This window comes from Hyperolius riggenbachi, chromosome 7 (genome assembly GCF_040937935.1).
Source record: "Hyperolius riggenbachi isolate aHypRig1 chromosome 7, aHypRig1.pri, whole genome shotgun sequence".
NCBI lineage: Eukaryota > Metazoa > Chordata > Amphibia > Anura > Hyperoliidae > Hyperolius > Hyperolius riggenbachi.
This window is the reverse complement of record NC_090652.1, coordinates 82,241,864-82,386,042: the sequence shown is the minus strand read 5'-3', so window position 1 is coordinate 82,386,042 and position 144,179 is coordinate 82,241,864. Positions and strand designations below refer to the sequence as shown.

The window sequence follows — 144,179 nt, the reverse complement described above, 5'->3', positions numbered from 1 at the left end:
TACCCTGTGCAATTGGCACAGTGGTAGCTGCTAATAAAATGTTGTTACTGCTGCTGGCACAGTGGATGCTGCTAATCAGTGTCTGTTACTGTTGCTGGCACAGTGGCAGCTGCTAATCAGTGGCTTTTACTGTTGCTGGCACAGTGGCAGCTGCTAATCAGTGACTGCCACTGCTATAGTGGTAGCTGATCACCTACAGGTAAACAAAGGTGAAGGCAGAGCAGAGAATTTTGCACATGCCTGTTCTAATTTCATACCCTTGGATCTAATAGAAAATTTTATCTTGGATGAATCATTCATATTAATTGGTAAATTTGTTTAATTTTTCTGTATCAGGGGTTTCAAACCCAAGTACAAAGTGGGCCTAAATTGAACACTGCGATCTAGTCGTGGGCCAATCTTAATGTCTACTGGCCACCTTCATCCCTTATAAAGCACTCTGGTGTCTAATGGCTCCCCTCCAATCCCTTTACAGTTCCCTGGTGTATAGTGGTCCTCCTCTCTCCCCTATACAGTTCCCCAGTGTCTAGTGGCCCCGCCCTCCCCTATACAGTTCCCTGGTTCCTAATGGCTCCCACCCTCCCCTATACATTTCGCTAGTGTTTAGTGCTTGCCCCCTACCTCCCCCAAGTGGCTTCCCTTGTGGGAAGGGCTTTACCTCCACTATAGCTTCCCTGGTGGTCTAGAGTGGTCCTAATATAATGCAAAGTGGGGGACCACTTGGGAACCAAATGTAATGGCTCTGAGGGTCAAATTTGGCCCGGAGTTTGACATGTATGTTCTAAACCACAGGTGTCGAACTCCAGGCCTGGAGGGCCAGATCCCTGCCAGTGTTTAGGATGGACTGAGAAAGAGAGGAATGTGTTCTGCCTGATGGACCACACTTTTCCTGATTCAGTCCCATCAATTAATTTGAGCTGTGTCAAAAATATGTGAAGACCTTGGCCCTCAAAGGATTGGTTTGACATCCCTGTTCTAAACAGACAAGCTCAGTCTAGACAATATAGTTTGGGATTTGGATCAATCATGGAGGTGGACACCACATGTATTTGAATGAAATTACAATGACAAGCAGCGTAAAAAAAACCCCACCAGCACCAAAGTAACGTGTCTGGCCTCACCACGGCTTTGGGTACCAAAATTATACCAAGGTCTGCCAGAGCTCCCACCTGCCTGAGGTGTGCTTATGGTGGATCTCAGGAAGGGTGGCTCCTGGTAGTATCTTAAGCAGTAGGGGTACCCTTCATGGCAGTTATTTAAACTAGACAAGACAAGACACAGAACTAGACACCCTGGTATGTTCTGTCTGTTTGTCCATGTGTTTCACTGACATTACATCTGTTTGATGATACTCAGTGAGCAGTCACATGCAAGCTTATATGTTCTGATTTTCAGACAAGTCTGTAATTTGCTGTAGATCGCAGTGGAGGCTTGCTGCCTCATTCGCTAACTCCTGTGTCTCCTTCCTTAGTGTCTCCACCCCACTACTCTGTAGATTGTAAGGTCACAGGGACAGGGACCTCCTCCTAGTGCTTCTTATTCTGCTGTTATTTATCATATGAACATGTACCAATTTTAGTGATATCTCAAACCACACATCAACTATATATGTATTTGTACTTGTATTGCTGGAAGTCATGATTACAGTGTTTTGAATTTCTCATGTATCTATGCTCTAAGCTATTTGTTTTGTACTATGTACAGCGCTACAGAAGATGTTGGCACTGTATAAATAAAAAAAAAAAAATAATGCCACTATAAAGCAGCTGGATTCACCATGATCCCTCAGGCTTCTTGCACACTACATGCAGTTCCGATTTATGCTTAGATTTATAATTCCGATTAAAAAACATAGCAGCACTTTTTTAATTGGAATCAAACATTGGATCGTATGAAAAAAATCGGACTTGCAAGTAGTGTGCAAGAGGCCTCAGTGGGGTTATTTTATGAAATGTTTACTCTCAGCTGTTATTTATCCAAGATTATTTATTATTACTTTTTAGACCATTTAATTAGGAACTGTAACCAAGGATTGAACTTTATTTATCCCAAACATTAGCCGATACCCCCTTTTCCCATGAGAAATCTTTAACTTTTCTCAAACATATCATCAGTTGGCTCTGTATGGCTGATATTGTGGTGAAACCCCTCCCATAGAGTGATGTCAGCACCTAGGTACTGTGATGCATCAGATGCACGTAGGTGATATGATGCATCAGAACACCTGCAAGCATCAATAAGTGTGAATGAAGCCTAAGCAACCCATTTTCTTTTACTGCACCTACTAGTAAAAAATCCTTGCCCGTTTAATAACGGGTGCTAGGCAAGACCCACCACAACGTCCCGCGCTCACCCCAAACCCAGCCCACGTGCCGCACATGGGCGTTAGGTAGCTGGCATGGACACAGGAGGAAGCAGGGACAGGGGAATTTTTATACAGTATAGGATGTACTATACAATAAAACCTTGGATTGAGAGTAACTTGGTTTAAGAGCACTTTGTTATACAATAAAATTTTTTGTGAAATTTTGACTCGATATACAAGCAATGTTTAGATATACTGTACAAGCAAAAAAGTATACATGCGTCATGTCATCACATCTGAGCCAATAATTCTTCTCGCTTTGGTGCTACAGGATTGTATTTAAAGGGACACTTAAGTCAAAAAAAAAATTGAGTTTTACTCACCTGGGGCTTCCAATAGCCCCCTGCAGCTGTCCGGTGCCCTCACCGTCTCCCTCCAATCCTCCTGGCTCCGCCGGCAGCCACTTCCTGTTTCGGTGACAGGAGCTGACAGGCTGGGGATGCGAGTGATTCTTTGCGTTCCTGGCCACAATAGCGCCATCTATGCTGCTATAGCATATATCATATACCATATAGCAGCATAGAGGGTGCTAATGTGTCTGGGAACGCGAAGAATCACTTGCGTCCCCAGCCTGTCAGCTCCTGTCACCGAAACAGGAAATGGCTGCCGGCGGGGCCAGGAGGATCGGAGGGAGACGGCGAGGGCACCGGACAGCTGCAGGGGGCTATTGGAAGCCCTAGGTGAGTAAAACTCATTTTTTTTGTTTGACTTAAGTGTCCCTTTAAGCTGAGTGCAGCGAATGTGCAAAGTCACATTTCCATGAAATCCTCTAAAGTAACTGTCATTGGATAAGTTCCTTGTTAAAGCCACACAAAGAAAAAGGTTGGTGTGTGAGCCAACAGATCAGTGTTCTCCCCAGGCTCTTTTAGCTGGGTGCTCCACCCGGCTAGTTTTGGTGAGCACCCAGCTTTTCTCCCACCATCTTAGGCAAAGATGTGGCACTCACTACATATGTGTAATGAACACAGCAAACCTCACCTCAGTCCTGAATATCTACAAAGGTTGACTGTTAATTTTTTCCAATTTTTTTATTTATAACAAACTAAAAAATACAAAATGTATATAAAAAAAAAATATTAAAGCTTAATTCTATTATTTTAATGATATTTTTTCTGCTCTGTCTGGGCTGTTCCTTCATCATGAGCAGTGTTCTCCCCAGGCTCTTTTAGCCGGGAGCTCCACCCAGCTAGTTTTGGTGAGCACCCGGCTGTCAGCAGCTCACCACCTCCTATGCTGTGAGCAGAGTTGCGCACAGAAGAACCGGCCATTCTCTCATCTCGTCCCACCCGGCTACTTTTTCATGCCACCCGGCTGGAAATAATTTCTGGGGAGAACACAGCAGATGACAATGATTCTGTTAGTTATAGTGGAAGTCTTGTTTATATTTTTATTTTATACTAATTTACTATAACTGGTTTTGGATTGTGAAACTAATCAACTTTAATTCTTATGTTGAAATTTGCTTTGATATAAGAATGCTTTGGATTACAAGCATGTTTCTGGAACATATTATGTTTGCAAACCAAGGTTCCACTGTATAATCTACTTTATTAACCACTTGAGGACCACAAGCTTAAAGCCCCCTAGTTACCAGGCCATTTTTTACAATCCAGCACTCTGCAGCTTTAACAGTGTGCTGCACGGCCATACAACTTAGCACACAAATGAATCTTCTCCTTTTCTTGCCACAGAGCTTTCTGTTGGTGGCATCTGATTGCTGCTGTGATCGTCTGTTTTTTTTTGTTTTTTTTAATTGAAATAAAAGAGCCTTCTTTTTTATTACTCTAGTCCTCCCTCCCTCCCCGAAATTGGCCCTGGACGGCGATCCGTCCATTTCCTCTCCTGTCATAGACATCAGCCTACGACAGGGATTTGATAGAGAGCCGCTCGGAGGGACAGCGAAGTGTCCCTTGTACAGTGCTGTGGTAGATCGTAGTGCTGTACAGATGTAAACAAAGAGGATTTTTGGGGATTTTTTCTACGTTAACCTTCCTGGCAGTAAGCTCGAGCTGAGCTCGGGCTATGCCGCGCAGGATTTCTCAGGCCCTGCTGGGCCGATTTGCATCATTTTTTTTTTGGTACACGCAGCTAGCACTTTGCTAGCTGCGTGTACTGCCCGATGACCGCCGCTCTGCGCCAATTCGCCGCTACCCGCTGCGGCGCGCCGCCCCCCCCCCCCCAGACCTCATGCGCTGCCTGGCCAATCAGTGGCAGGCAGCGCTGAGGGGTGGATCGGGACTCCCTTTGACGTCACAACATCGATGACGTCATCCCGCCCGTCGCAATGGCTACAGGGGAAGCCCTAATGGAAATCCCGTTCAGAATGGGATTTCCGGATGGGCTTAATCGCCGGAGGCGATCGAAGAGGGTGGGGGGATGCCGCTGCACTGCGGCTGTCATGTAGCTAGCGCTAGGCTAGCTACATGATTTATAAAAAAAAAAAATTTAAAAAATAGTGCTGCGCTGCCCCCTGGCGGTTTTAATTGACCGCCAGGAGGGTTAATAGCCTGCCAGCCACAATCACGGGCTGGCAAGCTGCTGGGAACGATCGCACCATCCCGCCGGCAATCAGCGTTAGGTGTTCGGGAGGGGGTTAACCACTTAAGGACAAGGGGATTTTTCACTGATCTGTGCTGCGTGGGCTCTCCAGCCCACAGCACAGATCGTGTTGCAGGCAGGGCGATCAGACTTCCCCCCTTTTTTCCCCACTAGGGGGATGTCCTGCTGGGGGGGTCTGATCGCCGCCGCTCTGTGTGGCCCAGCATCTGATCGCCGCCGCTCTGTGTGGCCGAGCAGGGGGGGCTACTCAAAGCCCCCCTCCGCAGTGCTATTCCTCCCTCCCTCTCCTCCCCTTCGCCCGATGGGCGGCACAGGACGGCGATCCGTCCTGTACCGCCTGATAGGCTTCAGCCTATCAGATGCCGGCGATCCCTGGCCAATCAGAGGCCGGGGATCGCCGATCTCCTTTACGGCGCTACTGCGCCGTACGCGCCGTATGATGTAAGCACAGGGGATTTCTTCCCCGCTTGTTTACATTTCGCCTGCGAGCCGCGATCGGAGCCTTACAGGCTGTTCACGGAGACACCCTCCGTGAACAGGCATGGAACGGCCGCTCGAACAAGCGGCCGTTTCCATGGAAACACCACTGCGACCTGCCAACGCCTATCGGCACTAGGCGGTCGTTAAGTAGCAAAACATGCAAAAAATGGTCTTTGAAAAAATATCACTGATCTTCAGTCCTCTCCATTGCTAAACCATGTTTGTCACATTTGTGCTACTTCACACTCAGGGCTGGTGCACACCAAGAGCGCTTCTGAGTGCTTTTCAAATCGGCAGTGCTTTGAGAAGCGCTCGGCTAATGTTACCCTATGAGGGTGTTTCCACAGCAGCATTGAAATGTTTTTCAAAATCGCAAATGCTCTGCATGTAGCATTTTTTTGGAGTGATTTAGCATGAATGAATAAGCAAAAACATTTATTCATTCAAAAATCGGTAAGTGCTTGCAATAGCAATTTTGGTGTGCACTAGCGCTCAGACAACTTAAAGAGTAAGGCCTAGTGCACACCAGAGCGTTTCCGCTGCGGTTTGCAATCCGCTTGCGGGTGCGGATCCGCTAGGGTAATGTATTTCAATGGGCTGGTGCACACCAGAGCAGGAGGCGTTTTGCAGAAACGCATACTCCCGGACTGCAGCAGATTTTGGATTGCGGATGCGTTTCTGCCTCAATGTTAAGTATAGGAAAAACGCAAACCGCTCTGAAAAACGGCACTTCAGAGCGGTTTGCCAGACGTTTTTTGTTATAGTAGCTGTTCAGTAACAGCTTTACTGTAACAATATATGAAATCTACACCAAAACCGCTACACAAAACCGCAAAATGCTAGCTGAAACGCTACAGAAAAATAAGAAAAAGCGTTTCAAAATCTGCTAGCATTTTGCGGATCTGCTAGCGGTTTTTGGTGTGCACCAGGCCAAACTCTGACCAAAAATTTTACTTTATCCCAATCAGTAGCTGATACCCCTATTACATGAGAAATCTATTCCTTTTCACAAACAGACCATCAGGGGGCGTTGTATGACTGATATTGTGGTGAAACCCCTCCCACAAGTAACCCCTCCCACAAGAAAAGTTCGAACTTTTGGCAGTTTCCTGTCTGTGAACCTTGTTGCATTGTGGGAAATAGCTGTTTACAGCTGTTTCCAACTGCCAAAAAGCATGCAGCAGCTACATCACCTGCCAACAGTAAAATGTTCACTGGAGTTCCTCTTTAACAGCATAGCAAAATCGATGCGATTGTATTGCACTGCAACTTTCACATCGGCACATAAGCAGTGTGGTGCGGCGAAATTACGCTATGCTTGATTGAGCAGAAATTGTGACAAACCATGGCAACGCAGTCGTCCTGCGATGAACCCATGATTGGTATGAGCGGTTTTTGCCATTATCTCTGTCGTCATATCAACTGCAGACTGATCTGCACCATAGTTGGATAGTGTACGGCTGCCAATCCGATGTAATGAAAAATATTGCAGCCTGTAATATTTTTGGCGACTTGAATGGACTGCGCATGCGCGCCTTCTTTCACATTTCCCGGCTGTCATTATTTGCATCTGCTGGTGTTTAGTTACCTCTAGGGGGGGGGTTATTAGTTGCCCTCCAAGAGGAAGGGGGGTTATTACTTCCCTCCAGGGAGGGGGGGGGGGGTTATTAGTTGCCCACCAGGGGGTTATTTATTCCTTCCAGGGGGGATTATTAGTTGCCCAGTAGATGAGGGTTCTGTGTGAGAATAGGGTTAGGTTTGATTACATTTTCTGATACAATTATATTGAAACCAATGGTTAGGTTGCACTTTCTGATAGCTATAAGTATAAATTATTACAAAGTGGCAAAACTCTGGAAAGAAGTGTTTTTTTTGTTGTTGTTGTTTTTGTTTGTTTTTCAGGCAGATTTCTGCTAAATTGATGATCATATAAAAGTGGTATATTTTCAGCTGAATGCAACTTTCATCAATATGGAGGTCATTAACCACTTTTTTTCCATTCAGACCACTGCAGCTTTCACGGTTTATTGCTCGCTCATACAACCTACCACCTAAATGAATTTTGGCTCCTTTTCTTGTCACTAATAAAGCTTTCTTTTGGTGCTATTTGATTGCTCCTGCGATTTTTACTTTTTATTATATTCAGCAAAAAAGACATGAATTTTGGCAAAAAAATGATTTTTTTAACTTTCTGTGCTGACAGTTTTCAAATAAAGTAAAATTCCTGTATACATGCAGCGCGAAAAATGTGGACAAACATGTTTTTGATAAAAAAAAACCCATTCAGCGTATATTTATTGGTTTGGGTAAAAGTTATAGCGTTTACAAACTATGGTGCAAAAAGTGAATTTTCCCATTTTCAAGCATCTATGACTTTTCTGACCCCCTGTCATGTTTCATGAGGGGCTAGAATTCCAGGATAGTATAAATACCCCCCAAATGACCCCATTTTGGAAAGAAGACATCCCAAAGTATTCACTGAGAGGCATAGTGAGTTCATAGAAGATATTATTTTTTGTCACAAGTAAGCGGAAAATGACACTTTGTGACAAAAAAAAAAAAAAGTTTCCATTTCTTCTAACTTGCTACAAAAAAAAATGAAATCTGCCACGGACTCACCATGCCCCTCTCTGAATACCTTGAAGAGTCTACTTTCCAAAATAAGGTCATTTGTGGGGTGTGTTTACTGTCCTCGCATTTTGGGGGGTGCTAATTTGTAAGCACCCCTGTAAAGCCTAAAGGTGCTCATTGGACTTTGGACCCCTTACCACAGTTAGGCTGCAAAAAAGTGCCACACATGTGGTATTGCCGTACTCAGGAGAAGTAGTATAATGTGTTTTGGGGTGTATTTTTACACATACCCATGCTGGGTGGGAGAAATATCTCTGTAAATGACAATTTTTTAATTTTTTTTACACACAATTGTCCATTTACAGAGTTATTTCTCCCACCCAGCATGGGTATGTGTAAAAATACACCCCAAAACACATTATACTACTTCTCCCGAGTACGGCGGTACCACATGTGTGGCACTTTTTTACACCCCAAGTACGCTAAGGGGCCCAAAGTCCAATGAGTACCTTTAGGATTTCACAGGTCATTTTGCGGAATTTGATTTCCAGACTACTCCTCACGGTTTAGGGCCCCTAAAATGCCAGGGCAGTATAGGAACCCCACAAATGACCCCATTTTAGAAAGAAGACACCCCAAGGTATTCCGTTAGGAGTATGGTGAGTTCATAGAAGATTTTATTTTTTGTTAAAAGTTAGCGGAAAATTGATTTTTATTGTTTTTTTCACAAAGTGTCATTTTCCACTAACTTGTGACAAAAAATAAAATCTTCTATGAACTTACCATACTCCTAACGGAATACCTTGGGGTGTCTTCTTTCTAAAATGGGGTCATTTGTGGGGTTCCTATACTGCCCTGGCATTTTAGGGGCCTTAAACCGTGAGGAGTAGTCTGGAAATCAAATTCCGCAAAATGACCTGTGAAATCCTAAAGGTACTCATTGGACTTTGGGCCCCTTAGCGCAGTTAGGGTGCAAAAAAGTGCCACACATGTGGTATCGCCGTACTCGGGAGAAGTAGTACAATGTGTTTTGGGGTGTATTTTTACACATACCCATGCTGGGTGGGAGAAAAAACTCTGTAAATGGACAATTGTGTGTAAAAAAATCAAAAGATTGTCATTTACAGAGGTATTTCTCCCACCCAGCATGGGTATGTGTAAAAATACACCTCAAAACACATTGTACTACTTCTCCCGAGTACAGCGATACCACATGTGTGGCACTTTTTTGCACCCTAACTGCGCTAAGGGGCCCAAAGTCCAATGAGTACCTTTAGGATTTCACAGGTCATTTTTGTTTCAAGACTACTCCTCACGGTTTAGGGCCCCTAAAATGCCAGGGCAGTATAGGAACCCCACTAATGACCCCATTTTAGAAAGAAGACACCCCAAGGTATTCCGTTAGGAGTATGGTGAGTTCATAGAAGTTTTTATTTTTTTGTCACAAGTTAGCGGAAATTGATTTTAATTTTTTTTTTTCACAAAGTGTCATTTTCCGCTAACTTGTGACAAAAAATAAAATCTTCTATGAACTCACCATACTCCTAACGGAATACCTTTGGGTGTCTTCTTTCTAGAATGGGGTCATTTGTGGGGTTCCTATACTGCCCTGGCATTTTAGGGGCCCTAAACCGTGAGTAGTCTTGAAACCAAATGTCTCAAAATGACCTGTGAAATCCTAAAGGTACTCATTAGACTTTGGGCCCTTTAGCGTACTTAGGGTGTAAAAAAGTGCCACACATGTGGTACCGCCGTACTCAGGAGAAGTAGTATAATGTGTTTTGGGGTGTATTTTTACACATACCCATGCTAAGTGGGAGAAATATCTCTGTAAATGACAATTGTTTGATTTTTTTTACACACAATTGTCCATTTACATAGAAATTTCTCCCACCCAGCATGGGTATGTGTAAAAATACACCCCAAAACACATTATACTACTTTTCCTGAGTACGGCGGTACCACATGTGTGACACTTTTTTGCAGCCTAGGTGCGCTACGGGGCCCAACGTCCTATTCACAGGTCATTTTGAGGCATTTGTTTTCTAGACTACTCCTCGCGGTTTAGGGCCCCTAAAATGCCAGGGCAGTATAGGAACCCCACAAGTGACCCCATTTTAGAAAGAAGACACCCCAAGGTATTCCGTTAGGTGTATGGCGAGTTCATAGAAGATTTTATTTTTTGTCACAAGTTAGTGAAAAATGACACTTTGTGAAAAAAAACCAATAAAAATCAATTTCCGCTAACTTTTGACAAAAAATAAAATCTTCTATGAACTCGTCATACACCTAACAGAATACCTTGGGGTGTCTTTTTTTCTAAAATGGGGTCACTTGTGGGGTTCCTATACCGCTCTGGCATTTTACGGGCCCAAAACCGTGAGTAGTCTGGAAACCAAATGTCTCAAAATGACTGTTCAAGGGTATAAGCATCTGCAAATTTTGATGACAGGTGGTCTATGATGGGGCGAATTTTGTGGAACCGGTCATAAGCAGGGTGGCCTTTTAGATGACAGGTTGTATTGGGCCTGATCTGATGGATAGGAGTGCTAGGGGGTGACAGGAGGTGATTGATGGGTGTCTCAGGGGGTGGTTAGAGGGGAAAATAGATGCAATCAATGCACTGGGGAGGTGATCGGAAGGGGGTCTGAGGGGAATCTGAGGGTTTGTCCGAGTGATCAGGAGCCCACACGGGGCAAATTAGGGCCTGATCTGATGGGTAGGTGTGCTAGGGGGTGACAGGAGGTGATTGATGGGTGTCTCAAGGTGTGATTAGAGGGGGGAATAAATGCAAGCAATGCACTGGCGAGGTGATCAGGGCTGGGGTCTGAGGGCATTCTGAGGGTGTGGGCGGGTGATTGAGTGCCCTAGGGGCAGATAGGGGTCTAATCTGATAGGTAGCAGTGACAGGGGGTGATTGATGGGTAATTAGTGGGTGTTTAGGGTAGAGAACAGATGTAAACATTGCACTTGGGAGGTGATCGGACGTCGGATCTGCGGGCGATCTATTGGTGTGGGTGGGTGATCAGATTGCCCGCAAGGGGCAGGTTAGGGGCTGATTGATGGGTGGCAGTGACAGGGGGTGATTGATGGGTGGCAGGGGGTGATTGATGGGTGATTGACAGGTGATCAGTGGGTTATTACAGGGAAGGACAGATGTAAATAATGCCCTGGCGAATTGATAAGGGGGGGTCTGAGGGCAATCTGAGCGTGTAGGCGGGTGATTGGGTGCCCGCAAGGGGCAGATTAGGGTCTGATCTGATGGGTAACAGTGACAGGTGGTGATAGGGGGTGATTGATGGGTGATTGATGGGTAATTAGTGGGTGTTTAGAGGAGAGAATAGATGTAAACGCTGCGCTTGGGTGGTGATCTGATGTCGGATCTGCGGGCGATCTATTGGTGTGGGTGGGTGATCAGATTGCCCGCAAGGGGCAGGTTAGGGGCTGATTGTTGGGTGGCAGTGACAGGGGGTGATTGATGGGTGATAGGTGATTGGCAGGTGATTGACAGGTGATCAGTGGGTTATTACAGGGAAGGACAGATGTAATTAATGCACTGGCGAATTGATAAGGGGGGGGGGTCTGAGGGCAATCTGAGCGTGTGGGCGGGTGATTGGGTGCCCGCAAGGGGCAGATTAGGGTCTGATCTGATAGGTAACAGTGACAGGTGGTGATAGGGGGTGATTGATGGGTGATTGATGGTAATTAGTGGGTGTTTAGAGAAGATAACAGATGTAAACAATACATTTGGGAGGTAATCTGACGGCGGGTTTGCGGGCGATCTAATGGTGTGGGTGGGTGATCAGATTGCCCGCAAGGGGCAGGTTAGGGGCTGATTGATGGGTGGCAGTGACAGGGGGTGACAGGGGGTGATTGATGGGTGATAGGTGATTGGCAGGTGATTGACAGGTGATCAGTGGGTTATTACAGGGAAGAACAGATGTAATTAATGCACTGGTGAATTGATAAGGGGGGGTCAGAGGGCAATCTGAGCATGTGGGCGGGTGATTGGGTGCCCGCAAGGGGCAGATTAGGGTCTGATCTGATAGGTAAAAGTGACAGGTGGTGATAGGGGGTGATTGATGGGTAATTAGTGGGTGTTTAGAGGAGAGAATAGATGTAAACAATGGATTTGGGAGGTGATCTGATGTCGGATCTGCGGGCGATCTATTGGTGTGGGGGGGTGATCAGATTGCCCGCAAGGGGCAGGTTAGGGGCTGATTGATGGGTGGCAGTGACAGGGGGTGATTGATGGGTGATTGACAGGTGATCAGGGGGGATAGATGCATACAGTACATGGGGGAGGGGGGGTCTGGGGGGGGTCTGGGGAGAATCTGAGGGGTGGGGGGGGTGATCAGGAGGGAGCAGGGGGCAGGGGGGGGGATTAAAAAAAAATTGCGTTGACAGATAGTGACAGGGAGTGATTGATGGGTGATTAGGGGGGTGATTGGGTGCAAACAGGGGTCTGGGGGGTGGGCAGGGGGGGGTCTGATGGGTGCTGTGGGCGATCGGGGGCAGGGGGGGGGGGAAATCAGTGTGCTTGGTGCAGACTAGGGTGGCTGCAGCCTGCCCTGGTGGTCCCTCGGACACTGGGACCACCAGGGCAGGAGGCAGCCTCTATAATACACTTTGTAAACATTACAAATTGTATTATACACTTTGTATGCGGCGATCGTCGGGTTAACATCCCGCCGGCGCTTCCGTATGGCCGGCGGGATGTTGCGGCGGGTGAGCGGCGCCATGCGGAGGCGGAGGATCGCGTCACGGATGACGCGACCGCTCCGCCCATGCCCATACAAGGACCGCCGCATTTTGTCAATACGGCGGTCCTTGCGGCGTCCACTTCCCGGCCGCCATTTGTCTATACGGCGGTCGGGAAGTAGTTAAAGCCCTGTTATTTCTGCAAGCTGATCTCCACCTACAGGTCACTGTTACCTCGTTCACAGACAGGAGCATCCCATAATAACGCTATGAAGCACTGATCTGTACACTATGCTGCGCACCTCCCAACTTTTTGAGATGAGAAAGCGGGACACTCAAGCCATGCCCCCGACACACCCCTAGTCACAACCCTATCCACGCATACCATAAAGATTTCATAAGAAAAATATGTTGTTTTATAGTTCAAACCACAATGGTCCTTTCTATCCTGGTTCATTTTCCTTCAGATTAACATTTTATAATGAGTAATATCATACCTCTCAACTTTTTGAGATGAGACAGAGGGACACTTAAGCCATGCCCCTGCCACACCCCTGGTCACGCCCGTCACACCCCTGGTCACGCATACCATAGAAAATGTCATTAGAAAAATATGTTGGTACCAACCTATACATGCATACCTCCCAACTTTTAGATATGAGAAAGAGGGACACTTAAGCCACGCCCCTGTCACGCATATCATAAAGATTTCATAAGAGAAATATGTTGTTTTATAATTCAAACCACACTGGTCCTTTCTATCCTGGTGCATTCCTTCATATTAACATTTTATAATTAGTAATATATCAATTTAAAATATGGGAATAAAGTTTAGAGTCAATCAAACACATTTTTCAGTAGAGAAATATATATATTTACATAGAAATAGGGACAAAGTCCTGAAAGAGGGACAAATGAGGAAGAAAGAGGGACAGGGAGAGCTCCAAAAGAGGGACTGTCCCTCCAAAAGTGGGACAGTTGGAAGCTACGTACATGTCCCTCCTCCTCACCCATTCTGACTGTGAGGGGTGGTCAATTATCTTCCCAGAAGGCATTGCTGCTGGCTCGGGAGGGGTAACAGTGTCTTCAAAATAAAAGGTATTTAGGGACATGTATAAGCAATTGCCCATAGTTCAGCAAAGTTCATACTACTCCTCCCCCCAACAGAACGGAAGTCCCCTCAGACCTGGCAACAGCGGGACTCCTACACTTCAGTATCCTTTCCCTGAACAGCTAGCTTTCCCGCCCTTTTACTTCAGCTGCAGGGAGCATCACGTGATTCGTATGCGTGCGCAGAGTACAGCCTTCCCCTTTCCTACTCCAGCCTCTGAGGTGAGAGAGTTGCGTGGCTCTTCTTGTCCCACTAGTTTAATTATATCTCGCGATGTCTCGTCTTTGTCACCTGTCAGGCAACGCGGAAAGTCTCGTCCCCGGCTGTCAGTGACCATCAGTGACTGGTGGGGCGTGAATGAGGTTCTCCTCACAGCAGGAGGGGCCGCTCAGAGGACACAGAGCAGCGCGTGGTAAATACAGTGTGACTGTCTCATTGCAGCAATAGCTTCCAACTGTCCCTCTTTCGGAGGGACAGTCCCTCTTTGGGAGCCCTGTCCCTCTGTCCCTCTTTCCTCCTCAGTTGTCCCTCTTTCAGGACTTTGTCCCCCTTTCTATGTAAATATATGTATCTCTCTACTAAAAAATGTGTTTGATTGACTCTAAACTTTATTCCCTTCCCTTAAATTGATATATTACTCATAGCTCCCAACTGTCCCTCTTTTGGAGCAATGTCACTCTGTCCCTCTTTCTTCCTCATTTGTCCCTCTTTCAGAACTTTGTGCCTCTTTTTATGTAAATATATATATTTCTATACTAAAAAATGTGTTTGATTGACTCTAAACTTTATTCCCATCCTTTAAATTGAAATATTACTAATTTTAAAAATTTAATATGAAGGAAAATGAACCAGGATAGAAAAGACCCGTGTGGTCTGAATTATAAAACAACACATACCTCCCAACTTTTAGATATGAGAAAGAGGGACACTTAAGCCACGCCCCTGTCACGCATATCATAAAGATTTCATAAGAGAAATATGTTGTTTTATAATTCAAACCACACTGGTCCTTTGTATCCTGGTGCATTCCTTCATATTAACATTTTATAATTAGTAATATATCAATTTAAAATATGGGAATAAAGTTTAGAGTCAATCAAACACATTTTTCAGTAGAGAAATATATATATTTACATAGAAATAGGGACAAAGTCCTGAAAGAGGGACAAATGAGGAAGAAAGAGGGACAGGGAGAGCTCCAAAAGAGGGACTGTCCCTCCAAAAGTGGGACAGTTGGAAGCTACGTACATGTCCCTCCTCCTCACCCATTCTGACTGTGAGGGGTGGTCAATCATCTTCCCAGAAGGCATTGCTGCTGGCTCGGGAGGGGTAACAGTGTCTTCAAAATAAAAGGTATTTAGGGACATGTATAAGCAATTGCCCATAGTTCAGCAAAGTTCATACTACTCCTCCCCCCAACAGAACGGAAGTCCCCTCAGACCTGGCAACAGCGGGACTCCTACACTTCAGTATCCTTTCCCTGAACAGCTAGCTTTCCCGCCCTTTTACTTCAGCTGCAGGGAGCATCACGTGATTCGTATGCGTGCGCAGAGTACAGCCTTCCCCTTTCCTACTCCAGCCTCTGAGGTGAGAGAGTTGCGTGGCTCTTCTTGTCCCACTAGTTTAATTATATCTCGCGATGTCTCGTCTTTGTCACCTGTCAGGCAACGCGGAAAGTCTCGTCCCCGGCTGTCAGTGACCATCAGTGACTGGTGGGGCGTGAATGAGGTTCTCCTCACAGCAGGAGGGGCCGCTCAGAGGACACAGAGCAGCGCGTGGTAAATACAGTGTGACTGTCTCATTGCAGCAATAGCTTCCAACTGTCCCTCTTTCGGAGGGACAGTCCCTCTTTGGGAGCCCTGTCCCTCTTTCCTCCTCAGTTGTCCCTCTTTCAGGACTTTGTCCCCCTTTCTATGTAAATATATGTATCTCTCTACTAAAAAATGTGTTTGATTGACTCTAAACTTTATTCCCTTCCCTTAAATTGATATATTACTCATAGCTCCCAACTGTCCCTCTTTTGGAGCCCTGTCACTCTGTCCCTCTTTCTTCCTCATTTGTCCCTCTTTCAGAACTTTGTGCCTCTTTTTATGTAAATATATATATTTCTATACTAAAAAATGTGTTTGATTGACTCTAAACTTTATTCCCATCCTTTAAATTGAAATATTACTAATTTTAAAAATTTAATATGAAGAAAAATGAACCAGGATAGAAAGGACCCGTGTGGTCTGAATTATAAAACAACACATACCTCCCAACTTTTAGATATGAGAAAGAGGGACACTTAAGCCACGCCCCTGTCACGCATATCATAAAGATTTCATAAGAGAAATATGTTGTTTTATAATTCAAACCACACTGGTCCTTTCTATCCTGGTGCATTCCTTCATATTAACATTTTATAATTAGTAATATATCAATTTAAAATATGGGAATAAAGTTTAGAGTCAATCAAACACATTTTTCAGTAGAGAAATATATATATTTACATAGAAATAGGGACAAAGTCCTGAAAGAGGGACAAATGAGGAAGAAAGAGGGACAGGGAGAGCTCCAAAAGAGGGACTGTCCCTCCAAAAGTGGGACAGTTGGAAGCTACGTACATGTCCCTCCTCCTCACCCATTCTGACTGTGAGGGGTGGTCAATCATCTTCCCAGAAGGCATTGCTGCTGGCTCGGGAGGGGTAACAGTGTCTTCAAAATAAAAGGTATTTAGGGACATGTATAAGCAATTGCCCATAGTTCAGCAAAGTTCATACTACTCCTCCCCCCAACAGAACGGAAGTCCCCTCAGACCTGGCAACAGCGGGACTCCTACACTTCAGTATCCTTTCCCTGAACAGCTAGCTTTCCCGCCCTTTTACTTCAGCTGCAGGGAGCATCACGTGATTCGTATGCGTGCGCAGAGTACAGCCTTCCCCTTTCCTACTCCAGCCTCTGAGGTGAGAGAGTTGCGTGGCTCTTCTTGTCCCACTAGTTTAATTATATCTCGCGATGTCTCGTCTTTGTCACCTGTCAGGCAACGCGGAAAGTCTCGTCCCCGGCTGTCAGTGACCATCAGTGACTGGTGGGGCGTGAATGAGGTTCTCCTCTCAGCAGGAGGGGCCGCTCAGAGGACACAGAGCAGCGCGTGGTAAATACAGTGTGACTGTCTCATTGCAGCAATAGCTTCCAACTGTCCCTCTTTCGGAGGGACAGTCCCTCTTTGGGAGCCCTGTCCCTCTTTCCTCCTCAGTTGTCCCTCTTTCAGGACTTTGTCCCCCTTTCTATGTAAATATATGTATCTCTCTACTAAAAAATGTGTTTGATTGACTCTAAACTTTATTCCCTTCCCTTAAATTGATATATTACTCATAGCTCCCAACTGTCCCTCTTTTGGAGCCCTGTCACTCTGTCCCTCTTTCTTCCTCATTTGTCCCTCTTTCAGAACTTTGTGCCTCTTTTTATGTAAATATATATATTTCTATACTAAAAAATGTGTTTGATTGACTCTAAACTTTATTCCCATCCTTTAAATTGAAATATTACTAATTTTAAAAATTTAATATGAAGGAAAATGAACCAGGATAGAAAGGACCCGTGTGGTCTGAATTATAAAACAACACATACCTCCCAACTTTTAGATATGAGAAAGAGGGACACTTAAGCCACGCCCCTGTCACGCATATCATAAAGATTTCATAAGAGAAATATGTTGTTTTATAATTCAAACCACACTGGTCCTTTCTATCCTGGTGCATTCCTTCATATTAACATTTTATAATTAGTAATATATCAATTTAAAATATGGGAATAAAGTTTAGAGTCAATCAAACACATTTTTCAGTAGAGAAATATATATATTTACATAGAAATAGGGACAAAGTCCTGAAAGAGGGACAAATGAGGAAGAAAGAGGGACAGGGAGAGCTCCAAAAGAGGGACTGTCCCTCCAAAAGTGGGACAGTTGGAAGCTACGTACATGTCCCTCCTCCTCACCCATTCTGACTGTGAGGGGTGGTCAATCATCTTCCCAGAAGGCATTGCTGCTGGCTCGGGAGGGGTAACAGTGTCTTCAAAATAAAAGGTATTTAGGGACATGTATAAGCAATTGCCCATAGTTCAGCAAAGTTCATACTACTCCTCCCCCCAACAGAACGGAAGTCCCCTCAGACCTGGCAACAGCGGGACTCCTACACTTCAGTATCCTTTCCCTGAACAGCTAGCTTTCCCGCCCTTTTACTTCAGCTGCAGGGAGCATCACGTGATTCGTATGCATGCGCAGAGTACAGCCTTCCCCTTTCCTACTCCAGCCTCTGAGGTGAGAGAGTTGCGTGGCTCTTCTTGTCCCACTAGTTTAATTATATCTCGCGATGTCTCGTCTTTGTCACCTGTCAGGCAACGCGGAAAGTCTCGTCCCCGGCTGTCAGTGACCATCAGTGACTGGTGGGGCGTGAATGAGGTTCTCCTCACAGCAGGAGGGGCCGCTCAGAGGACACAGAGCAGCGCGTGGTAAATACAGTGTGACTGTCTCATTGCAGCAATAGCTTCCAACTGTCCCTCTTTCGGAGGGACAGTCCCTCTTTGGGAGCCCTGTCCCTCTGTCCCTCTTTCCTCCTCAGTTGTCCCTCTTTCAGGACTTTGTCCCCCTTTCTATGTAAATATATGTATCTCTCTACTAAAAAATGTGTTTGATTGACTCTAAACTTTATTCCCTTCCCTTAAATTGATATATTACTCATAGCTCCCAACTGTCCCTCTTTTGGAGCCCTGTCACTCTGTCCCTCTTTCTTCCTCATTTGTCCCTCTTTCAGAACGTTGTGCCTCTTTTTATGTAAATATATATATTTCTATACTAAAAAATGTGTTTGATTGACTCTAAACTTTATTCCCATCCTTTAAATTGAAATATTACTAATTTTAAAAATTTAATATGAAGGAAAATGAACCAGGATAGAAAGGACCCGTGTGGTCTGAATTATAAAACAACACATACCTCCCAACTTTTAGATATGAGAAAGAGGGACACTTAAGCCACGCCCCTGTCACGCATATCATAAAGATTTCATAAGAGAAATATGTTGTTTTATAATTCAAACCACACTGGTCCTTTCTATCCTGGTGCATTCCTTCATATTAACATTTTATAATTAGTAATATATCAATTTAAAATATGGGAATAAAGTTTAGAGTCAATCAAACACATTTTTCAGTAGAGAAATATATATATTTACATAGAAATAGGGACAAAGTCCTGAAAGAGGGACAAATGAGGAAGAAAGAGGGACAGGGAGAGCTCCAAAAGAGAGACTGTCCCTCCAAAAGTGGGACAGTTGGAAGCTACGTACATGTCCCTCCTCCTCACCCATTCTGACTGTGAGGGGTGGTCAATCATCTTCCCAGAAGGCATTGCTGCTGGCTCGGGAGGGGTAACAGTGTCTTCAAAATAAAAGGTATTTAGGGACATGTATAAGCAATTGCCCATAGTTCAGCAAAGTTCATACTACTCCTCCCCCCAACAGAACGGAAGTCCCCTCAGACCTGGCAACAGCGGGACTCCTACACTTCAGTATCCTTTTCCTGAACAGCTAGCTTTCCCGCCCTTTTACTTCAGCTGCAGGGAGCATCACGTGATTCGTATGCGTGCGCAGAGTACAGCCTTCCCCTTTCCTACTCCAGCCTCTGAGGTGAGAGAGTTGCGTGGCTCTTCTTGTCCCACTAGTTTAATTATATCTCGCGATGTCTCGTCTTTGTCACCTGTCAGGCAACGCGGAAAGTCTCGTCCCCGGCTGTCAGTGACCATCAGTGACTGGTGGGGCGTGAATGAGGTTCTCCTCACAGCAGGAGGGGCCGCTCAGAGGACACAGAGCAGCGCGTGGTAAATACAGTGTGACTGTCTCATTGCAGCAATAGCTTCCAACTGTCCCTCTTTCGGAGGGACAGTCCCTCTTTGGGAGCCCTGTCCCTCTGTCCCTCTTTCCTCCTCAGTTGTCCCTCTTTCAGGACTTTGTCCCCCTTTCTATGTAAATATATGTATCTCTCTACTAAAAAATGTGTTTGATTGACTCTAAACTTTATTCCCTTCCCTTAAATTGATATATTACTCATAGCTCCCAACTGTCCCTCTTTTGGAGCCCTGTCACTCTGTCCCTCTTTCTTCCTCATTTGTCCCTCTTTCAGAACTTTGTGCCTCTTTTTATGTAAATATATATATTTCTATACTAAAAAATGTGTTTGATTGACTCTAAACTTTATTCCCATCCTTTAAATTGAAATATTACTAATTTTAAAAATTTAATATGAAGGAAAATGAACCAGGATAGAAAGGACCCGTGTGGTCTGAATTATAAAACAACACATACCTCCCAACTTTTAGATATGAGAAAGAGGGACACTTAAGCCACGCCCCTGTCACGCATATCATAAAGATTTCATAAGAGAAATATGTTGTTTTATAATTCAAACCACACTGGTCCTTTCTATCCTGGTGCATTCCTTCATATTAACATTTTATAATTAGTAATATAGCAATTTAAAATATGGGAATAAAGTTTAGAGTCAATCAAACACATTTTTCAGTAGAGAAATATATATATTTACATAGAAATAGGGACAAAGTCCTGAAAGAGGGACAAATGAGGAAGAAAGAGGGACAGGGAGAGCTCCAAAAGAGGGACTGTCCCTCCAAAAGTGGGACAGTTGGAAGCTACGTACATGTCCCTCCTCCTCACCCATTCTGACTGTGAGGGGTGGTCAATCATCTTCCCAGAAGGCATTGCTGCTGGCTCGGGAGGGGTAACAGTGTCTTCAAAATAAAAGGTATTTAGGGACATGTATAAGCAATTGCCCATAGTTCAGCAAAGTTCATACTACTCCTCCCCCCAACAGAACGGAAGTCCCCTCAGACCTGGCAACAGCGGGACTCCTACACTTCAGTATCCTTTCCCTGAACAGCTAGCTTTCCCGCCCTTTTACTTCAGCTGCAGGGAGCATCACGTGATTCGTATGCGTGCGCAGAGTACAGCCTTCCCCTTTCCTACTCCAGCCTCTGAGGTGAGAGAGTTGCGTGGCTCTTCTTGTCCCACTAGTTTAATTATATCTCGCGATGTCTCGTCTTTGTCACCCGTCAGGCAACGCGGAAAGTCTCGTCCCCGGCTGTCAGTGACCATCAGTGACTGGTGGGGCGTGAATGAGGTTCTCCTCACAGCAGGAGGGGCCGCTCAGAGGACACAGAGCAGCGCGTGGTAAATACAGTGTGACTGTCTCATTGCAGCAATAGCTTCCAACTGTCCCTCTTTCGGAGGGACAGTCCCTCTTTGGGAGCCCTGTCCCTCTTTCCTCCTCAGTTGTCCCTCTTTCAGGACTTTGTCCCCCTTTCTATGTAAATATATGTATCTCTCTACTAAAAAATGTGTTTGATTGACTCTAAACTTTATTCCCTTCCCTTAAATTGATATATTACTCATAGCTCCCAACTGTCCCTCTTTTGGAGCCCTGTCACTCTGTCCCTCTTTCTTCCTCATTTGTCCCTCTTTCAGAACTTTGTGCCTCTTTTTATGTAAATATATATATTTCTATACTAAAAAATGTGTTTGATTGACTCTAAACTTTATTCCCATCCTTTAAATTGAAATATTACTAATTTTAAAAATTTAATATGAAGGAAAATGAACCAGGATAGAAAGGACCCGTGTGGTCTGAATTATAAAACAACACATACCTCCCAACTTTTAGATATGAGAAAGAGGGACACTTAAGCCACGCCCCTGTCACGCATATCATAAAGATTTCATAAGAGAAATATGTTGTTTTATAATTCAAACCACACTGGTCCTTTCTATCCTGGTGCATTCCTTCATATTAACATTTTATAATTAGTAATATATCAATTTAAAATATGGGAATAAAGTTTAGAGTCAATCAAACACATTTTTCAGTAGAGAAATATATATATTTACATAGAAATAGGGACAAAGTCCTGAAAGAGGGACAAATGAGGAAGAAAGAGGGACAGGGAGAGCTCCAAAAGAGAGACTGTCCCTCCAAAAGTGGGACAGTTGGAAGCTACGTACATGTCCCTCCTCCTCACCCATTCTGACTGTGAGGGGTGGTCAATCATCTTCCCAGAAGGCATTGCTGCTGGCTCGGGAGGGGTAACAGTGTCTTCAAAATAAAAGGTATTTAGGGACATGTATAAGCAATTGCCCATAGTTCAGCAAAGTTCATACTACTCCTCCCCCCAACAGAACGGAAGTCCCCTCAGACCTGGCAACAGCGGGACTCCTACACTTCAGTATCCTTTCCCTGAACAGCTAGCTTTCCCGCCCTTTTACTTCAGCTGCAGGGAGCATCACGTGATTCGTATGCGTGCGCAGAGTACAGCCTTCCCCTTTCCTACTCCAGCCTCTGAGGTGAGAGAGTTGCGTGGCTCTTCTTGTCCCACTAGTTTAATTATATCTCGCGATGTCTCGTCTTTGTCACCCGTCAGGCAACGCGGAAAGTCTCGTCCCCGGCTGTCAGTGACCATCAGTGACTGGTGGGGCGTGAATGAGGTTCTCCTCACAGCAGGAGGGGCCGCTCAGAGGACACAGAGCAGCGCGTGGTAAATACAGTGTGACTGTCTCATTGCAGCAATAGCTTCCAACTGTCCCTCTTTCGGAGGGACAGTCCCTCTTTGGGAGCCCTGTCCCTCTTTCCTCCTCAGTTGTCCCTCTTTCAGGACTTTGTCCCCCTTTCTATGTAAATATATGTATCTCTCTACTAAAAAATGTGTTTGATTGACTCTAAACTTTATTCCCTTCCCTTAAATTGATATATTACTCATAGCTCCCAACTGTCCCTCTTTTGGAGCCCTGTCACTCTGTCCCTCTTTCTTCCTCATTTGTCCCTCTTTCAGAACTTTGTGCCTCTTTTTATGTAAATATATATATTTCTATACTAAAAAATGTGTTTGATTGACTCTAAACTTTATTCCCATCCTTTAAATTGAAATATTACTAATTTTAAAAATTTAATATGAAGGAAAATGAACCAGGATAGAAAGGACCCGTGTGGTCTGAATTATAAAACAACACATACCTCCCAACTTTTAGATATGAGAAAGAGGGACACTTAAGCCACGCCCCTGTCACGCATATCATAAAGATTTCATAAGAGAAATATGTTGTTTTATAATTCAAACCACACTGGTCCTTTCTATCCTGGTGCATTCCTTCATATTAACATTTTATAATTAGTAATATATCAATTTAAAATATGGGAATAAAGTTTAGAGTCAATCAAACACATTTTTCAGTAGAGAAATATATATATTTACATAGAAATAGGGACAAAGTCCTGAAAGAGGGACAAATGAGGAAGAAAGAGGGACAGGGAGAGCTCCAAAAGAGAGACTGTCCCTCCAAAAGTGGGACAGTTGGAAGCTACGTACATGTCCCTCCTCCTCACCCATTCTGACTGTGAGGGGTGGTCAATCATCTTCCCAGAAGGCATTGCTGCTGGCTCGGGAGGGGTAACAGTGTCTTCAAAATAAAAGGTATTTAGGGACATGTATAAGCAATTGCCCATAGTTCAGCAAAGTTCATACTACTCCTCCCCCCAACAGAACGGAAGTCCCCTCAGACCTGGCAACAGCGGGACTCCTACACTTCAGTATCCTTTCCCTGAACAGCTAGCTTTCCCGCCCTTTTACTTCAGCTGCAGGGAGCATCACGTGATTCGTATGCGTGCGCAGAGTACAGCCTTCCCCTTTCCTACTCCAGCCTCTGAGGTGAGAGAGTTGCGTGGCTCTTCTTGTCCCACTAGTTTAATTATATCTCGCGATGTCTCGTCTTTGTCACCTGTCAGGCAACGCGGAAAGTCTCGTCCCCGGCTGTCAGTGACCATCAGTGACTGGTGGGGCGTGAATGAGGTTCTCCTCACAGCAGGAGGGGCCGCTCAGAGGACACAGAGCAGCGCGTGGTAAATACAGTGTGACTGTCTCATTGCAGCAATAGCTTCCAACTGTCCCTCTTTCGGAGGGACAGTCCCTCTTTGGGAGCCCTGTCCCTCTGTCCCTCTTTCCTCCTCAGTTGTCCCTCTTTCAGGACTTTGTCCCCCTTTCTATGTAAATATATGTATCTCTCTACTAAAAAATGTGTTTGATTGACTCTAAACTTTATTCCCTTCCCTTAAATTGATATATTACTCATAGCTCCCAACTGTCCCTCTTTTGGAGCCCTGTCACTCTGTCCCTCTTTCTTCCTCATTTGTCCCTCTTTCAGAACTTTGTGCCTCTTTTTATGTAAATATATATATTTCTATACTAAAAAATGTGTTTGATTGACTCTAAACTTTATTCCCATCCTTTAAATTGAAATATTACTAATTTTAAAAATTTAATATGAAGGAAAATGAACCAGGATAGAAAGGACCCGTGTGGTCTGAATTATAAAACAACACATACCTCCCAACTTTTAGATATGAGAAAGAGGGACACTTAAGCCACGCCCCTGTCACGCATATCATAAAGATTTCATAAGAGAAATATGTTGTTTTATAATTCAAACCACACTGGTCCTTTCTATCCTGGTGCATTCCTTCATATTAACATTTTATAATTAGTAATATATCAATTTAAAATATGGGAATAAAGTTTAGAGTCAATCAAACACATTTTTCAGTAGAGAAATATATATATTTACATAGAAATAGGGACAAAGTCCTGAAAGAGGGACAAATGAGGAAGAAAGAGGGACAGGGAGAGCTCCAAAAGAGGGACTGTCCCTCCAAAAGTGGGACAGTTGGAAGCTACGTACATGTCCCTCCTCCTCACCCATTCTGACTGTGAGGGGTGGTCAATCATCTTCCCAGAAGGCATTGCTGCTGGCTCGGAAGGGGTAACAGTGTCTTCAAAATAAAAGGTATTTAGGGACATGTATAAGCAATTGCCCATAGTTCAGCAAAGTTCATACTACTCCTCCCCCCAACAGAACGGAAGTCCCCTCAGACCTGGCAACAGCGGGACTCCTACACTTCAGTATCCTTTCCCTGAACAGCTAGCTTTCCCGCCCTTTTACTTCAGCTGCAGGGAGCATCACGTGATTCGTATGCGTGCGCAGAGTACAGCCTTCCCCTTTCCTACTCCAGCCTCTGAGGTGAGAGAGTTGCGTGGCTCTTCTTGTCCCACTAGTTTAATTATATCTCGCGATGTCTCGTCTTTGTCACCTGTCAGGCAACGCGGAAAGTCTCGTCCCCGGCTGTCAGTGACCATCAGTGACTGGTGGGGCGTGAATGAGGTTCTCCTCACAGCAGGAGGGGCCGCTCAGAGGACACAGAGCAGCGCGTGGTAAATACAGTGTGACTGTCTCATTGCAGCAATAGCTTCCAACTGTCCCTCTTTCGGAGGGACAGTCCCTCTTTGGGAGCCCTGTCCCTCTTTCCTCCTCAGTTGTCCCTCTTTCAGGACTTTGTCCCCCTTTCTATGTAAATATATGTATCTCTCTACTAAAAAATGTGTTTGATTGACTCTAAACTTTATTCCCTTCCCTTAAATTGATATATTACTCATAGCTCCCAACTGTCCCTCTTTTGGAGCCCTGTCACTCTGTCCCTCTTTCTTCCTCATTTGTCCCTCTTTCAGAACTTTGTGCCTCTTTTTATGTAAATATATATATTTCTATACTAAAAAATGTGTTTGATTGACTCTAAACTTTATTCCCATCCTTTAAATTGAAATATTACTAATTTTAAAAATTTAATATGAAGGAAAATGAACCAGGATAGAAAGGACCCGTGTGGTCTGAATTATAAAACAACACATACCTCCCAACTTTTAGATATGAGAAAGAGGGACACTTAAGCCACGCCCCTGTCACGCATATCATAAAGATTTCATAAGAGAAATGTGTTGTTTTATAATTCAAACCACACTGGTCCTTTCTATCCTGGTGCATTCCTTCATATTAACATTTTATAATTAGTAATATATCAATTTAAAATATGGGAATAAAGTTTAGAGTCAATCAAACACATTTTTCAGTAGAGAAATATATATATTTACATAGAAATAGGGACAAAGTCCTGAAAGAGGGACAAATGAGGAAGAAAGAGGGACAGGGAGAGCTCCAAAAGAGGGACTGTCCCTCCAAAAGTGGGACAGTTGGAAGCTACGTACATGTCCCTCCTCCTCACCCATTCTGACTGTGAGGGGTGGTCAATCATCTTCCCAGAAGGCATTGCTGCTGGCTCGGGAGGGGTAACAGTGTCTTCAAAATAAAAGGTATTTAGGGACATGTATAAGCAATTGCCCATAGTTCAGCAAAGTTCATACTACTCCTCCCCCCAACAGAACGGAAGTCCCCTCAGACCTGGCAACAGCGGGACTCCTACACTTCAGTATCCTTTCCCTGAACAGCTAGCTTTCCCGCCCTTTTACTTCAGCTGCAGGGAGCATCACGTGATTCGTATGCGTGTGCAGAGTACAGCCTTCCCCTTTCCTACTCCAGCCTCTGAGGTGAGAGAGTTGCGTGGCTCTTCTTGTCCCACTAGTTTAATTATATCTCGCGATGTCTCGTCTTTGTCACCTGTCAGGCAACGCGGAAAGTCTCGTCCCCGGCTGTCAGTGACCATCAGTGACTGGTGGGGCGTGAATGAGGTTCTCCTCACAGCAGGAGGGGCCGCTCAGAGGACACAGAGCAGCGCGTGGTAAATACAGTGTGACTGTCTCATTGCAGCAATAGCTTCCAACTGTCCCTCTTTCGGAGGGACAGTCCCTCTTTGGGAGCCCTGTCCCTCTGTCCCTCTTTCCTCCTCAGTTGTCCCTCTTTCAGGACTTTGTCCCCCTTTCTATGTAAATATATGTATCTCTCTACTAAAAAATGTGTTTGATTGACTCTAAACTTTATTCCCTTCCCTTAAATTGATATATTACTCATAGCTCCCAACTGTCCCTCTTTTGGAGCAATGTCACTCTGTCCCTCTTTCTTCCTCATTTGTCCCTCTTTCAGAACTTTGTGCCTCTTTTTATGTAAATATATATATTTCTATACTAAAAAATGTGTTTGATTGACTCTAAACTTTATTCCCATCCTTTAAATTGAAATATTACTAATTTTAAAAATTTAATATGAAGGAAAATGAACCAGGATAGAAAGGACCCGTGTGGTCTGAATTATAAAACAACACATACCTCCCAACTTTTAGATATGAGAAAGAGGGACACTTAAGCCACGCCCCTGTCACGCATATCATAAAGATTTCATAAGAGAAATATGTTGTTTTATAATTCAAACCACACTGGTCCTTTCTATCCTGGTGCATTCCTTCATATTAACATTTTATAATTAGTAATATATCAATTTAAAATATGGGAATAAAGTTTAGAGTCAATCAAACACATTTTTCAGTAGAGAAATATATATATTTACATAGAAATAGGGACAAAGTCCTGAAAGAGGGACAAATGAGGAAGAAAGAGGGACAGGGAGAGCTCCAAAAGAGGGACTGTCCCTCCAAAAGTGGGACAGTTGGAAGCTACGTACATGTCCCTCCTCCTCACCCATTCTGACTGTGAGGGGTGGTCAATCATCTTCCCAGAAGGCATTGCTGCTGGCTCGGGAGGGGTAACAGTGTCTTCAAAATAAAAGGTATTTAGGGACATGTATAAGCAATTGCCCATAGTTCAGCAAAGTTCATACTACTCCTCCCCCCAACAGAACGGAAGTCCCCTCAGACCTGGCAACAGCGGGACTCCTACACTTCAGTATCCTTTCCCTGAACAGCTAGCTTTCCCGCCCTTTTACTTCAGCTGCAGGGAGCATCACGTGATTCGTATGCGTGCGCAGAGTACAGCCTTCCCCTTTCCTACTCCAGCCTCTGAGGTGAGAGAGTTGCGTGGCTCTTCTTGTCCCACTAGTTTAATTATATCTCGCGATGTCTCGTCTTTGTCACCTGTCAGGCAACGCGGAAAGTCTCGTCCCCGGCTGTCAGTGACCATCAGTGACTGGTGGGGCGTGAATGAGGTTCTCCTCACAGCAGGAGGGGCCGCTCAGAGGACACAGAGCAGCGCGTGGTAAATACAGTGTGACTGTCTCATTGCAGCAATAGCTTCCAACTGTCCCTCTTTCGGAGGGACAGTCTCTCTTTGGGAGCCCTGTCCCTCTTTCCTCCTCAGTTGTCCCTCTTTCAGGACTTTGTCCCCCTTTCTATGTAAATATATGTATCTCTCTACTAAAAAATGTGTTTGATTGACTCTAAACTTTATTCCCTTCCCTTAAATTGATATATTACTCCTAGCTCCCAACTGTCCCTCTTTTGGAGCCCTGTCACTCTGTCCCTCTTTCTTCCTCATTTGTCCCTCTTTCAGAACTTTGTGCCTCTTTTTATGTAAATATATATATTTCTATACTAAAAAATGTGTTTGATTGACTCTAAACTTTATTCCCATCCTTTAAATTGAAATATTACTAATTTTAAAAATTTAATATGAAGGAAAATGAACCAGGATAGAATGGACCCGTGTGGTCTGAATTATAAAACAACACATACCTCCCAACTTTTAGATATGAGAAAGAGGGACACTTAAGCCACGCCCCTGTCACGCATATCAAAGATTTCATAAGAGAAATATGTTGTTTTATAATTCAAACCACACTGGTCCTTTCTATCCTGGTGCATTCCTTCATATTAACATTTTATAATTAGTAATATATCAATTTAAAATATGGGAATAAAGTTTAGAGTCAATCAAACACATTTTTCAGTAGAGAAATATATATATTTACATAGAAATAGGGACAAAGTCCTGAAAGAGGGACAAATGAGGAAGAAAGAGGGACAGGGAGAGCTCCAAAAGAGGGACTGTCCCTCCAAAAGTGGGACAGTTGGAAGCTACGTACATGTCCCTCCTCCTCACCCATTCTGACTGTGAGGGGTGGTCAATCATCTTCCCAGAAGGCATTGCTGCTGGCTCGGGAGGGGTAACAGTGTCTTCAAAATAAAAGGTATTTAGGGACATGTATAAGCAATTGCCCATAGTTCAGCAAAGTTCATACTACTCCTCCCCCCAACAGAACGGAAGTCCCCTCAGACCTGGCAACAGCGGGACTCCTACACTTCAGTATCCTTTCCCTGAACAGCTAGCTTTCCCGCCCTTTTACTTCAGCTGCAGGGAGCATCACGTGATTCGTATGCGTGCGCAGAGTACAGCCTTCCCCTTTCCTACTCCAGCCTCTGAGGTGAGAGAGTTGCGTGGCTCTTCTTGTCCCACTAGTTTAATTATATCTCGCGATGTCTCGTCTTTGTCACCTGTCAGGCAACGCGGAAAGTCTCGTCCCCGGCTGTCAGTGACCATCAGTGACTGGTGGGGCGTGAATGAGGTTCTCCTCACAGCAGGAGGGGCCGCTCAGAGGACACAGAGCAGCGCGTGGTAAATACAGTGTGACTGTCTCATTGCAGCAATAGCTTCCAACTGTCCCTCTTTCGGAGGGACAGTCCCTCTTTGGGAGCCCTGTCCCTCTTTCCTCCTCAGTTGTCCCTCTTTCAGGACTTTGTCCCCCTTTCTATGTAAATATATGTATCTCTCTACTAAAAAATGTGTTTGATTGACTCTAAACTTTATTCCCTTCCCTTAAATTGATATATTACTCATAGCTCCCAACTGTCCCTCTTTTGGAGCCCTGTCACTCTGTCCCTCTTTCTTCCTCATTTGTCCCTCTTTCAGAACTTTGTGCCTCTTTTTATGTAAATATATATATTTCTATACTAAAAAATGTGTTTGATTGACTCTAAACTTTATTCCCATCCTTTAAATTGAAATATTACTAATTTTAAAAATTTAATATGAAGGAAAATGAACCAGGATAGAAAGGACCCGTGTGGTCTGAATTATAAAACAACACATACCTCCCAACTTTTAGATATGAGAAAGAGGGACACTTAAGCCACGCCCCTGTCACGCATATCATAAAGATTTCATAAGAGAAATATGTTGTTTTATAATTCAAACCACACTGGTCCTTTCTATCCTGGTGCATTCCTTCATATTAACATTTTATAATTAGTAATATATCAATTTAAAATATGGGAATAAAGTTTAGAGTCAATCAAACACATTTTTCAGTAGATAAATATATATATTTACATAGAAATAGGGACAAAGTCCTGAAAGAGGGACAAATGAGGAAGAAAGAGGGACAGGGAGAGCTCCAAAAGAGGGACTGTCCCTCCAAAAGTGGGACAGTTGGAAGCTACGTACATGTCCCTCCTCCTCACCCATTCTGACTGTGAGGGGTGGTCAATCATCTTCCCAGAAGGCATTGCTGCTGGCTCGGGAGGGGTAACAGTGTCTTCAAAATAAAAGGTATTTAGGGACATGTATAAGCAATTGCCCATAGTTCAGCAAAGTTCATACTACTCCTCCCCCCAACAGAACGGAAGTCCCCTCAGACCTGGCAACAGCGGGACTCCTACACTTCAGTATCCTTTCCCTGAACAGCTAGCTTTCCCGCCCTTTTACTTCAGCTGCAGGGAGCATCACGTGATTCGTATGCGTGCGCAGAGTACAGCCTTCCCCTTTCCTACTCCAGCCTCTGAGGTGAGAGAGTTGCGTGGCTCTTCTTGTCCCACTAGTTTAATTATATCTCGCGATGTCTCGTCTTTGTCACCTGTCAGGCAACGCGGAAAGTCTCGTCCCCGGCTGTCAGTGACCATCAGTGACTGGTGGGGCGTGAATGAGGTTCTCCTCACAGCAGGAGGGGCCGCTCAGAGGACACAGAGCAGCGCGTGGTAAATACAGTGTGACTGTCTCATTGCAGCAATAGCTTCCAACTGTCCCTCTTTCGGAGGGACAGTCCCTCTTTGGGAGCCCTGTCCCTCTGTCCCTCTTTCCTCCTCAGTTGTCCCTCTTTCAGGACTTTGTCCCCCTTTCTATGTAAATATATGTATCTCTCTACTAAAAAATGTGTTTGATTGACTCTAAACTTTATTCCCTTCCCTTAAATTGATATATTACTCATAGCTCCCAACTGTCCCTCTTTTGGAGCCCTGTCACTCTGTCCCTCTTTCTTCCTCATTTGTCCCTCTTTCAGAACTTTGTGCCTCTTTTTATGTAAATATATATATTTCTATACTAAAAAATGTGTTTGATTGACTCTAAACTTTATTCCCATCCTTTAAATTGAAATATTACTAATTTTAAAAATGTAATATGAAGGAAAATGAACCAGGATAGAAAGGACCTGTGTGGTCTGAATTATAAAACAACACATACCTCCCAACTTTTAGATATGAGAAAGAGGGACACTTAAGCCACGCCCCTGTCACGCATATCATAAAGATTTCATAAGAGAAATATGTTGTTTTATAATTCAAACCACACTGGTCCTTTCTATCCTGGTGCATTCCTTCATATTAACATTTTATAATTAGTAATATATCAATTTAAAATATGGGAATAAAGTTTAGAGTCAATCAAACACATTTTTTAGTATAGAAATATATATATTTACATAAAAAGAGGCACAAAGTTCTGAAAGAGGGACAAATGAGGAAGAAAGAGGGACAGAGTGACAGGGCTCCAAAAGAGGGACAGTTGGGAGCTATGAATAATATATCAATTTAAGGGAAGGGAATAAAGTTTAGAGTCAATCAAACACATTTTTTAGTAGAGAGATACATATATTTACATAGAAAGGGGGACAAAGTCCTGAAAGAGGGACAACTGAGGAGGAAAGAGGGACAGAGGGACAGGGCTCCCAAAGAGGGACTGTCCCTCCGAAAGAGGGACACTTGGAAGCTATTGCTGCAATGAGACAGTCACACTGTATTTACCACGCGCTGCTCTGTGTCCTCTGAGCGGCCCCTCCTGCTGTGAGGAGAACCTCATTCACGCCCCACCAGTCACTGATGGTCACTGACAGCCGGGGACGAGACTTTCCGCGTTGCCTGACAGGTGACAAAGACGAGACATCGCGAGATATAATTAAACTAGTGGGACAAGAAGAGCCACGCAACTCTCTCACCTCAGAGGCTGGAGTAGGAAAGGGGAAGGCTGTACTCTGCGCACGCATACGAATCACGTGATGCTCCCTGCAGCTGAAGTAAAAGGGCGGGAAAGCTAGCTGTTCAGGGAAAGGATACTGAAGTGTAGGAGTCCCGCTGTTGCCAGGTCTGAGGGGACTTCCGTTCTGTTGGGGGGAGGAGTAGTATGAACTTTGCTGAACTATGGGCAATTGCTTATACATGTCCCTAAATACCTTTTATTTTGAAGACACTGTTACCCCTCCCGAGCCAGCAGCAATGCCTTCTGGGAAGATGATTGACCACCCCTCACAGTCAGAATGGGTGAGGAGGAGGGACATGTACGTAGCTTCCAACTGTCCCACTTTTGGAGGGACAGTCCCTCTTTTGGAGCTCTCCCTGTCCCTCTTTCTTCCTCATTTGTCCCTCTTTCAGGACTTTGTCCCTATTTCTATGTAAATATATATATTTCTCTACTGAAAAATGTGTTTGATTGACTCTAAACTTTATTCCCATATTTTAAATTGATATATTACTAATTATAAAATGTTAATATGAAGGAATGCACCAGGATAGAAAGGACCAGTGTGGTTTGAATTATAAAACAACATATTTCTCTTATGAAATCTTTATGATATGCGTGACAGGGGCGTGGCTTAAGTGTCCCTCTTTCTCATATCTAAAAGTTGGGAGGTATGTGTTGTTTTATAATTCAGACCACACGGGTCCTTTCTATCCTGGTTCATTTTCCTTCATATTACATTTTTAAAATTAGTAATATTTCAATTTAAAGGATGGGAATAAAGTTTAGAGTCAATCAAACACATTTTTTAGTATAGAAATATATATATTTACATAAAAAGAGGCACAAAGTTCTGAAAGAGGGACAAATGAGGAAGAAAGAGGGACAGAGTGACAGGGCTCCAAAAGAGGGACAGTTGGGAGCTATGAGTAATATATCAATTTAAGGGAAGGGAATAAAGTTTAGAGTCAATCAAACACATTTTTTAGTAGAGAGATACATATATTTACATAGAAAGGGGGACAAAGTCCTGAAAGAGGGACAACTGAGGAGGACAGAGGGACAGGGCTCCCAAAGAGGGACTGTCCCTCCGAAAGAGGGACAGTTGGAAGCTATTGCTGCAATGAGACAGTCACACTGTATTTACCACGCGCTGCTCTGTGTCCTCTGAGCGGCCCCTCCTGCTGTGAGGAGAACCTCATTCACGCCCCACCAGTCACTGATGGTCACTGACAGCCGGGGACGAGACTTTCCGCGTTGCCTGACAGGTGACAAAGACGAGACATCGCGAGATATAATTAAACTAGTGGGACAAGAAGAGCCACGCAACTCTCTCACCTCAGAGGCTGGAGTAGGAAAGGGGAAGGCTGTACTCTGCGCACGCATACGAATCACGTGATGCTCCCTGCAGCTGAAGTAAAAGGGCGGGAAAGCTAGCTGTTCAGGGAAAGGATACTGAAGTGTAGGAGTCCCGCTGTTGCCAGGTCTGAGGGGACTTCCGTTCTGTTGGGGGGAGGAGTAGTATGAACTTTGCTGAACTATGGGCAATTGCTTATACATGTCCCTAAATACCTTTTATTTTGAAGACACTGTTACCCCTCCCGAGCCAGCAGCAATGCCTTCTGGGAAGATGATTGACCACCCCTCACAGTCAGAATGGGTGAGGAGGAGGGACATGTACGTAGCTTCCAACTGTCCCACTTTTGGAGGGACAGTCCCTCTTTTGGAGCTCTCCCTGTCCCTCTTTCTTCCTCATTTGTCCCTCTTTCAGGACTTTGTCCCTATTTCTATGTAAATATATATATTTCTCTACTGAAAAATGTGTTTGATTGACTCTAAACTTTATTCCCATATTTTAAATTGATATATTACTAATTATAAAATGTTAATATGAAGGAATGCACCAGGATAGAAAGGACCAGTGTGGTTTGAATTATAAAACAACATATTTCTCTTATGAAATCTTTATGATATGCGTGACAGGGGCGTGGCTTAAGTGTCCCTCTTTCTCATATCTAAAAGTTGGGAGGTATGTGTTGTTTTATAATTCAGACCACACGGGTCCTTTCTATCCTGGTTCATTTTCCTTCATATTACATTTTTAAAATTAGTAATATTTCAATTTAAAGGATGGGAATAAAGTTTAGAGTCAATCAAACACATTTTTTAGTATAGAAATATATATATTTACATAAAAAGAGGCACAAAGTTCTGAAAGAGGGACAAATGAGGAAGAAAGAGGGACAGAGTGACAGGGCTCCAAAAGAGGGACAGTTGGGAGCTATGAGTAATATATCAATTTAAGGGAAGGGAATAAAGTTTAGAGTCAATCAAACACATTTTTTAGTAGAGAGATACATATATTTACATAGAAAGGGGGACAAAGTCCTGAAAGAGGGACAACTGAGGAGGAAAGAGGGACAGAGGGACAGGGCTCCCAAAGAGGGACTGTCCCTCCGAAAGAGGGACAGTTGGAAGCTATTGCTGCAATGAGACAGTCACACTGTATTTACCACGCGCTGCTCTGTGTCCTCTGAGCGGCCCCTCCTGCTGTGAGGAGAACCTCATTCACGCCCCACCAGTCACTGATGGTCACTGACAGCCGGGGACGAGACTTTCCGCGTTGCCTGACAGGTGACAAAGACGAGACATCGCGAGATATAATTAAACTAGTGGGACAAGAAGAGCCACGCAACTCTCTCACCTCAGAGGCTGGAGTAGGAAAGGGGAAGGCTGTACTCTGCGCACGCATACGAATCACGTGATGCTCCCTGCAGCTGAAGTAAAAGGGCGGGAAAGCTAGCTGTTCAGGGAAAGGATACTGAAGTGTAGGAGTCCCGCTGTTGCCAGGTCTGAGGGGACTTCCGTTCTGTTGGGGGGAGGAGTAGTATGAACTTTGCTGAACTATGGGCAATTGCTTATACATGTCCCTAAATACCTTTTATTTTGAAGACACTGTTACCCCTCCCGAGCCAGCAGCAATGCCTTCTGGGAAGATGATTGACCACCCCTCACAGTCAGAATGGGTGAGGAGGAGGGACATGTACGTAGCTTCCAACTGTCCCACTTTTGGAGGGACAGTCCCTCTTTTGGAGCTCTCCCTGTCCCTCTTTCTTCCTCATTTGTCCCTCTTTCAGGACTTTGTCCCTATTTCTATGTAAATATATATATTTCTCTACTGAAAAATGTGTTTGATTGACTCTAAACTTTATTCCCATATTTTAAATTGATATATTACTAATTATAAAATGTTAATATGAAGGAATGCACCAGGATAGAAAGGACCAGTGTGGTTTGAATTATAAAACAACATATTTCTCTTATGAAATCTTTATGATATGCGTGACAGGGGCGTGGCTTAAGTGTCCCTCTTTCTCATATCTAAAAGTTGGGAGGTATGTGTTGTTTTATAATTCAGACCACACGGGTCCTTTCTATCCTGGTTCATTTTCCTTCATATTACATTTTTAAAATTAGTAATATTTCAATTTAAAGGATGGGAATAAAGTTAAGAGTCAATCAAACACATTTTTTAGTATAGAAATATATATATTTACATAAAAAGAGGCACAAAGTTCTGAAAGAGGGACAAATGAGGAAGAAAGAGGGACAGAGTGACAGGGCTCCAAAAGAGGGACAGTTGGGAGCTATGAGTAATATATCAATTTAAGGGAAGGGAATAAAGTTTAGAGTCAATCAAACACATTTTTTAGTAGAGAGATACATATATTTACATAGAAAGGGGGACAAAGTCCTGAAAGAGGGACAACTGAGGAGGAAAGAGGGACAGAGGGACAGGGCTCCCAAAGAGGGACTGTCCCTCCGAAAGAGGGACAGTTGGAAGCTATTGCTGCAATGAGACAGTCACACTGTATTTACCACGCGCTGCTCTGTGTCCTCTGAGCGGCCCCTCCTGCTGTGAGGAGAACCTTATTCACGCCCCACCAGTCACTGATGGTCACTGACAGCCGGGGACGAGACTTTCCGCGTTGCCTGACAGGTGACAAAGACGAGACATCGCGAGATATAATTAAACTAGTGGGACAAGAAGAGCCACGCAACTCTCTCACCTCAGAGGCTGGAGTAGGAAAGGGGAAGGCTGTACTCTGCGCACGCATACGAATCACGTGATGCTCCCTGCAGCTGAAGTAAAAGGGCGGGAAAGCTAGCTGTTCAGGGAAAGGATACTGAAGTGTAGGAGTCCCGCTGTTGCCAGGTCTGAGGGGACTTCCGTTCTGTTGGGGGGAGGAGTAGTATGAACTTTGCTGAACTATGGGCAATTGCTTATACATGTCCCTAAATACCTTTTATTTTGAAGACACTGTTACCCCTCCCGAGCCAGCAGCAATGCCTTCTGGGAAGATGATTGACCACCCCTCACAGTCAGAATGGGTGAGGAGGAGGGACATGTACGTAGCTTCCAACTGTCCCACTTTTGGAGGGACAGTCCCTCTTTTGGAGCTCTCCCTGTCCCTCTTTCTTCCTCATTTGTCCCTCTTTCAGGACTTTGTCCCTATTTCTATGTAAATATATATATTTCTCTACTGAAAAATGTGTTTGATTGACTCTAAACTTTATTCCCATATTTTAAATTGATATATTACTAATTATAAAATGTTAATATGAAGGAATGCACCAGGATAGAAAGGACCAGTGTGGTTTGAATTATAAAACAACATATTTCTCTTATGAAATCTTTATGATATGCGTGACAGGGGCGTGGCTTAAGTGTCCCTCTTTCTCATATCTAAAAGTTGGGAGGTATGTGTTGTTTTATAATTCAGACCACACGGGTCCTTTCTATCCTGGTTCATTTTCCTTCATATTAAATTTTTAAAATTAGTAATATTTCAATTTAAAGGATGGGAATAAAGTTTAGAGTCAATCAAACACATTTTTTAGTATAGAAATATATATATTTACATAAAAAGAGGCACAAAGTTCTGAAAGAGGGACAAATGAGGAAGAAAGAGGGACAGAGTGACAGGGCTCCAAAAGAGGGACAGTTGGGAGCTATGAGTAATATATCAATTTAAGGGAAGGGAATAAAGTTTAGAGTCAATCAAACACATTTTTTAGTAGAGAGATACATATATTTACATAGAAAGGGGGACAAAGTCCTGAAAGAGGGACAACTGAGGAGGACAGAGGGACAGGGCTCCCAAAGAGGGACTGTCCCTCCGAAAGAGGGACAGTTGGAAGCTATTGCTGCAATGAGACAGTCACACTGTATTTACCACGCGCTGCTCTGTGTCCTCTGAGCGGCCCCTCCTGCTGTGAGGAGAACCTCATTCACGCCCCACCAGTCACTGATGGTCACTGACAGCCGGGGACGAGACTTTCCGCGTTGCCTGACAGGTGACAAAGACGAGACATCGCGAGATATAATTAAACTAGTGGGACAAGAAGAGCCACGCAACTCTCTCACCTCAGAGGCTGGAGTAGGAAAGGGGAAGGCTGTACTCTGCGCACGCATACGAATCACGTGATGCTCCCTGCAGCTGAAGTAAAAGGGCGGGAAAGCTAGCTGTTCAGGGAAAGGATACTGAAGTGTAGGAGTCCCGCTGTTGCCAGGTCTGAGGGGACTTCCGTTCTGTTGGGGGGAGGAGTAGTATGAACTTTGCTGAACTATGGGCAATTGCTTATACATGTCCCTAAATACCTTTTATTTTGAAGACACTGTTACCCCTCCCGAGCCAGCAGCAATGCCTTCTGGGAAGATGATTGACCACCCCTCACAGTCAGAATGGGTGAGGAGGAGGGACATGTACGTAGCTTCCAACTGTCCCACTTTTGGAGGGACAGTCCCTCTTTTGGAGCTCTCCCTGTCCCTCTTTCTTCCTCATTTGTCCCTCTTTCAGGACTTTGTCCCTATTTCTATGTAAATATATATATTTCTCTACTGAAAAATGTGTTGGATTGACTCTAAACTTTATTCCCATATTTTAAATTGATATATTACTAATTATAAAATGTTAATATGAAGGAATGCACCAGGATAGAAAGGACCAGTGTGGTTTGAATTATAAAACAACATATTTCTCTTATGAAATCTTTATGATATGCGTGACAGGGGCGTGGCTTAAGTGTCCCTCTTTCTCATATCTAAAAGTTGGGAGGTATGTGTTGTTTTATAATTCAGACCACACGGGTCCTTTCTATCCTGGTTCATTTTCCTTCATATTAAATTTTTAAAATTAGTAATATTTCAATTTAAAGGATGGGAATAAAGTTTAGAGTCAATCAAACACATTTTTTAGTATAGAAATATATATATTTACATAAAAAGAGGCACAAAGTTCTGAAAGAGGGACAAATGAGGAAGAAAGAGGGACAGAGTGACAGGGCTCCAAAAGAGGGACAGTTGGGAGCTATGAGTAATATATCAATTTAAGGGAAGGGAATAAAGTTTAGAGTCAATCAAACACATTTTTTAGTAGAGAGATACATATATTTACATAGAAAGGGGGACAAAGTCCTGAAAGAGGGACAACTGAGGAGGAAAGAGGGACAGAGGGACAGGGCTCCCAAAGAGGGACTGTCCCTCCGAAAGAGGGACAGTTGGAAGCTATTGCTGCAATGAGACAGTCACACTGTATTTACCACGCGCTGCTCTGTGTCCTCTGAGCGGCCCCTCCTGCTGTGAGGAGAACCTCATTCACGCCCCACCAGTCACTGATGGTCACTGACAGCCGGGGACGAGACTTTCCGCGTTGCCTGACAGGTGACAAAGACGAGACATCGCGAGATATAATTAAACTAGTGGGACAAGAAGAGCCACGCAACTCTCTCACCTCAGAGGCTGGAGTAGGAAAGGGGAAGGCTGTACTCTGCGCACGCATACGAATCACGTGATGCTCCCTGCAGCTGAAGTAAAAGGGCGGGAAAGCTAGCTGTTCAGGGAAAGGATACTGAAGTGTAGGAGTCCCGCTGTTGCCAGGTCTGAGGGGACTTCCGTTCTGTTGGGGGGAGGAGTAGTATGAACTTTGCTGAACTATGGGCAATTGCTTATACATGTCCCTAAATACCTTTTATTTTGAAGACACTGTTACCCCTCCCGAGCCAGCAGCAATGCCTTCTGGGAAGATGATTGACCACCCCTCACAGTCAGAATGGGTGAGGAGGAGGGACATGTACGTAGCTTCCAACTGTCCCACTTTTGGAGGGACAGTCCCTCTTTTGGAGCTCTCCCTGTCCCTCTTTCTTCCTCATTTGTCCCTCTTTCAGGACTTTGTCCCTATTTCTATGTAAATATATATATTTCTCTACTGAAAAATGTGTTTGATTGACTCTAAACTTTATTCCCATATTTTAAATTGATATATTACTAATTATAAAATGTTAATATGAAGGAATGCACCAGGATAGAAAGGACCAGTGTGGTTTGAATTATAAAACAACATATTTCTCTTATGAAATCTTTATGATATGCGTGACAGGGGCGTGGCTTAAGTGTCCCTCTTTCTCATATCTAAAAGTTGGGAGGTATGTGTTGTTTTATAATTCAGACCACACGGGTCCTTTCTATCCTGGTTCATTTTCCTTCATATTACATTTTTAAAATTAGTAATATTTCAATTTAAAGGATGGGAATAAAGTTAAGAGTCAATCAAACACATTTTTTAGTATAGAAATATATATATTTACATAAAAAGAGGCACAAAGTTCTGAAAGAGGGACAAATGAGGAAGAAAGAGGGACAGAGTGACAGGGCTCCAAAAGAGGGACAGTTGGGAGCTATGAGTAATATATCAATTTAAGGGAAGGGAATAAAGTTTAGAGTCAATCAAACACATTTTTTAGTAGAGAGATACATATATTTACATAGAAAGGGGGACAAAGTCCTGAAAGAGGGACAACTGAGGAGGAAAGAGGGACAGAGGGACAGGGCTCCCAAAGAGGGACTGTCCCTCCGAAAGAGGGACACTTGGAAGCTATTGCTGCAATGAGACAGTCACACTGTATTTACCACGCGCTGCTCTGTGTCCTCTGAGCGGCCCCTCCTGCTGTGAGGAGAACCTCATTCACGCCCCACCAGTCACTGATGGTCACTGACAGCCGGGGACGAGACTTTCCGCGTTGCCTGACAGGTGACAAAGACGAGACATCGCGAGATATAATTAAACTAGTGGGACAAGAAGAGCCACGCAACTCTCTCACCTCAGAGGCTGGAGTAGGAAAGGGGAAGGCTGTACTCTGCGCACGCATACGAATCACGTGATGCTCCCTGCAGCTGAAGTAAAAGGGCGGGAAAGCTAGCTGTTCAGGGAAAGGATACTGAAGTGTAGGAGTCCCGCTGTTGCCAGGTCTGAGGGGACTTCCGTTCTGTTGGGGGGAGGAGTAGTATGAACTTTGCTGAACTATGGGCAATTGCTTATACATGTCCCTAAATACCTTTTATTTTGAAGACACTGTTACCCCTCCCGAGCCAGCAGCAATGCCTTCTGGGAAGATGATTGACCACCCCTCACAGTCAGAATGGGTGAGGAGGAGGGACATGTACGTAGCTTCCAACTGTCCCACTTTTGGAGGGACAGTCCCTCTTTTGGAGCTCTCCCTGTCCCTCTTTCTTCCTCATTTGTCCCTCTTTCAGGACTTTGTCCCTATTTCTATGTAAATATATATATTTCTCTACTGAAAAATGTGTTTGATTGACTCTAAACTTTATTCCCATATTTTAAATTGATATATTACTAATTATAAAATGTTAATATGAAGGAATGCACCAGGATAGAAAGGACCAGTGTGGTTTGAATTATAAAACAACATATTTCTCTTATGAAATCTTTATGATATGCGTGACAGGGGCGTGGCTTAAGTGTCCCTCTTTCTCATATCTAAAAGTTGGGAGGTATGTGTTGTTTTATAATTCAGACCACACGGGTCCTTTCTATCCTGGTTCATTTTCCTTCATATTACATTTTTAAAATTAGTAATATTTCAATTTAAAGGATGGGAATAAAGTTTAGAGTCAATCAAACACATTTTTTAGTATAGAAATATATATATTTACATAAAAAGAGGCACAAAGTTCTGAAAGAGGGACAAATGAGGAAGAAAGAGGGACAGAGTGACAGGGCTCCAAAAGAGGGACAGTTGGGAGCTATGAGTAATATATCAATTTAAGGGAAGGGAATAAAGTTTAGAGTCAATCAAACACATTTTTTAGTAGAGAGATACATATATTTACATAGAAAGGGGGACAAAGTCCTGAAAGAGGGACAACTGAGGAGGAAAGAGGGACAGAGGGACAGGGCTCCCAAAGAGGGACTGTCCCTCCGAAAGAGGGACAGTTGGAAGCTATTGCTGCAATGAGACAGTCACACTGTATTTACCACGCGCTGCTCTGTGTCCTCTGAGCGGCCCCTCCTGCTGTGAGGAGAACCTCATTCACGCCCCACCAGTCACTGATGGTCACTGACAGCCGGGGACGAGACTTTCCGCGTTGCCTGACAGGTGACAAAGACGAGACATCGCGAGATATAATTAAACTAGTGGGACAAGAAGAGCCACGCAACTCTCTCACCTCAGAGGCTGGAGTAGGAAAGGGGAAGGCTGTACTCTGCGCACGCATACGAATCACGTGATGCTCCCTGCAGCTGAAGTAAAAGGGCGGGAAAGCTAGCTGTTCAGGGAAAGGATACTGAAGTGTAGGAGTCCCGCTGTTGCCAGGTCTGAGGGGACTTCCGTTCTGTTGGGGGGAGGAGTAGTATGAACTTTGCTGAACTATGGGCAATTGCTTATACATGTCCCTAAATACCTTTTATTTTGAAGACACTGTTACCCCTCCCGAGCCAGCAGCAATGCCTTCTGGGAAGATGATTGACCACCCCTCACAGTCAGAATGGGTGAGGAGGAGGGACATGTACGTAGCTTCCAACTGTCCCACTTTTGGAGGGACAGTCCCTCTTTTGGAGCTCTCCCTGTCCCTCTTTCTTCCTCATTTGTCCCTCTTTCAGGACTTTGTCCCTATTTCTATGTAAATATATATATTTCTCTACTGAAAAATGTGTTTGATTGACTCTAAACTTTATTCCCATATTTTAAATTGATATATTACTAATTATAAAATGTTAATATGAAGGAATGCACCAGGATAGAAAGGACCAGTGTGGTTTGAATTATAAAACAACATATTTCTCTTATGAAATCTTTATGATATGCGTGACAGGGGCGTGGCTTAAGTGTCCCTCTTTCTCATATCTAAAAGTTGGGAGGTATGTGTTGTTTTATAATTCAGACCACACGGGTCCTTTCTATCCTGGTTCATTTTCCTTCATATTACATTTTTAAAATTAGTAATATTTCAATTTAAAGGATGGGAATAAAGTTAAGAGTCAATCAAACACATTTTTTAGTATAGAAATATATATATTTACATAAAAAGAGGCACAAAGTTCTGAAAGAGGGACAAATGAGGAAGAAAGAGGGACAGAGTGACAGGGCTCCAAAAGAGGGACAGTTGGGAGCTATGAGTAATATATCAATTTAAGGGAAGGGAATAAAGTTTAGAGTCAATCAAACACATTTTTTAGTAGAGAGATACATATATTTACATAGAAAGGGGGACAAAGTCCTGAAAGAGGGACAACTGAGGAGGAAAGAGGGACAGAGGGACAGGGCTCCCAAAGAGGGACTGTCCCTCCGAAAGAGGGACAGTTGGAAGCTATTGCTGCAATGAGACAGTCACACTGTATTTACCACGCGCTGCTCTGTGTCCTCTGAGCGGCCCCTCCTGCTGTGAGGAGAACCTTATTCACGCCCCACCAGTCACTGATGGTCACTGACAGCCGGGGACGAGACTTTCCGCGTTGCCTGACAGGTGACAAAGACGAGACATCGCGAGATATAATTAAACTAGTGGGACAAGAAGAGCCACGCAACTCTCTCACCTCAGAGGCTGGAGTAGGAAAGGGGAAGGCTGTACTCTGCGCACGCATACGAATCACGTGATGCTCCCTGCAGCTGAAGTAAAAGGGCGGGAAAGCTAGCTGTTCAGGGAAAGGATACTGAAGTGTAGGAGTCCCGCTGTTGCCAGGTCTGAGGGGACTTCCGTTCTGTTGGGGGGAGGAGTAGTATGAACTTTGCTGAACTATGGGCAATTGCTTATACATGTCCCTAAATACCTTTTATTTTGAAGACACTGTTACCCCTCCCGAGCCAGCAGCAATGCCTTCTGGGAAGATGATTGACCACCCCTCACAGTCAGAATGGGTGAGGAGGAGGGACATGTACGTAGCTTCCAACTGTCCCACTTTTGGAGGGACAGTCCCTCTTTTGGAGCTCTCCCTGTCCCTCTTTCTTCCTCATTTGTCCCTCTTTCAGGACTTTGTCCCTATTTCTATGTAAATATATATATTTCTCTACTGAAAAATGTGTTTGATTGACTCTAAACTTTATTCCCATATTTTAAATTGATATATTACTAATTATAAAATGTTAATATGAAGGAATGCACCAGGATAGAAAGGACCAGTGTGGTTTGAATTATAAAACAACATATTTCTCTTATGAAATCTTTATGATATGCGTGACAGGGGCGTGGCTTAAGTGTCCCTCTTTCTCATATCTAAAAGTTGGGAGGTATGTGTTGTTTTATAATTCAGACCACACGGGTCCTTTCTATCCTGGTTCATTTTCCTTCATATTAAATTTTTAAAATTAGTAATATTTCAATTTAAAGGATGGGAATAAAGTTTAGAGTCAATCAAACACATTTTTTAGTATAGAAATATATATATTTACATAAAAAGAGGCACAAAGTTCTGAAAGAGGGACAAATGAGGAAGAAAGAGGGACAGAGTGACAGGGCTCCAAAAGAGGGACAGTTGGGAGCTATGAGTAATATATCAATTTAAGGGAAGGGAATAAAGTTTAGAGTCAATCAAACACATTTTTTAGTAGAGAGATACATATATTTACATAGAAAGGGGGACAAAGTCCTGAAAGAGGGACAACTGAGGAGGACAGAGGGACAGGGCTCCCAAAGAGGGACTGTCCCTCCGAAAGAGGGACAGTTGGAAGCTATTGCTGCAATGAGACAGTCACACTGTATTTACCACGCGCTGCTCTGTGTCCTCTGAGCGGCCCCTCCTGCTGTGAGGAGAACCTCATTCACGCCCCACCAGTCACTGATGGTCACTGACAGCCGGGGACGAGACTTTCCGCGTTGCCTGACAGGTGACAAAGACGAGACATCGCGAGATATAATTAAACTAGTGGGACAAGAAGAGCCACGCAACTCTCTCACCTCAGAGGCTGGAGTAGGAAAGGGGAAGGCTGTACTCTGCGCACGCATACGAATCACGTGATGCTCCCTGCAGCTGAAGTAAAAGGGCGGGAAAGCTAGCTGTTCAGGGAAAGGATACTGAAGTGTAGGAGTCCCGCTGTTGCCAGGTCTGAGGGGACTTCCGTTCTGTTGGGGGGAGGAGTAGTATGAACTTTGCTGAACTATGGGCAATTGCTTATACATGTCCCTAAATACCTTTTATTTTGAAGACACTGTTACCCCTCCCGAGCCAGCAGCAATGCCTTCTGGGAAGATGATTGACCACCCCTCACAGTCAGAATGGGTGAGGAGGAGGGACATGTACGTAGCTTCCAACTGTCCCACTTTTGGAGGGACAGTCCCTCTTTTGGAGCTCTCCCTGTCCCTCTTTCTTCCTCATTTGTCCCTCTTTCAGGACTTTGTCCCTATTTCTATGTAAATATATATATTTCTCTACTGAAAAATGTGTTGGATTGACTCTAAACTTTATTCCCATATTTTAAATTGATATATTACTAATTATAAAATGTTAATATGAAGGAATGCACCAGGATAGAAAGGACCAGTGTGGTTTGAATTATAAAACAACATATTTCTCTTATGAAATCTTTATGATATGCGTGACAGGGGCGTGGCTTAAGTGTCCCTCTTTCTCATATCTAAAAGTTGGGAGGTATGTGTTGTTTTATAATTCAGACCACACGGGTCCTTTCTATCCTGGTTCATTTTCCTTCATATTAAATTTTTAAAATTAGTAATATTTCAATTTAAAGGATGGGAATAAAGTTTAGAGTCAATCAAACACATTTTTTAGTATAGAAATATATATATTTACATAAAAAGAGGCACAAAGTTCTGAAAGAGGGACAAATGAGGAAGAAAGAGGGACAGAGTGACAGGGCTCCAAAAGAGGGACAGTTGGGAGCTATGAGTAATATATCAATTTAAGGGAAGGGAATAAAGTTTAGAGTCAATCAAACACATTTTTTAGTAGAGAGATACATATATTTACATAGAAAGGGGGACAAAGTCCTGAAAGAGGGACAACTGAGGAGGAAAGAGGGACAGAGGGACAGGGCTCCCAAAGAGGGACTGTCCCTCCGAAAGAGGGACAGTTGGAAGCTATTGCTGCAATGAGACAGTCACACTGTATTTACCACGCGCTGCTCTGTGTCCTCTGAGCGGCCCCTCCTGCTGTGAGGAGAACCTCATTCACGCCCCACCAGTCACTGATGGTCACTGACAGCCGGGGACGAGACTTTCCGCGTTGCCTGACAGGTGACAAAGACGAGACATCGCGAGATATAATTAAACTAGTGGGACAAGAAGAGCCACGCAACTCTCTCACCTCAGAGGCTGGAGTAGGAAAGGGGAAGGCTGTACTCTGCGCACGCATACGAATCACGTGATGCTCCCTGCAGCTGAAGTAAAAGGGCGGGAAAGCTAGCTGTTCAGGGAAAGGATACTGAAGTGTAGGAGTCCCGCTGTTGCCAGGTCTGAGGGGACTTCCGTTCTGTTGGGGGGAGGAGTAGTATGAACTTTGCTGAACTATGGGCAATTGCTTATACATGTCCCTAAATACCTTTTATTTTGAAGACACTGTTACCCCTCCCGAGCCAGCAGCAATGCCTTCTGGGAAGATGATTGACCACCCCTCACAGTCAGAATGGGTGAGGAGGAAGGACATGTACGTAGCTTCCAACTGTCCCACTTTTGGAGGGACAGTCCCTCTTTTGGAGCTCTCCCTGTCCCTCTTTCTTCCTCATTTGTCCCTCTTTCAGGACTTTGTCCCTATTTCTATGTAAATATATATATTTCTCTACTGAAAAATGTGTTTGATTGACTCTAAACTTTATTCCCATATTTTAAATTGATATATTACTAATTATAAAATGTTAATATGAAGGAATGCACCAGGATAGAAAGGACCAGTGTGGTTTGAATTATAAAACAACATATTTCTCTTATGAAATCTTTATGATATGCGTGACAGGGGCGTGGCTTAAGTGTCCCTCTTTCTCATATCTAAAAGTTGGGAGGTATGTGTTGTTTTATAATTCAGACCACACGGGTCCTTTCTATCCTGGTTCATTTTCCTTCATATTACATTTTTAAAATTAGTAATATTTCAATTTAAAGGATGGGAATAAAGTTTAGAGTCAATCAAACACATTTTTTAGTATAGAAATATATATATTTACATAAAAAGAGGCACAAAGTTCTGAAAGAGGGACAAATGAGGAAGAAAGAGGGACAGAGTGACAGGGCTCCAAAAGAGGGACAGTTGGGAGCTATGAGTAATATATCAATTTAAGGGAAGGGAATAAAGTTTAGAGTCAATCAAACACATTTTTTAGTAGAGAGATACATATATTTACATAGAAAGGGGGACAAAGTCCTGAAAGAGGGACAACTGAGGAGGAAAGAGGGACAGAGGGACAGGGCTCCCAAAGAGGGACTGTCCCTCCGAAAGAGGGACAGTTGGAAGCTATTGCTACAATGAGACAGTCACACTGTATTTACCACGCGCTGCTCTGTGTCCTCTGAGCGGCCCCTCCTGCTGTGAGGAGAACCTCATTCACGCCCCACCAGTCACTGATGGTCACTGACAGCCGGGGACGAGACTTTCCGCGTTGCCTGACAGGTGACAAAGACGAGACATCGCGAGATATAATTAAACTAGTGGGACAAGAAGAGCCACGCAACTCTCTCACCTCAGAGGCTGGAGTAGGAAAGGGGAAGGCTGTACTCTGCGCACGCATACGAATCACGTGATGCTCCCTGCAGCTGAAGTAAAAGGGCGGGAAAGCTAGCTGTTCAGGGAAAGGATACTGAAGTGTAGGAGTCCCGCTGTTGCCAGGTCTGAGGGGACTTCCGTTCTGTTGGGGGGAGGAGTAGTATGAACTTTGCTGAACTATGGGCAATTGCTTATACATGTCCCTAAATACCTTTTATTTTGAAGACACTGTTACCCCTCCCGAGCCAGCAGCAATGCCTTCTGGGAAGATGATTGACCACCCCTCACAGTCAGAATGGGTGAGGAGGAGGGACATGTACGTAGCTTCCAACTGTCCCACTTTTGGAGGGACAGTCCCTCTTTTGGAGCTCTCCCTGTCCCTCTTTCTTCCTCATTTGTCCCTCTTTCAGGACTTTGTCCCTATTTCTATGTAAATATATATATTTCTCTACTGAAAAATGTGTTTGATTGACTCTAAACTTTATTCCCATATTTTAAATTGATATATTACTAATTATAAAATGTTAATATGAAGGAATGCACCAGGATAGAAAGGACCAGTGTGGTTTGAATTATAAAACAACATATTTCTCTTATGAAATCTTTATGATATGCGTGACAGGGGCGTGGCTTAAGTGTCCCTCTTTCTCATATCTAAAAGTTGGGAGGTATGTGTTGTTTTATAATTCAGACCACACGGGTCCTTTCTATCCTGGTTCATTTTCCTTCATATTAAATTTTTAAAATTAGTAATATTTCAATTTAAAGGATGGGAATAAAGTTTAGAGTCAATCAAACACATTTTTTAGTATAGAAATATATATATTTACATAAAAAGAGGCACAAAGTTCTGAAAGAGGGACAAATGAGGAAGAAAGAGGGACAGAGTGACAGGGCTCCAAAAGAGGGACAGTTGGGAGCTATGAGTAATATATCAATTTAAGGGAAGGGAATAAAGTTTAGAGTCAATCAAACACATTTTTTAGTAGAGAGATACATATATTTACATAGAAAGGGGGACAAAGTCCTGAAAGAGGGACAACTGAGGAGGAAAGAGGGACAGAGGGACAGGGCTCCCAAAGAGGGACTGTCCCTCCGAAAGAGGGACAGTTGGAAGCTATTGCTGCAATGAGACAGTCACACTGTATTTACCACGCGCTGCTCTGTGTCCTCTGAGCGGCCCCTCCTGCTGTGAGGAGAACCTCATTCACGCCCCACCAGTCACTGATGGTCACTGACAGCCGGGGACGAGACTTTCCGCGTTGCCTGACAGGTGACAAAGACGAGACATCGCGAGATATAATTAAACTAGTGGGACAAGAAGAGCCACGCAACTCTCTCACCTCAGAGGCTGGAGTAGGAAAGGGGAAGGCTGTACTCTGCGCACGCATACGAATCACGTGATGCTCCCTGCAGCTGAAGTAAAAGGGCGGGAAAGCTAGCTGTTCAGGGAAAGGATACTGAAGTGTAGGAGTCCCGCTGTTGCCAGGTCTGAGGGGACTTCCGTTCTGTTGGGGGGAGGAGTAGTATGAACTTTGCTGAACTATGGGCAATTGCTGATACATGTCCCTAAATACCTTTTATTTTGAAGACACTGTTACCCCTCCCGAGCCAGCAGCAATGCCTTCTGGGAAGATGATTGACCACCCCTCACAGTCAGAATGGGTGAGGAGGAGGGACATGTACGTAGCTTCCAACTGTCCCACTTTTGGAGGGACAGTCCCTCTTTTGGAGCTCTCCCTGTCCCTCTTTCTTCCTCATTTGTCCCTCTTTCAGGACTTTGTCCCTATTTCTATGTAAATATATATATTTCTCTACTGAAAAATGTGTTTGATTGACTCTAAACTTTATTCCCATATTTTAAATTGATATATTACTAATTATAAAATGTTAATATGAAGGAATGCACCAGGATAGAAAGGACCATTGTGGTTTGAATTATAAAACAACATATTTCTCTTATGAAATCTTTATGATATGCGTGACAGGGGCGTGGCTTAAGTGTCCCTCTTTCTCATATCTAAAAGTTGGGAGGTATGTGTTGTTTTATAATTCAGACCACACGGGTCCTTTCTATCCTGGTTCATTTTCCTTCATATTACATTTTTAAAATTAGTAATATTTCAATTTAAAGGATGGGAATAAAGTTTAGAGTCAATCAAACACATTTTTTAGTATAGAAATATATATATTTACATAAAAAGAGGCACAAAGTTCTGAAAGAGGGACAAATGAGGAAGAAAGAGGGACAGAGTGACAGGGCTCCAAAAGAGGGACAGTTGGGAGCTATGAGTAATATATCAATTTAAGGGAAGGGAATAAAGTTTAGAGTCAATCAAACACATTTTTTAGTAGAGAGATACATATATTTACATAGAAAGGGGGACGAAGTCCTGAAAGAGGGACAACTGAGGAGGAAAGAGGGACAGATGGACAGGGCTCCCAAAGAGGGACTGTCCCTCCGAAAGAGGGACAGTTGGAAGCTATTGCTGCAATGAGACAGTCACACTGTATTTACCACGCGCTGCTCTGTGTCCTCTGAGCGGCCCCTCCTGCTGTGAGGAGAACCTCATTCACGCCCCACCAGTCACTGATGGTCACTGACAGCCGGGGACGAGACTTTCCGCGTTGCCTGACAGGTGACAAAGACGAGACATCGCGAGATATAATTAAACTAGTGGGACAAGAAGAGCCACGCAACTCTCTCACCTCAGAGGCTGGAGTAGGAAAGGGGAAGGCTGTACTCTGCGCACGCATACGAATCACGTGATGCTCCCTGCAGCTGAAGTAAAAGGGCGGGAAAGCTAGCTGTTCAGGGAAAGGATACTGAAGTGTAGGAGTCCCGCTGTTGCCAGGTCTGAGGGGACTTCCGTTCTGTTGGGGGGAGGAGTAGTATGAACTTTGCTGAACTATGGGCAATTGCTTATACATGTCCCTAAATACCTTTTATTTTGAAGACACTGTTACCCCTCCCGAGCCAGCAGCAATGCCTTCTGGGAAGATGATTGACCACCCCTCACAGTCAGAATGGGTGAGGAGGAGGGACATGTACGTAGCTTCCAACTGTCCCACTTTTGGAGGGACAGTCCCTCTTTTGGAGCTCTCCCTGTCCCTCTTTCTTCCTCATTTGTCCCTCTTTCAGGACTTTGTCCCTATTTCTATGTAAATATATATATTTCTCTACTGAAAAATGTGTTTGATTGACTCTAAACTTTATTCCCATATTTTAAATTGATATATTACTAATTATAAAATGTTAATATGAAGGAATGCACCAGGATAGAAAGGACCAGTGTGGTTTGAATTATAAAACAACATATTTCTCTTATGAAATCTTTATGATATGCGTGACAGGGGCGTGGCTTAAGTGTCCCTCTTTCTCATATCTAAAAGTTGGGAGGTATGTGTTGTTTTATAATTCAGACCACACGGGTCCTTTCTATCCTGGTTCATTTTCCTTCATATTAAATTTTTAAAATTAGTAATATTTCAATTTAAAGGATGGGAATAAAGTTTAGAGTCAATCAAACACATTTTTTAGTATAGAAATATATATATTTACATAAAAAGAGGCACAAAGTTCTGAAAGAGGGACAAATGAGGAAGAAAGAGGGACAGAGTGACAGGGCTCCAAAAGAGGGACAGTTGGGAGCTATGAGTAATATATCAATTTAAGGGAAGGGAATAAAGTTTAGAGTCAATCAAACACATTTTTTAGTAGAGAGATACATATATTTACATAGAAAGGGGGACGAAGTCCTGAAAGAGGGACAACTGAGGAGGAAAGAGGGACAGGGCTCCCAAAGAGGGACTGTCCCTCCGAAAGAGGGACAGTTGGAAGCTATTGCTGCAATGAGACAGTCACACTGTATTTACCACGCGCTGCTCTGTGTCCTCTGAGCGGCCCCTCCTGCTGTGAGGAGAACCTCATTCACGCCCCACCAGTCACTGATGGTCACTGACAGCCGGGGACGAGACTTTCCGCGTTGCCTGACAGGTGACAAAGACGAGACATCGCGAGATATAATTAAACTATTAAACTAGTGGGACAAGAAGAGCCACGCAACTCTCTCACCTCAGAGGCTGGAGTAGGAAAGGGGAAGGCTGTACTCTGCGCACGCATACGAATCACGTGATGCTCCCTGCAGCTGAAGTAAAAGGGCGGGAAAGCTAGCTGTTCAGGGAAAGGATACTGAAGTGTAGGAGTCCCGCTGTTGCCAGGTCTGAGGGGACTTCCGTTCTGTTGGGGGGAGGAGTAGTATGAACTTTGCTGAACTATGGGCAATTGCTTATACATGTCCCTAAATACCTTTTATTTTGAAGACACTGTTACCCCTCCCGAGCCAGCAGCAATGCCTTCTGGGAAGATGATTGACCACCCCTCACAGTCAGAATGGGTGAGGAGGAGGGACATGTACGTAGCTTCCAACTGTCCCACTTTTGGAGGGACAGTCCCTCTTTTGGAGCTCTCCCTGTCCCTCTTTCTTCCTCATTTGTCCCTCTTTCAGGACTTTGTCCCTATTTCTATGTAAATATATATATTTCTCTACTGAAAAATGTGTTTGATTGACTCTAAACTTTATTCCCATATTTTAAATTGATATATTACTAATTATAAAATGTTAATATGAAGGAATGCACCAGGATAGAAAGGACCAGTGTGGTTTGAATTATAAAACAACATATTTCTCTTATGAAATCTTTATGATATGCGTGACAGGGGCGTGGCTTAAGTGTCCCTCTTTCTCATATCTAAAAGTTGGGAGGTATGTGTTGTTTTATAATTCAGACCACACGGGTCCTTTCTATCCTGGTTCATTTTCCTTCATATTAAATTTTTAAAATTAGTAATATTTCAATTTAAAGGATGGGAATAAAGTTTAGAGTCAATCAAACACATTTTTTAGTATAGAAATATATATATTTACATAAAAAGAGGCACAAAGTTCTGAAAGAGGGACAAATGAGGAAGAAAGAGGGACAGAGTGACAGGGCTCCAAAAGAGGGACAGTTGGGAGCTATGAGTAATATATCAATTTAAGGGAAGGGAATAAAGTTTAGAGTCAATCAAACACATTTTTTAGTAGAGAGATACATATATTTACATAGAAAGGGGGACAAAGTCCTGAAAGAGGGACAACTGAGGAGGACAGAGGGACAGGGCTCCCAAAGAGGGACTGTCCCTCCGAAAGAGGGACAGTTGGAAGCTATTGCTGCAATGAGACAGTCACACTGTATTTACCACGCGCTGCTCTGTGTCCTCTGAGCGGCCCCTCCTGCTGTGAGGAGAACCTCATTCACGCCCCACCAGTCACTGATGGTCACTGACAGCCGGGGACGAGACTTTCCGCGTTGCCTGACAGGTGACAAAGACGAGACATCGCGAGATATAATTAAACTAGTGGGACAAGAAGAGCCACGCAACTCTCTCACCTCAGAGGCTGGAGTAGGAAAGGGGAAGGCTGTACTCTGCGCACGCATACGAATCACGTGATGCTCCCTGCAGCTGAAGTAAAAGGGCGGGAAAGCTAGCTGTTCAGGGAAAGGATACTGAAGTGTAGGAGTCCCGCTGTTGCCAGGTCTGAGGGGACTTCCGTTCTGTTGGGGGGAGGAGTAGTATGAACTTTGCTGAACTATGGGCAATTGCTTATACATGTCCCTAAATACCTTTTATTTTGAAGACACTGTTACCCCTCCCGAGCCAGCAGCAATGCCTTCTGGGAAGATGATTGACCACCCCTCACAGTCAGAATGGGTGAGGAGGAGGGACATGTACGTAGCTTCCAACTGTCCCACTTTTGGAGGGACAGTCCCTCTTTTGGAGCTCTCCCTGTCCCTCTTTCTTCCTCATTTGTCCCTCTTTCAGGACTTTGTCCCTATTTCTATGTAAATATATATATTTCTCTACTGAAAAATGTGTTTGATTGACTCTAAACTTTATTCCCATATTTTAAATTGATATATTACTAATTATAAAATGTTAATATGAAGGAATGCACCAGGATAGAAAGGACCAGTGTGGTTTGAATTAAAAAACAACATATTTCTCTTATGAAATCTTTATGATATGCGTGACAGGGGCGTGGCTTAAGTGTCCCTCTTTCTCATATCTAAAAGTTGGGAGGTATGTGTTGTTTTATAATTCAGACCACACGGGTCCTTTCTATCCTGGTTCATTTTCCTTCATATTACATTTTTAAAATTAGTAATATTTCAATTTAAAGGATGGGAATAAAGTTTAGAGTCAATCAAACACATTTTTTAGTATAGAAATATATATATTTACATAAAAAGAGGCACAAAGTTCTGAAAGAGGGACAAATGAGGAAGAAAGAGGGACAGAGTGACAGGGCTCCAAAAGAGGGACAGTTGGGAGCTATGAGTAATATATCAATTTAAGGGAAGGGAATAAAGTTTAGAGTCAATCAAACACATTTTTTAGTAGAGAGATACATATATTTACATAGAAAGGGGGACAAAGTCCTGAAAGAGGGACAACTGAGGAGGAAAGAGGGACAGAGGGACAGGGCTCCCAAAGAGGGACTGTCCCTCCGAAAGAGGGACAGTTGGAAGCTATTGCTGCAATGAGACAGTCACACTGTATTTACCACGCGCTGCTCTGTGTCCTCTGAGCGGCCCCTCCTGCTGTGAGGAGAACCTCATTCACGCCCCACCAGTCACTGATGGTCACTGACAGCCGGGGACGAGACTTTCCGCGTTGCCTGACAGGTGACAAAGACGAGACATCGCGAGATATAATTAAACTAGTGGGACAAGAAGAGCCACGCAACTCTCTCACCTCAGAGGCTGGAGTAGGAAAGGGGAAGGCTGTACTCTGCGCACGCATACGAATCACGTGATGCTCCCTGCAGCTGAAGTAAAAGGGCGGGAAAGCTAGCTGTTCAGGGAAAGGATACTGAAGTGTAGGAGTCCCGCTGTTGCCAGGTCTGAGGGGACTTCCGTTCTGTTGGGGGGAGGAGTAGTATGAACTTTGCTGAACTATGGGCAATTGCTTATACATGTCCCTAAATACCTTTTATTTTGAAGACACTGTTACCCCTCCCGAGCCAGCAGCAATGCCTTCTGGGAAGATGATTGACCACCCCTCACAGTCAGAATGGGTGAGGAGGAGGGACATGTACGTAGCTTCCAACTGTCCCACTTTTGGAGGGACAGTCCCTCTTTTGGAGCTCTCCCTGTCCCTCTTTCTTCCTCATTTGTCCCTCTTTCAGGACTTTGTCCCTATTTCTATGTAAATATATATATTTCTCTACTGAAAAATGTGTTTGATTGACTCTAAACTTTATTCCCATATTTTAAATTGATATATTACTAATTATAAAATGTTAATATGAAGGAATGCACCAGGATAGAAAGGACCAGTGTGGTTTGAATTATAAAACAACATATTTCTCTTATGAAATCTTTATGATATGCGTGACAGGGGCGTGGCTTAAGTGTCCCTCTTTCTCATATCTAAAAGTTGGGAGGTATGTGTTGTTTTATAATTCAGACCACACGGGTCCTTTCTATCCTGGTTCATTTTCCTTCATATTACATTTTTAAAATTAGTAATATTTCAATTTAAAGGATGGGAATAAAGTTAAGAGTCAATCAAACACATTTTTTAGTATAGAAATATATATATTTACATAAAAAGAGGCACAAAGTTCTGAAAGAGGGACAAATGAGGAAGAAAGAGGGACAGAGTGACAGGGCTCCAAAAGAGGGACAGTTGGGAGCTATGAGTAATATATCAATTTAAGGGAAGGGAATAAAGTTTAGAGTCAATCAAACACATTTTTTAGTAGAGAGATACATATATTTACATAGAAAGGGGGACAAAGTCCTGAAAGAGGGACAACTGAGGAGGAAAGAGGGACAGAGGGACAGGGCTCCCAAAGAGGGACTGTCCCTCCGAAAGAGGGACAGTTGGAAGCTATTGCTGCAATGAGACAGTCACACTGTATTTACCACGCGCTGCTCTGTGTCCTCTGAGCGGCCCCTCCTGCTGTGAGGAGAACCTTATTCACGCCCCACCAGTCACTGATGGTCACTGACAGCCGGGGACGAGACTTTCCGCGTTGCCTGACAGGTGACAAAGACGAGACATCGCGAGATATAATTAAACTAGTGGGACAAGAAGAGCCACGCAACTCTCTCACCTCAGAGGCTGGAGTAGGAAAGGGGAAGGCTGTACTCTGCGCACGCATACGAATCACGTGATGCTCCCTGCAGCTGAAGTAAAAGGGCGGGAAAGCTAGCTGTTCAGGGAAAGGATACTGAAGTGTAGGAGTCCCGCTGTTGCCAGGTCTGAGGGGACTTCCGTTCTGTTGGGGGGAGGAGTAGTATGAACTTTGCTGAACTATGGGCAATTGCTTATACATGTCCCTAAATACCTTTTATTTTGAAGACACTGTTACCCCTCCCGAGCCAGCAGCAATGCCTTCTGGGAAGATGATTGACCACCCCTCACAGTCAGAATGGGTGAGGAGGAGGGACATGTACGTAGCTTCCAACTGTCCCACTTTTGGAGGGACAGTCCCTCTTTTGGAGCTCTCCCTGTCCCTCTTTCTTCCTCATTTGTCCCTCTTTCAGGACTTTGTCCCTATTTCTATGTAAATATATATATTTCTCTACTGAAAAATGTGTTTGATTGACTCTAAACTTTATTCCCATATTTTAAATTGATATATTACTAATTATAAAATGTTAATATGAAGGAATGCACCAGGATAGAAAGGACCAGTGTGGTTTGAATTATAAAACAACATATTTCTCCTATGAAATCTTTATGATATGCGTGACAGGGGCGTGGCTTAAGTGTCCCTCTTTCTCATATCTAAAAGTTGGGAGGTATGTGTTGTTTTATAATTCAGACCACACGGGTCCTTTCTATCCTGGTTCATTTTCCTTCATATTAAATTTTTAAAATTAGTAATATTTCAATTTAAAGGATGGGAATAAAGTTTAGAGTCAATCAAACACATTTTTTAGTATAGAAATATATATATTTACATAAAAAGAGGCACAAAGTTCTGAAAGAGGGACAAATGAGGAAGAAAGAGGGACAGAGTGACAGGGCTCCAAAAGAGGGACAGTTGGGAGCTATGAGTAATATATCAATTTAAGGGAAGGGAATAAAGTTTAGAGTCAATCAAACACATTTTTTAGTAGAGAGATACATATATTTACATAGAAAGGGGGACAAAGTCCTGAAAGAGGGACAACTGAGGAGGAAAGAGGGACAGAGGGACAGGGCTCCCAAAGAGGGACTGTCCCTCCGAAAGAGGGACAGTTGGAAGCTATTGCTGCAATGAGACAGTCACACTGTATTTACCACGCGCTGCTCTGTGTCCTCTGAGCGGCCCCTCCTGCTGTGAGGAGAACCTCATTCACGCCCCACCAGTCACTGATGGTCACTGACAGCCGGGGACGAGACTTTCCGCGTTGCCTGACAGGTGACAAAGACGAGACATCGCGAGATATAATTAAACTAGTGGGACAAGAAGAGCCACGCAACTCTCTCACCTCAGAGGCTGGAGTAGGAAAGGGGAAGGCTGTACTCTGCGCACGCATACGAATCACGTGATGCTCCCTGCAGCTGAAGTAAAAGGGCGGGAAAGCTAGCTGTTCAGGGAAAGGATACTGAAGTGTAGGAGTCCCGCTGTTGCCAGGTCTGAGGGGACTTCCGTTCTGTTGGGGGGAGGAGTAGTATGAACTTTGCTGAACTATGGGCAATTGCTTATACATGTCCCTAAATACCTTTTATTTTGAAGACACTGTTACCCCTCCCGAGCCAGCAGCAATGCCTTCTGGGAAGATGATTGACCACCCCTCACAGTCAGAATGGGTGAGGAGGAGGGACATGTACGTAGCTTCCAACTGTCCCACTTTTGGAGGGACAGTCCCTCTTTTGGAGCTCTCCCTGTCCCTCTTTCTTCCTCATTTGTCCCTCTTTCAGGACTTTGTCCCTATTTCTATGTAAATATATATATTTCTCTACTGAAAAATGTGTTTGATTGACTCTAAACTTTATTCCCATATTTTAAATTGATATATTACTAATTATAAAATGTTAATATGAAGGAATGCACCAGGATAGAAAGGACCAGTGTGGTTTGAATTATAAAACAACATATTTCTCTTATGAAATCTTTATGATATGCGTGACAGGGGCGTGGCTTAAGTGTCCCTCTTTCTCATATCTAAAAGTTGGGAGGTATGTGTTGTTTTATAATTCAGACCACACGGGTCCTTTCTATCCTGGTTCATTTTCCTTCATATTAAATTTTTAAAATTAGTAATATTTCAATTTAAAGGATGGGAATAAAGTTTAGAGTCAATCAAACACATTTTTTAGTATATAAATATATATATTTACATAAAAAGAGGCACAAAGTTCTGAAAGAGGGACAAATGAGGAAGAAAGAGGGACAGAGTGACAGGGCTCCAAAAGAGGGACAGTTGGGAGCTATGAGTAATATATCAATTTAAGGGAAGGGAATAAAGTTTAGAGTCAATCAAACACATTTTTTAGTAGAGAGATACATATATTTACATAGAAAGGGGGACAAAGTCCTGAAAGAGGGACAACTGAGGAGGAAAGAGGGACAGAGGGACAGGGCTCCCAAAGAGGGACTGTCCCTCCGAAAGAGGGACAGTTGGAAGCTATTGCTGCAATGAGACAGTCACACTGTATTTACCACGCGCTGCTCTGTGTCCTCTGAGCGGCCCCTCCTGCTGTGAGGAGAACCTCATTCACGCCCCACCAGTCACTGATGGTCACTGACAGCCGGGGACGAGACTTTCCGCGTTGCCTGACAGGTGACAAAGACGAGACATCGCGAGATATAATTAAACTAGTGGGACAAGAAGAGCCACGCAACTCTCTCACCTCAGAGGCTGGAGTAGGAAAGGGGAAGGCTGTACTCTGCGCACGCATACGAATCACGTGATGCTCCCTGCAGCTGAAGTAAAAGGGCGGGAAAGCTAGCTGTTCAGGGAAAGGATACTGAAGTGTAGGAGTCCCGCTGTTGCCAGGTCTGAGGGGACTTCCGTTCTGTTGGGGGGAGGAGTAGTATGAACTTTGCTGAACTATGGGCAATTGCTTATACATGTCCCTAAATACCTTTTATTTTGAAGACACTGTTACCCCTCCCGAGCCAGCAGCAATGCCTTCTGGGAAGATGATTGACCACCCCTCACAGTCAGAATGGGTGAGGAGGAGGGACATGTACGTAGCTTCCAACTGTCCCACTTTTGGAGGGACAGTCCCTCTTTTGGAGCTCTCCCTGTCCCTCTTTCTTCCTCATTTGTCCCTCTTTCAGGACTTTGTCCCTATTTCTATGTAAATATATATATTTCTCTACTGAAAAATGTGTTTGATTGACTCTAAACTTTATTCCCATATTTTAAATTGATATATTACTAATTATAAAATGTTAATATGAAGGAATGCACCAGGATAGAAAGGACCAGTGTGGTTTGAATTATAAAACAACATATTTCTCTTATGAAATCTTTATGATATGCGTGACAGGGGCGTGGCTTAAGTGTCCCTCTTTCTCATATCTAAAAGTTGGGAGGTATGTGTTGTTTTATAATTCAGACCACACGGGTCCTTTCTATCCTGGTTCATTTTCCTTCATATTAAATTTTTAAAATTAGTAATATTTCAATTTAAAGGATGGGAATAAAGTTTAGAGTCAATCAAACACATTTTTTAGTATAGAAATATATATATTTACATAAAAAGAGGCACAAAGTTCTGAAAGAGGGACAAATGAGGAAGAAAGAGGGACAGAGTGACAGGGCTCCAAAAGAGGGACAGTTGGGAGCTATGAGTAATATATCAATTTAAGGGAAGGGAATAAAGTTTAGAGTCAATCAAACACATTTTTTAGTAGAGAGATACATATATTTACATAGAAAGGGGGACAAAGTCCTGAAAGAGGGACAACTGAGGAGGAAAGAGGGACAGAGGGACAGGGCTCCCAAAGAGGGACTGTCCCTCCGAAAGAGGGACAGTTGGAAGCTATTGCTGCAATGAGACAGTCACACTGTATTTACCACGCGCTGCTCTGTGTCCTCTGAGCGGCCCCTCCTGCTGTGAGGAGAACCTCATTCACGCCCCACCAGTCACTGATGGTCACTGACAGCCGGGGACGAGACTTTCCGCGTTGCCTGACAGGTGACAAAGACGAGACATCGCGAGATATAATTAAACTAGTGGGACAAGAAGAGCCACGCAACTCTCTCACCTCAGAGGCTGGAGTAGGAAAGGGGAAGGCTGTACTCTGCGCACGCATACGAATCACGTGATGCTCCCTGCAGCTGAAGTAAAAGGGCGGGAAAGCTAGCTGTTCAGGGAAAGGATACTGAAGTGTAGGAGTCCCGCTGTTGCCAGGTCTGAGGGGACTTCCGTTCTGTTGGGGGGAGGAGTAGTATGAACTTTGCTGAACTATGGGCAATTGCTTATACATGTCCCTAAATACCTTTTATTTTGAAGACACTGTTACCCCTCCCGAGCCAGCAGCAATGCCTTCTGGGAAGATGATTGACCACCCCTCACAGTCAGAATGGGTGAGGAGGAGGGACATGTACGTAGCTTCCAACTGTCCCACTTTTGGAGGGACAGTCCCTCTTTTGGAGCTCTCCCTGTCCCTCTTTCTTCCTCATTTGTCCCTCTTTCAGGACTTTGTCCCTATTTCTATGTAAATATATATATTTCTCTACTGAAAAATGTGTTTGATTGACTCTAAACTTTATTCCCATATTTTAAATTGATATATTACTAATTATAAAATGTTAATATGAAGGAATGCACCAGGATAGAAAGGACCAGTGTGGTTTGAATTATAAAACAACATATTTCTCTTATGAAATCTTTATGATATGCGTGACAGGGGCGTGGCTTAAGTGTCCCTCTTTCTCATATCTAAAAGTTGGGAGGTATGTGTTGTTTTATAATTCAGACCACACGGGTCCTTTCTATCCTGGTTCATTTTCCTTCATATTAAATTTTTAAAATTAGTAATATTTCAATTTAAAGGATGGGAATAAAGTTTAGAGTCAATCAAACACATTTTTTAGTATATAAATATATATATTTACATAAAAAGAGGCACAAAGTTCTGAAAGAGGGACAAATGAGGAAGAAAGAGGGACAGAGTGACAGGGCTCCAAAAGAGGGACAGTTGGGAGCTATGAGTAATATATCAATTTAAGGGAAGGGAATAAAGTTTAGAGTCAATCAAACACATTTTTTAGTAGAGAGATACATATATTTACATAGAAAGGGGGACAAAGTCCTGAAAGAGGGACAACTGAGGAGGAAAGAGGGACAGAGGGACAGGGCTCCCAAAGAGGGACTGTCCCTCCGAAAGAGGGACAGTTGGAAGCTATTGCTGCAATGAGACAGTCACACTGTATTTACCACGCGCTGCTCTGTGTCCTCTGAGCGGCCCCTCCTGCTGTGAGGAGAACCTCATTCACGCCCCACCAGTCACTGATGGTCACTGACAGCCGGGGACGAGACTTTCCGCGTTGCCTGACAGGTGACAAAGACGAGACATCGCGAGATATAATTAAACTAGTGGGACAAGAAGAGCCACGCAACTCTCTCACCTCAGAGGCTGGAGTAGGAAAGGGGAAGGCTGTACTCTGCGCACGCATACGAATCACGTGATGCTCCCTGCAGCTGAAGTAAAAGGGCGGGAAAGCTAGCTGTTCAGGGAAAGGATACTGAAGTGTAGGAGTCCCGCTGTTGCCAGGTCTGAGGGGACTTCCGTTCTGTTGGGGGGAGGAGTAGTATGAACTTTGCTGAACTATGGGCAATTGCTTATACATGTCCCTAAATACCTTTTATTTTGAAGACACTGTTACCCCTCCCGAGCCAGCAGCAATGCCTTCTGGGAAGATGATTGACCACCCCTCACAGTCAGAATGGGTGAGGAGGAGGGACATGTACGTAGCTTCCAACTGTCCCACTTTTGGAGGGACAGTCCCTCTTTTGGAGCTCTCCCTGTCCCTCTTTCTTCCTCATTTGTCCCTCTTTCAGGACTTTGTCCCTATTTCTATGTAAATATATATATTTCTCTACTGAAAAATGTGTTTGATTGACTCTAAACTTTATTCCCATATTTTAAATTGATATATTACTAATTATAAAATGTTAATATGAAGGAATGCACCAGGATAGAAAGGACCAGTGTGGTTTGAATTATAAAACAACATATTTCTCTTATGAAATCTTTATGATATGCGTGACAGGGGCGTGGCTTAAGTGTCCCTCTTTCTCATATCTAAAAGTTGGGAGGTATGTGTTGTTTTATAATTCAGACCACACGGGTCCTTTCTATCCTGGTTCATTTTCCTTCATATTACATTTTTAAAATTAGTAATATTTCAATTTAAAGGATGGGAATAAAGTTTAGAGTCAATCAAACACATTTTTTAGTATAGAAATATATATATTTACATAAAAAGAGGCACAAAGTTCTGAAAGAGGGACAAATGAGGAAGAAAGAGGGACAGAGTGACAGGGCTCCAAAAGAGGGACAGTTGGGAGCTATGAGTAATATATCAATTTAAGGGAAGGGAATAAAGTTTAGAGTCAATCAAACACATTTTTTAGTAGAGAGATACATATATTTACATAGAAAGGGGGACAAAGTCCTGAAAGAGGGACAACTGAGGAGGAAAGAGGGACAGAGGGACAGGGCTCCCAAAGAGGGACTGTCCCTCCGAAAGAGGGACAGTTGGAAGCTATTGCTGCAATGAGACAGTCACACTGTATTTACCACGCGCTGCTCTGTGTCCTCTGAGCGGCCCCTCCTGCTGTGAGGAGAACCTCATTCACGCCCCACCAGTCACTGATGGTCACTGACAGCCGGGGACGAGACTTTCCGCGTTGCCTGACAGGTGACAAAGACGAGACATCGCGAGATATAATTAACTAGTGGGACAAGAAGAGCCACGCAACTCTCTCACCTCAGAGGCTGGAGTAGGAAAGGGGAAGGCTGTACTCTGCGCACGCATACGAATCACGTGATGCTCCCTGCAGCTGAAGTAAAAGGGCGGGAAAGCTAGCTGTTCAGGGAAAGGATACTGAAGTGTAGGAGTCCCGCTGTTGCCAGGTCTGAGGGGACTTCCGTTCTGTTGGGGGGAGGAGTAGTATGAACTTTGCTGAACTATGGGCAATTGCTTATACATGTCCCTAAATACCTTTTATTTTGAAGACACTGTTACCCCTCCCGAGCCAGTAGCAATGCCTTCTGGGAAGATGATTGACCACCCCTCACAGTCAGAATGGGTGAGGAGGAGGGACATGTACGTAGCTTCCAACTGTCCCACTTTTGGAGGGACAGTCCCTCTTTTGGAGCTCTCCCTGTCCCTCTTTCTTCCTCATTTGTCCCTCTTTCAGGACTTTGTCCCTATTTCTATGTAAATATATATATTTCTCTACTGAAAAATGTGTTTGATTGACTCTAAACTTTATTCCCATATTTTAAATTGATATATTACTAATTATAAAATGTTAATATGAAGGAATGCACCAGGATAGAAAGGACCAGTGTGGTTTGAATTATAAAACAACATATTTCTCTTATGAAATCTTTATGATATGCGTGACAGGGGCGTGGCTTAAGTGTCCCTCTTTCTCATATCTAAAAGTTGGGAGGTATGTGTTGTTTTATAATTCAGACCACACGGGTCCTTTCTATCCTGGTTCATTTTCCTTCATATTACATTTTTAAAATTAGTAATATTTCAATTTAAAGGATGGGAATAAAGTTTAGAGTCAATCAAACACATTTTTTAGTATAGAAATATATATATTTACATAAAAAGAGGCACAAAGTTCTGAAAGAGGGACAAATGAGGAAGAAAGAGGGACAGAGTGACAGGGCTCCAAAAGAGGGACAGTTGGGAGCTATGAGTAATATATCAATTTAAGGGAAGGGAATAAAGTTTAGAGTCAATCAAACACATTTTTTAGTAGAGAGATACATATATTTACATAGAAAGGGGGACAAAGTCCTGAAAGAGGGACAACTGAGGAGGACAGAGGGACAGGGCTCCCAAAGAGGGACTGTCCCTCCGAAAGAGGGACAGTTGGAAGCTATTGCTGCAATGAGACAGTCACACTGTATTTACCACGCGCTGCTCTGTGTCCTCTGAGCGGCCCCTCCTGCTGTGAGGAGAACCTCATTCACGCCCCACCAGTCACTGATGGTCACTGACAGCTGGGGACGAGACTTTCCGCGTTGCCTGACAGGTGACAAAGACGAGACATCGCGAGATATAATTAAACTAGTGGGACAAGAAGAGCCACGCAACTCTCTCACCTCAGAGGCTGGAGTAGGAAAGGGGAAGGCTGTACTCTGCGCACGCATACGAATCACGTGATGCTCCCTGCAGCTGAAGTAAAAGGGCGGGAAAGCTAGCTGTTCAGGGAAAGGATACTGAAGTGTAGGAGTCCCGCTGTTGCCAGGTCTGAGGGGACTTCCGTTCTGTTGGGGGGAGGAGTAGTATGAACTTTGCTGAACTATGGGCAATTGCTTATACATGTCCCTAAATACCTTTTATTTTGAAGACACTGTTACCCCTCCCGAGCCAGCAGCAATGCCTTCTGGGAAGATGATTGACCACCCCTCACAGTCAGAATGGGTGAGGAGGAGGGACATGTACGTAGCTTCCAACTGTCCCACTTTTGGAGGGACAGTCCCTCTTTTGGAGCTCTCCCTGTCCCTCTTTCTTCCTCATTTGTCCCTCTTTCAGGACTTTGTCCCTATTTCTATGTAAATATATATATTTCTCTACTGAAAAATGTGTTTGATTGACTCTAAACTTTATTCCCATATTTTAAATTGATATATTACTAATTATAAAATGTTAATATGAAGGAATGCACCAGGATAGAAAGGACCAGTGTGGTTTGAATTATAAAACAACATATTTCTCTTATGAAATCTTTATGATATGCGTGACAGGGGCGTGGCTTAAGTGTCCCTCTTTCTCATATCTAAAAGTTGGGAGGTATGTGTTGTTTTATAATTCAGACCACACGGGTCCTTTCTATCCTGGTTCATTTTCCTTCATATTACATTTTTAAAATTAGTAATATTTCAATTTAAAGGATGGGAATAAAGTTTAGAGTCAATCAAACACATTTTTTAGTATAGAAATATATATATTTACATAAAAAGAGGCACAAAGTTCTGAAAGAGGGACAAATGAGGAAGAAAGAGGGACAGAGTGACAGGGCTCCAAAAGAGGGACAGTTGGGAGCTATGAGTAATATATCAATTTAAGGGAAGGGAATAAAGTTTAGAGTCAATCAAACACATTTTTTAGTAGAGAGATACATATATTTACATAGAAAGGGGGACAAAGTCCTGAAAGAGGGACAACTGAGGAGGAAAGAGGGACAGAGGGACAGGGCTCCCAAAGAGGGACTGTCCCTCCGAAAGAGGGACAGTTGGAAGCTATTGCTGCAATGAGACAGTCACACTGTATTTACCACGCGCTGCTCTGTGTCCTCTGAGCGGCCCCTCCTGCTGTGAGGAGAACCTCATTCACGCCCCACCAGTCACTGATGGTCACTGACAGCCGGGGACGAGACTTTCCGCGTTGCCTGACAGGTGACAAAGACGAGACATCGCGAGATATAATTAACTAGTGGGACAAGAAGAGCCACGCAACTCTCTCACCTCAGAGGCTGGAGTAGGAAAGGGGAAGGCTGTACTCTGCGCACGCATACGAATCACGTGATGCTCCCTGCAGCTGAAGTAAAAGGGCGGGAAAGCTAGCTGTTCAGGGAAAGGATACTGAAGTGTAGGAGTCCCGCTGTTGCCAGGTCTGAGGGGACTTCCGTTCTGTTGGGGGGAGGAGTAGTATGAACTTTGCTGAACTATGGGCAATTGCTTATACATGTCCCTAAATACCTTTTATTTTGAAGACACTGTTACCCCTCCCGAGCCAGTAGCAATGCCTTCTGGGAAGATGATTGACCACCCCTCACAGTCAGAATGGGTGAGGAGGAGGGACATGTACGTAGCTTCCAACTGTCCCACTTTTGGAGGGACAGTCCCTCTTTTGGAGCTCTCCCTGTCCCTCTTTCTTCCTCATTTGTCCCTCTTTCAGGACTTTGTCCCTATTTCTATGTAAATATATATATTTCTCTACTGAAAAATGTGTTTGATTGACTCTAAACTTTATTCCCATATTTTAAATTGATATATTACTAATTATAAAATGTTAATATGAAGGAATGCACCAGGATAGAAAGGACCAGTGTGGTTTGAATTATAAAACAACATATTTCTCTTATGAAATCTTTATGATATGCGTGACAGGGGCGTGGCTTAAGTGTCCCTCTTTCTCATATCTAAAAGTTGGGAGGTATGTGTTGTTTTATAATTCAGACCACACGGGTCCTTTCTATCCTGGTTCATTTTCCTTCATATTACATTTTTAAAATTAGTAATATTTCAATTTAAAGGATGGGAATAAAGTTTAGAGTCAATCAAACACATTTTTTAGTATAGAAATATATATATTTACATAAAAAGAGGCACAAAGTTCTGAAAGAGGGACAAATGAGGAAGAAAGAGGGACAGAGTGACAGGGCTCCAAAAGAGGGACAGTTGGGAGCTATGAGTAATATATCAATTTAAGGGAAGGGAATAAAGTTTAGAGTCAATCAAACACATTTTTTAGTAGAGAGATACATATATTTACATAGAAAGGGGGACAAAGTCCTGAAAGAGGGACAACTGAGGAGGACAGAGGGACAGGGCTCCCAAAGAGGGACTGTCCCTCCGAAAGAGGGACAGTTGGAAGCTATTGCTGCAATGAGACAGTCACACTGTATTTACCACGCGCTGCTCTGTGTCCTCTGAGCGGCCCCTCCTGCTGTGAGGAGAACCTCATTCACGCCCCACCAGTCACTGATGGTCACTGACAGCTGGGGACGAGACTTTCCGCGTTGCCTGACAGGTGACAAAGACGAGACATCGCGAGATATAATTAAACTAGTGGGACAAGAAGAGCCACGCAACTCTCTCACCTCAGAGGCTGGAGTAGGAAAGGGGAAGGCTGTACTCTGCGCACGCATACGAATCACGTGATGCTCCCTGCAGCTGAAGTAAAAGGGCGGGAAAGCTAGCTGTTCAGGGAAAGGATACTGAAGTGTAGGAGTCCCGCTGTTGCCAGGTCTGAGGGGACTTCCGTTCTGTTGGGGGGAGGAGTAGTATGAACTTTGCTGAACTATGGGCAATTGCTTATACATGTCCCTAAATACCTTTTATTTTGAAGACACTGTTACCCCTCCCGAGCCAGCAGCAATGCCTTCTGGGAAGATGATTGACCACCCCTCACAGTCAGAATGGGTGAGGAGGAGGGACATGTACGTAGCTTCCAACTGTCCCACTTTTGGAGGGACAGTCCCTCTTTTGGAGCTCTCCCTGTCCCTCTTTCTTCCTCATTTGTCCCTCTTTCAGGACTTTGTCCCTATTTCTATGTAAATATATATATTTCTCTACTGAAAAATGTGTTTGATTGACTCTAAACTTTATTCCCATATTTTAAATTGATATATTACTAATTATAAAATGTTAATATGAAGGAATGCACCAGGATAGAAAGGACCAGTGTGGTTTGAATTATAAAACAACATATTTCTCTTATGAAATCTTTATGATATGCGTGACAGGGGCGTGGCTTAAGTGTCCCTCTTTCTCATATCTAAAAGTTGGGAGGTATGTGTTGTTTTATAATTCAGACCACACGGGTCCTTTCTATCCTGGTTCATTTTCCTTCATATTACATTTTTAAAATTAGTAATATTTCAATTTAAAGGATGGGAATAAAGTTTAGAGTCAATCAAACACATTTTTTAGTATAGAAATATATATATTTACATAAAAAGAGGCACAAAGTTCTGAAAGAGGGACAAATGAGGAAGAAAGAGGGACAGAGTGACAGGGCTCCAAAAGAGGGACAGTTGGGAGCTATGAGTAATATATCAATTTAAGGGAAGGGAATAAAGTTTAGAGTCAATCAAACACATTTTTTAGTAGAGAGATACATATATTTACATAGAAAGGGGGACAAAGTCCTGAAAGAGGGACAACTGAGGAGGACAGAGGGACAGGGCTCCCAAAGAGGGACTGTCCCTCCGAAAGAGGGACAGTTGGAAGCTATTGCTGCAATGAGACAGTCACACTGTATTTACCACGCGCTGCTCTGTGTCCTCTGAGCGGCCCCTCCTGCTGTGAGGAGAACCTCATTCACGCCCCACCAGTCACTGATGGTCACTGACAGCCGGGGACGAGACTTTCCGCGTTGCCTGACAGGTGACAAAGACGAGACATCGCGAGATATAATTAAACTAGTGGGACAAGAAGAGCCACGCAACTCTCTCACCTCAGAGGCTGGAGTAGGAAAGGGGAAGGCTGTACTCTGCGCACGCATACGAATCACGTGATGCTCCCTGCAGCTGAAGTAAAAGGGCGGGAAAGCTAGCTGTTCAGGGAAAGGATACTGAAGTGTAGGAGTCCCGCTGTTGCCAGGTCTGAGGGGACTTCCGTTCTGTTGGGGGGAGGAGTAGTATGAACTTTGCTGAACTATGGGCAATTGCTTATACATGTCCCTAAATACCTTTTATTTTGAAGACACTGTTACCCCTCCCGAGCCAGCAGCAATGCCTTCTGGGAAGATGATTGACCACCCCTCACAGTCAGAATGGGTGAGGAGGAGGGACATGTACGTAGCTTCCAACTGTCCCACTTTTGGAGGGACAGTCCCTCTTTTGGAGCTCTCCCTGTCCCTCTTTCTTCCTCATTTGTCCCTCTTTCAGGACTTTGTCCCTATTTCTATGTAAATATATATATTTCTCTACTGAAAAATGTGTTTGATTGACTCTAAACTTTATTCCCATATTTTAAATTGATATATTACTAATTATAAAATGTTAATATGAAGGAATGCACCAGGATAGAAAGGACCAGTGTGGTTTGAATTATAAAACAACATATTTCTCTTATGAAATCTTTATGATATGCGTGACAGGGGCGTGGCTTAAGTGTCCCTCTTTCTCATATCTAAAAGTTGGGAGGTATGTGTTGTTTTATAATTCAGACCACACGGGTCCTTTCTATCCTGGTTCATTTTCCTTCATATTAAATTTTTAAAATTAGTAATATTTCAATTTAAAGGATGGGAATAAAGTTTAGAGTCAATCAAACACATTTTTTAGTATAGAAATATATATATTTACATAAAAAGAGGCACAAAGTTCTGAAAGAGGGACAAATGAGGAAGAAAGAGGGACAGAGTGACAGGGCTCCAAAAGAGGGACAGTTGGGAGCTATGAGTAATATATCAATTTAAGGGAAGGGAATAAAGTTTAGAGTCAATCAAACACATTTTTTAGTAGAGAGATACATATATTTACATAGAAAGGGGGACGAAGTCCTGAAAGAGGGACAACTGAGGAGGAAAGAGGGACAGATGGACAGGGCTCCCAAAGAGGGACTGTCCCTCCGAAAGAGGGACAGTTGGAAGCTATTGCTGCAATGAGACAGTCACACTGTATTTACCACGCGCTGCTCTGTGTCCTCTGAGCGGCCCCTCCTGCTGTGAGGAGAACCTCATTCACGCCCCACCAGTCACTGATGGTCACTGACAGCCGGGGACGAGACTTTCCGCGTTGCCTGACAGGTGACAAAGACGAGACATCGCGAGATATAATTAAACTAGTGGGACAAGAAGAGCCACGCAACTCTCTCACCTCAGAGGCTGGAGTAGGAAAGGGGAAGGCTGTACTCTGCGCACGCATACGAATCACGTGATGCTCCCTGCAGCTGAAGTAAAAGGGCGGGAAAGCTAGCTGTTCAGGGAAAGGATACTGAAGTGTAGGAGTCCCGCTGTTGCCAGGTCTGAGGGGACTTCCGTTCTGTTGGGGGGAGGAGTAGTATGAACTTTGCTGAACTATGGGCAATTGCTTATACATGTCCCTAAATACCTTTTATTTTGAAGACACTGTTACCCCTCCCGAGCCAGCAGCAATGCCTTCTGGGAAGATGATTGACCACCCCTCACAGTCAGAATGGGTGAGGAGGAGGGACATGTACGTAGCTTCCAACTGTCCCACTTTTGGAGGGACAGTCCCTCTTTTGGAGCTCTCCCTGTCCCTCTTTCTTCCTCATTTGTCCCTCTTTCAGGACTTTGTCCCTATTTCTATGTAAATATATATATTTCTCTACTGAAAAATGTGTTTGATTGACTCTAAACTTTATTCCCATATTTTAAATTGATATATTACTAATTATAAAATGTTAATATGAAGGAATGCACCAGGATAGAAAGGACCAGTGTGGTTTGAATTATAAAACAACATATTTCTCTTATGAAATCTTTATGATATGCGTGACAGGGGCGTGGCTTAAGTGTCCCTCTTTCTCATATCTAAAAGTTGGGAGGTATGTGTTGTTTTATAATTCAGACCACACGGGTCCTTTCTATCCTGGTTCATTTTCCTTCATATTAAATTTTTAAAATTAGTAATATTTCAATTTAAAGGATGGGAATAAAGTTTAGAGTCAATCAAACACATTTTTTAGTATAGAAATATATATATTTACATAAAAAGAGGCACAAAGTTCTGAAAGAGGGACAAATGAGGAAGAAAGAGGGACAGAGTGACAGGGCTCCAAAAGAGGGACAGTTGGGAGCTATGAGTAATATATCAATTTAAGGGAAGGGAATAAAGTTTAGAGTCAATCAAACACATTTTTTAGTAGAGAGATACATATATTTACATAGAAAGGGGGACGAAGTCCTGAAAGAGGGACAACTGAGGAGGAAAGAGGGACAGATGGACAGGGCTCCCAAAGAGGGACTGTCCCTCCGAAAGAGGGACAGTTGGAAGCTATTGCTGCAATGAGACAGTCACACTGTATTTACCACGCGCTGCTCTGTGTCCTCTGAGCGGCCCCTCCTGCTGTGAGGAGAACCTCATTCACGCCCCACCAGTCACTGATGGTCACTGACAGCCGGGGACGAGACTTTCCGCGTTGCCTGACAGGTGACAAAGACGAGACATCGCGAGATATAATTAAACTAGTGGGACAAGAAGAGCCACGCAACTCTCTCACCTCAGAGGCTGGAGTAGGAAAGGGGAAGGCTGTACTCTGCGCACGCATACGAATCACGTGATGCTCCCTGCAGCTGAAGTAAAAGGGCGGGAAAGCTAGCTGTTCAGGGAAAGGATACTGAAGTGTAGGAGTCCCGCTGTTGCCAGGTCTGAGGGGACTTCCGTTCTGTTGGGGGGAGGAGTAGTATGAACTTTGCTGAACTATGGGCAATTGCTTATACATGTCCCTAAATACCTTTTATTTTGAAGACACTGTTACCCCTCCCGAGCCAGCAGCAATGCCTTCTGGGAAGATGATTGACCACCCCTCACAGTCAGAATGGGTGAGGAGGAGGGACATGTACGTAGCTTCCAACTGTCCCACTTTTGGAGGGACAGTCCCTCTTTTGGAGCTCTCCCTGTCCCTCTTTCTTCCTCATTTGTCCCTCTTTCAGGACTTTGTCCCTATTTCTATGTAAATATATATATTTCTCTACTGAAAAATGTGTTTGATTGACTCTAAACTTTATTCCCATATTTTAAATTGATATATTACTAATTATAAAATGTTAATATGAAGGAATGCACCAGGATAGAAAGGACCAGTGTGGTTTGAATTATAAAACAACATATTTCTCTTATGAAATCTTTATGATATGCGTGACAGGGGCGTGGCTTAAGTGTCCCTCTTTCTCATATCTAAAAGTTGGGAGGTATGCATGTATAGGTTGGTACTACTTTCCTATGGGGTAAATGGAGGGGTGAGGAATTTGGATTGCAGACTCTAGTCGTTTGGGAGCAAGAGCTTGGCTGTACTTTTTCCTGATAAATTTGCAGCAATTGCTGAATGACTGCCCGTGTTGTCTTCAAAATGTTGGGTTTGCTAATCACTTATATATAACTTTTCAGGACTAGATGTAGTTTAGTTAGGCTGGATCATTCCAGTATATATTAAAAAAAAAATGTAGTGGAGTGGGATTGGAACTGAGAAGTCATGCTCCTTGCAGTGCTAAGGTCAAACCGAATGTGAAGTGCACTTGCCCAAACAGGAATGCCACCAGCACTGTTAACATGTACTTGGAATGCAGACAGTTAATGATTGGTTGCATGAAAATTAACTACATGCCTCAGCACCTTGACCTTCTAGTTAAAGAAAAAAAAAAACAACAACAAACAAACCTTGCTTTATTATCCATATACTTACAGTGACCAAATTTTTGTGAGCCCAACCTGGTCCTATTTTCTGAAGCACTTATAGCACTTATACATCAAAGAAACAGTGAGACACAGCTTCAGGTAAGGTCTGACCGTAGGTGAGTTCAAAGGGTCAATAGCTCTGCTCTGTTTCATAGTTTAAAATATAGTGTATGGTTTGCAATTGCAAATATGAGAGAATAATACAATGTTATAAAAAAAGCTATATACAGGTAGTCCCCGACTTACGAACGACCTGTAGATCCGAACGGCATGGATTCTGTGTTTCCATGGGAACAAGTCAAAAAAAATTTTTTCACATTGGACTTGTAGTTTTTTGAGTAAAACGATAAAAAAAAATTCAAAGACAAAATGGCTTTTAAACAAGCAGGTACAGAGGGCAGATGTGACACAGAGGGGGATACTGGAGGTACAGAGGAGGTACAGGGGAAAGAGATGGAACAGTGTTTCAACTTAAGAACAGAATCAGGTTAAGAACGAACCTACAGTCCCTATCTTGTTCGTTAACCGGGGACTACCATTAATTGAAAATAAAAATATGAAACTATTTTTTTTTGCTACTAATGTTCTATTTCTTACCTAACGATTTTCCCGCCGATATACAGCAGATTCGATCACTGTGATCGAATCTGCTGTGAAATCGTCGCGCAAACGCTGACAGAACTATCGATTTCCGTCCAAAATCAATCGTTTCCGTCGATCCGTCCGTGCGGAAGATTTTTCTTGATCGCCGGCTGGTTGGGAGTGTGTTGATATCGGCGTTCGAATGCCCACCGACCAACGCAATACAGCGGAGATACATTACCTGTTCTGGCCGGCGCGATTCCCCCGGTCTCCGCTGTCTTCTTTTCCGCTCTGGGCTCCAGGGCTGCAGCTTCACTGAACTTCCTGTCCCGGCAGGAAGTTTAGCGAAGCAAGCCAGCCGGACCAGAGACCAGCGCGGAGAAGAAGACAGTGGAGACCAGGGAAGTCGCGCCAGCCAGATCAGGTAATGTATAGCTGGCGGGCAGGCGGCGGCAGCAGCAGCTCCACAGATTGTGATCGGTTTCATGCTGAAATCGATTCACAATCTGTTTGCAGTAAAGGCAGCCATACGATCCCTCTCTGATCAGATTCGATCAGAGAGGGATCTATCTGTTGGCATATCGACCAGTGTATGGCTACCTTTAGCCGTACTACACATACAATTCATTATAGCATACATTTTTTTTTCAGTGTCACTTTAACATTATTTTGTGTGTGTGTCAGCTGAACTAGGAACGTTCACATGCTGCACTGTCGTGTTTCCGATTAGTACTAAGCAGACAACAAGCAGTCATGATGTTGGCAACCTGTTTATAGCGTTGTTGCAGTGAAAACACACCTGCTTCTTCTTGAAGACCCATTGCCGGAGCTCCGCTGATAGGAATTCAAGCAAGATCCAAGAAGGCTGACTTCCTGTTTAGTTGTTCCTTTCTGCCAGAAAGCGGCCCGCAGTTCTGTACACCATTACCTCTGTCAGCATTTACTGAATACACAAATTACAGCCATATCTGTATAGAATTCCTTATGCAGAATCTCCATCGCATCCACCACCTACACCAAACAGCTATTTTACTCACACAGAATCCTTTACTGTTCCTTGAAGACGTTTTACAGTTTGATAGAAAACGAACTAGTGTCGGGATCTAACCCCAACTGTCGTTATTCTCTTTGCAGATATACAACCCTTGGGGATGATTCTGCATGCACAGTCTAGCTTCCCCAGCATGGATAGCAAATGTCTGTCTGGATAGCAGATGTCTAATTTCTGTCCTCTTAGCTTTCTGGACATTTTTTCAGGGATTTCACCATGGGTAACCTAGGCGCCATACGTTCTGAATCAGTAGTGATGCCCAAAAAATGGATAACTGTCAGCGATGGGTCATGTGGCACCAAAATATGACAGCATAGTGGTGTAGTGACTAACCCTCTCACCTTGCAGAGCTGGGTCCCTGGTTTGTAGTCCAGCTGTAGCCTAGTTTGTATGTTCTCCTCGTGCCTGTGTGGGTTTCCTCCAAGCACTCCGGTTTCCTCCCACACCCCCAAAACATACAGCTACGTTAATTGGCTACCCCCTAATATTGGCCCTAGATTACAATGGACATATTACTATAGTAGAGATTAGATTGGGAGCTCCTTTGAGGGACAGTTACAAGACTATATATATATATATCATACTCTGTAAAGCCCTGCGAAAGATGTTGGTGTTATGTAAATGCTTAATCATAATACTACGACATTGCTTGCACTATGTACCAGTGCTGTGTAGTCGGTACAAGAATCATCCGACTCCTCAGTTTATGAAACATCCGACTCCAGGTACCCAAAATTACTCCGACTCCTCAGTCTAATGGTGCCCATACACGATACGTAAAAACGTTCGATTTTCCCGTTTATTCGATCTAAATGATCGAATCGAGTGAAAGTCAATAATATTTTTTTTTCGATCAAGAAATGCGAACGATTATCCCGTTTTTTCTAGAAAAATCTGATCGGACATGCAGGAAAAATCTTTATATTTAATCTAATGGAATAATTGAACTAAATTATCTAATCGGAAAAAAAAATGAAAAATTGTACCATGTATGGGCACCTTAATTTTTACAAAGGCTATGGACTTGGTTAAAATCTCATCGACTCCGACTCCTCAATTTATTGAAACCACCGACTCCAACTCCAGGTACCCAAAATTACTCCAACTCCGACTCCACAGCCCTGCTATGTACAGCGCTATGGAAGATGTTGGCACTATACAGATAAAAAATAATATAAGGCCTTATGTGCCCCCATTCCATGTACAGGAGCCCTTCTCTTTTGTGTGCATTCTCTTATGTACATCATCCCTTATGTGCACCGCCTCTCCCATTTACAACCCCTCCCCATCATGTCCACTATCACTATGTCTTATGCAAAAATCTTTTGCTGCTTGTACTCATGGCAGAGGTCTTCATAAGATGAGAAATGATTCCTATTGGGGAAACAGACAGTAACAACTGGCAGAAGGACGGGGAAGCCTCATTAGGGTCTAGGTTTCCCCCTCCTGAGGTAAGTGCCCCATAGGCGCTCATTTTTTTTGTTACAGGAATACTTTAAAGTGAACCAGAGACGAAGCACCCTCATGTATTTTACCATGTATATCAGTGGGAACATTAGAGAAAACACATACTCTGCTCTATGTTTCATCCTTCACTGCTCAGCCTGCTTGTTATCAGCCCTGATAAATTCCCTGACTGAGCACTCAGTCTGGCTTTGTTCAGAATTCATTATAGCTGAGTCTGTCTTCTTTGATGTCTTTTCAAGCCCAAGCCTGCCCCCTTCTGGCTCTGCTATAATGACTCAGCTATAATGATTCCTGAGCAAAGCCAGACTGACTGCTCAGTCTGGGATTTTATCAGGGCTGATTAGAAGCAGGCTGAGCAGTGAAGAATGAAACAGAGAGCAAGGTAGCTGTTTTCTCTAATGTTCCCACTGATATATATAAGAAAATACTTGAGGGTGCTTCGTCTCTGGTTCACTTTAAGCTTTACTTACCTGGAGTTTCTTCAGACCTCTAAAGGGCTATCTGGTCCAGCACTGAGGTTCCGCTGTCCTCCAGGCTGCTGCTCTCCCCTCCGTATGTCTGCCGCCCCCCAGCTGGGTTGCAGGCTTCTGTGCTGGTGCGCTGTACACCTCTTGCAAGCTCGCTCCCGTGGCTGGAAGCCTTCTGCGCTTGTGCAGTTCACAAGGACTTGAAGTGTGCTAGTGCAGAAAGCTCTAGGAGCTATAGGAGCACAATCACAAGAGGTAGGCATGGGTGGAAGCCTGCAACCCATCCGGGGGGAGGCGATCATACAGAGGGGCTAGCGGCTGCATGGAGGTCAGCAGAACTTCAGTGCTGAACCAAAGAGACTTCTATAGGCTGGAAGAAGTCCCAGGTAAGTAAAGCTTAAAGGGGCACTACAGCGAAAAACTGTAAAATTTAAAATATGTGCAAACATATACAAATAAGAAGTACATTTTTTCCAGAGTAAAATGAGCCATAAATTACTTTTTTCCTATAATGCTATCACTTACAGTAGGCAGTAGAAATCTGACAGAAGTGACAGGTTTTGGACTAGTTCATCTCTTCATAGGGGATTCTCAGCAAGGCTTTTATTATTTATAAAGATATTCCCGAAAAAAGGATTTAAACAATGATGCTGGCCAGCTTCTCTACTCGCTACACAGGTTTTTGGAAGTTGAACAGAGCAACTGCCATTCACTAAGTGCTTTTGAAAATAAATATATCCCTGAGAATCCCCTATAAAGAGATGGACTAGTCCAAAACCTGTCCCTTCTGTCAGATTTCTACTACCTACTGTAAGTGACAGTAACATAGGAGAAAAGTAATTTATGGCTCATTTTACTGGAAAAAATGTACTTCTTATTTGTATATGTTTGCACATATTTTAAATTTTACATTTTTTCGCTGAAGTGCCCTTTAACTTTTGTATTTTACCTCGGATTAATATGTCAGCCTCCATATCTCTCTCGCTTCAGGTCAGTGTTGCCAACCGTCCGTAAAAGGACGGACAGTCCGTACTTATTACACTAAAAATCTCCTGTCCGTAGTGTCCGTCCTTTTTAGACAGACATCCGTCAAAACAGGCGCTTTTCGCCGCATTCTTACTGCGCATGTGCGCATCACGGCAAAGCCAGCCAGGCTTGTCCCCGGGCGGCTGAGCTCGGAAAATTACAGGCTTCAGCTTCCTCCTTTGTCCCGCCCTTCCTCCAATCAGTTGACTCCTTTATTCAGGCACCTCTCTCCAGCCAATGAAGAAGAGAGGCTGCCCAGCAAACCCGCCCACAATCCCCGTCCAGAGTCAGACTGCTAGTGACTGGAGTGAGCTGTGCACAGCGTGGGTTCTAGGTTTTCTTCCCAGGCAGCAGGTATTCATGGCATGGACATTATAAATGTGAGTAAGGAGTTGCAGCCACATGCAATGCAACCCAGCTGGGGGGAGACACAGCAGGAGAGGGGATTCGAGCTATGCATTGTTTGTTCACTTTGGTGAGGAGAATGGAGCAGTGCAGAGCATGCTTTCCTCACAGCCTGTCCCTCCTCTGCACTGCTTATCTGTCCTCTACTGCCGATTCCCAACTGAAGGTGAAAAAAGTGCATCTCTCCTGCTGTGTCTGTGTCCCCCTTACCTCTCCCCAGCTGGAATCTGCATGTGGCTGGCAACTTGTTCATGTTCTTAGCAGTCACAGTGCTCCCCCTTTTATAATGACTGAGAGCACACTGCTGGAGGGACTTGAGTATCATCATTTTGTTCATGTGTGTTTTCAGAGGATGATCTCTAGTGTCATCTTGCGGTCTGTTCAGGTGCCCCCATGTTGCTTGAACTGCAGTTCAAAGCATTTGCAGTGATGTTCTGCACCCTTGACCAGCTGCTGCAATAATGCATGCTGGGAGATGTGGTCCATAAATGTGACTATATGTCATGGCTGGGTTTGTGCCCACTGCTCACATTAATGGACTACATCTCACAGCATGAATTGCTGCGGCTGGTGGCTTACAATATCATTGCAGCTGCTTTGAACTGCAGTCATGTGGCACATAAAGTCCATTTAAGATATAATTATTAAGGAGGAAATAAAATATGACTATGTACTCTGTAAAATGCAGCAGAAGAGGTCAACGCTATATAATACATAATAATATGGTAGGACATTAGACTATCACTACGGTAGGATTAGATTGTGAGCTCATCTGAGGACAGTCAGTGACAGGACTATGTACTCTGTAAAGTGCTGCAGAAGATGTCAGTGCTATATAAGTACATAATAATAACATGGTAAGACATTAGACTATGGTTATATGGTACTGATTAGATTGTGAACTCCTCTGTGGATAGTCAGTGACCTCGCTATGTACTGTAAAGTGCCGCCGAAGATGTCAGTGCTATATAAATACTAAAAAAAGTAAAACTGGCCACAGCTTACCCCCATCCACAATTCTACGTAAAAGTGCGCTTCTGACTCCGCCCCCTGTCCGTCCAAAATGTTGTGTGTCCTGCTTTTTTGGGCCTTTTGTCCGTCAAAAATCAGAAATTAGATTGGCAACCCTGCTTCAGGTTCCCTTAAAGAAAACCACAGACATATAAAATAAAAGTTTTATACATACTTGGGGCTTCCTCCAGCCCCATGTGCACGGATTGCTCCCACTCCGCCGTCCTCAGCCTTCTGTATCGCTGATACCGGGTCCCGCAACTTCAGCCAGACTGCACAAGAGAAGTGCGCTCTCTAGGCAGCCGCCGGAGAGATACGTAGAAAGCGCGCTTCTCTTGCGAAGTTGCAGGACCCGGTACCTGCGATACAGAAGTCTGAGGACGGTGGAGTGGTAGCAATCCGTGCGCATGGGGCTGGAGGAAGCCCCAGGTATGTATAAAACTTTTATTTTATATTGTCTCTGGTACACTTTAAACACCTACAGATGGAATATGAACAAAAAGTACAGAGTTCATATCTTTATTACCTGTTAACATAACAGGGAATAAAAGGGAATAAAAGTAATGTGATAAGTGTGAACAATTTGTTCTTGTAATTATTCATCTTTGCTAAGTTGCATTTAAAATTAAAGAGACCGAGCAATGGTTTTAACAATGAATAACTGACAGTACATACTCATAGATATTAATCTTTCAGTGAATGTTTGATCTATCTTACTTTAGCTTGTATCAGATTGTGCTTGAGGATGGCGTGTTGCACCTTCCAGGATGCTTTTGTCAACATTTCCGACCTGCATCCTAATCTCTCCTGCCCGGTAAGTATCAGTGACTTTGTTATCGCTCTCTGGCCCTGCCATGTCCCATCCGCCTCAGCCTGTGCCACAAACAACCTCATTGTCACATTGTCACCATGTTTCCCTACAGTGATACCAGTGTGTCTGTAACCACAATACTCTGATTGTTGTTGCTCTTTATTTACACTGCGGGGGATGAAAACTGATGCTGCCGGCGCTGTCCAGGGATGTGTCATGGTACCCGGCCCAGCAGTTTTGCGCTAGCCAAGCCTTTGTTACAGCCTATGAGAGACCCTTTTGTATCTGGTTGATTGCACGCTGAATAGATAATTGCTGGGACTAAGCAGAGTAAAGAAAAAAATTATAATGTGGCTAGGGACGTCTGGTATTTTCCACTCTTGATGGCCAAATTTGAGCTATTCTAGCTGTCTTGAGTGATTTTCCTCAACAGTTGTATGTTACAGCCCCAATAAATCCCCCTTTGGCTTGTTTAAGTTTTATTCTGTGCCTAGGAAGGTTAAAGGACGTGGAAATATACAAAAGCCTACTCTCTCCATCTGTAACCAAATGGCTTATCATAAACAAGACCTCTCTAGGGTGTTTTTCTAAAGCATTGTTTAGTCTTGCTTTTAAACCTGTTTTCTAAACCAATTAAATATTTTGGGGACAAACTTTATACCAGTAGGTTTTTATGGGGGTTGTTCTAAAGTTTGATTTAAATTCAACATGAAGAATTTGACATATTCAAACACTACATGTCTGTACTAGGTATATTCCTGCCACTGGATATCTACAAAGAACTACGGTATTCTCAATTTAACTGAGAAGATATACTAAGAATAGAAAACAGAGAGCCTATATTGTGAGGCTCTCTGTTAATGCCGCCAGGATCATTGGGTGTCAGCAGCAATGACTCACCTGCTCTGCCCCCTCCGTCGGCAAAAAAAACGATATGGTGTTTTTTTTTTTTCTTAAAGTGAACCCAAATTAAAAATTCAAGATTTCAGAAATAAAATCTATTTTTAATGTATAAGAATAAATAGCAGCCTTTTTTCAGCTGCATGATGACAAATATAAAATATTTTACAATTATTGGAGGAACCCCTTCCTTCTTTTCATATTGACGGGACAGAATCCGGCAGACTGGTGGAGGAGATAAAATACAAAAACACAGGCTGCTACTGATGATGTCACAGGGGAGGTGATCTCAGCTTGTGTGAGATTTCACATAGACAATGCCCCTGTGAGGGAGGGTAGCTGATGACAAACGCACCCATGATCTAAAACCTTCTACTAAGCTCAGAAGTAATGGCTGCCACCTGGATAGTGTACTGGTTCGAATCCTGGCTAGGGTAAGTACCTATTCAGTAAGGAGTTCAAGGCAAGACTCCCTAACACTGCAGGGTGGCCTCTTGACCGCCCCCCAGTGGTTGCAGCTCTTGAGCGCTTTGAGTCCGCCAGGAGAAAAGCGCTATATAAATGTTCCGATGATTATTATTATAACCCTAGTTATGAAAAGAGAAGAGTGAAAAGCATGCACTGAAATGCTCATAGGCTTGGAGGAGTGTTTATTTATCTTTGTATGTGTCAGAGTGGTGCAACTAAATATTTTGAATTAAAAAAATGTTTGGTTTGGGTCCGCTTTAAGTATTCTGAAGCTGTTGCCACCTCCACCTGCAAATATATACTGCAAGAAGCATGATTTTTTTTTTAACGTATACGAGAACGGGAATATGTGCTGCTTTGTGCTGATGCTTCAAGCTCCATTAACCCCGTTGTAATACATGGATGTGGGGCTCCGCTCTATGAGCAATACCAACCCACACATGACAGCCTGCAAAAGGTGGGTGACAAAGGCTCCCCCTTTGAAAACTGCAGTTGTTTAATGTTGACAAGTGGCTGATCTCCACCTTTATGGTAATTTCACGCATATATTTATCTTGGATTAGTTTGTGGAGTCCCTCTGAAGGTGTGTACACACCTTTGACGGATGTCGCCTGTCGGGGATCTGGATCTGATCCCCGTCAGGCAATATCGCTGGGCCGGGCTGCACACGTGTGTCATCTGTCTAGCTAACGACATGCTTTGTTGCTATGCTGAAGGGGGGGCGGGGGATGATGGAGGTACAACGATCGGCACATGTCTGACGTCACACAGGCGGGGGATCTGCATCGCTAGGGGTGAGTGGATCCACCGGGCGGATCGCTCCTTGGGTTGGGGGTCGGGGGCTGCTGTACGCCTGCCTGATTATCGGCTGAGACGGTCTTTATCGGTCGCCTTAACCGACTGAAGTCATGCATGTGTATGGGCCTTGAGGGACAGTTAGTGACCTGACTATGTACTCTGGAAAGCGATGTGGAAGATTTCACTGCTATAAAAATATTACATTAAATAATCTTGGAAATTGACCAATCAAATGAGCATACATACTTCCAAGTATATTACTGTATATAGGTAAAGGAGGTAATTTATGAAACACTACCTATTTATAATTAATTTCAGTAAAAACTTTAGGATAAAAACAATTAGAACATTTAGTTACACATAAAATGAAAAAATATATTTTTTTCATTTGCACTCTTCTATTTTAACGTGTATCATTCTTTCTTCTTCTGTATAGTTGTATAAAGTAACTTCATCTTTTTTATACTTTTGCCTTCTACTATACAAGTTTATCTTCTGTGTTCTCATCTATGAAGTATTTTTTTTATCAATCTGTAAATATTTATAGAAAAACATTTTTTGTTAATCTTTTGTTCTTCTATTCTTAACTTTCTCTTTTCCTCAATGTTCTTTTCTTTTATTCTATTATACTATAATACTGCTATCTGTCACTAAAAGGACCAGGAGCCCTGTAGGGAAGATATTTATTAATTATTATGTTTTATAAAATATTTATTTTTATTTTACATAAAGTTTTCTACCTTTTTTTATAATAAATAATACATTGATTTTTTTATTATTACAGTATATTTAACCAATTAGCATTCCTGGACGTGAGTTTCACGTCATGCTCTGTCCCTGCCTGCATTCACTCACGTGAAACTCACGTCCTGCAGTGTAAACAGCGCTGTGCGCGCGCGCGCCCGCGAGTCCGCGCGATCCCCTCATTGGTGCATGTGAACAGAAGTTCACAGAACCAATGAGATCGTTTTTACTGTGAATGACAGCTGCCATAGCCAATGGCAGCTCTCATTCACACTGTGACAATGTAAACATTACATTGTTGCCACCTAAAGCTGCTGAAGCCTCAGATCTCTCGTCAGTGTGAGATCTGAGGTGGAGCAGCTTGTGTGCAGAGCTGTGTGAGCTGTGTGATCTACTGTGGAAATAAATTGTATTTTATTGCTGTTTTCTAACCCTTTCCCAGCCTAACTATCCCTTGTGTGTTCAGTACACTGTACTGATCACACTGTACTAATCTAGCTGATCTAGCTGTCCTAGGCCCTTTTTATACTGCCCTCCTCCCCCCCTATTACTGTTTTAGTTTGCTGACCCCTTATTGATCAGTTGATCGTCATCTGATCATCTGATCTTCTGATCTCATCTCTCTCCCACTCACATCACCGTGCTCTCTTCTACTTCCATTCCCAGCACTTCTTTTCCTCATCCTCATTCATATAAAAAAAAAAAAATAAAATAAAAAATCTTTCTATCTATTATCTCTTTATCTTGTTCTGTACCCTATTTATAAAAAATGGCAAAGAGGCGATACACAGAACAGGAGATCGTTGCCTTGATGGAAATCAGCGGCAGCGACGAAGAATCTGACTGCGAATCTGACGGCGAAGAATGGCTGCCGGTTGAACATTCTGACCCGCTGTCAGACGGCGACTCCAGCTCTGATGAAGGTGAAGGGCCATCAGAGCAGGCAAGAGTTGCTACTGTGCATCCTGTTGTCACTGCATCAGTTCCCAGTGGCAGTGACTCTGAGACACAGGTGTCATCAGATCGCAGAGGAGGGAGCACAGCAGGCACTAGTGCTCCAGGGGCAGGCAGCCAGCAGCAAAGTCCTCAGGAACCCATGGACATTTTAGATGGCACTAGTGCTCCAGGGGCTAGCAGCCAGCAGCAAAGTCAGCAAGTACCACTGGACATGTCACACCTACTGTGGGTACCGCCAAACATGCAAGCACCCCAAATCCCTCCTTTCATTGCAAACAGTGGCTTAATGGTTGACATGACAGGGAATATGTCACCAGTCGATGTTTTCCAGCAATTCGTCAATGACGATTTTTTGCAATTTATTGTCGAGCAGACAAATTTGTATGCCTCTCAATTCATTGAGTTCCACCCCAGGTCCACTTATACCCGGAAATGGACACCAACAAACTTGTCTGAGTTGAAAGTGTTTCTAGGCCTAACTTTCAACATGGGGCTAACAAAAAAATCGCAGCTCGCAATGTACTGGAGTACAAATCCCATACACCACACCCCTCTGTACTCATCAACTATGCCAAAGCTGCGTTATCAGATGATCATGAGATTTCTACATTTCAATGACAATAGTCAAAACAAGAGTCCAGACAATGCAGGCAGAGACCGGCTTTTTAAATTAAGGCCACTTATAAATCACCTGAATTTAAAATTCTGTGAAATTTGTGTGCCAGGAAGAGAAATCGCAATAGACGAATCTCTAATGCCATTTCATGGCCGGCTTGGATTCAAACAATTCATCCCCAGTAAACGAGCCAGGTATGGAGTAAAGCTCTATAAGCTTTGCGAAAGCGGATCAGGGTACACCTTTGCATTTCGCATCTATGAGGGGCGAGATAGCCTGCTACAGCCAGAGGGGTGCCCAGCAGATATGGGAGCCAATGGAAAAATTGTGGTGGACCTCATGACCCCCTTACTAAATAAGGGGTATCATCTATTTGTAGACAATTTCTACACCAGCTTGCCACTTTTTAAATTTCTTTTTTCGGCTGACACCGTTGCCTGTGGTACCATCAGGGCAAACCGAAAAGGCTTTCCGCAAGAAGTCCTGAAAAAAAAATTGAAAAAGGGGGAGACTTGTAGTCTGCGCAGCAATGAAGTCCTGGCACTAAAATACAAGGACAAAAAAGATGTGCTTATGCTGTCCACCATGCACACAGAGGGCACAGTGCTAGTGACGTCTCGCCGATCAGAGACTGTCAAGCCTATTGCGATTGATGACTACAACAAGCATATGGGAGCAGTGGATCTGTCCGACCAGATGTTGGCCCCATATTTGGTAGCTAGAAAAACGAAATCCTGGTACAAGAAGGTAGGGATTTATTTGCTACAAATGGCAATGTTCAATGCCCATGTGGCATACAGAAAAGCAGGCAATACCGGGTCATACCTGCAGTTCCAGGAACAGATCATTGCATCTTTCCTTTTTGGATCTGGCACAACACCAGTACGCAGTGACCAATCCCAGTGCGAAGACATCATCAGACTCTGCGACAGGCACTTTATGGAATCACTCCCTCCTAATCCCCTGAAAAAATATCCTCAGAAGAGGTGCAAAGTGTGTGCCAAACATCAAATAAGAAGGGACACAAGATATTACTGTCCAGATTGTCCCTCCCACCCAGGCCTCTGCTTTACTCCGTGTTATAAAATATACCATACGGTCACCAATTATTAGAACCATGCCTATCTCCCAAAAAAAATTCTGTAGCCACCAGCTCCATTTGAAAAAAAAAAAAAAAAAAAAAACTTTTCCAAAAATAAAGAAAATAGACCAGGGGCAGCCTAAGGCATGTGCCATTAATTAAGGGCCACCATTCCCAGCGGGCCACCACATTATATTCTTATTGTTACAGTTGGTCATTGTTTATGACTGTATTTTGTTCATGTTTTTTTTATGTTGCAGTTATACACATAAATGAATATCAAACAATAAAAAAAAGTGTAAAAAGAAAAGTAAAAAGACAAAAAAAGTAAAAAAAAAAAAAAAAAAAAAAAAAGAGCTAGGCATTGCTGCTACCTCCACGTGGTGCCTGGTGGAAACAGCGAAAGCTGGCAAAATGCAGTGGATATTTCATTTCATTTTATATTTGATTTATCAGCACATAGTGGCTATGCAGTCTCTACGGTGGATGTTGCCATTTGCCCTGCATAGGATACTATATTGACAATGGCGGATGAAGGGGCCACAAATTCTTTCTGCTGCTCCTGCACAGGCTGAATATAATGGTCAACTACATGATCATCTAGTAACAAAATAAGGCTTATGGCACATCATTTTCATCTTGAGAAGCTGAAGAATACATTTTCCAGTGTTTTATTTCAGAGGCACCTGTCACTTTAAAAATGCTTAGCGACAAACTGTCACCAACAGTCAAAAAAATATTTATTTTCAAACAAGTGGTCACACTTGTGCAATTTTCAGCAAAACCACAAAAATGTAACGGACACAATATACCCATCTTTGTATAGCCCTGGATCTCTACTTTTCAAAATGGTGGCATTTGTAGTACTTATTTTCTGTTCTGACACACATAGGACTCTGTGAAGGAAGCGTGACGCTATAAAAAGGAAAGCGGAAAAAATGCCCTTCAAAAATCCAAGTACGCAGGTCTCTTATAAAGGCCCACTACGTGGTCAGCTAGTAACAAAATAAGGCCTATGGCACATCATTTTCATCGTGAGAAGCTGAAGAATACATTTTCCAGTGTTTTATTTCAGTGGCACCTGTCACTTTCAAAATGCTTAGCGACAAACTGTCACCAACAGTCAAAAAAATATTTATTTTCAAACAAGTGGTCACACTTGTGCAATTTTCAGCAAAACCACAAAAATGTAACGGACACAATATACCCATCTTTGTATAGCCCTGGATCTCTACTTTTCAAAATGGTGGCACTTGTAGTACTTATTTTCTGTTCTGACACACATAGGACTCTGTGAAGGAAGCGTGACGCTATAAAAAGGAAAGCGGAAAAAATGCCCTTCAAAAATCCAAGTACGCAGGTCTCTTATAAAGGCCCACTACGTGGTCAGCTAGTAACAAAATAAGGCCTATAGCACATCATTTTAACCAGGAAGGGCCAAAGAACATTTTTTGAAGTGTTTTATATCAAAATCACTTGTCATGTGAAAATTAGGCAGGGTGAAAAGTGACAAAAATGTATATTTTCTGCTTTTACATCTGTTTTTCCTTGTCATATGCATATGAAATAAAATAATTGCTTGGAAACAATATTACTGAGAGAAAGCCTAGATTGTCCTGAAAAAAACAACACATGTTTCAATTAGATAGCATAAGTAATTAAAAAGTTATCACTGTATTAAAAGCAACACAGCTGAGTATCAAAATTGTCAGGAATCTGAAGGGGGTAAAAACCCAGGAATGCGAAGTGGTTAATATCAGTTATATGATACATTTTTAATTTGTAAAAATAAAATAGTAATGTTTTTTTCTCTGGGAACAGTGATAGAGTTAAAACGTTTGGACACTGCCAGTCAATTTAGGTGTCTTCAGTGTTAATTGAATGATAAGTAAATAAATGTACCCTTTTAAAAGCGTTGGGACTTACCGTATTTTTCGGAGGAGGATAAAAACCAGGGTAAAAAAATATATACTAAACCTGGTGCATCCATGGTGAAGGGGCATCTTGTGGATTATGCCCCCTTTGAGTCCTACGGGAGAAAAGTGCTTTACAAATGTTATTTGTTGTTGTTGTTGTTGTACCTCATGCACCCTTGTACCTCTTGTGTCTCCCTGTGTCCCCCTTGTGTCCGCCTCTGTCCTCCTTTGTGTCCCCTTGTGTCCTCCCGTATGCCCCTTTGTGCCCCCCTGTGTCCTCCTCTGCATTGGCACAGTACAGGGAGTCCCTGACATTGCGACGGGTTGGAGGCTCATATTGACAGGCATTCACAAGTCAGGAACTTCCTGCATTTAGATTATAAGATGCAGTGACTTGTTTCCCCCACTTCTGGGGAGAAAAATGGAGTCTTATAGTTCACAAAATACAGTATATGGAGTTAATTGTTTTGTACACATATGCCATTTAAATCATTTACTGACTTTGTGCTTGTCTGGGTGTATTATAGGGAGTTTTGTCTGCTTTGTCCTGCTTATTGTTCAGTTGTATTAGGAGTTCTCAATTTATGGAAATTAGCATCTAATTATTTAAACTTATAAAATGAACATTCCCCCAGGGGGACGTTCCTAAATGGTGCGGGCTTTTAGGGGGGCAGTGAGCACTCACTTACCTATGGTGCTACTCTGTAGCCTCCTGTCTATGTGCGGGCCACCATCTTCTACATCCCTGTCCTGCAGCTTGATGTACCCGCAGTGATGTTGTGCGTCCTTGCCCACTGCAATGCATTCTGGTAGATGTAATCTATATCCAGCTTTAACTGAATACAGTTAAAATAGTATTAGTTTATAACACATAGTTGGCTCTGCATTGCCTCCAGAATACCCGGTGTCAAATACAGATCTTGGCTTATAAAACGTATATATCTTTTGCTTGCTAAGCGACTAAGACATCCAGATGCTGGGGAAAGTCCGCCCTCGTTCAGCTATTACTGTCTTGAAAATGTTACATGCACTCATATTCTGTCAAATTAACATTCAGCAGTTGTTTTCTGACAGAAGAGAATGTAAAATCTGTGTAAAATTTGGGGCTTTTTTATTTTTTTTTAAATGAAACCTTATATGATAATGGCCCTGCCTACACTTGCAGCAGTGATGTAGCTTTTAACAAGGGGATTTTATGTTGCGGAATAATTTAGTGTGTCATGTGAAAACTTTACCATGCAAGTACAAATTACTGGAGGGGTTCAGAGAATTCAGACACTAAAGGAAGCCATCACCAGGGACGTTTAGCCAGTTTGTCCAATTTAATGATTAAGCAAAACGAGAAGAAAAGAAAAATGGCAGTGTAATGTTACATTCCACAAATGTCCATTTCTGTGCATTGCGGTATATAATAGCTTCCATAAAATCCTAACAGCGCATAGTACAGATTTACTGGGTGGTGAGGAGCAAACATAGCCGCTTAATTGCCGTTCAAGGAAAAGAAAAAAAGTTTGCTTTAACTAGTGGCGTTTAAGAGCATGAAATCTAATTTTCTAACTACATCTGTGTTTTATTTGTGTATAACATTCCATTTTTATTTTTCAGTGCATAATGGGCATTGTAATTGGGAAAACAGATGTCAGAGGAGTCACAGACCGAATAAGTTAAGCCCGCTTTATTATTTCTTGAGCGCTCAGAGACTTGCATGTCAGTTAGAATATTCTTTCCATCGCCTTTTCTTTATGCTGCAGGAATTAACGTTTTGCAAATGATTAATTTTAATTCACGTGAACAAATTGCTTAATTTTTCGGAGAAAATCACTGATATTTACCTCTTTGGTTTTGCATTGTAACGTCACTGCTTGCACAATATTGCTGTTGACAGAAGTTGCTGTAGCATTCTTCTAACTTGTTAAAAGTGTAAGTTTGGTTTGGAGTTATTTTTAAGAAATGAAAAAAGTTGGGTCTTGATGCAGTCTATATACAGTGAAAGTTTGGGCAACGTTGTTAATTTTCACGATTTTCCTGTATTACAACGTTGGTTGTTACGATAAAAAATGTCAGTTAAATATATCATATGGGAGACACACACAGTGAAATTTGAGAAGTGAAATTAAGTTCACTAAACTTATAAAGTGCACAATAATTGTTTTAATAAAATTAGGCAGGTGCATAAATTTGGGCACTGTTATAATTTTATTGGTTTCAAAACCTTTAGAACTAATTATTGGAACTCAAATTGGCTTGGTAAGCTCAGTGACCCCTGACCTACATACACAGGCAAATCCAGTTATGAGAAAGAGTATTTAAGGGGATCAGTTGAAAGTTTCCCTCCTCTTTTAAGTTTTCTCTGAAGAGTAGCAACATGGGGGTCCCAAAACAACTCTCAAATGACCTGAAGATAAAAATTGTTCAACATCATGGTTTAGGGTAAGGATACAGAATGCTGTCTCAGAGATTTCAGCTGTCTGTTTCCACAGTTAGGAACATACTGCGGAAATGTAAGACCACAGGCTCAGTTCTAGTTAAGGCTTGAAGTGGCAGACCAAGAAAAATCTCAGATAATCAGAAGAAACGAATGGTGAGAACAGTCAGAGCCAACCCAGACCAGCACCAAAGACCTTCAACATCATCTTGCTGCAGATGGAGTCACTGTGCATCGTTCAACCATTCGGCGCACTTTACACAAAGAGATGCTGTATGCAAGAGTGATGCAGAGGAAGCCTTTTCTCTGCCCACAGCACAAACAGAGACGCTTAAGGAATGCTAAAGCACATTTGGACAAGCCAGCTTAATTTTGGAACAAGGTGCTGTGGACTGATGAAACTAAAATTGAGTAATTTGGGCATAACAAGGGGCGTTAGGCATGGAGGAAAAACAAAACAGCATTCCAAGAAAAACACCTGCTACTTACAGTAAAATATGGTGGTGATTCCATCATGCTGTGGGGCTATGTGGCCAGTGCAGGGACTTGGAATCTTGTCAAAGTTGAGGAACACATGGATTCCCCTTAGTATCAGCAGTTTCTGAAGACCAATGTCCAGGAATCCGTGATAAAGCTGAAGCAGCTCCAGGCCTGGATCTTTCAACAAGACAACGACCCTAAACACTGCTCAAAATCCACTAAGGCATTTATGCAGAGGAACAAGTACAACGTTCTGGAATGGCCATCTCAGTCCCCAGACCTGAATATAGTTTAAAATCTGTGGTGTGAGTTAAAGAGAACTGTCCATGTTCAGAAGCCATCAAATCTGAATGAACTAGAGATGTTTTGTAAAGAGGAATGGTCCAAAATACCTTCAACCAGAATCCAGACTCTCATTGGAACCTACAGGAAGCGTTTAGAGGCTGTCATTTCTGCAAAAGGAGGATTTACTAAATATTGATTTCATTTCTTTTTTGTGGTGCCCAAATTAAAGCACCTGCCTAATTTAGTTTAAACAATTATTGCACACTTTCTGTAAATCTAATAGACTTAATTTCACTTCTCAAATATCAATGTGTGTGTCTCCTATATATATTTATCTGACATTTTTTCTTGTAACAACCAACGATTTATACAGGAGATCATGACAAGGTTGCCCAAACTTTCGCATCCCACTGTATATGCTTATTGTCTTTGTAGTTAAAGGGAAATTATAAAAATGCCATAAAAAAAAATCAGTTCAATAATTGTATGTTTATCATACTCCTAAATTAAACTTTCCTAAAACACCATAGTCTTTGAATTTATATTTCAGACCCCTTTCACACTAGGACATTTTCATTGCGTTGGGTGTCCCTTTTTTTACCGCAGGGTAACGGTAAAGCAATGAAAACCTATGGGGCATCTCAGATTGGATGCTGTGCATTGCACTGTGCCAGAAGCATTCAATCTGATGAGATGTCAACGGCGCGTTATTGGCAAACACCCACGACGATGTGCGTTGACCGGATGTCATATAAGTCAATGGCGCCACAGATATTTTAAACTGTTTGGCACATGCGCGGAAGTATATTTTGTCCATACACTTCCGTGGAATTCTTATTTTGGCCACAGGAAGTGAGCGCTAGAGAACCTTACTTATAGTTTGGGTTGCAGCCAGAAGTGAGATTACTGAGCATTGCCACGGTAATCTCCAAAGCCTATTTTTAACGTTGTGGTGCGATGCGATCATCCGATCATCCCCCACCTATAATGCTGGTAGCTGATGTGAAACCGGACTCAATGTTATATGGGTAGGAGAAAAAAAAAGTTTGGTGAAAGTAATAGCTTTGTAATGGCTTATTGATATGGTTAAATCATGCAAGCTTTCAGGGAATTAGTCCCCTTTTTCAGGTTAAAAGTTAAAATCTACCCTTACACTTTTGACTGTCTCAGGTACATGAGGGTAGATTGTAAATGTTATTCAGCTCTCACACAGACAAATCCTGAATTTCTGAACTTGTTATCTGTTCCCTGCTCTCAGATGTGTTTTTCTCAGACACACTGGCCCTTATTCAATTCACTTTTCCCCTTAATTTTCCTTCTGGGAAATCATTTTTCATCATCTGTTTAACATAACTTTTCAGCAAATTAAAAAGGTACTTAAAAAATAGGTGAAAACGTACTGTCAAAAGTATTTTCCTTGCTTGCTGATGCCTTAAAGTAAACCTGAGATGGCCAAATAAAAAGATTCTGTACTTACCAAGGGCTTCCTCCAGCCCATGAGCACCGATGCGTCCCTTGCCGTCCTCCCGAGTGCCTCAATTCACTTAGCATTACCACATTCGATAATGCAGAAAACAGATGATTTTACTTATCACCTTGCCAAATGGCAATACGCTAAACCTATTACAGCACCGGCACAGCTGTGGTTCTCTCCACTGGCAGCGTATAAGGATTGCCAACCCCTAATGGGTCAGAGATCGCATACGCACCCACGTCATGAGGAGTGTACGGTGCAGTGTGCTCCCGATGACATGGGCACATGCACCCATTGTGGGTCGGCGATCCTTACAGGCTGCCAGTGGCACCCTGGAGAGGACCGGAGCTCTCCCCGGGACCCAAATGACTTCTAAGGGCTTGATGAAGCACCAGGTAAGTAAAACTGCTTTCTTTTTTTCTGGCCCCATGAGTCCTTTATGCATATAAATGCAAAGTAATCCTGCTGAAAAAGATTTGCCTTTAGTCCTGACAATATACAGTATAGAGCCAAGCAAAAAGCCAGACTGAAAAAAAAATGTGTTTAATTTCCCTTTAACTGTGTTACTGCAGCAGCAATGTGTGTTAACTTTAAAACAGCCACATGCCCAGTCTCTACTTCCCTGGTAGTGTAGATAAATCTTAACACCCAGCGCCAGGAAATTACATTTTTAGATTTGTCTAGTTTGGAAATGAACTAGAGCCTGCATTGGGTTTTAACTGCCGTCTGTTACTCCATTAATGGAAACCTGTAATGAAAAAAGCACCCCAAATGGATACTTACCTAGGTAGATGGAAGCCTCTGGATAATCCAGAGACTTCCCCGTCTTCCTCCTCCTTGCCATTCCAGCGCTGAGACCCCTGAAAGCTTGTTGACAAGGGCTTGTCAACAGAGCTTGGCTGCACTGTGCAGACGCAGAAGGCCTGTGTCTGAGCACTACCCCGGAGCCGAATGGGCTTGTTTTTTCACGCCAAGCCTGAGCGGTGGCTCCGTGCTACTGTGCAGGCGCCAGCCCTCCTGTGCTCGTGCTCATACAGGAGTGCGACCGCGTGGTTCGGGGGTCCCGGTGCTGGAATGGCGAGGTGAGGAGGAGGGGAGAAGTCTCTGGAGGATTCAGAGGTTTCCCTCTACTAAGGTATCTGTTTCTTTGTTTTTTCCCTCATAGGTTTTCTTTAAGAGTGTCTTCCTCACCAGTGGAGTTGATACCAACCCCACTCCAATACATTTCACAGCATAACTCTGGCTTCCTCAGGGGTATTTGCAAGGGCTTCCTAACAAGAGTTATGATACTGACTCACTTCAAATATGAATGTATAAATGATAAGGCCTAGTGCTGGTTACCAGATTATTAAATTGCAGCTCTGATAAATAATAATATAATCTATTTAAATGTTTTTAATGACTATTACTTTTACTATTACTAAAGGCTCATACACACATCAGACTATAGTCTATAGAAAGATCACAGACCAATCCTACCACCCTTCATGTAGTATGAGAGCCATACCTTCACAGTCTTTTCTATGGAGCTGAACTCCCCATCAGAAAAAAATCTTTGCTAGCTGCTGCACATAAAGATGCTGTACAGACACAAAAGATCAGTATCTGCCAAAGATCTGTTCCTGCCAAAGATCCGTTCCTGTAAATTGCATTCATAGTCTATGAGATTTGCAGATCATCATACACACCTTGTTTAACTGACATTCATCTGCAGATCAGACAATCATCTGCAGATCTGAAAATCCATCCTGGTGGATCTGATCTGCAGATGAATGTCTGTTAAACAAAGTGTGTATGAGGAGCTGCAGATATCATAGACTATGAATGCATTTTGCAGGAACAGATCTTTTGCAGATACTGATCTTTTGAATGTCTACAGCATCTTTGTGTGCAGCATCTTGCAAAGATTTCTGTCTGATGGGGAGTTCAGCTCCATAGAATAGACTGTGTAGAGTATGGCTCTCATACTACATGGAAGGTGGTAAGATTGGTCTGTGATCTTTCATTTTCCAAAGACTATAGTCTGATGTGTGGATGAGCCTTAAAGGTAACCATCTTCACTTGTGAACTGTTTGCTTGTAAGTAGTAGGTGTGTATAAAAGGTCAATGAGTTTCTGGACTCCTGACAGACCCTTCCATTTTTCATCTAGTACTGCACTGATGTTTTTTTGGATTCTAAGTCATGGGGAAAGCAAAAGAAATGTTAAAAGATCTGTTGGAAAAGGTAGTTGAACTCAATGGAACAGGAAAGGGATATAAGAAAATCGCCAAGGAATTGAGAATGCCAATCAGCAGTGTTCAAACTCTAATGAAGAAGTGGAAAACTGTCGGTTCTGTTGAAACCAAACCACAGCCTGTATAGGCCAACTGAAGTTTCAGCCAAAACTGCAAGAGAAATTGTTTGGGATGCAAGGAAAAACTCGCATTTCACTTTCCCACATTTCCCAAAGGAAAACTGAAGTGTTCAGATAAAAGTTAGATATTTATATTATATTTACCTCAGTAGATTAAAATCTCTGCATAGTCCAGAGGCATCCCAGATCCTCCTCAAGCTCACCAATCCAACGCAGAGTCTCTAAGCATGTCGAACAAGAGCTTGTTGGATATGCTCTTTTGGCTGCACTCCCAGCCATGTTCGAGTGCGACCATGCTGCCCATGAGCAAGTACCGCCCGCGCATTCCCAACAGCATGAAACCACTCATCCATGGCGTTTGTTCCGTGCATGAGCACCTTCGTGCTACTGGGCTTGCACGGACCATACTCGCGCAGGCGCAGTATGGCCACAGTAATTCACGAAAAAGGAACGTGACCACGAACAAAAAGATGGTCCCGCACAGCACTTAGATAATACGTTTTTTTTTTGTTTTGGGTAGAGAAGTTGTTAGGTTGGCACTGCAGCAAGGAAATGTTCTTGAGCGAGGAGCTGGTAGAACCCACAATGCCTCTCACACTGAATGGCTGAGACTGCGTGCTCTAAACGATAGGATAGCGATATACTGTACAGGAGAAGGAGAGAGAGGAGAGGAGACCGGCACTGCAGTGAACTGTTTATTCCATGGTGCGACAAAATGACAGGCATAAAAACACATAAGTGCAAACATGCGACATACCAATCTGGGCGGCAGTGTTGGGTGATGGAGGGTGCTGGGCACTGTATGCCTTACGGCCGTTTCACGCAAGAATGCGCTTCCATTAGAGCCTCCGTGGAAGCGCATTCTTGCGCGAAACGGCTGTAAGGCATACAGTGCCCAGCACCCACCATCACCCACACTGTCGCCCAGATTGGTATGTCGCATGTTTGCACTTATGTGTTTTTATGCCTGTCATTTTATCGCACCATGGAATAAACAGTTCACTGCAGTGCCGGTCTCCTCTCCTCTCTCTCTTTCTCCTGATAAGTTTTTTTTGTTTCTCCTCACAGGTTTGCTTTAAGTTTGTCCAAAATGGTTGTATGTTAAGAAATAGCTGAGACTCTACCTTATCTAGAATATTTTGTATGAGCAGTTTCTAAACGTTTGTAGACATCAATACTGAGGTATCTGAAAACTGCAAGGAAGGTGTGATGAATCTTCAGGTTTTTGGAGAACATGAAGTTTGGCTCACCAAATCATTCTTTTAATTTGTTGAATCTTTTAATCTTGTTATTATTTGTATTATAAATTAGCCTTGTGATAGCTCAGGCCACACACACTTTTGGATTTGGCACCATTTATAAGTGCATTATGCCAAACAGGAAAATATGGTGACCACCGTTCAAATGTTCCTATGTATTTCTGAATGATGTCTCAGATCCTAATGGTAGTAAGTCTTATTCCCAATGTTCTCCCCAAGCTCTTTGAGCCGGGTGGTCAACCCGGCTAATTTTGTTGAGCACCCGGCTGTCATCAGCTCACCTCCTCATCCTCTTCCTATGCTGTAAGCAGAGTTGTGCCGCCCCTGCATTCCCCCATCGCGCCCCTTACGGCTACTTTTTCATGCCATTAGTTGATCTGTGCAGTCCCTAGTGGCCTCCAAGCTTAGTGCTGATTGAACCAGACTGCTCAAACTACTTCCATGCAGTTACTAAAACCTCTGCCCAGTAATGTAATTTTTTTATCAGGTATTGATATACAGTGATGCTCACCGGATGCTGTCACAAGTGATTACTCGTGATTCAAATAAGGTTGAATTGGCACATGTGTGTGGTGGGGATACAAGGGGTTATTTACCTATTGTTCACATTGCAAGCCTCACACCGGCGCACTTCCTCAACAATCAACAACCATATATGGAGTGAGTCTGCAGAATAGGCTTGGAAGCTCTTGCAAATACCTCCTGTGAAAGCAGCAGCTGACCTTTAAATATGTTGGAGTGACTTTGGTTTTAGTTTTAGGGAGCCTAAATGTAATTTATATCGCGTAAGTACCCTGTTGTGTTTCTTCAACATCAACCCAGCATTGCTCTTTGTAAGTGCAAAGTATGACAAACTAAGCAGGACCTGGCAATTACTCATGATCTATTTATAAACAGTAGATCAAGTTTTTGCAAAAAAATAAATAAAAAGTTATGACTTTTAGGGTTTTGTGAAAGTTGTAATGTGTTGTGATTGTTCCAACAGTTAAGGATTGAGACTTTGGCACTTCAAAGGGAACCTAAGGTGAGACATATGGAGGCTGATATATGTATTTTCCTTTTAAACAAGGACTGCCAGGCAACTGGTATTGTTTAAACGGAAATATATATGGCAGCCTCCATTTGTCTCTCACCTCAGGTTACTTTTAAGGTCTGGTCAAACACAAGTATTATTCAGCACAGGTATTGGAGAAGTTGAACATTACTATAACCTTTTAGAAAGTAGTTTAGCTGTTTATTGGGTGTAACATACTATTACCCTACATATACACATTATATTTTTGAAAGACAGAAGTTCAGGTGCCCCACAATGCCTCAGACAATATTGTTAATGATCCATCATGTTGTATAGCTACATCTGACCATTGTTATTCCATTGTCACTGCAGCGAGGACTTCCTGCTTCTTTCTCATCACCTCTCCATAGAACAGAACAGGCTGCCAAGCGGTGTATTAGTACAAAGCTTGTTCACAGAATATTCATATAAAGATCTTTCCTTTGAAAGTGCTCTAATTAAAGTAAGCCTAGAGTGAAATAAATGTGGGCAGTTTAACTTAATAAGGTATTCTTCCAGCCCCCCCCCTCAACCCCCCCCCCCCCCTCCCCACCCGGTACATCACAGTCATTGTGCTTTGTTGCATTCAGCAGCTGGCCCTTTTGAAAGCTGCATCCGCATTCTGGGCCACCTGTCTCCTCTGTCGCGCTTCCACGGGCGGTAGAGTTCTGTGCAGTTTGTAGTAATTGCAACTGCCCATGCACCTAACACTCTCGACAACAGGAGTGCAATCGAGGGTAGCGCATGCACAGTAGCCCAAGACTGGCCCAATTGACCAACTTTCAGAGGGGCACAGCAGCTGAATGGAACTGAGCGGAACGTCAGTGAGGGGCCAGGGGGTTAAACTGGACACATTTATTTCTCATTAGGTTCCCTTTTAACCTCCTGGGGGATACAATAATATTGCCAGGGGGCGGCGCAGCACATTTTTTTTAATTTTTTTTTTTTTTTTTTTTAATCATGTAGCTAGCCTAGCACTAGCTACATGATAGCCGCTGTGCAGCGGCATCCACCCACCCCCTCCGATCGCCTCCGGCAATCAAAGCAAACAGGAAATCCCGTTCAGAACGGGATTTCCTGTTTGGCTTCCCCCGTCGCCATGGCGACGATCGGGATGACGTGACGTCGTGACGTCAGAGGGAGTCCCGATCCACCCCTTAGCGCTGCCTGGCACTGATTGGCCAGGCTGCGCACGGGGTCTTGGGGGGGGGGGAGCGGCACGGCGGGTAGCGGCGAATCAGCGCGGAGCGGCGGCGATCGGTATATACACGCAGCTAGCAAAGTGCTAGCTGCGTGCAACAAAAAAAAATTATGCAAATCTGCCCACCAGGGCCTGAGAAATCCTCTGTGGCAGCTTACCCCGAGCTCAGCTCGGGATTATCCCCCAGAGGGTTAAGGAGTGTATGTTGCATTAGGCCACATGTGTCGAACTCCAGGCCTGGAGGGCCAGATCCATGCCAGTGTTTAGGATGGACTGAGAAAGAAAGAAATGTGTTCTACCTGATGGACCACACCTTTCCTGATTCAGACCCATCAATTCATTTGAGCTGTGTCAAAAATGTATGAGGATCTCAGCCCTCGTAGGACCGGTTTGACGTACCTGCATTAGGCCATTTAAGATCCTTATGAAATATATCGAACACGTGAAGTGCTACCAGTAAACAAAACATTGTTTTGTTTGTTTTTCCTCCTAATTTTCCGCCGTAGATATTGGATCAGAGAGATATACCTTCAGCTTCACCATCAGAGATTCTCCCTCATTCTTCATTAATGCCTCATGCTGGGGCAAGCAGGGATATATTAGATCGCTTTCTGAAACTTTTCACGTTGGTGACATTGGTAAGTTATTGTATGACTGCTGCTTGCTGCAAAGCTTTTACCTGGTTATAAATGATTTCAGTGAAATGCCAGAATTCTGCTGCTGAAATATTAACTCTTTGTGGGGATCAGAAAAATCAGTGCGTATATGGCCAGCTGAACAGTTTAATGTTTCTTCCTTCTAGATCAGTCAGAGCAATACAGGATGATTCCTGAATAGTTGCTATGCATTGCTTCAACTTTTCACAATTCCTTTTACACTGTTATGCTGGGGATACACGGTACGTTTGTGTACCGTGTATCGACCAGCTGATGCACCCAGCTGATAATATTCAGCTGGCCCGATCAAGCCGCTCGACCCGCGCCCGCTCAATTCCCGCCGGCGGACAATGGCAGGGAATCAATCAGCGAGGACGCGGCTGGGGTCGATCTGGCGGCTAATCAAGCTGCCGGTCGACCCGTGTGTGCCAGGCATTAAATATGCTGTTAAATAGATGGCATGGTGACTTAGTGCAGTGTTTCTCAACATTTTATTGGTATGCACCCCTATTAAAACCCTGTACTCACCAAGTACCCCCTAGCATAGTAAACATTATCACAGGTACCCCTTGACAAATATATATTTAATCCTAGTACGTGATACTTGGTTCCTAAACCATTTCCAAACATTTACTATTGCTTTTAATTAGCTAAAAATACAAATCTGATGTTGTTTAAATAAGATTTATAATTTTCTTATACTCTAAATTTGTTGTTCTTGGTTAAGTATATCACGCCTGAGTACCCCCTGGAACCATCAGAAGTACCCCCTTGGGTACGCGTACCACACGTTGAGAACCTAGGGCCTAGTGAATAGCACTCTTGCCTTGTTGCAGCACTGGGTCTCAGGTTTGAATGTAGACAAGGATTTATTCATATTTGTGTGGGTTTTCTCTGGGCACTCCGAGTTCTTACCACATCCCAAAAACATACAGATAAGTTAGTTTCCCCAAAATTGGCCTTAGGCTAGGACAAACATCCAGTAAGTCTGTGGTAAAGATTAGATTGTGAACCCCTCTGAGGAACAGATTATTATTATTATTATTATTATTATATATATAGCGCCGACATCTTCCGCAGTGCTGTACAGAGTATATATTGTATTGTCACTTAGCCTCAGAGGGGCTCACAATCTAATCCCTACCATCAGAGCTGGGACAAGGTCCTCCAGCACCCAAGGCTGAGACACCAAAGTGCGCCCCTCCATCCCTTCCCCCAGCCGTCAAACACTGATTGCTACTAGACTAAGAGGCGCCACAGGGCCCCCAACCTCCCCAATACCTTAATCTCTAGTTATCTGACTTGCAGTCACTGCCATGTATCCCCTTTTGCTATTTCTTTCTGCTTCAAACACAATTGGGAAAGACAACTGAATGAATTGTGCGCCCCCTATTACACTGCGCCCTGAGGCTGGAGCCTCTCCAGCCTCTGCCTCGGCCCTGCCTACCATAGTCCTATGTCTATGTATGTATCATGCAGTGTATGTATGGTAGTCTAGGGACAATTTAGGGGGAAACCAATTAACTTATCTGTGTGCTTTGGGGATCAGCAGTTAGTAACAAGACTGCTGTAAGTACTCTGTAGAATGCTAGCACTATTCTAGGATAGAAAAGTGTGTGTGTGTGTATATATATATACTGTATATAATTTGCTGTATGCTGTGCCTTGCAAGAGGAGAAAATTAATAAAATCATGTTTTGATTTGTATGTGTGACTTGTGTGTGGAATGTATTTTAAAGGAAACCAGAGCTGATTAACCACTTGACGACCGCAGTGTTAACACCCCCTAACGACCATGCTCTTTTTTGTTAAGCTGGGCTGTGCAGGCTTTTCAGCCTCCTGCACAGCCCAGCTATAGAGCCCAGCGATCGGATTCACCTCCTTTTTTTTTGTCCCTAAGGGGACATGCCGCTAGAGGTGTCTGATCGCTTTGGCCGTTGTTATTTTTTTTTTTCTAAGCCTCAATGAGGCTGTTTCTCCCTCCTTCCCCTTCTCTCCGCCCCTCCATGATGTTTATGGAACAGGACGGCGATCCGTTCCGTGAAGTGGCAGGGAACGATTGCGCATACGCACGTCCGTTCCCTGGGAAACTGCAGCCCCAGGACTTGATGCCAATTGGCGTTAGGCAGTCCTGGGGCTGCCGCCGTGGCCACGCCCATCTGTGTTAGGAGGTCCCCAGGTAGTTAAAAGGAAAAGTTTTATACATACCTGGGGCTTCCTCCAGCCCCATCCACCCGGATCGCTCCCACGCCGCCGCCCTCACTGCCTGCAGCTACAACACCGGGTCCCGGCACTTCTGCCAGTCGGGGTCAGTCTGACGAAAGAGAAGTGTGCTCTTTGCGTATCTCTCCAGCAGGCACTGGAGAGATACGTAGAGGGCGCACTCCTCCTGTGAAGACTGACCCCGAAGTGCTGGGACCCGGTAATCGGAGTTGCAGGCAGGGAGAGCGGCGGCGTAGGAGCGATCCGGGGCGCATGGAGCTGGAGGAAGCCCCAGGTATGTCTAAAACGTTTTTCTTTTAATCAGCTCTGGTACACTTTAAACATGCTCACGACCCCAGAGGGATATCAGAGTTAGGGCTCAAACCCACTAGCAACCTTTTCTAAGCACTAGTGATTTGAAAAAGCTCTTGCTCATGTAATGCTATGTGGGATTTTAAAAAATTCACATCGCTCAAGTGGGATCACACCCATAGCATTACATTAGCAAGAGCTTTTCAAATAGAAAAGCGCTCCTCTGTGTGTATGTATCATCCAGCAAGATGCTCAGTTTGTGCACAGCAAGCTGATTAGTATAGCACAAAGCACTTTTACTTTATTTTTAGACAGTAATAAGGACATCTGCTCACTTATAGGTTGTGCATTTTAAATATATTTTTCATTTTAGTCTAAACAATGTCTTTATTTTCTTTTAGTTGTAGTTCAAAATCCTGTGGTACAACCAAAACACCTAGAGAGAGAAGAAAAATTTAATCCTTCCACACCAAGGTAAAGTATAGATTTCCTGCACTCCATTCTCACAGGGACTGTGAAAGCTTAACAGCAATTCATAAAATGCTATAGATTGGAAACATATGACAACTGTATTTTTAATGTCGTAGGAAGGATTGTGACAGTCCTAAAGACAGCTTCATATTTTCCCTCTTTATCTCTGATTATTGTTTTTGTTTTCTTTTTTTAAGTCCAACTCTATCCAATTTATCTTTTTCTGGACAGGTAGTTAACCAGCCGGGCGGTATGGACGAGCTCAGCTCGTCCATCACCGCCGGAGGCTGCCGCTCAGGCCCTGCTGGGCCGATTTTGATGAAATAAAAAGCAGCACACGCAGCCGGCACTTTGCCAGCCGCGTGTGCTACCTGATCGCCGCCGCAGAGCGGCAGCGGCGAAAGAGGGTCCCCCCAGCGCTAAGGGCTGGATCGGAGGCGGCTGACGTCCATGACGTCACTCCGCTCGTTGCCATGGCGACGAGGTAAGCAAAACAAGGAAGGCCGCTCATTGCGGTCTTCCTTGTTAATTCTGATCGCCGGAGGCGATCAGAAGGACGCGTCCGGAGCGCCCTCTAGTGGGCTTTCATGCAGCCAACTTTCAGTTGGCTGCATGGAATAGTTTTTTTTTAATTAAAAAAAAACCCTCCCGCAGCCCGATCTTAATAGAACGCCAGGGTGGTTAAAGGACCACTGTTGCGATTTTTTTTTTTAAATATATGTAAACATTTAAAGATAAGATGTATGTTTCTTACAGAGTAAAATTAGCCATAAATTGCTCTTCTTCTATGTTGCTCTCACTTATGCTGGGTACACACTGTGAGATTTTCTGGCCGATTTACTGTCAGATCGATTATTTCCAACATGTCCGATTTGCTTTCCGATCGATTTCTGAGCATTTTCCGATCGATTTCCGTTAACTTTAATAGGAAATCGATCAGAAAATGCTCGGTAATCGATCGGAAAGCAAATCGGACATGTTGGAAATAATCGATTTGACAGTAAATCGTCCAGAAAATCTCATATTGTGTACAGTAAGCAGTAGAAATCTGACATTACCAACAGGTTTTTGGCTAGTTCTTCTCTCCATAGGGGATTCTCAGCATGGCCTTAATTCTTTATAAAGATACTCCCTGAACAAGATTTATACAAAGATGCTGGCCAGCCTCCCTTCTCACAGTACACTTTTCTGGCAGTTGGACAGAGCAACTACCGTTCACTACGTGCTTTTGAAAATAAAGAATACCCTGAGAACCCCCCATGAGGAGATGGGCTAGTCCAAAACCTGTTTGTTTCTTTCAGATTTCTACTAACTTCTGTAAGTGACAGCAACATAGGAGAAAAGTAATTTTACTCTGGAAGAAACATACTTCTTATCTTTATGTGTTTACATGTATTTACAATGTTAAGATTTTTGCGACTGTGGTTCTTTAAAATGGGATTTGAGTGTTTTGTCTACATGTTAATGTAGAAAACTGTAACTCCCATTCTGGAAGACAAACTGTATGATTTCTTGCAGACACTTGGATAGTACAACCTATCCTAGAGAGTGCAGAGTCAAGAAGGGTGGTTAGCTCATAAATACAATTAATATAAACAAACATCAATACCCAATCGCCAGTGACTCTGTAAGGCTTGACAGGTTATGTCCACAATCAGTCTCTATCTATGCCCAAATCTAGTGCCGTGATTGGCGGTGATGCTGTGGCCTGACTGGCGGTGATGCTGTGGCCTGACTGGCGGTGATGCTGTGGCTGGGCTGGCTGGCGGTGATGCTGTGGTTGGCCTGGCTGGCGGTGATGCTGTGGCTGTGCCTGGCTGGTTGAAGTAAATGCTGGCCTGACTGGGGGTGATGCTGTGGCCTTTTTGCCAGCGATTCTGGGCTGGTTGGCTGGTGGTGATGTTGGGCTGGCTGGCCTAGATAGTTTAGGTAGTGAGAGGTGCCCCCTAGTTTAGGTAGCGCCAGGAGCCAGTGTAGGTAGTATAGTAGTCCCCAGTACAGCTAGTATAGTGGCCCCCAGTATAGTGGCCCCCAGTATAGCTAGTATAGTTCCCCCCAGCCAGTATAGCTAGTATAGTTGCCCCCAGTAAGTATAGCTAGTATAGTTGCCCCCAGTAAGTATAGCTAGTATAGTTGCCCCCAGCCAGTATAGCTAGTATAGTTTCCCCCAGCCAGTATAGCTAGTATAGTTGCCCCCAGCCAGTATAGCTAGTATAGTTGCCCCCAGCCAGTATAGCTAGTATAGTTGCCCCCAGTAAGTATAGCTAGTATAGTTGCCCCCCGCCAGTATAGCTAGTATAGTTGCCCCCCGCTAGTATAGTTGCCTCCAGTAAGTATAACTAGTATAGTTGCCCCCAGTAAGTATAGCTAGTATAGTTGCCCCCCGCCAGTATAGCTAGTATAGTTGCCCCCCGCTAGTATAGTTGCCCCCAGTAAGTATAACTAGTATAGTTGCCCCCAGTAAGTATAGCTAGTATAGTTGCCCCCCGCCAGTATAGCTAGTATAGTTGCCCCCAGTAAGTATAGCTAGTATAGTTGCCCGCAGTAAGTATAGCTAGTGTAGTTGCCCCCCGCCAGTATAGTTGCCCCCAGCCAGTATAGTTGCCCCAAGAAAGTATAGATAGTATAGTTGCCCCCAGTATAGCTAGTATAGTTGCCCCCAGTAAGTATAGCTAGTATAGTTGCCCCCAGTAAGTATAGCTAGTATAATTGCCCCAGTATAGCTAGCATAGTTGCCCCCAGCCAGTATAGTTGCCCCCATTAAGTATAGCTAGTATAGTTGACCCCAGTATAGCTAGTATAGTTGCCCCCAGGAGGGTGAAAGCAGCGCTAGAAGGAGGGGCAGCGGTGGGGAGGGGGGAAATACCCCCCCTCCCTCACCTGGGACCCCTCCTTCTGCCTCTCTCCCCCTCCATAGCTAACTGACGGGAAGTGCGGGGCGGCCGGAGGCGTGCTAAGAATTACTCACCTCATTTCCGCGTTCCAAGCGTGGAGCGCAGCGTCATGTCGTTACAGGTCTCCGCCTTCAATGCCGCCCACTGTGCTTCCACTAATCAGGAAGCACAGTGGGCGGCATTGAAGGCGGAGACCTGTAACGACATGACGCTGCGGCTGCGCTCCACGCTTGGAACGCGGAAATGAGGTAATTCTTAGCACGCCTCCGGCCACCCCACACTTCCCGACAGTTAGCTATGGAGGCGGAGAGAGGCAGAAAGAGGGGTCCCAGGTGAGGGAGGGGGGGGATATTTCCCCCCTCCCCACCGCTGCCCCCACTGCCCCTCCTTCTAGCGCTGCTTTCACCCTCCTGCTGTGCTGCTGTGGGGGTTGTGGTGACACACCCCTGGGTGTCTGACACCCGGTGCGCCCCGCCCCCCTGCGCCCTATGATAGGGACGCTACTGGTGTCAGCAGTAAATATTAGCTGACACTGCGCTGTCAGCTGACCGCAGTCGGCTGACTACTGTTTACCTTGGCAGAGGGCGTACTGAGAACGCGCCCTCTGCCTATCAGGAAGTGCGGCCTGTGTCCCAGCCTGCACGTCATTAGCGGGGAACAAGCGCAGAGACCCGGATGTAGAGGTCTCAGCCTGGCTCTCGGCGCAACTTTCAGCATAAACAGATAAGTTCCTTACAGACTTCTTGGCTTTCATCCCTGTTGACAGAAGTGGTTCTCACAGTCATACAGACGTCTTATGATCTGGTATCTGAGGCAGAATAGGCAGTGAATGGTACTACATAGCAAAAAAGACTGGGGTTTATAGAACTGGGCTATAAAGCTATGAAAGTAAATGTAAAAAAGGGAAGCTGGCAACTTATTAGTAGAATTAGTAAATTCATGTCATTCAGGTTCAGTTCCCACTTGCCCCAGCGGGAGGGGACAGTGTAGTGTCCGCTCCAATGGTCTGTTGTGGTCCGGCTGTATTCCGGGGCAGATGCCTCACCTCCATAGGCTATGTGGGGAAACACATCCGCCTGCTCGGCATTATCGCGGACTGCACAGAATTGCGGCCTGCTTACCGCAACGGATCCAATGGATCCATTTCAGGCTGACAAGTGTGAATGCCTCCTTTATATAAAATAGGAGACGTTCAATGTGAGCTTTGCAATGAGCGGAGAAGGGACAAAAAATGTCCATTCTCAGCTGAGGTGGGAACACGGCCTTGCAGTATGTTTAACTCATCATGTTACAAATCAATTCAGGGTTACTTGAAAATCTGTTCATTTATGCTGGTGAGGTGGAAGGTGGACAGAGTATAACATTACAGGAACAGGGAAGAGGAGGCCATAGCACTCCGGTCAGGCTCTATGTCACTAGGCTTCTGGTCAGATGTGCTCATTGCTTGCATCAGTAAGTATTGTATACTGTATTGTTTGTCTGAACATTGTGGAACTACGGTAGTCCCTGATGATGCTGGCATTGACCAATGAAATGAATTATATCAACAAAATCTGCTGTCACTCACTTTCTACCAAATGGTTGTTTTAGACAGTCATTGTTCTGGAGTTACTCTACTCTTCTTATTTTTCCCTCTTAATGATTTTATCTATCAGGCCATGTCTTGATCAGTGTCAGTCAATGTTCCCCTGCAGGCGAATGCAATAGCAATTGGGCAAAAAAGAACCTATATGTATCCAGCACAGCTATTGCCCTGAGCAAGTTTGGCTGCACATTATGGGAATCGTCTGCACAGAACAGAGTGCTGCCAAATTTGATGATAAATTATCGGTTCAGGAGATGGAAACCTAATGTCTGTACAAGGCTTTGGTATGAGGCGGAAGAATGGCTCTTGCCAGTTATCTACATCTGCAGTGTGAATAACTCTTCCTGTTTTTTTGTAGCTCCGTCAAGCTGCTTGTCAGTGAAATAAATTCTATGGTCAGAGTACGTCGCCAGGATACTGACGATCATCTGCTGCCTCTGCTGCACATCCCTACACAGTATCTCCACAATTACTACTTACTGGATGATGTTATTGCCAATGGGCAAAGCTTGAGTGGGGAAGTCATTAACATTCTTGCAGCTGTGAGACAGGTATGTTAGTATTACATGTACTGCTATGTATTGTAGAAAGCGATTAATTATAGGATTGGTTTCAAGCGTATTAAAGGGACCATCACCCCAGGGATTCATGTACACTGATCTTATTTACCTTTTGGTGTATTTATTTTCAGAGTAGTTTAAAGTGGTCTGAAAACTGAAAGCATTTCTTCTTTGCTCTAAAAGATTACTTACAACATTAAACCAACCATCACAAAAAAAATTGTAGCAGAACAGCATTCAAACAGTTAAACACAGCACTTTGCCCTGCAGTGGAAAGCCCCATTCAGCTTATGATTGGCATCCAAAGAGGAGATAATGTATATTTTGTTTACATTCCATTGTTTGCTACATTCCTAGCTGAGCTGAGAAGGAGCTCTGTCTCTGCTTCTAAGATGCACACTGTTCAGAAAAGCTCACTGGAAGATTTTAATATATAATTACAGCAACTATGAATAAAATGCAATGGCAGCTTTCAGAGCAAATAGACTATATTAGGAACTTGTTATTTGTAAATGGACAATATTATGCACAAAAGCAAATATAATAACTGCATGAGTGTTAAAAAGTAGGAAAACACATTTTTATTGAATGTTATGTCAGAGTTTTACCCCACTTTAACTCCCCGCAGAGAAGCATGCTGAAGGAAGCAGCTAGAAGGTGGGTATTAAGTGTATATAACTTTATTCAGAATGTTGGAGGCACAGCCCAGAGCTGGGTCATGGAGTAAGAGAGAGGGGGTGACTTGACACCCTAAAAAATAAAGTACAGAGTCAGCGTGAGCCCAAATAGCACAACATGCCACAATATGGAGCAAAGTACTGTAAAAAGGTTGCAGGAGGGGCACTTTCTGAGTGAGGGGACACCTTATGCGGTTATGGCCGTTAACTATGGGGTCTGCTTTACATGTGGGCTATGCGATAGATGCTATTCTTTTTGATTTGCACAGGATTTGATTTGCATTTTGCCTTTATATTACTACTCTCTTTTATATGAAGGTTTTATAACTGTTTTGTAAACCGTAAAATCGTGAAAAAAAAAAAAAAACTCAAAAAGTAGATGAACAAGTACTACCAAAATTATTTTGAGTATTTTCTTGCTTGCTGGTGGCTTTAAATGTATTTTATTGATAAGATGTGAAAATATCCCTGAGGAGAAATTGTGAAATGTATTTGGCCTTTTGTGTCACATAGTCTGGGGTTGATTCACAAAATTGCACTAAAACGTCAGTTCACAGATAGCGCACAGCAGTATTACCCTTATTTCTAGCCACAAGTTATGCTATAGTGTAACCATTGCCACAGCGACACGGGTTACTAATGAGTACCAATGGTATGGTAAGTGTGTACCAATGGTGTAACTCACGGTACCTGCAGCCACAAATAAGGGTAATACTGACATGCGCTGTCTGTGCACGTCAGTATTACCGTGGTTTTGTAAATCAACCCCAGAATGTGCGGTGGAAGGTGGTCACTGAAGTCTCAGAAAAAGTGATATCTTTTGGTACTCGCTAGGTTGGTGATGTGAAGCCATTCACAACCTCGGATGGAAGGAAGGGTCAGAGGTGCGAGGTGAAGCTGTTTGACTTCACAGTACAGTCATTTCCAATGGTATGGTAAGTGTGAATTTCTATATGTATACAGTTTTATGGACTAAACACTAATACAATATAAACAAAATGCTGTGCAATTGCTGTAATACAATCAAAACTAGGAGCGTAATCAACTAGGAGATATTAAATAAGTTTATGAATTTTCAGGACAGCATGGTGGTGTAGTGGTTAGCGCTCTCGCCTTGCAGCAATGGGTCCCTGGTTCGAATCCCAGCCAGGGCACTATCTGCAAAGAGTTTGTATGTTCTCTCTGTGTCTGCGTGGGTTTCCTCCGGGCACTCCGGTTTCCTCCCACATTCCAAAAGCATACGGATAAGTTAATTGGCTCCCCCTAAAACTGGCCTTAGACTACAGTACTTACACTACATAATATAGACATATGGCAATGGTAGGGATTAGATTGTGAGCTCCTTTGAGGGACAGTTAGTGACAAGATATATATTTATTAGACATTTATGTAAAGCAGTATCAGCCTAGCTAAATTGCAGCATTCCCGCTGCAGAACGAGGTAATTACATTTCAATATTTTTTATTGTAATTTTCAAAAAAAAAATTAAACATATATGTCAAAGACATATTATTACACTTGACAAATGAATACTTTATACATAGTAACCTGTTGTAAGTAACCTTAATCTTAAGTACAAACTTTATAACTTATTTGTAGAGATGTACCTTAAACATATTTATACATTCTTAGAGTAGATATACAGTAATTCTACATATATCTGAGGTAATATAGTTTATTTAAAAGCAGTAATTCTACATATATCTGAGGTAATATAGTTTATTTAAAAGACTGTCAAACTCTGTTCTGGATAATCCCTGAGAATTTTAATCTTTAGAATGGTTGCATAAAGTCTATATATTGCTTAATCATTTTTATATATACATTTTTATTCTTGTGAGCTAAATCAAATCCAATCTGTGTTTATAACTTACGTGTTTATTGTCTAGTGAATTTTACGCATAAGGGATTATCCCCATACGCATTTCCGCATGTATAATGAATGAGGTAATTAAATCCCCCAAATACCAGGGCAAAATTCCACGACTTTCCAGGTCATGGATTCTGCTGCCCGAGGAGGCAGAGCTTAGCGCTGTAGCTCTGCCTTCAGTCACGTCAATCTTTGCCTCTCCCCACCCCTCTCAGTGAAAGAAGACTGAGAGGGGCAGGGAGAGGTGGCGAGTAGAGGCAGAGCTACAGCACAAAGCTTTGCCTCTACACGGAAGCGCTCCCTGAATTTTGCCCCGAGGATTTGGGGGGTTTAATTACCTCGTTCTGCAGCTGGAATGCAGCATTTTAGCTAGGCTGATACTGCTTTACATAAGTGTCTAATAAAAAGAGGATTTTTAAAAGGCTTCAGACTCTCTTTAACCACCCTGGCGTTCTGATTAAATCGCCAGGGTGGCTGCGGGAGGGTTTTTTTTAAATAAAAAAAAAACTATTTCATGCAGCCAACTGAAAGTTGGCTGCATGAAAGCCCACTAGAGGGCGCTCCGGAGGCGATCTTCCGATCGCCTCCGGCGCCCAGAATAAACAAGGAAGGCCGCAATGAGCGGCCTTCCTTGTTTTGCTTATATCGTCGCCATAGCGACGAGCGGAGTGACGTCATCGACGTCAGCCGACGTCGTGACGTCAGCCGCCTCCGATCCAGCCCTTAGCGCTGGCCGGAACTTTTTGTTCCGGCTACGCTGGGCTCAGGCGGCTGGGGGGACCCTCTTTCGCCGCTGCTCGCGGCGAATCGCCGCAGAGCGGCGGCGATCAGGCAGCACACGCGGCTGGCAAAGTGCCGGCTGCGTGTGCTGCTTTTTATTTCATTAAAATCGGCCCAGCAGGGCCTGAGCGGCAGCCGCTGGCGGTGTTGGACGAGCTGAGCTCGTCCAGACCGCTCAGCTGGTTAAGTGCAACCTGAGTATTGCTTTTATTGAAGTTTGTTTACGTTAGTTCAAGTTAAAATTAGGCTCTGATCAATTACTAATTTTTCCCTGTTTTAATAAACTGACATCCCCAAAGAAGTGACTCATCACTGGTAGAGATGAGTAAATCTGCAGAAAACAGATTTTCAAAGATTTCCTTGAAGTTACCCCATCTTCGCGAAGCTTCGCAAATGTGTAGGCGAACATGTGGCTGGCTCTTATGCAAAAATATATGAGCAAAAATATGTACTACAAATTCAAAACTTTATTTGTACTTTACTGACCATTACGGTACTAGTAGTATAATACGGGGCTAAAGTAAACAATGCACTTAAATAACGTCACCCTATGTTAAAGAATACATGTATTGGGGAAAAGTGGATTTTTACTTACCTGGGGCTTTTTCCAACCCCACATAGTCTTTCAGGTCCCTCTTTGTCCTCAGGGTTCCCTAGGTTGCGCATCTGCCCCCTCAGAAAGATCTGAGCTCCAGTTGTGGGCTACTGCACATGCACAGTCCTATCCCCGTGCCTCCTTGATCATGCTTCTGCCGCTGGGAGCATTCTACACTTGCGCAGTTCTCAAAACAATCTTACTGCATGTGCGCAAAACTCTCCTGGTGATGGGAGTGCAATCAAGGAGGTGCGCTGACAGGACCATGCATGCACAGTACCTGCAACTTGAGCAAGAGTGGCAGATCTTTCTGAAGGGGCAGCGGCATAATGGAGGGGGCCTGGAGGACACTGAGAGATCTGAAAGACTACGGGGCTGGAAGAAGCCACAGGTAAGTTAAAAAACACTTTTTTCCCAGTTCAGGTGTGACCACAATACTTCTGTTTACATCACACAACAGTTTTCACAATACATTGGTAATACATTAGTACAGCCTTCCCTAGCTAAACTATACACATCATCCCTTTATGTTGTTGTTTTATATGCATACATCCAGAATAAATATTGTGATATTCTTTTTAAACTATTGGTTTTTGATTTGTTTAAAACAATTGTGTTTTCTATATAGTATCAGGCCCTATATGAAATGTAGCGATAAAATGTAACAGGGGAACAGGTTCCCTAGATTATCTAGAAAAGAAAACAGCAAGATTTTATAAGGTACTAGTATCACTAATTAGCAAAGGTGGTAATCTCCTCCCTTTGGAAGATTTTCTCAAACCTCTTGTTATATCTATGGAACAGGAAGTAAAGAAAAATGCCTCCAACTGTTTGTTTGGAGTTAACAGTTAAAACCTGACAAAAGTTCTTTCTCTTCCTTGTGTTTTTTTAAACATTAAGGAGGGAGTTCCATTGAATCAGTACTATTATAACAATCTTATAAAATCTAATAGGAAACTGTATAAACAAATTACTTTCTTTTTTTGAATTTTAGCTGGGATAATGAGTCCATTCAGCAGGCACAGAGCTGGATCCCACGAGAAACAGGTAGCTTCTTTTTGTCAAAATGGAATGACCTTGTCTTAATATTAGTGTACAAAACATAATGAGATTAACATGAGTACATATGGGATTAGTCATTCTAATAACTTGCTTGAGTTTCTTTTCTAGTTTTTTATTTATTGGGGGAGGGGGTGTTTGCATTGTAAGGGTGAAAAAAAACTAGTGTTTTCATGTATACAAATGAGGCAGTCAAGCAGCAGTTAGATTTAGCCCCGGCTCTCCTGAAAAGTAAACAGAAGCCCAATCAGGCTGAGGAAATACTGCTGATAATAAGACATGGCTGTAAACATCTTAACCTAGGTACTTTTCGCCCCTAGGGTAAGAGTAGGAAAACCAGAAAATTATATATTCTGAACCAGGTGCATCTTCTGAAGCAGGTGGGTCTTCTGGAGTGTCACAGTAGGGCTGGCACCACGTCACCCCCCTCTCCAAGCTCTAGAGCAGTGATGGCTAACCTTGGCACTCTAGCTGTGGCAAAACTACAAATCCCAACATGCCTCTGCCTCCCAGAGTTATGCTTAAAGCTGTCAGAGTATTGCAATGCCTCATGGGACTTGTAGTTCCACCACAGCTGTAGTGCCAAGGTTAGCCATTACTGCTCTAGAGCATCACAGCAGGGCCAGCACCAATTCTACCCCCCAAGCTGCCCCCATGGTCTAGGAGGTCACGGCAGCATCACAGCAGAGCCTGTGTCAGGTCTCTCCCCCCCCCCCCCCCCAGCTGTCTCCACTCCCAAAGTTAATAGTGCTAGCAGCAGAGCACAGTCCAGCTGGCGTGCTCTCTTTGTTCTTCTGTAGTCATCCTCACTGGTGTCCGTTCTCAGTGACATGGTGGAATGTACATATCTACGTGTCCCCAGGACATGGAATGGGCCCCAGCAAGTATGAAGACAGAAGGCCACAGAGAGTGCCCTGGCCAGACAGGTGATTGGTGAGTGCCCTCCACTGCTGCTAGTACTCTGCAGATGCCTGGGGGAGCACTGGGTGCTTCAGAGGCTTCCCAGATTTTCCTTGAGCCCACAGCTCCTGTCCAGGACCCTCTCATTTTTGTGGGCGTGCTCCAACGCAAGTACGAGCTGCGACTTCCGGTGCACTTCCAGGATTACTGCGGAAGTCACACAGTGATGCACTGCAGCTCCTTTTTAGAGCACTCCCGTCGCATTGTGTCGCACCACAGGAATGTTTTACAAGTCTCATTGACTTTAATGGCCACTGTGATGAGCTGCGGCAGGGGAGAGTACCGCGACTCACCGCGGTAAGTGTTAAACGGACCTGAAGAAGCTGATGTGAAACATACAGTGAAATTTCATCTTGTCTTCCCTAGTTTAGAGGACTAAAGGTGAGAGTTTAATACACATGGTCATCAAAAGATTTGATGTTTTTTGGCAGTGTGCAGCACACTTGCATTTGGACTGCATGAATGCAGAGAGGATCCATGACTTGAATTGTCACAGATTTTCCATTTTAAACCTGAGTAACAAAAGCTTAAAGCCGAAGGATTAACCATACTATGCCAGGGGGAAAAAACACATATATGACTTACATGACACATGTATTGTACTGTCCACATTTTGATTTCAGTGAATTTTATATAGTAAATGAAGAGAACTCTGTTCCTGGTGGGAACCATGTCTTTTGCCCACAGTTTAGGCTAAATCCTGATGTCATTTCTGCCCTTAATTTTTTTGTAATCTTTTCTCCTCCAATCGCTGAGTCACCTCAGCCTTGCTTGTAAACACAAGTGAGCAGAGGATCGTGTTTCAGATAGGCAGCTAGGCAGGGAAAGGAGGAATATATTATGCATAAAAATAACCCCCAGCATGCAACTGTTTGGCACTGACTACTAAAGACCAGTGCTCCTTAAGTATGTGATAACTCCAAACCATAACAGCAGAAAAAGTTTTGAATGCAGGATTATCATATTTATCACTGAATACACTCAGACCGGTTGCTGTTGAAATTTGATTTTTATGGTGACAATCCCGCTTTAACAAAACAAATTTTGAGCTAAGCTCGCTAAATTCAATGTGGCTTAAGAAATTAAAGTACGGTATACTTTCTAAATTCTCTGTAGAAGAAAGATTGCGAATTAAACACTCATGTAACCACGGCAATATATTTTATTATTTTTAGTGCTGTTTATATCAGAAGTACGCATGAATTATGACAGTTTTCGAAATTCAATGGTTGCAACTGTGATATCAAAGACTATCTTAACTCCTGACCCAGGTAAGGCTTCATAGAACATCAGAAAGATCTGAACTTATTCCTAAAAACATTTTTTTATTTTTTTTTGCTTGGATATGGGTAAGGGCACCTGTTAAGTTTCCCTTGTTGTTTGTGTCATACTTTCTATCTTGAAAGGGAACCCAAGGTGAGAGGGATATGGAGGCATTCATTAATGCACATTGTTGGCTGTCCTGCTGATCCTCTGACTCTCAGGCCACATACACACATCAGACTATAGTCTTTTGAAAATGAAAGATCACATACCAATCTTACCACCCTTCATGTAGTATGAGAGCCATACCTACACAGTCTATTCTATGGAGCTGAACTCCCCGTCAGAAAAAAATCTTTGCAAGATGCAGCACACATAGATGCTGTACAGACATAAAAGATCAGTATCTGCAAAAGATCTGTTCCTGCCAAAGATCCGTTCCTGCAAATTGCATTCATAGTCTATGAGATCTGCAGATCCTCATACACACCTTGTTTAACTGACATTCATCTGCAGATCAGACAATCATCTGCAGATCTGACGATCCATCCTGGTGGATCTGATCTGCAGATGAATGTCTGTTAAAGGGAAGGTTCAGGGAGGGGATTAAAAAAATAAAAATAAATTTCCACTTACCTGGGGCTTCCTCCAGCCCGTGGCAGGCAGGAGGTGCCCTCGCCACCGCTCCGCAGGCTCCCGGTGGTCTCCGGTGCCCGACCCGACCTGGCCAGGCCGGCTGCCAGGTCGGGCTCTTCTGCGCTCCATTTCCTGGGACTTCCGCGTCCCACGCCGGCGCGCTGACGTCATCGGACGTCCGCGGGGCTGTACTGCGCATGCGCAGAACTACTGCGCCTTCGCAGTACAGCCCGGCGGACGTCCGATGACATCAGCGCGCCGGCGTGGGACGCAGAAGTCCCAGGAAATGGAGCGCAGAAGGGGGTAAAATTGGTCTGTGATCTTTCATTTTCAAAAGACTATGGTCTGATGTGTGTATGTGGCCTAATACTTGAAGCCATAGACCCCGAACAAGCATGCATATAAATCTGACAAGATTGGCTGTGTGATTGTTGCGTGTGATTTAGACCCTTTTAACCAGAAAGGCCAAGCAACTGGTATTGTCTAAAAGGAAATAAATATGGCAGCTTCCATAGGTCTCACACCTTGGGTTCCTTTCAAACATGGCCACCTGATGTCACACAGCAATTACACTAATGAATACCAGTTGCCCGGCAGCACTGCTGATCATTCTGGTCAGTAGGGTCTAAATCACACATCTGAAACAAGCATGCAGCTAATCTTGTCAGATTTGTTCAGAGTCTATGGCTTAAAATATTAGAGGCAGAGGACCAGCAGGACAGCCAGGCAATGTGCATTATTTAAAAGGAAATAAACATGTTAGCCTCCATACACGGCTGTCCCCAGTCACACGGCTGTCCCCAGTACAGCGCTGCTGTAGATCGCAGCGCTGTACATGCCAATTAGACAGCGGTTTTGCCGCCGCTCCGCCTACCAAGCAGGAGATGCTCATGCAGCGTGTGCGCGATCCCCTGCAAAATGAAACCCCAGGACTTTACGCCGATAGGCCTTAGGCGGTCCTGGGGCTGCCGCCATTCCCATCGGCGTGACACGGTCGGCAAGCAGTTAATGGTAGCGTGGGGGGGGGGGGCAGATGGAAGACAGAGGCATGTTCCCTGCTCCATGGCATGCCTCTGTGTGTGTCCCCACCCCTCCTCCGTGCCACACTGTCACCCCCCTGAAGCTGGCGACAAGCAGCTTGTCAGCAGCTACCAGGGTGAAGGGGCATCTCTTTTAGGAGAGGCACTCCTGCAAAACACCCACTCTGGTGTTAGGACTGCTCCCTAATTGGGAATCTCTGCCTCTCCCCCACCTCTGTGCTCTGTGTTGAGACATACAGAGCCAGAGATGCAGCATAGTGACCCCAGGGGTCGCTGCCATGTTTGTTTTTGGTGTTTTTATTTTCAGAAAGCCTCACTTGCAATTGCAGGAGTGGTGGTAATTGACACTACCCTATCCAGCTAGCGCCTTCCCCAGCACACTTTCTCCCGGCTCCACTCACTGAAATGTGTTAAGTGATCGCTACCCGCAGCCCTTTTTTTAGGATTAGCATTAAGCAGACCTTTGTAGAGTTGTGGTCAAAATTGGCAAACATGATATTTAATATAACACCAGATCTCCATTTATACCTATGGTGTTTGAAACTTTAAAAACAGCATGTGGCACGAGCCATCTTTTCAGTTGATCACCACCTTTATAAAAGTGGCAATCAAAAAATTGGCCAATATGCATTTTGCCATTTTATAACTATGCCTCTTTAAATAATGCGAGTAATCTAAAATGTTCTATTGTTATGTATTTGTTTTTAAAAAGACATACCCCAAGCACATGAGTTAATCAACTACCTAAAGGATTGTGCTATAAATGACGCCTTTATGGAAGAAAGTGAGGAAACTGCAGCAGCGTCAGTAAACTGTAAGTAGTCCTAACAGTGCTTTTATAGGTGACTGAGGCATATGTGTTTCTCTGGAGAGGGTGTGTAGTTTTCTCACGGAATTAATAAAAGCGTATTCACACCAAAAACAGAGAAAAGTGGCGCAGTTCACGCTGGACCACATCTTCTGTTCCACTCCCTGGGCTTCATCCTTGCCCGGTATAGCATCAACCACACTGCATGTGATTTAGTGAGGGATCATAAAAAAACTGTCTGGGCACGTTGTATTGTGGTGTAGACGAATGGCCACATTCACGTGTACTGAGAAGGGCTTCACTGCTCCGTGCTTTAATGTGGCCACCAGCAGTGCTGAACACTGTATGCCTGATACATGCTGATAGTGTGGATGGGTCCTAACAGTGGCTGGATAGTGTACTGGTTAAGGGCTCTGCCTCTGACACAGGAGACCAGGGTTCAGATCTCAGCTCTTCCTGTCCAGTAAGCCAGCACTAATTCAGTAGGAGACCTTGGGCAAGACTCTTTAACACAGCTACTGCCTATACAGCGCGTCCTAGTGGCTTCAGCTCTTGCGCTTTGCATTTGCTTTGTCTTCTCTAGTCTCTTAAACATAGCCAGGCTGGAGATCACTATATCTCTTGAGTGATACCTGGCAACCCTTGCTGATGTTTGCAAGGACTAGACACTGAAAATTCAACAGTCCAGACCAGGACTACTTCCTAACAGCAAACTGTGTTTATTGCTGGGCATACACTGGTCGATTCGGCGGCCGATTAGCCACTGGATCGACCCATGCTCTGCGTTTATTATCACCCGCTCCATTCGCCGCTATTGTCCGCCTGCGGGGATCGAGCGCGGAATCGATCCCCGCGGTGATCGGACACGTTGGATATTATCAATCGAGCCATCAGGCTCGATTGATAATCCTCCCCTCGACGCCGTGTATGCCCAGCATTACAGATTTAGGTCAGGTTTGTTGAACCACTTACGTTATCCAATGCATTAATAAAATAGATCCCTGTTATGCACACGTCACAAAGACATATATGGATGTGGCTTTGTCACAATGACATTTGTAATATTTTTATCTATTTTGTAGTGTCATTATCCGCTTTGGAACTAAAGGTAGAGTGTAAGATATTCGACTACATGCCTGTAAATAATACATTTGATACGTTAGGATTGAAAATCCCACTGCAGGCAGGCAAGGCCATACACCTGGCATTTTGCTGTCGGTTGGTTTTCAGGTTATGCACTGCGCCCCCTGCCACTGCCTTAGATATACCCTCCTACCTCTACTCTCTTTAGACTATGCCCCAACATGCAGAGACCAGCCAGGAGCATCCACTGGGATGTAATATAGTTACCTTCAACCACTCCCTGCCCGCCATAGTCACTGTAGAATTGTCTTCCCTCTTCTAGCATTCTGACGAACATGATGGTTTTATAGCAGTCACATGGCCATGTAGTCAGTCTTAGGATGGCAGCTTGATGGAACAGAAGGGTGTGTATTGAAGTGAAAATGGGGAGCAGGGAGAAATAGCTGTTTAAGGGGCACCATGGCGAAAAATTGCAAAATTTAAAATATGTGCAAACATAGACAAAAAAGTACATTTTTTTCCAGAGTAAAATGAGCCCTAAATTACTTTTCTCCTATGTTACTGTCACTTACAGTAGGTAGTAAAAATCTGACAGAAGCAACAGGTTTTAGACTAGTCTATCTCTTCATGGGGGATTCTCAGCAAGGCTTTTATTCTTTATACAGATATTCCCTAAAAAGGATTTAAACAATGATGCTGGCCAGCTTCCCTGCTCGCTACACAGTTTTTTGGCAGTTGGACAGAGCAACTGCTAGTCACAAAGTGCTTTTGAAAATAAATAAATCCCTGAGAATCCCTCATGAAGAGAAGGACTAGTCAAAAACCTGTCGCTTCTGTCAGATTTATACTACCTACTGTAAGTGACAGCAACATAATGAGAAAAGTAATTTATGGCTCATTTTACTCTGTAAAAAAACATACATCTTATTTGTTCATGTTTGCACATATTTTAAATTTTACAATTTTTCGCCATAGTGCCCCTTTAACTATATTCCATCCCAGTTTACTCTAGCATCATAATGAGGGGCAGATTATGGGAGGTGCCACTGCTCTATGATAAGGGCACAGATCACTGGAATCTGCTTTTCAAAGGAATCTACATGTGCTTGGCAGCAGACAGAATGGAACATCTTCAGGACAGGGGGAGGTGGGAGTTTAAAGGATAATCATAGTACTCTGCAATGTCAGTAGTGGTCCTTTAGATGCACTAACGGTAAACTTTACTTAGCATACATCTTGCTAATATTATAAATGCAAAAGTTTGGATGTTTGTTACTAAATCATGCAACAATGGCTGACCGGATTTAAATGAAATTTGGCACACACAAAGTACATTACCTGGAATAACATATAGGATACTTTTTATCCCCATAACCAAAAAGTGGGCGGAGACAAATACAAATTTCACTGGGAAAATGTAAACTGCAGCCATTCTTACACTGTTAATGGTAGGGTTCTCAAACTTTGCACAGTTGGTCACTGGGTGACTGGGATTAGTATTCAGAAAAGTGGGTGAAGCCTAAAAAAGCCATTCAAAATCCACCTATTGATTTTCAAGGTGAATATTTAACCAATTCAGCCTACAGTGTTGCTTCACCTTATGCATTCGAGCAACTTTCACCTCCTGTTCATTCGCCAATAACTTTATCACTACTTATCACACTGAAATTATCTATATCCTTTTTTTTCTGCCACCATTTAGGCTTTCTGTGGGTAGTACATTTTTCTAAGTATTATTATATTCTAAATCCATTGTAACCAAAGTATTCAGGAGCACCAAGCTGAGCAGTCAATGGTGTGCCTAGGTCTCACCCCAGTACCCAAGGGGTCACCACAGTATCCAAATCAAGGACCAGCACCACACTGAGAGATGTAAGCTCAATTACTTTATTCCCAACGCAGTTGCTGTCATGTTGGGAATAAAGTAATTGAGCTTACATCTCTCAGTGTGGTGCCGGTCCTTGATTTGGATTCTAAATCCATTTTAACATGAAGATTATGATTATGGTGTCCTCGGAGCTTACTTCTGCACGCGTAGTATTACTATGCAAGTCGAAGTAAAGGGTGGCTGGGACAGAAGGGGATTTATGAAAGACGGAGCCGTTTCGGTGACGGTGTCTGTCTTTCATACGGAGACAGAGATCAATGAATGGGAACTGGGCTAATGGAAGGCGGTGGGAGCGCGCGCAGGAGCGCAGCGGCAGTAAGGCAGGCTATCTGGACAGATATATCCGTCGAGATAGACCTAAGTGGTTAATTGCTGCCATTTTTGCACTGTTAATGGAACAAGCCTCAAACCTGGAACAGTTGGTCATTAGGTGACTCGGGTGGAGCCACAAACAGCTAATCATATTTGTGTCATTTCAATGCAAATTATTGATGCCAAAGACCACAAAGCTAACAAACTTGGTCATTGAATAATTGTGTGTTAGGGTTAGAAAAAGTGGGCGCAAGCAACACCAGCCAAATACATACCCGGGCAACGCCGGGTCATCAGCTAGTTAATACATAGGTTTGTGACAGAAAATTTACATTTATTTGCCTTAGAAGTTTACAATCTAGAACAATGGGGCAATAATCAGTAGCATTTGTGTTTATAAGCTGTACAAATAGTGATCCAGAGTATTCGCTGCACCTGCTACCAATGGAACCCATCAAAACGGCACATTTGGTTTAGCTTACTGTGCCCTGAAACGATCTGGTCCGGTACCAGAGACACACATAATTATATTTACCATGACTGTAGCTGTCAGCATACATTGTTTCATGTCAGCTCAGTTGAGGTATGAGATTTATACCAGATGTATTCTTCATTTGGGATCGAAAGAGGGAAAAAGAATTGGAAATACTGTCTACTTCGTAGTGACCTTGGGGGTAGGGCAGATTCCTATGCCATATTGCAGTGACTCATCTCTGGATGGCATAGCCTTATCACTGAATTGCTTATTTGTTGAGTGGAAATACTTTTTAATAGAAAACAACCTTACCTTCTTTTCCTTTTAGTGGAGACTATTGCAGATGTATACACAGTGCAGCAGATAATGGATAATGCACCTGAGGCTGTCTATAGAAAGAATCCTGTATATGGTATTGTGTTTGCCTTTATCTCTTCACTAAATATCGACGACAATGCTAAGAAAATCCTTCGATACCGATGGTAAGTATACAAAATCCATTTTGTAATGATTTCTTCTATTTGCACTATTAATGACACATCCTATGATTTAGAATTGTCACTATAGAGATCCTCCAATGGCCATGTTTGTTTGCTGAAATGCCTGCTCACACTGACCGTCCTGGCACAGTGGCTCCTATAGGTGTGTGTCTTAGTTGGGACAACAGTACACTGCCAATGCCGAGGAGTGAATATACAATATGGTCAAGGATCCCCTCCCTAGAACTGTAGCAGTGACACACTGCCTGTCTGTACTATTTGGCAACCCTTCCAGGCTGTGAAGCACTGGTCAGCTAGATAGTGGTCACTGAGTGCTCATACAATACAGTGACACCTAATATGAAGTATGAAAATAATAATTGTATATACATTGTATGAAGAAGCACTGCCTCAAGGGTGAAACATGTTGGGTATCAGGAGCAGGGTTGCCAACCTAATTTCTAATTTTTGACGGACAAAAGTCCTAAAAAAGCAGGACACCCAAAATTTTGGACGGACAGGGGGCGGAGTTGGGGGTGGAGTCAAAAGCGTACTTTTAAAGTGCACCTAAACTGAAAGGGATATGGAGGATTCCTTTTAAACAATACCAGTTGCTTGGCAGTCGTACTGATCTCTTCGGCTGCAGTAGTGGCTGAATCACACACCTGAAACAAGCATGTTGCTAATCCAGTCTGACTTCAGTCAGAGCACCCGATCTGCATGCTTGTTCAGGGGCTGTGGCTGAAAGTATTAGAGACACAGAATCAGCAGGGGAGTCAGGCAGGGCCGGGCCGAGGCAGAGGCAAGAGAGGCTCCAGCCTCAGGGCGCAGTGTAGGACAGGGCGCACAACTCACTCAGCTATCATTCCCCTATTGTGTTTGAAGCAAAGAGAAATAAGAAAAGGGGATTCATGGCAGTGACTGCAAGGCAGATAACCAAAGAATAAGGTGTTGGGAGGTTAGGGGCCCTGGGGCGCCTCTTACTCTAATTACAATCAGTGTGTGGCGGCTGGGGTGGGAGGGATGGAGGGGCGCACTTTGGTGTCTCAGCCTTGGGTGCTGGAGGACCTTGTCCCGGCTCTGGAGTCAGGCAACTGGTATTATTTTAAAAGGAAAAATCCACAGCCTTCTCAGTTTAGGTTCACTTCAAGTAGAGTTTTGAGTGGCGCTAAGCTCTGGGCATCATTATTAGTATTGACATGATCTTCCACAGCATTTTACATAGTCAGTTCACTCACTGTCCTCAGCGGAGCTCACAATATAATCCCTACCAGTCATAATGCAATGCCTGCTGTATAATTTGTTATGTAGTTATATAGCACTGACCTCTTCTGCAGCACTTACATCTATAGACCCCAATAGCAAAGAAGGGAAAGCTGCCTGCCTGATCAGAGCAGCTCACAACCAACCTTTATAGGGCTGGTTCAGACGGACGCTTGCAGAGCGTTTACAGCCAGCGTTCAGGGCTTGGTGTTAAACGCTCCCATTCAAGTGAATGGGAGCGTTTGTACCAAGCTTTCAAGTGCGTTTACACAAACACGGCGTTTGGGTCCCGATTTTCCCTGGCGTTCAAGGAGCCCCTGGAAGCTACATGTAGCTTCCAGGGGAGGTTAACCGCGACGGCTAATGTCTCCCTAGGGGAAGAAAAAACGCGACCGCATCCAAACGCACACGAACGCTGCTGAACGCGACGCCAGCAAACGCAACGCCTCCAAACGTCCGTCTGAACCAGCCCATAGAGTGACAACAAACATTTTCCTTTCAGAGCAGGATTCTAGTGATCTTATCTTTACAAAGCTCAGCTCTGATTTCACCTGTGAATCACCCTGGCTCTTCACTCCTTGTCAATGCAAATAACCCCCATGCCCTTCCTATAGAACGGCTTCCCTGCTCCCATCCCTCCTGTGACCCCATTCAAGTTTCCAAGAAATGCTGCCCAGCAGAATAGCAGATAACAATGCAGAGCACGGAGGATTCCTCCAGCTGATGTGCCGCTGCCTGCCACAAGGATCAGCTTCCCCTTGGCTTGCAGGAGAGCTGAATTTATGCTGACAGGCTGTGAGCAGCAGAGATATGACAGTCTCTGTGGCTGTGACGGCGGGCTGCCTTGCACTAACAGTCGGGTGGTGGAGGTGTTAGTAATAGTGGCAGGCCGCAGATGAGTCTATAGTGGGAAAGAGAGGCTCTGACTGTCCTCCTCACGTCCTGTCGGAGGAGCGGAGTGGGGGACCCGTCACACCACCAGACTCACTCACCCTCGGAATGCTGCTGCATGGCTGGCTGTCTCTCTCTCTCTCTCTCTCTCTCTCTGGTGGCTGGCCTGGCGGCGGGTGGATGCAGGATAGTTGAAGGCAGCGGCCGGGGCTGGTGACAGGCCATTCCCCTTGCTGGCATGTTGCTCCTCTCTATGTATCGTGCGTGTACTCCTCGTGACTGGCTGGCCGGGCTGCATGACGTAGCTACCTCTCTCTCTTATTGGGCAGAGAGAGGCGCCAGCTGCGAAAAGGCAATCTGTGATTGGACGGGAGGAGGGAGGCTGAGGGAGGGGGGAACAGAGAGGGAGAACGAAGCGCATGCCGCATGCGCAAAGGAGAGCAATTCAATTTATGTGTATTTGGACGGACAAGTGCCTCAGAAATACGGGCAATACGGACAGCGTTTTTTTAAGAGCATTTTGACGGACAGTCCGTAAAAATACGGACGCTTGGCAACCCTGATCAGGAGGTGTCACTGTATTGTAGGAGCACTCACAGTTATGCTTCTTCTGATACATTTTCACTGGTATGAATTTAGAAAAGAAAAAATCCCTGCAGCTGGGCTGCTAAGGCAATGTTTAAGGCCAGAAGGAGTAAGCAGAGTACTTTTTTTTAGCAGATCGGGAAGGGGGGGGGGGGGGGGGGGGGAGATAGGAGGTAAACTTTAAGCTAGAAGTTCACGTCTTTATTACGTGCAAGTATCCCAACACTGAGGTTAGTGTTAAGGTAGAGGGGGGAATAGTGTTAGGCAGGGGCCACACTTCTGAGGTTTCCCCCTGTGCAGAATTACCTGAGATGTGACAGCTCATGCTAATATATGACCTTGTTCACATTTACATATAGTTCCTACATGTGAGAAAAAAAGTTGCATACCGCGTGCAATTCCCATTCCCTGCCATCAGCTGACTGTGGATGACACGCTGCAAAACAAACAAAAACTCATCCGCGGAACGCGAGCATGAAATTTAGCTGTCCAATTTCGGCAAAGTAGAATATCTGTTTATTTACTGATATTCTACATTTTTTTATTGCCAATTATGATAGTAAAATATTGAGAAATTATACGATATACTGTATTACTACAACTGAACCTTACCCTATTCTCAAACAGGACCCTCCCTTTACCTCTAACGCAGAGGCTTAACCCCACAGACGCTTAACAGCCCCGACACAATTCCACTGCACACAAAAACAAATAATATCTGCCACACGCTATTTATCGGGCGCACACATTTCACAGTTTTACCAATACTTTCTATGGGCTCCTAGGCAGTGCCCAATCTTCTGCTGCTGATCAGCGTCTAAATGTCCTGCTTTGAGTGGAACGCCGTGGTTTTTTGTGGATGTAAGCGTGACCCCAGCCTCATGCAAATGGTAGAAGGAGTGATTGGGGTTAGCCTAGGTTGGCAAGTTAGGGATAACTTGGGAAGATGGTGAAGTTCTAAACTAGGATGCGGAGTGATCATAAGGTGCCCACATATCAGGAATAATAAACATACCTTCTGCTTTAAAGATCGCCTGAGAGAAAATGATTCACAGTATGCCAAGAGCTGTAAAGAGTAAGACAAATTAAAAGGAAAAGGTAATGATAGATGAATCTACTCTGACGCTGTTAAAAAAATATATAACTTTTTTAATAAAGCTTCTGCATACAGGTGGTAATAATACCTTTGGCTATAGATTTTAATGCTGTGCCATATCTCAGGATGTTATCTTTTAGGACATATTTTAATTTCTCCTCGTCTAGAAGGAAATATTTAATGCCGTATTTCTTTACCCAGCTCGCGTTGCCGTTACTTAATCAAAGTGCCGTCAGAAGGCTGCACCTACGCCTTTTGCAACGAGATGTCCCAAGACCCTAAATCTGCCCTCCCAAGCCTGGATCTGCAGATGGATATCACGGACCACACCGGCACGCTGTCTTGTAACTTATTCGATAGGGTGGCCGAGGACACATTATCATGCACAGTATGTATCTCTTTCACTTCTTTTACATTTTTAAAAACGATTCCACACACTACATCATTCTTAATTCCTTGCCAGAAAGAGTAATCGCTGCTGTTTCACCGCCACATGAGGCGTAATGATTTTTCATGGCGCATTTCCATGTGTTTGATTTAGGTAGATGGATTTTTCAATTTAACAGAAGGCCAGAAGACATCATTGAAATGGAATTTGATGTTGGAACGCTGCAAGATCTACGTGAAGGTGAGAAATACCAGATAAACTTGTCACATCCAAGATTCCACACTACCGCTCAATTTGAGTAAAACTGTCACAAACAGGCATTTGTAACAGCCCCTAAATTTCTATTCTAAAAAAGTCTTACACACATACCTGCCTGGGATGGCTGTTTCACATTATTTAAATGACCACTACAGCGAAAAACGTAAACAGATAAAATCTGACAGAACCGACAGGTTTTGGACTAGTCCATTTACTCATGGGGGGATTCTCAAGGTGTTTTTTATTTTCAAAAACATTCCCTGAATGGCATTTGCTCAGTCCAACTGTAAAAATAGTGTGCAAGGGTGTAGGGAGGCTGGCTGTTAGCTTACTATTTTGGCAGTTAGACTTAGAAACAGTTGTTTCAGAAAATGCTTTTGAAAACAAAGAATCCCCCATGAGGAAATGAACTAGTCCAACGCCTGTTGGTGTCATCAGATTTTAATTGCTTACTTTTTTGTAATTGTATTGTCTTTGCAAACAGTGTGCCTGGAAAAAAGGGCGCCAGATGTAGCTGACAAAAGGGATTTGGGTTATAAAGGGGCGCCGGATATAATCGATAAACATGATTTTGTTTATAAAGGTTGCTTGATGTAGCCAATAAACGTGATTTTGTTTATAAAGGTTGCTTGATGTAGCCAATAAACGTGATTTTGTTTATAAAGGTTGCTTGATGTAGCCAATAAACGTGATTTTGTTTATAAAGGTTGCTTGATGTAGCCAATAAACGTGATTTTGTTTATAAAGGCACTGGATGTAGCTGATAAACGTGACTTCATTTCTGACATTGGCCGCTGTAACACGGCCACTTTGCATGTTGGCCGGCCAGAACCCAAAGTGGCCAGACTTCAGGTTCTGGCTGTAACATATACATTCCACACGTGCCCTAGATTTTTTGGAAATGAGTTTGTAGTCCATCTATTTGGGTGCCTATCATGTAGATCATTTCACTTCTTGGATTATTTGAGTCAATCAAGCAGATGTAGACAATTAAGTCAGAACACCTGTTGGGCATAATTGCTACGGGTTAGTGATATTAAAAACAGAGTCAGCAGAACAGCGAGGCTATTATTTTCAAAAGAGAATCAATGGTGTCTTCTTTTTCATTACTTTTATGTCATGCTTCTAAATCCGTGGCTGTTCCCAGTTTTAGTAGCAGGTCTCAGCTACCAGCTTGAAAAAAAAAACACATATCCAGGCACATCGCCTCTAGTTAGGACATTAGATAAGTTATTAACCCTCCTGGCGGTTTATAAAAAATCCGCCAGGGGGCAGCAAAGTCTTTTTTTTTTTTTTTTTTTCATGTAGCGAGACAAAGTCTCGCTACATGATAGCCGCTGCTCAGCGGCATCCCCCCAGCCCCTCCGATCGCCTCTGGCGATCGGAGATCAGGAGATCCCGTTCAAAGAACGGGATCTCCTGGAGGGCTTCCCCCGTCGCCATAGCGACGGGCGGCATGACGTCACCGACGTCGTGACGTCACTGGAAGACCCGATCTACCCCTCAGCGCTGCCTGGCACTGATTGGCCAGGCAGCGCACAGGGTCTGGGGGGGGGCTCACGGCGCGGGGAGCGCCGCGTAATCTGTGCGGAGCGGCGGAGATCAGAGGGCACACGCAGCTAGCAAAGTGCTAGCTGCGTGCTGCAAAAAAAAATTATCAAAATCGGCCCAGCAGGGCCTGAGAAATCCCCCTGCGCGGCATAGCCCGTGCTCAGCACAGGCTTACCGCCAGAGAGGTTAAGGAAAGGGAGGTATGTGTTTTTTTTTGTCAGCATGCACACAGCTTATGCTGGTGTATGTGCATGGTGCACATGGATACATTATGTTAGTTCCCTTGTGTGATTGGTAAGATGCACTATCTGTCCCAGGAGAGGACGTTAGGATGTTGATAGGTTTGATGCAATGAATGTTTGCATGTCTGCACTATGCATGTTACAGGGCCAGAGTTAGGACACCTACGTTTACCTGGGTACTTCTGCGCAGTGTAGGTGACTAAGCATAAGAATGCATTCTTCTGTGAACTAAGACCCCGGCTTTTAACTTAGCTGTAGGGATAACAGTGGTGCCTGGAAGAGTGAATCCTTGAATGCAATTGTTTGAACATTTGCATGCGAGAGTGCGAAGGGTTACTGATTTTTGCTAATTTTCTGGCCACACCCCCTTCAGCACCTCCCTTTCCTTAATAACTTATTTAATGTCCTAACTAGAGGCGATGTGCCTGGATATATGTTTTTTTTCTTGTTACTGACCCCTGTGGCTAGCGTTTTAATTCAGTGCACTACCTCCTTCTCCTGTATGTGTTTTTTTGTCAGCATTTCCACAGCTTATGCTGGTGTATGTGCATGGTGCACATGGATACATTACGATAGCTCCCTTGTGCGATTGGTATGATGCGCTATCTGTCCCAGGAGATGACGTCAGGATGTGTGCTCCTAATCCCTTGATAGGATTGATGCAATGAATGTTTGCATGTCTGCACTATGCACGTTACAAGGCCAGTTAGGACACCTACGTTTACCTGGGTACTTCTGCGCAGTATAGGTGACTTTGCATAAGAATGCATTCTTCTGTGAACTAAGACCCCGGCTTTTAACTTAGCTGTAGGGATAACAGTGGTGCCTGGAAGAGTGAATCTGTGAATGCAATTGTTTGATGAACATTTGCATGCAAGAGTGCGAAGGGTTACTGATTTCAGCTACCAGCTTGTGAATTTTTTTTATAAAAATAATAATTTTTTTGTATTTTATAAAAAAAAAAAATAATAAGTTTGACCATATAAATACACTCAAAGAGGACCACTGGTGAAAAGTACTGGACCTACAGTGCAAGGCTCTCTATCACCGCTGCAAGGATTGTGGTTAGGTTAATAACTAAACCGCTTGCCGGTAATTTATTAATGTCAGAAGCTCTGCCCCACTCCTTGACAAAACCACTAAAAGCTCTGTGGCTGCCCCCACCTGCTTGCCATGGCCCGCCCCCAGCTTTGCAGCAACAGCCTAATTAGTGGACTTCAGGGAGAAATGTACTCTTGAGTGCAATAGTTTACAAGCTGTAATCATCAGGTCAAGTGTCAGTGGTGGCATCCAGAATTTTCTATCATTGAACAGCACTCAATACTAGGCTATTCTGGATACCACCCCTCACACTTGGCCTGACAAAGTTAGTAATGTGTGGTCACGAAACACATTGCTCTAGTGCAAATACATTTTATCTTTTTTTTTTTTTTTTTTTTCTTTTTTTCAAACTCAGCGCACATATAATCTCAGCTATTCGCGTAGCAGCTTATTTGCCGCACACTTGAGCAGAGAGGTGCTTTCATCATAGTTTGTAATACAGTATACCTTTTCTAAAATTAATTAATTAATCTTTATTTATACCTTTATAACGCAGTGGAAAAAACACCTCCCCATCCCGTCACTTAAAATGCCATAGCCTTGGCCTCGCTATAATATAATATATCCATCTCCATTCCTCCATCTAACATACTCCTCACTCCTACACATTCCCACACACATCTACTGCATTCATCACATCACAACCGTCTCCACTATTCTACAACATATCCATCTCTCCTCTCTCATCTAACATCCTTCGCACTTGTAATTTCAACTCCCACTCACATCTACCACATTCATCACTCGTTCCCCGTTTTATACATGCCTCCCTCCATCTCTACCAAGGGTATACCTCAGATTACTATGGTCAATTAATTAAACCCTGCCCCTCTATGTGGACTCCTCCAAATTTTCAACAAGATGATTCCACAAATTTTCCCCACAATCATACAATGTGTTCATCTTGTTAACCCATTCAATCAATGTTGGTGGGGTAGAGCCTTTCCAGCCCAAAGCTATCATAGATTTGGCTACAACTGTTCCAATTTCTTTTATAAGACAGCAACCCATGCTGTCATATCTATCAGCAAAACTGAGGATAGCTTCCGATGCTGTTAGCTTAAAACAACCTTTCAACAAGGTACTTGAAAAGTCTATTATTTCCTGCCAAAAAGGTTTAATAACAGGACAAGACCACCACATGTGCGTAGCTGTACCCCCTCCCTGACCACATCTCCAACATTTAGCCCCACTCTGAAAATATTGACAACGTATAGGTGTTAAGTACCATCTAGTGATAGCCTTGAACTGGACAAGCTGTAGCCCAGGATCCTGGACCTTCCAACTGTTTAACCAAATTGTGGGCCATTTTTCTTTAAGCAAAGGATCAAGCTCCCTCTCCCATTTGTTACAGTAGGAAGGGGGTGGAAGAGTGCAACACTCCGTATATCTCACAAAATCATAAAGCTTTGATAGTTTTTTTTCCAGGTCTATATTTAAAAATAGATGTTTTTCAAAGATGTTTAGTTCTTTCCTCACAGGTCCCCCATTAGACTCCATTTTCCGCAAATAACTACAAGCTTGTATTAATCCCCATGTATTCCCCTGTTTTGTTGTCTCCACAAGCCCAGTAATCCCTAAGGTCTTATCCCCCTTTAAGTGTATAATGCGGGTTTCCACACTTAGTTTATTTTTATAAAACCATTTCTTCTGCATAGCAGGGGGGAAATCTGGGTTCTCCCTCAGTGATGTAATTGGTGAGATACCTGTATTTTTCTGCCATTTGGAGATTATCCAATAAAGAGCCTTTAAAGTTGGTTTAGTTAAAGGATGGCTAGATATTTGGAAACATCTATAAATGTTCCCCGGAATCCATGTGAAAACAGTATCAAGGTTACACTCCTCCCCCTCCAACCATGGCCATACTTTTGATGGGTTTTTAGATGTAAAGGCCCCCGAGAGTTCCCTCTTTAAGTCCAGCATCCTGGCCAGCTGTACACTCAAACAATAGCGCCTAATGTCTGGTGCTGCCAATCCCCCTGCCTCTCTATCCCTTGTAAGAAGCTTATAATTAAGCCTGCGTTTGCAGTTACGCCAGATAAAATGTTGAAACATTTTATCTTTTGCCTTATATCTGAGGTAAGCCACTTCTTAAAGGGATACTGTAGGTGTGGGGGGAAATGAGTTGAACTTACCTGGGGCTTCTAACGGTCCCCCGCAGACATCCTGTGCCCGCGTAGCCACTCACCGATGCTCCAGCCCTGCCTCCGGTTCACTTCTGGAATTTCAGACTTTAAAGTCTGAAAACCACTGCGCCTGCGTTGCCGTGTCCTCGCTCCCGCTGATGTCACCAGGAGCATACTGCGCAGGCACAGACCATACTGGGCCTGCGCAGTATGCTCCTGGTGACATCAGTGGGATTGAGGACACGGCAGCACAGGTGCAGTGGTTTTCAGACTTTAAAGTCTGAAATTCCAGAAGTGAACCGGAGGCGGGGCCGGAACATCTGTGAGTGGCTGCACGGGCACAGGATGTCTGCGGGGGACCATTAGAAGCCTTGGGTAAGTTCAACTCATTTTCCCCCGACCCCCCCAGTGTCCCTTTAAATAACAACTGTAGTGAGAGGCATATGTAGGCTGCCATATGTATTTCCTTTTAAGCAATACCAGTTGCCTGGCTGTCCTGCTGATCCTCTGTTTCAAATACTTTTAACCATAGACGTTGATCAAGCATGCAGCATATCAGGTGTTTCTGACATTATTGTCAGAGCTGACTAAATTATCTACATGCTTGTTTCTGGTATTATTCAGACACTACTGTAGCCAATTAGACTAGCAGGGCTGCCAGGCAACTGGTATTGTTTAAAAGGAAATAAATATGGCAGCCTCCATATCGCTCTCACTACAGTTGTCCTTTAAACTTTAATTTAAAGGATTTTAATGTATTTTATCCTTCCTGCCCAAAATTGTACTCACAGATAGCCTCCGGGAAACAAGGTTTCCTTGTACCGCATAGCACATTGCACTTTGCCCCTGGTATGAATAAGCTGTGCATCCAGGGCTGTTTCGTGGGCAGTGCGGGCAGGGTGACCACCCTGGGCGCAGACCGGCAAGTAGAAGAAGGGGGGCGCAGGCAGAAGGACATAACCGCCCTGCAGCCAAATGGAAGATTACCAGCTCAATTACCTTCCTTGACTCCTCCTGGGCTGCATGTGTCAGACGTCAAGTCATCATCACATCACCACCGTGTGATGACACCTTATGTCCGGTACTGCAGGCTGTCAGTGCGCTGCGCCCATGGAGCAGTCGGCTCTCTTCGCCTGTGTGTTCTCCTGGTCCCTGCTTCCTCCTGGATGAGCGGCTGGTCACTAGTAATTATTCCCATCTACTTGTGACCTGTGGCTGTCCCTCGTTTCCACCATAGCGAATCCGCATGCGGCGCCGACATGCGGATTCGCTTGGTACATTGAAGTGGCCGGGGCTGTTTCCATATGTGCGGCGTGCGGGAGCGATTTGGCGGCGGGCCAAATCTGCACGACGGGACCCACAGAATTCGCCTGCGTCGGGAATCCATGCGAATCGCCGCTAATGTATTTAATAGGAAAAACGCATGCGTTTTTTACATGCGTTTTTACCCGCGATTCGCGTGCGATTTCGCACCTTTTTCAATGTTATTTTGCCCTGGCAGAGTCATGGTTAGTGCCATGCGAAATCGCGGGTAAAAACGCATGCGGAAACGCATCTGCATGCGTTTTTACAAGCGTCGGGATGCCGGCGAAATCGCGTCGCAACAGTGGAAACGGGCCCTTCACGAGTCCACAGGGGTGGAGAGGAAGGGGGTGCAATTTTAACACCCTTGCCCTGGGTGCAGTTTAGCCTAGAAACTGCCCTGCATGCATCCTCAGCATACATGCTGCAGCAGCTCACTTCCTGGAGAGCGGAGAAAGATAACAAGAGGTCACATGGCCACTCATTCATGTGTTTCTATCGTGTTTCTCTACGGAGCTGATGGAACTTTTTCTAATCACTTTTTTCAGGTTTCCTCATCACCAAAAGCCAATGACGGACTGCGTGTCGATATTCTGTCATGCAAAAAAGCAGATCCCAACGAAGTGTTAAAATACATTCTCCGTAGTGATGTTCCATTCTGAACACAAAGCACCTCATGCAGCCTCTAGGATTTAATTATTAATAATATACTTGTTTATAAAGTTTACAGTTTGACTGTTTGAAACCATAATCTATTAAGAAAATAAGCGTGTTTTGTTTTTCAACGTCTTTTCATGTTTTTTTATGTCAAATCTTTCTTAGTCTACATGAATAAATTTGTTAAATACATATTAGACTGAACTAAAAACAATAGAAATTTGTTGATACAATTCAGTTTCTTTTTCAAGTTAAAGATCATCGAATGATTATAAAACATTGCTCAGTAAACAAGTAGATTAAAACAGAGCTCTGCAATTTATTCTGTTCATCACCATGTTGTGCTCTATAAAGTTTTCAAGGTCTGAATCTCATGAAGCAGATGGCAGTCTGCAGATCATAACTCTTTTCCGCCACCTTGTGGCCATAAGCCAGCACTACATACATATACTGGTGAGATCAATTGTATTTTATAAGAGGGGCTCAGGCTTATAGCCATTTATCCATGTCCCCACATTGGCAGGTTTTAAATACCGACTTACACAAAGCTTAGTACTGTAGCAAGGAAGTAAGCTAAACCTTTTATGGTTGCTTCCTCTTAAATTGTATAATTTGTTATCCATTTGCATAGCCCACGATGCAAACAATGTCTACATGTTTTTTTGTTTTTTTGCGGGGGGGGGGGGCAATTGAACAGGAACTGTTGTAGGCGCACATTGCGCAGAATGTCACACTGTAATGTTAAACGCTCACAGAGCACACATTGCGTTGTGGTGTAATGTGCTGTGTTAGGTGACTGTAGAGCATGCAGTGCGTTGCAAATAACAATTGCCAACGTTATGTCTGCACATGCACCATAAAGTCAGCAGCAGCTGCAGTGATTACTATACTCAGTACCCACCCATTAGTTCAGTCTGCTAAAGTGCGCATGCGTCGCACATCTATAACATCGCTCTGCATAACACTTTTGTTACCTAACGCATTGTACCACAGCCTGCATTGTGCGACCAAGCGTTGCGTTATAGTTTTTTGCGTCTGTACATTGCATCACAAAGTGACATTCCACTGTGAAAGAAGCCTGAAAATTTCCCAAAAACATTTAACAAACTACTAATTAGGTCAACTTTAAAGTACACCTGTAATCAGCACAAAAACAGTTACATACTTACCTCAGTAGGGGAAAAACTCTGGATCCTCCAGAGGCTTGCCCTAACCCTGATAGAACCCTCCACTGCTCGCCAGGAACCTCTTTATCTTTGCAGCCACGCTCCCCTCTGTGTACAAGCCAGCCAACACTGCGCAGGTGCAATTGAGTTCATGCTATGCACTAGCACAATGCTGCTCCAGCACAGAGAAAAAAAGCAATGCACAAGCGGCCCCGTGTTACTGAACAGCTGCGGACTGTACTTCATGGCTGCCAAATGCAGCCACACTCGTACAAGGAGTAAAGCACAGCCAAAAGCAATCTTTGACATTAATCTCAAAGATTGTTTAGACTAGGGTCCAAGCGCAGGGGGACTTACTGAAGTAACATGCTTTTTTAACGTTGACTTCAGCCTTCAGTTGTTTTCACTTTATGCATCCGAGCAATGTTCACCTCCCATTCATTAGCTTATAACTTTATAACTACTTATCACAACGAACTGATCTATATCTTGTTTTTTCCTCCACCAATTAGGCTTTCTTTGGGTGGTAAATTTTGTTAAGAGCTACCTTACTGTAAATGCATTTTAACAGGAAGAATAAGAAAAAAACTTTAAAAATGCATTATTTCTCAGTTTTCGGCCATTATAGTTTTAAAATAATACATGCCTCCATAATTAAAACCCACGTATTGTATTTGTCCCGGTTATTACACCGTTTAAATTATGTCCCTATCACAATGTATGGCGACAATATTTTATTTGGAAATAAAAGTGCATGTTTTTTGTTTTGCAGCCATCACTATTTACAAGCTTATAATTAAAAATAATTCATCTTTACGTAGATATTTAAAAAGTTTAGACCCTCAGGTAAATATTTACTTTTTTTTAATTATTGTAATGTTTTTTTTTTTTATTATTAAACATTTTCTTTGGGTATTTTTGGGAGGGTGGGATGTAAATAGTATTTTTTTTATGTAAATATGTTTTTTTTTATTTTTATGTAGTTTTACTTTTTGGCCACAAGATGGCAACCTTAGGTTTGTTTACATGACGTCACTCTAAGGACGTAGGAGGCGGAAAAAGCGAGGCTTCCAAGAGAAGCGGTCGCTTTTTCTGCGGGGGAGAGGAATCATTGATCGGGCACCATGGCCCGATTCATTGATTTCTGGGCTAACGATCCGCGGCCGGGAGAGCACGTGCACGCGCGCAATCGGCCGCGGGAGCGCACATGACCTCTGGACGTAGCTAGTACATTCAGAAAGCTTAAATGGTTAAAGAGAGCCCAAGGTGGGCTCACAAAATGAAAAAAAACCCGCCGCTCCCGTGGGCCGCAAAGGCCCACTTTCACTTTCGTGACCTCTGGGACTCTGTCTCCCATAGAGTACAGGGAGGCGGGGGAGCGGCAGGAGGTGCCGCCAGGGAGAAAGAGCTGCCCAATGGCAGGTCAGGAAACCCTACAGGAACGCCGGGTGTTTTGAACAGGGAATTCCTCTCCCTTGTGTTTACAAATGTTGTCGCTAAACTCGGGAGGCTATAGTGCGTGGGGGGGGGGGGGGGGGGGGTGCATAGAGCCATGTCATTAGGCAGAGGACATGCCTCTGTGTCCCATCTGCCCCTCGAAGATCCACCTCGGGTTCTCTTTCAGACTGGGAACGCACTTTCCAGAGGTTTGCTGCGCTTTTGCACTGCCCTCCACTACCCCTGCGTGTATCATGATCCATGGGCTTGATTCACGAAGACAAATAGAACGCCTTATCAACGTTAACACGCCTTACCAGAGTAGCATAGCGAAATTATGCCCGCTAATTGGCAATGACAAGAGCTCCACTTGTCCTGCCCTGAGCCCCTGTGGGTTTGTTGCGCTCGCTATGCTACTCTGATAAGGCATGTTAACTTTGATAAGGTGTGTTAACTTTGATAAGGCATGCTATTTGTCTTAGTGAATTAAGCCCCATGTGCATTATGGGAAAATGCAGCAGATCCGGACCTTCCGTTTAGGTTTTGAAAACGGGTCCCTGCTAAAACGCAGACGGATCCGTTTTTTGTTTGGGTGAAGACGGCTGCTATTTTTAACATTGCCATCCGTGGCTCTGGTTTTGATCAGGTTTTAAAAATGGAGCCACGGATACATTTCCAGACCTAGTGTGAACGAGCCCTTAGGCATCCTTGCGGTGTTACAGTATGACACAAGCGAGGGTTGCTATATTTTGCCTCCTAACAGTAGATGATTCAGCTCAAGTCTGCTGGGTCATTAATATTCTTCAGCTCAGAAGGCAAAACACTCTCTGTGCGTTTCAATTTGAGAGACTAAATCGAAAAAGGGCAATTAAACAGTATAAAACCGTGATCTAAGGGCCAGTGCACACCAAAAAGCGCTAGCGTTATCGCAAACACTTAGCGCTTTTTGAAGTGATTTTCCTAGGCGATTCTAGGCATGTGCCTAGCGATTTTCTAGTCATGCCTAGTGATTTTTGGAGCGTTTTAGTGTAGCCTTTTTTATTTTTTGTTACAGTAGAGCTGTAACTGAACAGCTTCTGTAACAAAAACGCTTGGAAAATCGCTTTTCAGAGCGATTTTCCACTTTCCTATACTTAACATTGAGGCTGAATCGCCTCAGAAATCAGCAAAAATGCTGCAGGACCTGCTTTTGCATTTGGGAAAAAAAGCTCATCTCTGTTGTGCTCCATCCCATTCAAATACATTAGCCAAGTGCTTCAAAGTGATGGCGTTTTTAAAAGAGCTCAGAAGCACTCTTGGTGTGTACCAGCCCTTACTCAGACACTCCCTGTCTGGTGAGCAAATGTGGTATGCTACTAAGTTCCATTTCTTTTTTCTGTTTTACTCCAGTACAGTTAGTGTGTGGAAAAGTGCTCTGCACACGTTATGGTGTAACCCACGCAAAGGCAGCTGGATGACGTCTGGTGAATCAGACGATTGATCCAAGATGTTGGCAATGGCATGCTAGACAATTGATGATAATTGTAGCAGCCAACATTTTGGGATGGCTTTAACCCCTTTATCCAGGCGCAATCGACAAAAAAATGCCCATACACACTTGCAGTAATTGTCATCTAAAATCAAAAATGTATCATTCTTGATTGTTTTGATTGATTTTTTCCTTGTAGACATGCTGATGTATATCTGCGGAACAGCATGTTTTTCTCTAGAGACGCAAGGTTTTTCATCCTGCCTAAAATAGTAATGAGCAAAAATGGATTAAGATGAAATGAGGCCCTAGGAAAGATAGCAGTTTTTGCCCACCACTTATGGTCACCTGGCTTTTGTTTGGCGAGGGCTAGCATCCACCAAGTCCTTAGACTTCTTTCAGGCCCTATGCAACTGCCTTAAATTGCCTTGTGGATGATCCAGCTCTGGTAATGAGCAATAGGCATGGGTCGATGTCAAACGACCATTTCAAGGGCCCAAAGTTGCAATAGTGTACAGGCCTCACACACTTACATACATGCGACAGTACAGTCACGGTAAGCAATAAGCACAATCTCAGAATCTGCAGCACTTTTTTAATAACAGTTTGGATGCAAACCTATGAAGCCTGCTACATGACTCAGTAAATAGAGTAGATTTATCAGCAGCTGCAAAACTGGAGCACTGCATAGAAAGACCAATCATTTCTTAGCTGTTAAACAAAACAGGATTCCTACTGGCAGTTGTGGACAAATGCGCCACTTTTCTTTGCACTAGTCTTGAGAAAATCTGCCCCATAGGTGTTTATTTGCCTTTCAAGAATCGACTACAGTAGAATATCTTTATGATAAACTCAAAGGGACCAGAAAAAGTAGTTTACTATATCAGAACAGATCATACATTGTATATTTATACAGATGCATTAGCTTAGACCTGAGGACTAAAGGTGGCTACTAATGATCCAATCTTTTTCAACCAATCTTACATTTTCTACGTAATATAAGTGAACTGCCTAAAGCAGTGATCTGCAAACTTGGCTCTCCAGCTGTTAAGGAACTACAAATCTCACAATGCATTTGCCTTTATGAATCATGACTGGCTGTCAGACTCCTGCAATGCTTCATTGGACTTGTAGTTCCTTAACAGCTGGAGAGCCAAGTTTGCAGATCACTGGCCTAAAGTATCCATTCAATATATCCACTCAATTGACCCTTATACTACATAGTTTTGGTCAAATTGGATGAAAAAGATTGGATCATTAGTGGCCACCTTTAGTTTACCACATCCAAAGGTTTACTGTAACGAGACTCTACTGTATAAGTGATTGCTGTCCCTTCTGTTTTAAATTTTCTAATATGGAGGTACCAAGACAGCATCCTTATACAGATATAATGTTCTATCTACAAGCATGTAAAATGTATAATTTTGTATAATTTACTGATTTGCAACTAATCAGGTGCTGGTCTTCAGCAGGAAAAATTACATCTTTAATCTGATTGGTCAGTACAGTCAGCAATGGTACTTTCCTTTGCAGTGACACTGTGCCTTAAACTTTGACAAGTCCTGTAAAGATTTCCGATTACAGCTGTTTTTTAACTTGAAACTTCATACTAATGATATCGTCAATGCCAGCCAGCATCTCGTCATTCTCCTGCACAGAGGCCACTCCCTTTGGTGTTCCCGTCAGTATGAGGTCTCCTTCTTCTAAGGTGATTATCCTGCTGATGTAACTGATGAGGAACGGAATGGAGAAGATCATTGTAGATGTGTGTCCTTCCTGCCTAAGATCACTATTCACCTTCAGCCAGATCTTCACATTGTGGGGATCAGGAATGGTGTCTTTTGGTATGAAGTCACTGACAGGACAAGAAGTGTCAAATGCTTTAGCCAGAGTCCATGGAAGACCTTTCTGCTTACAGTGGTCCTGTACATCTCTGGCAGTCATGTCCAGGCATAGTGCATAGCCCTCGACATGCTCCATGGCAGACTGCTGGGCTATGTCTTTACCTCCTCGACCAATGACTACTCCCAGCTCCACTTCATGATGCAAGTTACTGCTGTAGTAAGGCATGAGAACAGGTGCCCCTTCCCGGACATAGGCCGAGGGAGATTTCAGAAATAGCACAGGCTCTGTGGGGACCGCGTTCTTCAGTTCCTTGGCATGCTCTGCGTAATTCCTTCCGACACAGATTATTTTTCTTCCCCACTCCCAGAACCGGCTCAGATTTTTAGGGGAGGCCATCTTTTTGCAAAAAATAGCTCTATAAGAAATCAGAATCCAAATAAATGTCAGCATTTCGGGCTAGTGTACAAAGACACCTACACAATTAACTTTTCTCCCAGGACATAATTTTTCATTTTAGCTACAATGTAACTTTTAGCAAAGAAAAGTCCTAAAAAAAAAAAAAAGTACTAATGCTATAATGAAACTGGTATACCGGTATTTGAAGAAGGGTTTGTGTAACGGACAGTGACAGTGTATGCACTGCCACCGCCCATGGCACAAACCCATTGTTCCATTCCCCGCTGCCGGTCACGGTCCAATTATTCGTCTACCTAGACCAGGCTTTCTCAACCAAGGTTCCCTGGAACCCCAGGGTTCCTTGAGGACTCTGCAGGGGTTCCTTGGCATTTTACCCCATCGTGGGGGAAGTATAATAGAGCACACTATAATAGGTGGTACTGTAACAAGAAGCACTGAATTAGGGGGGGTCAGGAGACAGTATAATGAGTGGCAGTGTAATAGGAGATAGTGAAATTAGCAGCCTAACCTATTTAAAGACCATGCCTCCTGAAAAAATAAATGTAGGGGTTCCTCGAGACCAAAACATTGTTTGCAGGGGTTCCTTGAGATCCAAAAGTTATTTACAGGGTTCCTCCAAGGTAAAAAGGTTGAGAAAGGCTGACCTAGACCATACATGTCAAACTCAGGCCCGTGGTCCAAATCTGGCCCTCAGAGCCATCACATTTGGCCCTGATGTGGTTTCCCCATTTTGCATTATGTGTGGCCCACTTCGGACTACCAGAGAACCTACATTGGAGGGTAAGCCCTAGATCACCAGGGAAGCCATATGGGGAGGTGGAAAGCACTAGGTACCAGGGAACTGTATAGATGAGGGCCACTAGACACCAATGAACTATATAGGGGATGGAAGGGGCTATTAGATACCAGGGAACCTTGTAAGGAAGAGATGTGGCCACTAGACATTGAGGCTGGCCCGTGACTTGGTCCCAGAGCTCAATTTTGGCCCACCTTGTATTTGACATCCCTGACCTAGATGAATGCGACTGCGCGGCCACGCACGTCCTAGCTTCCGCTCGCGTCTCCGGAAGCTTAATGCGCAGTACACGAAAACTTTGTACTGCACAGTAAGCTCCTGGAGACGCGAGCGGGAGCTAGGACGTGCACAGCCGTAGTTGTATTTGTCTAGTTAAAGGAATAATTGGACCGTGACCGGCGGCGGGGAACGGAAGATCGTAAAGGACAGCGTGGGACAGGACAGCTGCAGGGTGCCGGTAGAAGCCCCACGTAAGTGTCAGTTTTTGTTTTTTATAATATCCACATAGCTCACTGTAGTGATATACAGTAGAACGCAGTTAATTATTCAGGATGCCAATTTTTATATTAAATATCCTGGGTTGAGCATCAGCAATACGTCCTATAGCTATACAGTATATTGCTGCATTTTGGTATGTAGAGCCACCCTCCCACTGAGGCTTAAAGAGACTCCGTAACAAAAATTGCATCCTGTTTTTTATCATCCTACAAGTTCCAAAAGCTATTCTAATGTGTTCTGGCTTACTGCAACACTTTCTGCTATCACAGTCTCTGTAATAAATCAATGTATCTTTCCCCTGTCAGACTTGTCGGCCTGTGTCTGGAAGGCTGCCAAGTTCTTCAGTGTTGTGGTTCTGCTATGAACTCCCCCTTTCAGGCCCCTCTCTGCACACTGCCTGTGTGATATTTAGATTAGTGCAGCTTCTCTCTGCTCTCGTATCTTTTACAAGCTGGATAAAGTGTCCTCTGAGCTGGCTGGGCTTTCACATACTGAGGAAATGCAGACAAGGGCAAAGCTGTTTGGAGGAAGAAAAGAGCAGCCTAAAACTTCAGTGCATGAGAGCAGAAGGGGGAAAGAAACACACCAATGATCTCTTGAGATTCAAAAGGAAGGGTGTATACAGCCTGCTTGTGTATGGATGTATTTTCTATGTGTGGACATACTGTACATCAACATACTTCCTGTTTTGGTGGCCATTTTGTTTGTTTATAAACAAACTTTTTAAAACTGTTTTTAACCACTTTTAATGCGGCGGGGAGTGGCGAAATTGTGACAGAGGGTAATAGGAGATGTCCCCTAACGCACTGGTATGTTTACTTTTGTGCGATTTTAACAATACAGATTCTCTTTAAAGAGAATCTGTATTGTTAAAATCGCACAAAAGTAAACATACCAGTGCGTTAGGGGACATCTCCTATTACCCTCTGTCACAATTTCGCCGCTCCTTGCCACATTAAAAGTGGTTAAAAACAGTTTTAAAAAGTTTGTTTATAAACAAACAAAATGGCCACCAAAACAGGAAGTAGGTTGATGTACAGTATGTCCAGACATAGAAAATACATCCATACACAAGCAGGCTGTATACAGCATTCCTTTTGAATTTCAAGAGATCATTTGTGTGTTTCTTTCCCCCTGCAGCTATCTTCCACTGAAGTGTCAGGCTGTTTCTTCCTGCAGAGTGCAGACAGCTCTGCCTGTATGTAATTCCTCAGTATGTGAAAGCCCAGCCAGCTCAGGGGAGGATTTATCGAGCTTGTAAAAGATAAGAGAGAAGCTGCCCTAATCTAAATAGTGCAGAGAGGGTCCTGGAGGGGGGAGATGCATCACAGAACCACAACACTGAAGAACTTGGCAGCCTTCCAGACACAGGCTGACAAGTCTGACAAGAGAGAGATAAGTTGATTTATTACAGAGATGGTGATAGTAGAACGTGCTGCAGTAAGCCAGAACACATTAGAATAGCTTTTGGAACTTGTAGGATGATAAAAAACAGGATGCAATTTTTGTTACGGAGTCTCTTTAAGGTGCATACACACATCAGACTATAGTCTTTGGAAAATGAAAGATCACAGACCAATCTTACCACCCTTCATGTAGTATGAGAGCCATACTCTACACAGTCTATTCTATGGAGCTAAACTCCCCATCAGAAAAAAATCTTTGCAAGATGCTGCACACAAACATGCTGCACACACTCAGAAGATCAGTAGCTGCAAAAGATCTGTTCCTGCCAAAAATCCATTCCTGCAAATTGCAATGATAGTCTATGAGATCTGCAGATCATCATACACACATGATTTAACTGACATTCATCTGCAGATCAGAACCACCAGGATGGATTTTCAGATCTGCAAATGATTGTCTGATCTGCAGATGAATGTCATGCTACGTACACACATGCGACAACGATCGTTCGTTGAGGACGGCGAACGAACTTTTAATTGACGAAAGAACGACCGAAGCAAAGTTAGTTCTATAAAGTGTGTAACGATCACATCGTTAGAACGAACGTTACACCATTAATGCGCCTGCGCATAAAATTGTAAAGTTCCTTGGAGAAAAAGTGAAGTACGCATGTCCAGCCTGGTACGAACGATCGTTTCCAACGATGTACCACTTTTGCTAACGATCGTCGGTGGTAAAAATCCGCCAAGACAGAACTTTGTTTTGTAGCGATTTGCCTCGTTCGTCGTTTGCCTTAATAGTCGTTGGTTCGTTTTTTGTAACGATCGTCGTTGGTAAAGATCGGGGAACGATCGTTACAAACGACTATAGTCGCATGTGTGTACGCACCTTTAGTTAAATCATGTGTGTATGATGATCTGCAGATCTCATAGACTATCATTGCAATTTGCAGGAATGGATTTTTGGCAGGAACAGATCTTTTGCAGATACTGATCTTTTGTGTCTGTACAGCATCTGTATGTGCAGCATCTTGCAAAGATTTTTTTCTGATGGGGAGTTCAGCTCCATAGAATAGACTGTGGGTATGGCTCTCATACTACATGAAGGGTGGTAAGATTGGTCTGTGATCTTTCATTTTCCAAAGACTATAGTCTGATGTGTGTATGTGGCCTTAGTCTAGGCTGTTGATAGTTTCACTTACCTGGGGCTTCTACCAGTCCCCTGCAGCCGCCCTGTGCCTGCGCTGTCCTGGAACGATTCTTCTGTTCCCCGCAGTGGATAAGTGTGGATTTCCCCTGACTAGTCACTGCGCCTGCACAGCCCTGGCCACGCACCTCCTCGCTCACGTCACCTGGAAGCGTCCTGCGCATGCGTAAAATCTCATACTGCACATGTGCAAGACGGACCGCTACGAGAGTGTAAACGAGGATGCACATCGTGGCCAAGGCCGCATAGATGCAGTGGCCAGTGACTGGCCAGCCGGGAGGAAAACGAAACTTAGCCTCTGCGGGGGACCGGAGGATTGGTGAGTGACGGCGTGGGCTCAGGGCGGCTGCTGGGGGCTGGTACAAGCCCCAGGTAAGTGAAGCTTTTTTTTTAATTACTTTGGTTTAGGTCCACTTTAAAGGTGGCCATACATGGTACAATTTTTCATTTTTTTTCGATTAGATAATTTAGTTCAATTATTCCGTTAGATCGAATATAAAGATTTTTCCAGCATGTCTGATCTGATTTTCCTCGAAAAAACTGGATAATCGTTCGAATTTCTTGATTGAAAAAAAAATATTTTCAACTTTCATTCGATCATTTAGATTGAATAAACGGGAAAATCGAACGTTTTTATTGTACCATGTATGGCCACCATAAGGCTGAGCAAGCCTGGTGCAAACCTACCGGTAAGTAAAAAATAGATCAAACGTAGAGCAGCTGGCCAGATGACCCAGTCAGGTTTCAGTTGTTAAATGACACAACGATCAGCTACTCTAGGTTGGTAGGTAGGTAACTTCTGTTCTAGTTCCCTTTGGCTGCTTACTCAGGTTGCAAGGTTAGTGCTGCTGATGGGGATTATGGGGTTAATTTATGACCTGCATGAGTTTGCACATGCTCAGTAGCATTTGTATGCTATTCTGTAGAGATGGGAAGTTCGGATCTTTTCAATGATCCGGATGATTCGAATCGGATCATTGAAAAGATCCGGATCTTTGACCTGAATCTCGGATCATTATACAAGGGAAGCATTCGGGGGTGAAATGACTAGCAGGACAGGAGAAGGGGAGGGGGGTGGACACACAGAGAAGGGGAGAAGATGGACAGAGGGCAGGGAGTGGACAGAGAAGGGATGAGGGACGAGCAGAGAGCAGAAATGTTTGTTTGCACACAATACCCACATGCTGCAATTATATACTTTACATATATTTCACCTATATGTTCATCTGTACACTTTGAATGTAAAGTAGCACAGTGAAAGAAAGCATTCCCAGAAGATAAGTGCAGCTGTTTAGAGCAATGCAGGAGGATCATATTGCCTGCAAAGTTACTGAGCTGTGCTGAGCTGAGCCAAAAGCTTCCAATGTGTTCACTGTGCACAACTACGGAACAGACAGCCTGTAATGAGCAGCACATTATAGCCAGTATGTGTGCTCTACACATATCTGGCAGTGGCACTAATGTCCACTTTCTCTCATCTACCTGTCCCTGGCTCCCCTCCAACAGAGCGATCCATCTCTGCTCTGCTTCCAGGACCCCTCTGCCCGCTGAGGGGGCGTGTCGCTCCTGGCCCTGCCCCTTTGCGATCCGAATCACTCATTTTGATGATTCGACTCACAAAAGAGATTCGGATCAAAGATCCGAATTGTTCATGAACCAGACAACACTACTATTCTGTAGAGATGGGAAGTTCGGATCTTTTCAATGATCCGGATGATTCGAATCGGATCATTGAAAAGATCCGGATCTTTGATCCGAATCTCGGATCATTTTACTACCGAAGCATTCGGGGTGAGATGACTAGCAGGACAGGTCTTTCCCTGCTGTGGACAGGAGAAGGGGAGGGAGTGGACACACAGAGAAGGGGAGAAGATGGACAGAGGGCAGGGAGTGGACAGAGAAGGGAGGAGGGACGAGCAGAGAGCAGAAATGTTTGTGCACACAATACCCACATGCTGCAATCATATGCTTTACATGTATTTATTTCACCTATATGCTCATCTGTGTACGTTCCATGCAAACGTCACACAGTGAAGGAAAGCATTCCCAGAAGTGAAGTGCAGCTGTTTAGTGCCGAGAGCAGGAGGATCATATTGCCCTGCAATCACAGTGCCTGCAAAGTTACTGAGCTGTGCTGAGCCAAAAGCTTCAAATGTGTTCACTGTGCAGCACTACGGAACAGCCAGCCTATAATGAGAAGCACGTTTCAGCCAGTATGTGTGCTCTACACATATCTGGCAGTGGCACCCATGTCCCCTCTCTCTTATCTACCTGCTGTCCCTGCAAGGCTGCCTCCCATCCAACAGAGCGATCCCTGCTTCCAGGACCCCGCTGCCCGCTGAGAGGGGGCGTGTCGCTCCTGGCCCCGCCCCTTTTGCGATCCGAATCGTTCATTTTGATGATTCGGATGATCGACTCATTAAATAGATTCGGATCAAAGATCCGAATCGTTCATGATCCGGACAACATTACTATTCTGTCGGGAATGCTAAAATGTTGGAACACGGTGGCAGCAGTAGCAGCTACAGCCGAGTATTGGAATAACCTGCAAACAACACGCAGCGCAGATTACAGAGTCCAGCATGCAGCCTTGCACTAACTGCTGTGTAGGCAGCAGAGCTCACAATCAAACGCTCTATATTCCCCCAGACTTCACTCTGTGACACACTCACCTTCCAATCCGCGTGGACTACTGGACTGGACAAACAGGAAGTGAATCAGCCAGAGGGGAGAAGAGCCGTACATCAAACCATCTCCTCTCCATAAATATAGTTTATTATTAACAGGTTATAGCTGACTTTAAATCATAAATATTAGTGAACATCCAGGCACGGTTATAATCTCTTTATTATACAGAGTGCGTTATGGGTTGACTGTCATTTAGTTTCATCCCCTGTCATTTTTGCTACATGGTACAGACCAGAAAGGCACTGTAGTGTGCAGAAGTGCTGGACTGTTCCTGCAGTCACAGTCAGTGTGATTGAGAGAGTTTTCATTACATCACTAAAGCCTATGTTATAGTTTCTTCAGTTTCTTCATGTTCTGCTTTCTGTACCATACTTTTATGATAATATATAATTATTTCAACTAGTAAAAAAAATATGTTATGCTAGGTTTATAGTGGATGTTGCACTCCCTGTAAGGCCTCTTTCACAATAGGACATTGCGTTTTGATGCGACATTAAAGTCGCAACACAAATTACAACGCAATGTCCTCAAAAATGTGCATCGCAACTTGATGCCCTGTTATCGTCGCATACAGTAGAGTATACAGGTAATGAAAAGTATGCATTACTGAGCATGTGCAAACAGTCCAACGCAGCTAATAACGTGTACAACGCACAGCATGCAGCACTTTCTAATAACGCTACACTTTACACACAACGCAACGTGTGCACTGTGAATGTCACACAGACTTAGTATTGCTGTGCGACTTTTTGTGGGCATTGCGTTGCGACTTTAACGTCACATCAAAACGCAACATCCTACTGTGAAAGAGGCCTAGTCCGTGCGTTGCATTGCATACAGTCAATGAAAAGTATGGTGAGGCCCCATTCACTCCTAAAAACGCAAGCGTTTTGCGTTTTTGTGTGCTGTGTTTTTTCCCCTCCTGGCGCTCCACTGTGCGCTGCGTTTTTGTAAAAAGTGTTTTTCTAAGTGCTTTTTTTCAGAGCAGCTTTGTAATTCACTCCCTGACGCAAGTCAGGAAGTGAACTCTTTGACAAGGAAAATAATAAATACAATGTATTTATTCTTAAAAGTGCAAACACAATCGCTGCACAAAGAGATTTTGTGAGCGTTTTTCCTACACCTTCCATTATAACAAAAACACCTCAAAAATGGTACAGGCAGCGCTTTGCTGAGCAGATCGGAAATTAACCTCTTAGCTGTGAACGCTCTCATAGGGAA

The 144,179-nt window shown here is 43.7% G+C and overlaps 2 protein-coding genes across 4 annotated transcripts; one reads left to right on the top strand and one right to left on the bottom strand.

The window, feature by feature from the left end:
• Positions 1-70,054: 70,054 nt before the first annotated feature.
• Positions 70,055-130,222, top strand: MEIOB (meiosis specific with OB-fold). Of its 3 annotated transcripts, none has more exons than XM_068246710.1 (15): positions 70,055-70,104; positions 71,143-71,249; positions 77,865-77,956; positions 87,039-87,096; positions 96,472-96,603; positions 99,537-99,609; positions 104,444-104,636; positions 106,157-106,257; positions 109,562-109,614; positions 111,762-111,857; positions 114,238-114,339; positions 118,420-118,573; positions 122,607-122,793; positions 122,947-123,033; positions 129,922-130,222. In XM_068246710.1, exons 3-15 carry the CDS (start codon positions 77,888-77,890, stop codon positions 130,033-130,035), a joined length of 1,419 nt encoding a protein of 472 aa, XP_068102811.1. In that variant the 5' UTR covers positions 70,055-70,104; positions 71,143-71,249; positions 77,865-77,887; the 3' UTR covers positions 130,036-130,222. The 3 variants fall into 3 exon arrangements, with proteins under 3 accessions (XP_068102811.1, XP_068102809.1, XP_068102808.1); XM_068246708.1 differs by having other exon boundaries at positions 70,056-70,104; positions 71,143-71,232; XM_068246707.1 differs by lacking the exons at positions 70,055-70,104; positions 71,143-71,249 and adding an exon at positions 75,998-76,080.
• Positions 130,223-134,960: 4,738 nt separating this feature from the next.
• Positions 134,961-142,977, bottom strand: FAHD1 (fumarylacetoacetate hydrolase domain containing 1). The gene is made up of 2 exons (XM_068246706.1): positions 142,943-142,977; positions 134,961-136,361 (listed from the first exon to the last, which is right to left on the bottom strand). The coding sequence occupies exon 2, from the start codon at positions 136,340-136,342 to the stop codon at positions 135,680-135,682; it is 663 nt and encodes a 220-aa protein (XP_068102807.1). The 5' UTR covers positions 136,343-136,361; positions 142,943-142,977; the 3' UTR covers positions 134,961-135,679.
• Between the last annotated feature and the right edge of the window lie 1,202 nt (positions 142,978-144,179).

Bases quoted from the DNA above. Each gene is read 5' to 3' on its own strand.
- MEIOB (XM_068246710.1), top strand. From the start codon at position 77,888: ATGGCGTGTTGCACCTTCCAGGATGCTTTTGTCAACATTTCCGACCTG. The intron at 87,097-96,471 runs GTTAAGCCCGCT...TTTCCGCCGTAG, and splicing joins AGGAGTCACAGACCGAATAA to ATATTGGATCAGAGAGATAT. The intron at 111,858-114,237 runs GTAAGGCTTCAT...GTTTTTAAAAAG, and splicing joins TATCTTAACTCCTGACCCAG to ACATACCCCAAGCACATGAG.
- FAHD1 (XM_068246706.1), bottom strand. From the start codon at position 136,342: ATGGCCTCCCCTAAAAATCTGAGCCGGTTCTGGGAGTGGGGAAGAAAA.